Source organism: Trichosurus vulpecula, chromosome 7 (assembly GCF_011100635.1).
Source record: "Trichosurus vulpecula isolate mTriVul1 chromosome 7, mTriVul1.pri, whole genome shotgun sequence".
NCBI lineage: Eukaryota > Metazoa > Chordata > Mammalia > Diprotodontia > Phalangeridae > Trichosurus > Trichosurus vulpecula.
Window position 1 is genome coordinate 264,107,552 of NC_050579.1, and position 129,617 is coordinate 264,237,168.

General features: G+C 40.7%; 3 protein-coding genes and 2 pseudogenes across 13 annotated transcripts; 3 read left to right on the top strand and 2 right to left on the bottom strand.

The window, feature by feature from the left end:
• The first annotated feature begins 10,132 nt into the window (after positions 1–10,132).
• LOC118858541 lies at positions 10,133–11,907 on the top strand (annotated as a pseudogene).
• A 9,989-nt stretch (positions 11,908–21,896) lies between these two features.
• On the bottom strand, positions 21,897–23,632 carry LOC118857956 (annotated as a pseudogene).
• Positions 23,633–34,587: 10,955 nt separating this feature from the next.
• On the bottom strand, positions 34,588–53,245 carry LOC118858055 (serine/arginine-rich splicing factor 7-like). Of its 8 annotated transcripts, none has more exons than XM_036768488.1 (6): positions 52,820–52,945; positions 49,106–49,219; positions 48,406–48,511; positions 46,823–46,908; positions 42,753–42,812; positions 34,588–37,361 (listed from the first exon to the last, which is right to left on the bottom strand). In XM_036768488.1, exon 6 carries the CDS (start codon positions 37,098–37,100, stop codon positions 36,399–36,401), a length of 702 nt encoding a protein of 233 aa, XP_036624383.1. In that variant the 5' UTR covers positions 37,101–37,361; positions 42,753–42,812; positions 46,823–46,908; positions 48,406–48,511; positions 49,106–49,219; positions 52,820–52,945; the 3' UTR covers positions 34,588–36,398. The 8 variants fall into 8 exon arrangements, with proteins under 8 accessions (XP_036624383.1, XP_036624381.1, XP_036624384.1 ...); XM_036768486.1 differs by lacking the exon at positions 52,820–52,945 and adding an exon at positions 52,290–52,738; XM_036768489.1 differs by lacking the exons at positions 49,106–49,219; positions 52,820–52,945 and adding an exon at positions 53,150–53,232.
• Positions 53,241–75,837, top strand: MGAT1 (alpha-1,3-mannosyl-glycoprotein 2-beta-N-acetylglucosaminyltransferase). Of its 4 annotated transcripts, XM_036768479.1 has the most exons (4): positions 53,264–53,417; positions 54,883–55,371; positions 64,653–64,754; positions 72,823–75,837. In XM_036768479.1, exon 4 carries the CDS (start codon positions 73,009–73,011, stop codon positions 74,350–74,352), a length of 1,344 nt encoding a protein of 447 aa, XP_036624374.1. In that variant the 5' UTR covers positions 53,264–53,417; positions 54,883–55,371; positions 64,653–64,754; positions 72,823–73,008; the 3' UTR covers positions 74,353–75,837. The 4 variants fall into 4 exon arrangements, with proteins under 4 accessions (XP_036624375.1, XP_036624374.1, XP_036624376.1 ...); XM_036768480.1 differs by lacking the exon at positions 64,653–64,754 and having other exon boundaries at positions 53,241–53,417; XM_036768481.1 differs by lacking the exons at positions 53,264–53,417; positions 54,883–55,371 and adding an exon at positions 55,432–55,693.
• A 43,768-nt stretch (positions 75,838–119,605) lies between these two features.
• On the top strand, positions 119,606–120,541 carry LOC118857105 (olfactory receptor 10-like). The gene has a single exon (XM_036767736.1). The coding sequence runs from the start codon at positions 119,606–119,608 to the stop codon at positions 120,539–120,541; it is 936 nt and encodes a 311-aa protein (XP_036623631.1).
• Positions 120,542–129,617: the final 9,076 nt, after the last annotated feature.

Genomic DNA, 129,617 nt, shown 5'->3' on the forward strand with positions numbered 1-129,617 from the left:
AGGAAACTGAGAGGAAAGATGCCCAGAAAGATCTTTGCTCAGGTAAGCAATAGAAAACCTGGTGTTCCTTCCACTATTGTCCTTCCTTTCTCTTTTTACCTTTGAAAATCAGTCATATGAGGACACATGTTGCAATCTGTTCCAGTTCTCTGTCGGAGTAATTGATTTAAATGTTTAAAAAAAAGGAAGGGAGGAAACAGCCCCTGCAAGGAACTTACATTCTACTCAGGTGGCTTTGTGCACAGCTATCCCACGTGCCTGGAATTCAGGGCCTTCTTCCCTTTGGTTCTTAGCTCCTTAGCTTACTGTAGGGCTCAGTTCAATTGCCACCTCCTACAGGAAGCCTTTCTTTATCTACCTGTTAGTATTCTCTCCCCCCTCTTGACATCTTGCCCTTGTCTGTCTGTATGGATTTGGTATTCCTCTGGTAGAATATAATCTTCTTCAGGGCAGGGACGGTTTTTCATTTCATAGGCATTGTGTACCCAGTGCCTAGCAATTAGTAGGTGCTTGGTAAATGCTCGTTGAATTATATTAAATTGAAGCTCCCAGGGAGTGGGGCTTTATAGAAATCCCAAATATTAAGAAAGAGAATCTTAAAATGAGAGTATTCACCCTCCTACACCAGTGATCCATAAGAACATGAGTTCTTTATACATGACAGACATGGCCTGAGATCTCTTCTTCCCCTTCTTCCTTGCTGGCCAGTATTTGTGGAATAGTTGCAGCTTCGTAATACATGTAAATTCTTTCTTCTCAGACCTTGAATGTTTTTCTTGACTCAGAGTTAGAGAAGTGGTATTCCTAGCTCCACGTACCCCTAGGTATTGTTTCCCACTCACATTCTCATTCCAAATGTCAATGATGTGCCTAAAGTTTCCAAAATGACACCATCCGTAATGCTCAAGTTATGCCGTTCACAGCACATATTGGGCATATCATTTCTGCAGAATACTTTTCTAGGTTCAGCAAGTAAGAATATTGCATCTTAGATCTAAGATGTAGGAACAAAACTAAATCCATGAAATTTATGTAGAAAAGTTTCAGAGCATATATGGAATAATATAGGATGGTAGAGACAGAGTAACTCATTTGCTGGAAGGATTCAGAGTAAAAGAATGCTTAGAGTTGTGCTTGTTAAAATAGGGATGCCTTCCTGAAAAAAGGGAATTTTGAGCAGGATTTTAAAGATTGAAGAAAATGCAATAGCAGCGGTCTTGCAAGGTAGGATACCTGGCATAAGGCCCAGATTTGAATAAATTCCCTGAGCTATGTCTCTTTCCTTCCTTCCTGATTGTAGCCTCAGTTATAGTCGCTTAACATAGGTGGAGGGAACTCATCTTTATAGATCAATGTCACAAAGACTTTGTTCACAACAGCCCTTTGAGTAGGTGGTGCAAATATTATCTCTGTTTTTAGTGAGAAAGTGTGAGGTGGTTAGGCAGGGAATAGAGGGAAAATGTGAAGTCATGGTGGACTGTCAGAGAATTTTAGTTTGGGTATTCCTTTTTTTTGTTTTTGTCCATATTTTTAGTCATTGCGTGTCTTGTCTTCTCTTGATTTTGTGTTCTTTGCTCTATATCAGTTCATAGAAGTATTCCTGTGTTTCTCTATATCGCTCATTTATCATTTTTATGGCACAGTAATATTTTAATATATTCATCTACCACAGTTGGTTCATCCATTCAGTCATCAAGGGTACCTATTTTGGGTTTTTTAAACTGTTTTTAGTGATACCTTTTGTATTATTTTGTATTACTATTATATGTATTATTATTATTTGTATTACTTATTTCTTTTTTTACAATTTGTTTTAATTTAAATTTTTTTATTGCAGACTTAACAGACAGCAAGTAAAATGAGCATTTCCACCTACAAAGCAAAACAGACAAATAGGGTTGTACATGAAACTGTAGATCTCTATTGTGCATGGCTTGCTTTTCCTTGTTAAGTGTAGACATTTCCTTAAAAAGACAAAAAACATATTTGCAATAATTCAGCACATAATGATCAGAGCTATCCTGCTTATCTCTGTTTCTTTCTGGCCTACCTTTTTTTTTCTCTTGCTTAAGTTATACTTCTTTCTTTCTTTTTAATATCCCCATTGATATCTCCCTTCTCCTACCCCAATCCATTTCCACCCTTTCCCCCAATCACATCCATTGAGGCAGCGCAGTGGATAAACCTGGAGTCAAGAAGACTTGAGTTTCAATCCAACCTCAGATACTTCCTGGCTCTGTGACCCTGGGCAAGTCATTTAAAGTCCGTCTGCCTCACTTTGCTCATCTGTAAAGTGGGAGTAATGATAGCATCTCTCTCCCAAGGTTATTATGAGGATGAAATGAGACAATATTTGTAAAGCACTTTGCAAATTAAAGTGCTGTATAAATGCTAGCTATTGTTATCTCCCTCCCACCTTCTCTTCACAGTGGACCATCATTTAAAAGATTTAAAAGGAAAGAGAGGAAAAAGCTCTTCAGCAAAAACCCATGGGTAAAATAGCAGCATGGTAAAGTGGAAAGAGGCCTGAATTTGGAGTCAGGATCTGCGTTCAAATGCCGACCTTGCCCCTTGGTGATCTTGTGACCTTGGCCACAGTCACTTGATTTCTCAGGACTTCAGTTTCCTTCTCTGCCAGATAAGAGGGTTGTATTAGATGACACCTAAATCCAGGCCTTCATTTCTATCCAGCTCTAAATCCCGTGTTACTATTACCATGTTAGACACTGTGTGCAGATGCATATTCCACACCTATTATCTGCTGCCTCACCAATGAAGTGAGGGAGATGAATTTTCTCAATTTTTCTGTGCAGCCAAGCTTGGTCTTTACACAGCATTCTGTTTAGGGGTTTTCCTTCGTTTTGTTTTCATTTATATTACTGTGGTAATTGTGTACATTGTTCTATATTATATATTGTTCCTGGTTTTGTTTCACTCCAATTCAATTCTCTGACTTTTTCATGCTTGCTGTTTCTTGTGCTATAGCATGTTCCACTACATGAATGTAGCACGATTTGCCCCTCCTTTAATGCACACCTTCTTTGTTCTAGTTCTTTGCTACCACAGAAGTGCTAATGTCTTTAGGCTCCTTAGGGTCTATGCCTAGGACTGGGATTTCTGGATCAAAGGGCATGAAAATTTTAGTCATTTTCTAGCATAATTCTAGAACTGTTTTTCAGAACAACTTAATTATTTCACAGCTTCCACAAATGTATACTTGTCTTCCTGCAGCAATGGGCTGCAGGAAACTTTTGTTTCCAGCTTTTTGCTGTCCTGAAAAATGTGCTACTACAAATGTTTTCAAAGATATGGGACTTCTCCATCTTTGACTTCTTTGCGGTATATATATTCTCAGTAATCCTGACTCAAAATCCTGACTGATCTTCCTGACCCTTGCTTTTCATGCGTTGTTTCAGCCCATAACTTCTCCATGATGTTAAAACATTATGCAGATGTGACATTGTCATTCATTCCTGACCACGTCACTCATTTCTTGTGCCTCCTCAAGCGACTTCTTTTTTTTCTACCCTAGTGAACAGTTGACATCTTATTTTTAATCTCTTTTAGGGGCAAATGTTAGGATATGGATTGAAGATGAGGAATTAACTACAGAACAAAGAAATTTTGGAAATGCAGAATGTAAGAGACCCCAGAATAAAGTTTCCCACATATCTGTGTTTAAAGAAGCTAGTGAATGGAATGGTAAAATACAGAGTTCATGGGGTAAACCCAGGGCAGAGATCCTGAGAGAGGAAAGATGCTTCAGTGCAGTGACTGCCAAAACCAAGAAAACCCTGAGGATAAAAATAGGGAAAAAAGGCAAAGAATTTGGGATAAGGTTCCATCTAAGCTCTAAACAACTTTCATATCATAAAGTTGCTAGTGGACTAAGAAAATTCAGAAGTGAAAAATATGACCACAGTTCCAGTTCACCACTTCCACTACATCAGAAAAAGCACACTGAAGAGATACCTTATGAATGTAAGGAGTGTGGAAAATGCTTCAGGTACAACTTGGGCCTTAGGAAACATAAGAGAATTCACAAGAGGCTTAAATTCTATGAATATGATGAATATCAGAAAGTCTATAATATGGGCTCAACTCTTCAGAAGCATAAACGGATCCACACTGGAGAAAAACCCTGTAAGTGTGATAAATGTGGAAAAGACTTCAGCAACAAATATTACCTTATTGAACATCAAAGAATCCACACTGGAGAGAAGATTTGCAAATGTAAGGAGTGTGGAAAATCCTTCAGTCACAGTTCTATACTTATGCAACATAAAAGAATTCACACTGGGGAAAAGCCTTATGGATGTGACAATTGTGGAAAAGCCTTCAGAGTGAGCTCAGCACTCATAGAACATAAAAGAGTTCATACTGGGGAGAAACCATTTAGGTGTGACCAGTGTGGGAAAGCCTTCAGTGGGCGGTCAGATCTTAGACAGCATCAAAGAATCCATACTGGGAAAAAACCCTATGAATGTAAAGAGTGTGGGACAGCCTTCAGCCATAGCTCTGGCATTAGACATCACAAAATAATCCACAGTGGGGAGAAGCCATATAAATGTAATGAGTGTGGCAAGGCCTTCAGTCAGAGCTCACACCTCACAGGACATAAAAGAATCCACACTGGGGAAAAGCCCTATGAATGTGGTCAGTGTGGGAAAGCTTTCCGTCACAGTTCACACCTTACTGTGCATAAAAGAATCCACACAGGGGAGAAACCTTACCAATGTAGTGACTGTGGGAAAACTTTTAGAGTTAATGGAGACCTGACTGTGCATAAAAAAAGAAAACATATGGGGAAGAAATCTCATGAACTTGAATGCGGAAACTTCTATAATTAGAGTTTATGTTTCCTCTCTGTCATTTCATACCAAAGTGAAAACTGATAAACAGAAATATGGAAAATAAAGGTACAGCTGTGTATGTCAGTCATAAACACATTTCCTACCTCAGTCGAAGAGTCCACAGTGGGGCTGCAGTAGGCAGATTCAGGGACGGGGGATTTACTGGGATATACATATATTTAGTAGAGAGGAGAGGCCTTCCTTAATATAAACAATAGATTGTTATAACTTTGGGACAGTTCTAAAATGCACCTTAAAAGTTTTAGGAGGTAGAAGTCTGTTTGTAAAAAGACCAATAAGAAAAGATAGGTAAGAATATTGTGTTTCATGAGTTTGATTATATCAATTTGATTATAATCAAATGTGCGATTAATGATATACTAGATATATAAATGTTATGATGTAAAAAGTGTTGATCTTTGTTCTAAACACTCTGCCTTGAGAAGGACAAGTATTTGTATTGAGTTAAGAAGATGGACATCTAATAAAGCAAGTTTCAGATGCAAAAAGGACATGATTTTGAATTGAAACATAAGAAGGAGAACTGTTATCAGTGCCAGGCTTTGCCTGAATGTACTTTTGTAGTTAAAATCAACCAAACCAGGCACCACAGTATGTTAGAAAGGGCACTGAATTCAGAAGACCTTGGTTGAAGTCTTTGCTCTGTGGAACTGGAAAAATGGGTCAAAGGACATGGCTATTTTAGTCCTTTTTAGCATAATTGGTTTTCAGAATGATTGAACAGCTTCAGCAGTTGTATATTACTATGCTTGTCTTTCTGCTATAGTAGACACTCACTTTTTTTCCAGGTTTGTTGCTACCCCCAAAATGTGCTACAACAAATGTTTTCACATATATGGAACCTTTCTGTCTTTGACCTCCACAAGGATAGCATGTGAGACTTTTATCAAATACTATGCTAAAATCTGGGTAAACTAGATCTGCAACATTCCCCTATCAGGTTAATGAAACTTTCAAGAAAGGAAATGAAGTTAGTCTGGTGGCATGACTTATTTTTTTAATTCTAAAATATATTTTTGACACAAATAATGTTAACTGATAGTTTTTACAGCATACATTTCCCAATTATCTTTCCTCCCAGAGAAAACAGTTTAGCAAAATTTAGCAACTTAGGAAAATTTGACATATTTTGTACTCTCCCACCTCCACAAAGAAACTAGGGTTCTTTTTCCTATTTATTCATCACAGTCACCATTTCTTGCAACACAGTCATATTCTATTATATTCACATACTACACAATTAATGAGCACAGTTCTTTGTTGCTCTAAATATGGTAGAGTATATGGAGCGTTTCTTTTTATCATAAACCTCCTACGGCATGACCTGTTCTTGATGAGCCCATGTTGCCCTCAGTGGTCACTGCTTCCTCTTTTTTAGGTATTAATAACCGACATTACATAGAGCTACAAGGTTTGTAGCTCACTTTTACATACAGTATCCCCTTTGGGACCCACTACCCTGTGAGGTAGATAATGCAAGTAGTATTGGTTATCACTTTACTTATTAGGACACAGGTTAGGTAATTTGCCTTGCCCAAGGTCACTGAGTTGGTAAGCACCAGAAGCATTCTAATAACACTTCAATTTTGGCAGAAATTAAAGTTAAGTTAAGCAGTCTAGTTTTCAGACTCCATTCTCTACCCCTCCCCCTCCACTTACAAAAAATCAGGATGTTTGCTCTTTTGCCAATCTGTGCTATTTCCTCAGCTTTCCACATATTTTCTAAATCACTAACAGATTCAGTATTTCATATCTGCCAGTTCTCTCAGTCCCTTAAAATATGACTTGAATTCATCAAATGCAACTAGGTGCTCCTATCCTTACTTAATCTTGGGTATCAACTCCTTATTAGCAATACTTCTTTGTCCTTTCTAGTCCGAAGACCATTGTACCTGGTGGAGGATGTTAAACAAGGTAAGAGATAGGCGGCTTTGCTTTCTGTTCTTTCAACTCTGAGCCTCAGTTTTCTCTTCTCTAAAATGAAGACACAACTTCTCAGCAATAAAAGGTTCAGAGACAACCCCAAAGAACTCATGATGGAGATCAGCTATCTACATCCAGAGGGTCTGAGTGCAGATTGAGGCACACTGTTTGCTCTCCTTTTTTTTTCTTTTCTTTTTGTTTTTTTTTTTTTTTGGTTTTGTTTCTTCTCTCTCATGATGCATTCCATTGGTGGTAATAATTGTTTACAACTTGACTGTTGTGTAAGTAAGTTTAATGCAAAGTTATATGTAGAAGATATATCGGATTCCGTGCCGACTTAGGGGAGCAGGGAGAAGAAAATCTGGAACTCTAAAACATGCGGAACTTAGTGTTGTAAACTAAAAGCAAAAAATCTTAATTAAAAAAATTTAAAAATAAAATGAAAACATATAATAATAGCATTTGTATAGCGCTTCAGGGTTTTCAGAGTGCTTGACGTGTCATTTTAATCCTCACAACTGTGTGAGGTAGGTTCTATTATTTTCCCATTTTACAGATAAGGAAACTGAAAGCTATAAGAGGTTGAGTGACTTACCCTGGGTCACATAGCTAGTAAGTGTCTGAGGCACAATTCAAACTCAGGTCTTCCTCACTCCAGGCCCAATACTTTATTGGGCCACATAGCTGCCTCTAATAGACTGATAATACTTTTTGCCACCTGTCAGCAGCTTTGGGAGGAGGGTATAAACCTTAAAAGAATTTAGAGCAAATTGGAAATGTTTTTAATTTCATCCTCACATTGCTTCAAGAGAAAGTCAACAGAGCGAGTAGGATGTGGTAAAGACTGGGAGTCAGGAGCCCTGAATTCGCGATGTGGGCGCCCTGGCCTAGACAAATCATGTAAAATTGTGAGCCTCATTTTCTGAGACTTTACAAAGTGAGAAGAATAATACTGGTACCACCTCCCTTAGGTTTGATGTTGGGGAAATGCTTTACAAAACCTCCAATCCCTACATAAAATGTGACTCAATATCTTAGTGTGCTGTGCTAGAATGCTATTAGGAGGATGTGACTATTGGAGCGTACAGTTCACTTGGAGTGAGGAAATTACTGAATTAATGAACATTGGAAATAAAGTGCTTCTCTTCGGAGTTTCATATACAAGCATCGTTAATTCTTTGTATTTTTTTTTTGTTAATTGTTAAGTTCATAATAAAAAATACGTTTTTATTTTCTTTGAAAAACATCTCTTTTCTGGCAGAACACAACTTGCATGCCTCCCAGATGTGAATTGGTTACTAAATTTAGTGCTGAATTAGTCCAACCCCTTTATTTTACAGATGAAGAGTCTGAAGCACAGATTGGTCAAGTGGTTTACCAAGGGTTACACTGGCAGAGTAGCAGAGCCTGGGCTTCTGAATCTAAATCCCATACTCTTTCAATTGCACCCTATTTTGTATGACTAACTATTAAAATTTTGATGTGGGAAGGCCTTGATCATTATCAAATTTGTTTTGAGTTCAAAGAGAAACCTTTACCTTTGGGGGGTAAAGAGAAAGAGTGGCTGGGCAGAGAAAGTATGGCCAATCCCTATAAGGGAGAGGGGGAAGAAGGACATCAATTCTTACATTTCAAATCTCAAAAATGAATGACACTGAGGTTAGTGTGTTTTAGAGCAAAATCGGTTCCTTCAAAACAGCAAAAACCTTAGGAGGAAAAATATGGTACTACATAAAACAGTTTAAAACTCCTATTTTTTAGTTTAGAAAATATTAAATACCTACTGTGGGCAATCACAGACTTATCACTGGAAGGGATTTTTCAGTCTATTTGCACCCAGACTTAACAAAAGTTTTATAAAAGTTTTGGATATTAATCTGTTAATATTTTATGGAAGAAATGAAATCTGAAGGATGGCAATTTTTCAGTATAATTCTAATGGAGGTAAAGAAGAGTAATGATAAGTTAGAGATTGGAGGAGGAGAGTAAGAAGTATAGCAGACAACTTCTGATACCAAAGCATTTGAGGAAGAAACTAGGCATGTTTGCACAGGTGAAGACTGAGGTAGAAATAGCAGACGTCTTTTAAGTATTTAAAGAGCATGTAGAAGAATGATAAGCATTTTTTCAGTCTGGTACCAGAGGGCAGAGCATGGGTGGAAATGGCAGAGGCAGAAGTAAGCTTGATGAAGGAAAGTAGAAACATGCAGAGGAAAGAATAATGAATTTAAAATCAGAGGATCTAAATTCAAATTTTGGCTTTGCCACCTAACACTGTGTGACCTTGAGCAAGTTGACCTGAGTTTCCATATCTGTAAAATGAAGGGGTTAGGGGATGGAGCCAAGATGGAGTAGAAAGGGCAGGGACTTACCTGAGGTCTCCCAAATTTCCCTCCAAACAACTTTAAAATAAGTCTCAAAATGAATTCTGGAGTAGCAAAACTAACAAAAGGAGGGAGTGAAACAATTTTCTAGCCCAATACAACTTAGATGGTCAACAGTTAAGTTCTGTCCACTGGGGTGAGAGTAGAGCTCAGTCCAGTGCAGGCTGCACCCAAGCAAGCCAGTAGCTGGCCTTGGGAATGACTGAATCAGCAGCAGTAGCTTCTGGAGCTCTCAAACTGTAAGTCCACAAACTATAAAGAGGTTGGATAATTGCTGGCACTGGAAGCAGGACTCTTGAATCTCCCATACACTGTTTTGGGTTGCAATCCTATGGTGAAGAAAGTACTAGCATACTAGAGCATGTAGCCACAGGGGAGTAGAGATCCTGGTCACAATTCCAGGGTGGGAAAGAGTACTTGTGGTCACTCCCAGACCAGAGCACAGGCCAAGAAAGCAGTACACACCTCTCCTTGGATCATACCACCATGGAAGAACTGAAAACTTACAGACCCCAAGAACTATATATAGAAATAGCAGCACAAAAAATCTGGAGCTTGAGATAGTGCCCCTCTCCCCCAGGAGCAGAGCCCAATTTTAACATAAAGTTAAAAGCCAAGAAATAGACTGAAAAAAGAGCAAAAAACAAGAACCTTACCATAGAAAGTTACTATGATGAGGAAGATCAAAACACACACTTGGAAGAGGACAAAAAAGTCAAAATTGTTACATCCGAAGCCTCAAAGCAAAATGTGAATTGGTCTCAGGCTCCAAAAGAATTACTGGAGGAGCTCAAAAAGGAGTTTAAAAATTAAATAAGAGGTGGGGCAGAGCAGCCCAGCCAGGGGCTTCTCTCATCTTGCCCCTTGAGCCCCACCCCCCTCCTTGACCCAGCTCCAGCTCCGACTCCGTGAGGCGGCTCCCATGGGAGTCCTTGAGGACAGCATGACACGATGGATGGTGGGGGCAACCCCTTCCTTCCAGACAGTATTATTTACCAGATCTTCTTGAGCCTGAGCCACAAAGATATGCTAACTGCAGGGCTGGTGTGCCGCCAGTGGCAGGCAGTATCTCAAGATGAGTTGCTGTAGAAGGAGCTGTTTTACTGATACTGCCAGGTAGCCCGAGTGCTGCTGTCATCTAGCTGCTGTCTCCTGGTACGAGGAGTTTCAGAGGCTCTATGACACCATCCCCCATGTGGAAGTACAGACCCTGAGAGAACACACTGATCAGGTCCTCCACCTCAGCTTTTCACACACAGGATACCTGTTTGCGTCCTGTTCCAAGGACTGTACCGTAAAGATCTGGAACAATGACCTGGCCATCTCACTCTTGCATAGCTCCAACATGAGACCTTACAACTGGAGCTACACCCAGTTTTCCCAGTTCAACCAGGATGACACACTGCTCCTTGTGTTGGGAGTGCTCCTGGGGTCACACAACTCTTCATCAGGAGAGATTGCTGTCATCAGCTTGGACAATTTTGCTCTTCTCTCACGAGTGTGAAACAAGCCATAAGATGTGTTTGGATGCTGACTCAATGAAACCAACCTGATCTCTGGGAATCTACCCAGATTAGAGACATCACATCCTGCCCTGTGCTCTGGCTCAACAATGCCTTTCAGGATATAGAGTCAGAGAACGTTAGTGTGGTGAAGCAGCTCTTCAAAATCCAGAACCTTAATGCCAGCGCAGTCTGCACCGTGATGGTGGCTGACTGCAGTCGCTCCGACAGCCCTGACCTACTGGATGCTGGATCCCAGCCAGCTGCTGCTGCTGACACCTCCCCTTGCCAGGATTTTGACTTGGGCAGTGATAATGAGGAAGATGAAGGCTGGGTCCTACTCCCACCAGAGATCCAGCCCCAGCAGGGCCCCAAGGAAGGACTGTGGCAATTCCTAGAAGATATCATGGAGAGGTGGGCACAACCCATCACGTCAGAGCAGGAGCTGGAGAGCAAAGTTGCAGAATTTCTGGTCCAGAGCCAGACCAAAACCCCAGAGGCCAACGGAGACAGCAATGACAAGAAGAAATACTTGATCTTCACCACTGGCTGCCTCACCTATTCCTCACATCAAATAGGGATTAAGCAAATCCTGCCTCACCAGATGACAACAGCAGGGCCGGTGCTGGGAGAGGAGTGACGTTCGGATGAATTTTGTGATTCAGTGGATCATGTGATCAACATTCATGGACACATCATTGGGATGCGCCTGTCACCTGACCACAGGTACCTGTATGTCAACAGCCGCTCATGACCCAGTGGCTCAGTGGTGTCAGATCCCATGCAACCACCACCTATTGCTGAAGAGATTGACTTACACGCGTTTGACCTTAAGACTATGAAGGAAATGAAAAGGGGCCTCAGGGCCCACCGTGCCTATACCCCCAATGATGACTGCTTCTTCATTTTCCTTGATGTCAGCAGGGATTTTGTTGCCAGTGGTGCAGAAGACCAACATGGCTATGTCTGGGACCGACGCTACAACATCTGCTTGGCCAAGCTCCAGCATGAGGATGTGGTCAACTCTGTGGCCTTTAGCCTGCTGGAACAAAAGCTGTTGCTGAGTGCCAGTGATGATAATACCATTAAAGTGTGGCAGTCTCCCTGCACTGTGCGCCTGTCGTCCATGGCCCCATCCATTCTTCTTCTCCTGGCTGGGCAGCCAAAAGAGCTGAGAAACCCAATCTTGCTATCTTGAACTCCCAAGTTCTTCTGAGGGGCAGATACCTTGTTTACAGGAGATTGTTCTAAGTGCCCAAGCCATCGACAAACCAGAGAGAAGCAACAGTCAAGACTGGTGTGGCTGGTCTGACAAATATGACCAAGTCCTCCACCAAGTGATGACTCCCATCTTGCTCTCCTTCAAAGCCTAGTCCAGGAACTGACTTTGGAGAGCCTGCCAAGTGACAGTGCCTGTCACACACTTGCTCAGGACCCTGTTTTGTTGATGGCAACTTGGTACTGAGCTGGAGAATCCTTTCCCATTCTTGGGCTTGCAGCAGTTCTGCCACAAGATGAGGCCTAGCCATTAACATGAACTGTTTGTTTGAGGTGGCACAGTCTATGTCTGACAGCAATGTTGACCGAATTATTGGAGAAAGAACAGTTAAGACACAGACTGCTTCACCTCCACCTCCTACCCCACCCCTTCAATTCTAGCACAGGGACAACCAAGTAGGATTTATGAGTAGAAATAATTTTACAAAATAGGTTATTTGAATTTTCCTTTTACTTAGGTTTCAATGTGTTCTGTCTCAAAGCTAGGATTCTCAATTTTTGAGGTTTGTAAGGAAGCTTAGTTGTATGGGTTCACCGGGAAGACCTGGGCCCCCTCTCAGAGGAGTTGCTCACTTACCCACCTGGAAGCTAGGGACAACCATTGATCTTAGAGGTTTTCACTTCACATGTGTTTTTTTTTTTTTGGAGCACTACAGTTTTATTTTACAAATGCCATTGATCCACTGGAGATAAATGTTTCTCCGTTCTGGCTCAAATGAATTCATTTGGTCCTTGAGATTTGCTTTGGTTAGAAAGAGCTTCTTGGCTTTGGTTGAACCCATTTTGGATGTGAAGCTCTTCTGTTGCCTTGGCCTAGCAGAGGATTACAGTTGGGACAGCTTACAGAGTCAACCAACTAAAGAGTGGTACCCTCAGTACAGGGTCCAGGGATGGAGGTGGCTCCTTCCCCATACTCTGCTTTGCCCCATTCTTTTCCTAAATAACTTATTTTGAACACCAGCATCAGTAGCTCCTTTCCTTATAACTTGGTCAAGCGCCTGTCTGGGAAGCTGCAGGGAAGGGTTGCTGGATCTACCTTGGTGAAACTGTTGGTATGGTACAGGTTCTTGTGGGGTCCTGGGGTCAAACTGCATGTCTTCCTTTCCAATGCACTTCACTCCAGGCCTGAATAAATACTCATTGAATAAAAGAAAATCAAATAAGAGGGAAATCAGGAAAAAGAAATAAGAATGATACAAGAAAATAATGAAAAAAAGAATCAATGGCTCAGTAAAGAAGGCACAAAAATACTGAAGAAAATAACACCTTAAAATATCAGAAAAGGCCAAATGGAAAACGATGTGTAAAAATTCACTGAAAAGAACTACTTAAGAAAACTGAATTGACCAAATGGAAAAGGAGGTACAAAAGCTCAATGAAGAAAGTAATTCCTTAAAAATTAGAATTGGGAAAATTGAAGCTAATTACTCCACAAAACATCAGGAAACAATAAAACAAAATCAAAAGAATGAAAAAAGTAGAAAAAATGTGAAATACTTCATTGGAAAAACAACTGACCTGGAAAGTAGGTCAAGGAGAGATAATATAAGTATTGGACTACTTGAAAGCCATGATCAAAGAAAAGAGTGTAGACACCATATTTCAAGAAATTCTAGAACTACTATTATTACAGTACAATAGAAATTGAAGGAATCCACCAATCACCTCCAGAAAGAGATGCCAAGTTGAAAACACCCAGGAATCTTACAGCTAAATTCCAGAGCTCCTAGGTCAAGGAGAAAATACTGCAAGCATCCAGAAAGAAACAATTCAAGATTACAATCTACCTGATGGCAACAATAATGACTTAAAAATGTTTTTTTTCCCAGAGTGGCTCTATCCGTGCACTGAATACAAGAGTATGTTCTTGAGATGACATCATAGAAGAACTAAGGCACAGCACTGATACCAGGGACAGGAGATAGGTAGGAAATGGGGTTATCATATAGGTAGAAAAGATAACTTGGGAATCACCTAGGAAAACAGAAGTGTGGATGTTGCTCCTCCCCTAGCATTGTCATAACTAAAGGGAAGAAAACAGAGTTCATATCATTTCTGTCTGGTCTGGGCCACAGACTCCACACATAATGGCAGTTCTGAGGCAAGGTGGAGCAAGTGTTGGGCTTTGAGTGAAAAAGACTCGAGTTCAAATCTTACCTCAAACACTTATTTTGTAACCCTGGACAAGTCAAGAAATCTCTTGTCAGCCTCAGTTTCCTCATCTATAAACTGGTGTGAAGCCAATCAGTATGGGAAAGATCTCCCCCAACTCCTCACACCCCCCCCCCTCCATTGAATAGGCTTCAGGTGGGGCCAACACAGGGAGGTCTGATTAGAGACAGGCCTACACCCTTTCACTAATTAGGTATGAGGCCCCAGGCTCCCCCTAAGGGGAGTTGCTAAGACCAGAGCCAATGGTATGTGCCTGAGTTCTAGTCAATCAGATGATGTCTAAGGACTGTATAAAAAAGAGAGAACAGAACTTGGAAACAGCAGAAACTGAGGACTAGAAGGAGCAGAACTGAGGACTGAGAGTAGAACTGGACACAATGGAGCTGGAAGAAGCAGAGCAGAGAGTAGCAGGATTCAGAAGCCAAGGGCCAGCTTCCAGAGTGTGTGGAGTGGAGAGTGCTGAACACAAGGGGTAGTTGCAGAACTTGGAGTCAGCGAAGCTGCAGGAGAGAGTGCTGAGCAGGGAGTTAGGATTCGCGAGTGATCTTCTTATAGGAGAGGCCTAGCATTGAGGGGAAGCATAAGTATGGTTTGGTTTCCTGCTATAATATTTCATTATAATCTCATTACTATAGTGAGGTAGGCTTAGCAGTTTTGGAATGTTATTGCCATGATATCGAATTGGGGGCATTGGTCCTTGAGTCTGATCCTTTGGAGTCTAAATAAATGTTATACTTCCTCTGCCTTCTACCTAGAGAATTTATTATCCTTTGCAATTCCGAACCATTCAGGCATGCTCATGGTCCTCTCCAAGGTCATGAATTTTGCTTTATTTATATAAATGGAGTTAATAATAGCATCTACCTCACAGGGTTGTTGTAAAGATCAAATTAGAGAATATATATAAAGTGTTTGCAAAGTGTGATATTATTATTATGCTGAATAATAAGGATATATACACATATATATTCATGATCATAAGGATGCATGTTTCTATTCTTTATTTAGAATGACAGAAACTGTCCTTCTAGCTAGCTTAAAAAATAAAATTTGCAACACTATACTTATGTGTAAGCATTCTGAAAAGATAAAGGAGAAAAGGGAAGGGCCTCACTCACCTTGCCAGAAATTTCTCTGGGTATCTTAGCTTCCTGCAAGTTCTGGACACAGGGTTCCTCTCCTTGCTCCAGCTGAGAGATCACAGCAGTTTGGGGAAATAAGAATCCTATTTGTATGAAAGACCTGAGACAGGAAGATACAGAGCCATTTTTAACACTTAACTTCTTGCCATGTTGGTAGAGCACATAGGAATGGGAAGTATCTATAGATAACCTGTTAGGAGGTGGGCAAGGGCAATCTGTAGATAGTTTAATACTGTTCCCTAGAGCGCTGTACGGGCACTGACAAAATCAGTGATTTAGGCCAATGCAGTCACAGATATATACCAGGTTTTTCTCATCGGGAGAGTGGGAAACTGCCTCAGGTGGGTCATCTACACTGGGACTCTGGAGGAAAGCCTCAGACCATGGAGAGCTAAATATTGTCCAGTAAAAAGAACTAAGAGGGCAGGAATGATAAGGAATCAAGTGAGGAAGCTGCAGAGCTTACCTCCCCTGGAAAAGGGAGCAAGGACCAGAGATATGTTGCCTTTATATCCAAGAAACACCAAGACGCTCATTACCTAGAATGATGGGAGAAATGCTGGAGCCCAACTTAGTGTCTGATAAGCTAGGCAGTTGGGGAATCAGTGCTAAAGGGTCCTTGCCTAGTGAGACCACACTTATAATTCTCCAGCATCACATGTATGTAGAGGTCCCTCTGAGCAGGGGACAGATGCTGCCATTCCCTCTTAGTAAACAGCTACATCATCAAACATCAGTGACCCCTGAAACAACACGTTCCTGCTGTCCCAGGGATAGCTCCATCTCTCTCAAAGACAAAGACGAGGCAAAGGCATGCCTATGTCTGTGCATACACTTTGGGTAAAAGTAAACACAGAAGAGGCCTGGGACTAGGGGACAGTAAAATACTTAAAAGAGAATCCTGGTAGGCAACACGAACCAGCATGTATCATACATATCCGAAGAAAGAAAGAAGAAACCACAACTCACTGGGGCCCAGGCGACTGCTTTTGACTGGCATCCTGGTTTCCCCTCCTGGATCAATACAGGATCCTGGGGAACAGGTTGATCTGAGGGGAAAAAGTGGGTCAAAGTTGAGACTAGCTTCTGCCAGGATTGTGACTCTCAACTTCACACTTTCTCAGAGAAGAGACTCTACCCATCTGTAGTGAGGGCCGATTCTCACCTCTGGATCTGCAGCCTCCCCACGCTGAAACCTGTTCCCTCCATGTTTCCCAAATCAATTTTTCATCACGTCGCACCGTCACCATTACAACATGGGCCGCCAGATGGCGCAGTAAAGTGGACTCAGGAAGACCCGAGTTGGAATTCAGCCTCAGACGCTAGCTTTTCTGGGCAAATCACTTGACACTTATTTGCCTCAGTTTCCTCTCCGTAAAGTGGGAATAATAAAAGCACCTATCTCCCCCTCCCAGGATTTTTATGAGGATCAAATGAGATGATAACTGTAAAGCGCTTAGCACACAGGCAGGCAGGCATGCAGTAAGCGCCATATAAATGTTCGCTATTATTACTATCATCATCACCCCTTTGTTCCAGTCAAGTTAGTCTTGTTCATTGTGAGCAAACTGGGACAGCGGGGAGGGGGAGGGAAGAGAATAAACATTTATTTACATGTGCCGGGCACTGTGCTGAGTTTTACAAATACCGTCTCATTTGACTCTCATATCCGCTCTACAAGGGAGGTGCTGCCATTATCTCCATCTTACATTGAAAAATCTGAGGCAAACTGCACTTGTGACTTGCCCTAGGTCACGCAGCTAATAAGTACCCGAGGCAGGATTTGAACTCAGAGCTTCCTAAATCCAGGCCTAGCACACGATCCACTACACCACCAGCTGCCTCAGAGAGGTAGAGCGACTTTCTTAAAAAGGCTACAGTAGCAGTGAGAAGCAGAGCCAGTATCAGAATCCAACTCTGATTCCCCACTTCTCCCTCTCCACCCCATCGCCCTTACAGCACATTACAGGATTCCTGTAGGAAATATTCTCCATCGCAGAGAACCCTTTCTAACTGTAGCCACGCCTCTAATCACATCTTTCACTTTGTCCCATGGATAATGTGAAAAGAGCTCTTTTTGCCTCGATGATCCTATAGAAATGAATTCTCAGGCGGAGGTTCCATGAGATGGAGCTGGCTACGGGGTAATTCTCTTGCTGTTCCCAGGATGATCTCTGAGTTCTTTGTGAGCCTGGAAACAAGAAACATCATGGAAGAAGGTTAGAAAAGGTGGGAGAAAGGTGGCGCATTGAGAGAGCACCGGCCCTGGAATCAGGAGGACCTGAGTTCAAATCCAGCCTCAGACGCTTGACACACTTACTAGCTGTGTGACTTTGGGCAAGTCACTTAACCCCAATTGCCCTGCCTACCCCCCTCCAAAAGGAAAAAAAAAAGGTGGGGAAGGTTGGCCAGTGGAGAAATGTCATGAAATCACAAGAGATATTAGAATTAAATTCATCCTGGAAAAAAAAAAGATGAAGGGGAAAAAAAAAATCAAGGTTTCATTCAGTTTCAAAAGGCACAGCGTGAATAATTTCCTCATCTAATAAAATCAGCTGGAAGATATGGCAAAGCACGCTGGCATCTTTGCCAAGAAAACCCCAAATGGCATCACCACGGGCCAGACACAACTGGAGATGACGGAGCAACAGGCAGAAGAAACTGCCGACCAGCCAGTGAAGGAAGACAAGCAATATGTCATCATCTGTGCTTCAGCTGTTTGGAGGCCGTTCCTTCCCAATGAGCGAGCAAGCACACAGACCCATTCCTCCTTGTCACATCCTTTGGGGTATCTTTGGAGCAGGGCGTTATAGATTAAGAAAATTATCTTCGATGTATTGGCAAAGTGCCTCAGAGGAATATAGAAAACTCTCTTCCTGCCTAAGATACCCAAGGCCTAACTCCCATAGGGGGTGACTTACAATGTGATCCCAGGCACTGTCTGTGAGAGGGCGAAGTGTCCCACAGAGCTAAGGGCCCAGGACCGCCCAGCCAAAGCTGGGACTCTCCATGGGACGTTTGAGTGGACTTCCTCAACCCATCTGAACCTCTGGAATATTATCATCCCACTATACAGATGAGGAAAGTGAGAGAAGACAGAGGGTATGTGTTTTCCCCAGGGTCACCCAGCTAGTAAGGATCTGATGTGAAGATATTTGAAGATTTGAACTCCCATCTTTCTGACTCCAGGTCCAGTGCTCTATCCACTTGTGCCCCCGTAGGCGTCTCTCTCTGTGTAAGAATGTAAGTACATAAGAATATACTCATCCTTACGTTTTTCTCTTACCTCTCTTGATCAAGGCGGGTCTCTTAATTTTATTAACAACAGCAGTGACGTTAACAATCAACACCTTCACAAACTTGGGGTGAGAAATTACTGTCCCCCTCTGGCAGACGAGCTAAATGGAGGCTCAGGAAGTTTTTTTTGTTGTTTGTTTATTTTTGAGAAGGACCTACACAAAATCTTCTATAGCTATTGTCCAGTGTGAGAGGAAGGTGAAGTGAAAGGGGAGGGTTAAGCTAGATCCATCTATCTATCGATCAATCTATCTATAGAGCCATCTATAAGAAGAATGTTTTGAGGTTGGAGGAGGAGGAGAGAATAAACTGAGGAAAGGGACAAGGAGATGTCGAGGGTCCCCGCTCCTGTGAGGCGGGGATACTCAGAAGGCCCCTCTCCGTGAGGGGGGGGGGGAGCACCGAGCACGTGCTTGGCTCCCTCCCAGAAGGAGCTGTCAGTCGTCGGCCCTGCTGGGGTCGGGGTTAGGTCGACGAAAGGGTTGGGGAGGGGGGCGGGGGGGGGACGGAGGAGTGCGTGCTTACGCCCCCTAAACGGCCTGTGCCTTACCTCAGGCACTCACCGGACCTGAGGACCATGGAGAGAGTGTGGAAGCCCGTCTAAGTTCCAAACCCGGACTCTTCATCTCGCTAGTTCTGTTCTGCGGCATTTGGGATCACGGTGGATGAATCTTTAAAGCACCCCCGCCCCATACACACACACCCCTTCCGCTTTCACCGCATCTTCTTGTTCCCCCTTATTGAATAAGAAAGGAAATAAATTGTAGCGTTTAGCAAGTATGTGCCGCGGTGTGCTGGCAAAAATGGTTTAACCACGGGCTCTCAGAAAAAAAAAAAAAGCTTGACAGTTTTAAGTTTAAGCCGCATTATTCAGCACTAACATTTTTTTTTGTTACTTTCCTAAGTCTAGACAATCCACGCAGTAATAAACCACGCCTGGATTTGCAGTGTTTGGCTATTTATTTCCAAGGTAAGAAATTAACTCTAAATTTAACAATCAGCTAAAATTGGATCTGGTTCTAGAACATCCCTGCATAGAGGGAATATGCACAGATAGATAGATAGATAGATAGATAGATAGATAGATAGATAGATAGAAATGACACTAGGGAATCGTTGGAAATGCGATTTTATGAGTAAAAGCAACTTCCTTTACCAATGCAGGTCTGAAATGTATAGTTTCAGAGGTTGCCCAGGGTTGGTGGGGTGGGAAGGGAATAAACATTTATATTTGGCGCCTGTTTTGTGTCAGACATTCTGCTGGGTGCTTTACAAGTATTATCTCGTTTGGTCCTCACAACAACCCTGGGAGGTAGGTGCTATTATTATCTACATTTTACAATTGAGGCAACTGAGGCAAACACAGGTTAAATGACTTGTCCATGGGCACACAATTAGAAAGCATCTAAGGCTGCATTTGAACTCAGGTCTTCTTGAGCTCTATACATTGCATCGCCTAGCTACCTCTGAGAAGTAAGCAACTGGCCCAGCCACTTTTGTCAAATGGTAAGACTTGAACCTTGGCCTTTCTAGTTCAGAGGGACACTTTCTCTGTCTCCACTGCCAGGCTGATGCACAAAGATGCACAAAAGAAATAAAATAGATTTTTTTCACAAAGAAAACTATTTGGTACAAAATAACATTTTGAGTATCAAAAACTTGTTGAATGTTTATCATTCAACACAAATAGATTAGAGAGACCCTTAATTCTTTTTCTTGTGATCCAGTAGTTTTGTTCTCAGAGTACTTTTTGGAACAGATACCCACATATATTCAGCTTCCACTTTGTTCTTTAAATTTGATTAAGAATGGGACTGAGAATCTTGATCCATAAAGATAAGTTGTTATATGGAGAAATAACGGCTTATGTCTTCCTACAAACTTAGGGAGGTTCAAAACAAAGCAGTCTCGGTACAAGGAAAGGTGGCAACTTCCCTTATCTGCCACTCTCGTTACCAAGAGGAAAAGCCCAAGGGGTATCTGGCTTGGTGGCAGGGTTCCCTAGTCACAGCCCTGGTTCCAGGCACATGCTTCTGATTTCAGCCTTTGCTTTCTAAGTAAAAGACTTTGGTCATAGGTAGGGCTGCCAAATCATTTGTCACAGCTGGCCCATGCTTCCTAAGGAGAGGCTGCCACCATCACAATGAGATCTGAGAGAAAGTGTAGCAAGCTTTATTGAGAAGGACAGTGCAGGGGCAGTCAGGGAGGATGGACACAGGGTAGTCTGTTGGAGTCTTGGATAGAGATAGGCTGTCAACACAGGTTAAGTGGAGTGGGTTTTTAATGGGCCTGGGCCAAGCAGCACCAAAAATCAGGGGTAGGGGATTTTAGCAGAAAACATCAAAAGGCAAAATCCCCAAATTCCTCATATCAGGATTTAATGCTTTATGAAAATAAACAACAGGGGTCCCTAATCTGTAGCAAAAAGCTTTCACTTTAAGGAAACAAACACATTCCCTGGACACTTAATATGTACGTTCAAGGCCTGGGACTGCGAGAGAAATGAAGTTATAAGGAAATGTAATGAAGCGGAAAAAGTAATATATTGGAAGCAGGTAAGAGACTCATCTTCGGTTGTGACACAATAGCTTCGTTATTATTGGCAGATAATTTAATTGGTCTGAGCCTCAGTATCCTTATCTGTATAATGAGGATATTAATACCTTCATTATCTGCCATGGGTTGCCAGGAAGGAAACACTTTAGAAACCTATTAATGGGAGTGATTGTATGTGGTTTCTATAATGACTACCTTCAAGGAGATTTACGAGATAAGATATGCAAAAAAACCAAACAAAACAAAAACCCAAACCCGAAAACAGAATTGCACAATAGATGTGAGCTTAATGAGTCTGGGGGAAATCATGTCTTAGCTTGGGAGAACACAGAAGGCTGCAATAAAAGAGATGTCACTTCAGTTCGTACTTGGAAAGATACTTGAGATTTCAACAGGCAGCCATCAGGGGTTTCTCTCTAAAGGGGGTGCCTGGGCAGCCGCCCAATGTGGAAATCACAAATATATATTCCCCGCCTCCCTCCCAAGGCAGTGTTGTGTCCCAGCCTGGGAATGGGGTCCGGGATGGAGGCACAGGGGAAAGCAGGAATGCAGTAATGAGGTGCCAGCACGAGATGGAAGGGGAAGGGGAGGGCCAGGTCTGGGATGGGAGGGCTGGCTACACCCAGCAGAAGCTACTACTGCTGGGGGAAGGGGACACGGTGTTGGGGGTGGGGGGTGAAAGCAGCCGCTGTAGAGGCTTCGATGGGCTTAGGCCCTTCCCCCTCACCTACTCCCTCGCTCTCCATCTGCTCCTGAATGAATCACCCACTAAGCTGAGCCTCCAGGGGCCAGCAGCGAAGCTAGAGGGCTGGGACGAAAAAGCAAGCAGTTACTTTGGGCTTCCTCCTAGGGCACACTTGGCCCTTACACACACGGCCCAGCCCTTACCAACCATGCTCCCTCCGCCAGCACCTTCTCCCCTTCTTATTAATCAGCCTGCCTCTTTCTCCCTGGGCCTGAGCCCTGACCAGAGCTGGTCCCAACTGATCCTGATGACTGAGGGACCCCTGTGTCATGGGCTCAGAGGGAGTGTTCCATGGTGGGCAGGAGGAGGGGGGTGGGGGGAGACATGCAAAAAAGTCATATTGTCCTTGGTGCCTCAGCCTTGGCCTTTTAGTGTAACTAAAACTGTTCAAGAGAAACTCGGACCTTTTCCCTGGCCTTGAACTCACCTTAGTCCTGATGTCTCCAGGTCTCAGGATGGTGTTGGCTGACTCCTGGGAGAAGTCAGGCTGTGAGTCCATGGGTACAACAACCCCATGTATACAACCCAACACAAGATTATTTTTCTGAGCTGGTCCAGTGTCTTATCACACACACACACACACACACACACACACACACACACACACACACTCATACACATTCACCAACACTCACTCATACAGTTATACACATTCATACACAGTCACAAATACACATCCACACAGTCATGGACTCATATACATTCACACATATTCACTTACACACTAATATACATCCACACACACTCACAGATTATACATATTCTCATACACACACACACACACACACACGCACACATTCATGCACATTCACCAACATTCCCTCAACAGTCATTAGGGCAGAGAACTGGTTGTTAATTTATTTGAATCCCACCACTGACCACATTGGCTAGATGGTTTGGCAAAGTATCAGCCCTCCACCAAAAGGGCTGGAGCTCTTGCCTCCAAAGTTTCTTCCTTCATGGGACCAAAATTTGAAAACATTATTGTAGTTTCCAAACTTACTGTAGCTTCTACCACCTCCAAAGCTGTTTCCATCATTGCCAAATCCATTGTAGCTGCCTCCGCTCCACTATGTCCTCCACCATCCCACCTGCTAACAAAAATCACCACAACCACTGAAGTTTCCATCACAGCCGAGGTTATCATTTCCATGGAAGCCACTTTCATGGCTACCACCAAAGTTATCAGAACCACTTTGACCTCTTGGACTAGATGAATCCCTGGTGATTTCTTGCTTAGATAAGGATTTCCTTACTTCATGATTGGGGTCCTTCAAAGTGTGGTATTTTTAAATGAAAATCTTATCCACAATCGTGATCATCAAATATGCAAAAGCAATACTGCCCCCTCCCCCTGCTAGCTTATTTAGTCATGATTTCAATGACTTCCATTTTCCTATGTTGTTTAAAGTAGTCTCTTATGCAATGCTCCTTAGTGTCTTTCTTAATGCCACTCACAAAGATCTTTTTCACACCTGGTGCTTGAGAGACTCTCTGGAAACACCTCTCTTTAGTTCAACAACTCTGCTATCAACTTTGTAAGGTCTTGCATTCGTGGCTGCATCTACCTCTTCCACTGTGGGATATGTAACAAAAACAAAGCCCTTGGAACACTTGGCATTTAGATCTCTCATTCCCACCTAGTCAGTGAGCATGTCCCCCGGCTCAAAATGGCTCCGTAGACCCTCATCTGTCATCTTGAAGTTTAAGCCTCTAGTGAAAGCTGCTTGGGTTTCTTGGGGAACTCTGACTTTGACATGGTGGGAGCAGACTCTTTGGTGATCCTTCTCCACTCGGTGTGAAGGACGGAAAGCAACAAGTATTTATTAAGCACCTCCTGTGTGCCGGCACTGTGCTAAGTAATGAGGATACAAGTAAAAACATTGAAACAATCTTGCTTGCAATGTGCTTACACTCAACTGGGGAAGATAGCAAGTATATATACAGATGTATACAACACACATATAAAGTTAATAAATACCAACCTATGCAAAGTAGTTAAATACAAGATACTTTGGGAGAGAGGGCACTTGCAGTTGGGGGGAATCAGGAAAGACTTCAGGTAGAAAATGGAGCCTGAGCATGTTAAAGGAAGAGAAAGATTTTATGAGGAAGGAATAAGAAGGGGATGCATTTCAGACATATGGGAAAGCCAGTGCAATAGCGAGGAGACAAAACATTGAGTATGTCATGTATGCTAGCCCTAATTACTGAATGGGCATTGCCTCAGTCAGATGGAGACCTGGGAATGACCTTAACTTAAAAATGCCAAGGTCTCCCACTGCGTCCAGGCCCATCTGTAATCATCCTTATCTATATCTTGCCACTGGACCCAGATGGCTCCAGAGGAGAGAGTGAGACTGGTGACTTTGCACAGCCCTCCTTCACTTAAATCCCATTCACTTGCAGGTCACGGCATCATCTTCCTGATGCCATGGTCCTCTTAAAAGGAGGAAGGACAAACAACGTCATGTATGAGGGAACAGAGAGAAGGGCAGTTTGGCTAGATTGCAAAATGTGGAAGCGGGTGTCATGTCCAGAGAGCTAGTTTGGGGACTGGTTGTGTAGAACTTTAAAAGCAAAGCAGAGGACTTTATATCTTACCCTGTAGATAATAGGAAACCACTAGAGTTAATTGAGTAGGAAAATCACATAGTTCAGTGCTTAAGGAAAATTATTTTGGCATAGTGTATAGGATGGATTGGAGGCATAAACAACATGAGATCAGGAGAGCAATTTAGGCAAAGAGTGATGAGGGCCTGAGCTAAGGTGGTAGCTATGTGAGTGGAGAGAAGGGGCCAGATACAAGAGATATGGAGAAAGATATGGTAAGATTTGGTAACTGACTGGATATGTAGGGTGAGGGAGAGTGATGAAGAGGTTATGAATCTGGGAGACTGGAAGGATGCTGGTACCCTCAACAGAAATACCAGGCCCCTTCCAACATATTCTCTGCTCTCCTCTACAATCCAGCCACACTGGTCTGTTTGCTTTCCCTCACATACAGTAGTCTGTATCTCACATCTCCATGCTTTTGCACTGCTTGTCCCCCACGCCTAGAATGTTTTCCCTTCTTCAAGACTCAAAGCATCTCAGTGAAATTTTAGTTCCTTTCATATAGGAGCCTGAGGTTTCATCAGTCCAGTTCTAAGAGAAATGCTGTTTGCAGATGTGGAGAGCACAGGGATTTTGTTGCAGAGCAGAAACAGAAGGAAAACCACAGGCTCCACAATGTATCCTTGTGGTTGCATGGGGGCAAGGAGAGCAAAGGTTGTCAGGTTCAACGTAAGTTTTCCCATACCCTTTCAGTCTTATACCTGGGGGTTTGAATAGACTCAAGATAGAAACAAGAACTATGATGGGATTCATAATATAGCATATATAGGGTCTGGACTCATTCTCCCAACCCCCACTCAGATTGATGGGTCAAGGCCCCACAGCTTTACTGGTTACGTCTCACCTCAGAGTTCTAGAGGTACCCCCTAAGGAGTTGGCATTGTCTTTCTCTTATTTTATAGCTCATGAACTCCCATCCAGGATATTCTCCCAATATCATTTGTCCAGTTACCATCTCAATATCATCTAACTGGTTTATACTGCCCTCGTAGCAACTGATCAGTTACCTCCTCAATATCATTAATAAACAGTTGGCATCAATCAGTTTTTACAAAAGGATGTTTCCTCAGAAAAAATGTAGGAGTGGACGTACAATACCTCCCAAATTGGGAACTTACTCTCATCGACCACTTTAGTCCCTGGGCAGAGTGAGCTCAAACTTAACAGTGAATACTTCAAATATTCCTGCCACAAAATTCACTTCTGGGTATGCCACAGAATGTGGATGAGTTGATTCCTGGTTTTCAGGACATCATATTTCAGTGGTTAGGTAAATTTACTGCTGGGCTAGGTCAAAGAGGTTGGTCCTTTCTGGCTCAGGCTCTGCAGTGGCTATGGAGAAACTTTACTAGGTACTCCAGCTGCTGGCTGGTTCTTCCAACTTTTCTAAGCTCACAAGTTTGTAACCTGGTCTTGTTAACTCGTTCGCCTAAAATTAAGAAAGAATAGACACAACAAGGACAGAAGAAATAGAAACATCATTTGTTCTTGGCTAGGTGGCTATCTGGTGGAGAGGTGTGCCCCTATTTGAAGAATTTACAGCATTTCTTCCTCCTCACTTGAAAGCCACCTAGAAGGGGGGTACACATTCAATATACCCTTAATTCTGACTCCAACAGCCAGTTAAAAGGTTTTTCATCACCACTCAGCAAGCCAAAAGGGCAGAGTCACAGAATACTCATACACGCTCTGAATTCTGGGTAGGGGCCCATAATATGGTTTATAATTATAAACCATCATGACTCCACTGATTGCCAGAAGACAGAGCATACTGTATGTGCTCCAGGTCATTCTTCCTGGATGGTCATTCTTCCATGATATTAGAATCATAAGATCATAGATTTAGAGCTGGAAGGAATTCAGAGGCCATCTAGTCAAACCTCTTCATTTCACAGATTTGGAAACTGAGGTGCAGGGAGGTAAAGTGATTTGTTTGAGATCATACAAGTAATTGAGGAAGGTTTGTCATAAGAAAATTTCTAGTCCAGCTTTATTACAGTCATTTTCTTTAAGACAGGGGTGTCACATAACTAGCTATAGCTCTAGTGTTAATGGTTAGTCTGAAAATTCCAACTATATCCTCAAGATTTACTGTCCAGTTTATTATTTTATCCAATGTAGATCTTCTCCTTCTGCTATCTGTCCTTTGATTTATTAATCATTACCGTCTGTAAACTTATATTGTATCCTTCCTGCTGATGGAAGCAAACCTATATAATGTAGCTTACAACTGTTGCTCAGGATCTACTAGGTTTTATATACCATGGGTCTATTCTTCAAGCATATAATAAACTAGTTTTTACATGTTTCTGCATGTTGATAAATGTGATTGGCAGCAGCATTTATCAGCAAATCTCTGTACAATTTCTGTCAGAGGTTTAAACAACAGGTCCTTGGAGAAGGAATTTCTTTATCACAGCCACATAACTCCTTTCAGTTCTACTCATGGGATGATTTGCAGGGACTCAGGCTAGTGACCTAAATATGATAAGAGTTAAAATGATGTTCTTTGGTGTTGTTCAGTTGTGTCTGACTCTTAATGATTCCATTTGGGGTTTTCTTGACAAAGATACTAGAGTGGTTTGCCATTTCTTACTACCTTTTACATTTTACTCTATTTTACAGATGAGGAAACTGAGGCAAACAGGGTTAGGTGATTTGCCCAGGGTCACATAGCTAGTAAGTGTCAGAGGTCACATGTGAACTCTAGTCTTCATGATTCCAAGTCTGGTGTTCTATCCGCAGTGCCACCTACTTGCGGTATAAATGTTCTTACCCATAACTCAAAACTTTAAACTGAGTCTGAGTGGCAAATGAGGAAAAGCAATTCAAAGCACATACTTAAATGCTGAAGGAATTCTCTGGTCACCAGACTATGGGGGTTGTTATGGTCTCAAGTCACAGAAGAAATAAAATAGCCTTCAGGGATATGAGAGGAAAAGAAACCATGCTGGATGGGAAGGGAATAAACATTTATGTATCATCTACTACCTAAGCATTTTACAAATATTGTCTCATTTGATCCTCATAAAAACCGTTTGTATAGTTGAGGAAATTGAGGCAAACAGAGATTAGGTGACTTGCCCAAGTTCACACAGCTAGTGTCTCGGGTAACATTTGAACTCAGGTCTTCCTGTGACATCTAGCTGCCACCATGTCCTCATAAGTCATCCAGCATTTAACAAAAGGTTTTCTTTGTTTTGATTGTATTTTTTGCTTGGGGGGCCAGCTAGGCAGCACAGTGGATAAAGCGCTGGACCTGGAGGCGAGAACACTCATCTTCTTGAGTTCAAATCTGACCTCGAATACTTACTAGCTGTGTGACCCTGGGCAAATCGCTTGACCCTGTTTACCTCAGTTCCTTGTCTGTAAGAAGGAAATGGCAAACTACTCTAATATCTTTGCCAAGAAAACCCTGAGTGAATTAATTTTTTATCCTGTATTTTGTATTTGATTTTTCACTATAACAATTTTCTGTCAAACCTAAAGTCTCTTGTCTGAGGTTTGAATAGAGAAGCATATGTGTGCTAAAGTTCAGCTTCCCCCTCTCTGAAGAGAGATACCAAGGATTGATTGCTTCTAGTAAAAGTAAAATTGTCTTCTCAATACTGTCCTAAAACATGGTCTCAGCATTTCCTGCAAGGTTTTGGGGGCATCCCTGAGAAGCTAGGACACTGATCTTGTCCCATCTTTAACAACTAAGGTGGTTTTATCTAACTCTCCAGTCACCACTAAGTAAGTCTGCCCTTATCAGGGACCTCATTTACAAAGGTATTCCTTAGAGACAGAGAGAGACGTGGTCATGACACGTGGGGGATAAATCTACTTCCTTTGATGCATCTGATAATGATCTTTCACCTCTGTGATGCTGCCAGTTGGATGATTTGTTTTGTTCTTTGTCTTATGCTTATAAAAATGTATGGTACCCTCAATTAGCAGCCTCTTGGCCAGAGGCAAGGCCATTAGACCTATCCTTCATTATCAGAGATTTGCCTCGGTTTATCCTTCTGGTAAATTTCAATCAAAACAACTCCAAACAGGGTCACAAAGAGTTGGACATGACTGAAAACAACCGAACTTTGCTTTAATGCAGCAAGGATATGCAATAGGGAGAGATGTGGGACTTCTCTTCAGCTTTGTTAGATGAGTCCTTCCTTTTTTCCTCAAGGAAACATGTCTGATCAGCAGGTTTTTAGGGATGTCAATAAACGTATGCAAGTCTGAGAGGCCTTTGCTCCGAGTGACCGGGACTTTTGATGCCCCAGGTGACATCGGGGAAGCAGGGGCCAATCGGATCCCAAGGGTAACTTTTAAGTAAAGCCTCCCTATTTCATGGGTGGGAGGAAAGAAGATGCTTCAAGGAAACACTATTGTCTTTTTTTTTGTCCCAACAAAGAAAATCAATGGGTTTACAGGGGATCAATTTATGGGGGGACTGCTACTTTAGTGGTAGCTACATGGTACCTTGGATAGAGCACCGGACCTGCAGTCAGGAAGACTTCATCTTCCTGATTTCAAATCTGGCCTCAGACGCTTAGCAGCTGTGTGACCTTGGGCAAGTCACTTTAACCAGTTTCCTCATTTGTAAAACGATCTGGAGAAGAAAATGGCAAACCACCCCAGTAGTTTTTCCAAGACAACCCCAAATGGAGTCATGAAGAGTCGGACTGGACCAACCTCCCTTCTGAGCTGGGAGCTATGGTGTGGGACGATGGTATTTTGGAAAACGAACGGTGAGATGGCGGCACTGTTCTCTGTTTGGCTTTGATTCCGGGAGACAACTTGCTCTTCTTCCCCCGCTGCCCCTGCCCACCCCCGCCCCTCCCCCGCCCCCAAGATAAGCTAATTGCCTGAAATCTCATCACCATGAAGAATGATTCAGGTCTTGATATTCTACACTTTTTCAACTCACTCCCTTCTGAGTGGAGGGCTGGAGGGCAGAGCAATAAACTCCTCCTAAATTTTTCTTTTTTAGAGGGGTTACAACCTTCCTGGGCAGGTAGGTGACACAGTGGGTACGGCGCTAGATCTGGAGTCGGTAAGATCTGAGTTCAAATCTGGCCTCAGACTTGGGCAAGTCACTTCACCTTGTCGGCCTCAGTTTTCTCATCTATAAAATGAACTGGAGAAGGAAATGGCAAACCACTCCAGTATCTTTGCCAAGAAAACCCCAAATGGAGTCACGAAGAGTTAGACGTGACTGAACAGTAACACAGCCTTCTGGTAACTCCATTTTTCAGATTCCTTTTGTGTGTTGTCATCCCTCGTTAGTACATTTCTTAAGGGCAGGGACTGTCATTTTTTTTCCCCTAGTCCCAGCATTTAGCACAGTACCTGGCACATAGTAGGCACTTATATTATTATTATTATTATATTATTATTTCTTTGATATTTATTTAAAGTAAATTGTCCTTTTTCACTGCTGCATTATAAAATCATGTGACTAATTTCTGACTGGGCTGAGGAAACACAGAGGAAAAAAAAAACTGGGACTTGAGAACAGTGACTGAATGGACCTGAACCCCGCGTTAACAAGCTGAATATACCATTTGGGGTGTTACGTATAGATGGGAATGACTTACTCACACAACTAGGAAGTATTGGAACTTAGACGCAAAGAGGTATCAGAGTCAGAATCCGGGTATTGGGCTATCTGAGACAAGCCACAGCTGAAAGAGTTCCCTCTATAGTATGCTGTACATGTCCATCAATGATACAGAAAATGATAGGCTGTTAGATGGAGAAGAGATCTTGGAGATCATCCTTCTTTTGCACATAAAAAAACTGAAGCCAAGAGAAGAAAGCAAATTGCCCAAGATCACACAACTAGTTAGTAAAAGAACTAGGTCTAGAACCCAGATTTTACAGATTCTCATGCTAGTGCTATTTCCGTCTTACCACACAATTAATCAATCAATAAACACATATTAAGGGCTTACAATGCCAGGCACTATACCAAGTACTGAGGATACAAATATAACACAAATGAAGAAAAAAGAGCTTTGGACTTGGAGTCTGTAACAACAATTTTGCTAGCAGCTGCTGCTCAGGTGTAAGACCAATAACACCAGCACACAGGAGGGCTGTTAGCACAGATTCTTTGATCTGCTCTTCTAAAGGAAAGCAACTTTAAGAGGTTAACAATCTTATTTTAATTAAACATACATATATCATTAACTTAGTTCAGGGGGAAAAGTCAGCAACCTGAACTTTGGAGAAAATACAAGCATAAATTACAAGCAGAAATTATAAACAGAGAAAATAAATACAAATCAATAGACTGTCTGACCAAGACAATACAAATATAGTTACCAGAGAGAGAAGCACCAGCATTTGGGTTTTTAAAGCCGGGGGGCTCCTTAATGGCTACCCAGAGTCTCATCTGGCTAAATCACACAAACACTCTTCCCATGAGTGAGCACCCAAAGCAAAATGCTAACCTCAGAGTATATGCACACTTCTTCAGGGTCAGAGGGCAGCACAACCTTCATGACCCAGGCTCATGTGACTCAAACTCATGTGACTGAGGCTTTCTTGTGACTTAAGCAGGTCATCAAAGACTATTGATTTAATCAAAGGCAAGACTCAATCAAAGACACTTGATTGCCTTAGTGCAGAGAAGAACTGGAACTCCAAAAGAAAGAACAGCAAAAGTCCCACTTTGTTTGCCCTTACATTCCACCCCTCCAGAATCCTCGACCTTACAATCTAAATGGCCATGGATCCTGGAACAACTAGAGGCACTATACTTTGTGATCCCATCCCCATCGCCAAAATGTAAAGCCAACCAACAGAAGCACACTTAAGGAATGCTACTGTGACTAATTTCAGGGGTCTAATCACATAGTATAATGAACTCTATTTATGCATCAATAAACTAAACATTGTTCAATAAACCAAAGCATAACATACTTAACATCCTTAAGCAAAGTATATCATTTAACATTCATAGTAAAAGATAACACCATCCTTTAAGTCTTCAAGGTTCCTAGTCTCAGCATTATCCTGGACTCTTTACTCTCCCTTACCTTATATATCCAACCAGTTGCCGTACCCTAGCATTTTGACCTTCATAGAACCTTTCATATCTGACTCCATTTCGTCACTCAGATTAGTTCCGTCACCTCTTGGATCAACCTGTTTTCATCCTTTGTACTGTGGCCAAACTGGCTTTCTCTGTTCCCCACACATGAAACCCTATTTCTTATCTCCGTGTCTTTGTACTGACTGTTACACATGCCTAAAATGAACTTCCTCCTTACCTCTACCTTAGAGAATCCCTCTTTCTTCTTATGCAGAAGATGAAGCATTGTCTTCTGCATAAGGCTTCTCCTGATTCCCCAAACCACTGGTGACCTCCATCCCAAAGTACTGTTACTTAACTGCTTTGTACATATTTATTAATTTTATATTTATATATTTTGTATGTACTTGTTTTGCTCATTAAAATGTAAGTTCATTGTGAGCAGGGATTATTTTCTTCTTTGGACTTATTGCCCTAGCACCTAGCACAGTACCTGATGCATAGTAAGTGCTTAATAATTACTTGTTTATTGGTTCTTTCCTTCTTAGATTGTGAGCATTTCCTCATCTGTGTGTGCCTCATTATTATACAATACTATCCTTATGGAAGAGAATGCTGAAAACTAAAAATAAATAAATTTAATAAAAAACGCAACACTATCTCACTACCCTTTTTATCTATTCTTTCTTTTGAAGAAGTTATACGTATCTAGAGCCGCGTTCCAATCATGACTTTCATTCATCCAACCAAGTTTTAGAGATACCTATGTAGTCAAACTTGCCTATTCATATAGTACTTTTAGTTTATTTTGTCTTTTTCCTAAACTTTTATGCCTGTATTAATAACCATTTGAGGCTAATTGGTTTGATTACTGATAACTATCTTGGATTTTGGCTCCTTTGAGCTTATGGAAATCTCAATAGATATTCATCCCACACTGTAGCGTCTTTCAAAGTCATCTACCTTGATGGAAATATTTAGTTAATTTTTTTCCTTTCTCCATCCCTTTTAATTTAAAACTCTTGATTAGAAATGCAATATATCAGGCAAGTACATTCTTAGTAGACTTTTTAAAGACAAATCTCATTCTTGGTTAAGAGCCTGTTTTCTTATGTTTTAAGCAATACTCCAGAAACTGAAATCCCATTCTCAGACACTATCTTCTTAACCAGCTGTTTGTCTCCCAAATCATCTTTTTTTTCCCCATATCTCCTGCCATCGGTGGATATTCATTGGAGAAAATACCATCTGTGCACCTAAGGTCACAGGATAATAGACTTCAAGCCATAAGGGACTCTAGATAATTATTATTATAGAATAGTAATAGCTGGCATTAATATAACCCCTACTATGTGCCAGGCAGCATGCAAAGCACTTTACCAATATTATCTCATCATATGACAACCTTGTGAGGCAGGTACTCTTTCTATCTCCATTTTATAGTTGAGGAAATCGAAGCAAACAGAGGTTAAGTAACTTGCCCAAGGTTGCATAGCTAGTGTCTAAGGCTGGCTTTGAATTCAGGTCTTCCTGACTCCTGGCCCAGTCCTCTACCAATAGAGGGGGAATAATCACTGTGGAGAAGGAACTCACCTTCCTCATTAGCAACCACTGCTGACCAACTGCTTCTAGTCCAGCCTTCACAGACGTCATCCGGGGTGGAAAAGGGGCCAGCCATCCCTACCAATTGCCAACCGCTCACTACCATTCATAGAAGCAGGCAAGCCAGCCTAGCTGAAGTAACACGTATTATAGGCAAGTCAAACTACTACCACTACCTTGATCACGATTTCTTCTCAGACCCTGTTGGAGCCCAGGATCCCAGGCCCAAGAGAATTTGGGATTAGCCACGCTTCCTGCCCAGTACCCTCAGCCATCATCCTGGGGAGCAACCCTTGTGGAGATGCAGCCTGTTACCTAATCCTGCAGGTACTACAGCCACAACTACTAAGGACCCAGAAGGAAAGGGCTTGGCACAATCAAATGGTTTAGTATCAGATATGATTGACATTGGAGGCATTACCATTTATTTTGCTGTTGAACCCTAAGGACATGGGCCCTGTCTATGCAAATTTCAGCTGAAATATTCCACGTGTTGTTTTCCCCTTCAGAATGAGAGCTCCGTGAGAGCAGGATTGTCTTAATTTTTTCTACCTGCATCCCCAGTGCTTAGTATTGCATGGTTGTTCAGTTTGTCTTGTCCAACTCTTTGTGACCTCATTAGGTGTTTTCTTGGCAGATACTGGAGTGCTTTGCCATTTCCTTCTCCAGCTCATTTTACAGACTTGCCCAGGGTCACACAGCTATTAAGTGTCTGATGTCAGATTTGAACTGGGGAAGATGAGTCTTCCCGACTCTAAGCATGGCACTACATCTACTGTGCCACCTAGCCGCCCCTCAGTTCATTGTACATAGTGCTTAATGTTTCATTCATTCCCTTTGATTACCACTTTGTCTTCCTCAGAAGACAGATGCTTCCTCCTTGAACAGTTACCCCCTCTTGAGAAAGAACCTGCAATGTTTTTAGCATCTTGTGTTTAGTAGTCTTTCTTCCTCCTCTTTCCCCTCTCGGGGAGTTCTACTATCCAATAATGTCCTAAAACTGGTCAGGAATTCCCTTACCCTTCAAATCCTCTCATCCCGCGCCCTGCCCCACCCCCCCCAATAGCCTTGTTTTTACAAGGAAACTCCATCCCTAAAGACCTTGTATGGTATTCGTTGTCTCTTTACTTGAATTTTAGGCATAATGCATCTGTCTAGTCAGGCTATGATTGGCTCCGTACTGAATAGTTCATAAACTCATCATCATTCTATAATCTGGGTCTGAAATACCCATTTGGCCTCATCTCAAAGTAGTGTGACCCATGGTCGAGGGTCCTTAAAGACTCTAGGTTCACATAAATTGCAGGCTGACCTCAAAGGGTCAGTTTCTTTCTTACCATATTATTCCCCAACCCTCCAGCTGGAGTTATCCAGGAAAATCTCTAAAGTTTAGGTATAGCTTGAGCTAAAATAACTCAAAGATGGGAAACTGGACTGCCAATCTCACACAGGCACTCAATGTACAATATTGGTACTGGGTAGAAAGAAGCCTTTATTTCACTCACCACAGAAAATGTTTAAGATGCAAAGAACTCACAGGAGCCCACAAGCAATGGAAGAAACATAAAGTAATCAAATAGCCCATTAGATTCTCTTAAAGGTACTTTGGGGACAGCTGAACAAATATGCCCCATGCACCTTGGACCTGCACTCTCTATGTAACTCACAGGACTTACGATCTCCTGTGCACCCACTTAAGCCATTCCAAATCCTCCAGCTGCAGGGGTCACTTCCTTTTTTGTGGCTTTTTAATCTCTGCATATTTATTTTAGAGCCTATTTGCTTTAATATACTACAGAAGCTGATAAAAAGCAACAGATCAACCAGTACAACTTAAAGTGGCTTCTATAGCACTCCTTCAATATTCAAACCTTCAAACAAAAATGTTTATTTAAATAACTTTAGCATATTAAAAAAAAAGTTCTTGGGTATGTCAAAGCATTCAAAAACTTAACTAGGAAACTTAAATTATTGACTTGCTACCTATTTTAAACTTATGGCAGATATCACTATCGGGTAGACTGGAAAATCATTGGCCCTCAAAAGTTGAGCTTTATGTACCAAAACTAGAACTGGCAAACAAATATTTTCAAATAAAGAAATCACTTATGCCTTTTAGTGAGAGAATATTCTGATAATACATATTTTGGGGAATATTACTGGATTCTATGAAAAATCTAAGTTCGTGAAGTGATTCAAGAGACAAATCAGATGTATGAAAAATATTTTAGTTTGTTTATAATCAATAATATATATTTAAATACTTTGCACTGGCTTTCCAAAATCTCCCTTTTTGGTGGGAAGGGATAAAGTACAAGAATTGATGTAGAGATGAAAACAGTGCCTAAACTGGAAAAAGAACCATTTTGCAAAGATGGTTTACACTTATCTTAGTCCTCGATCCAATCAAGTCTTAAAATATACTTATTTTTGGCTGACTTTAAAAACTTTAACTCAATACTAAAATAAATATTACTTAAAAAAAATAATTGCAGTCCTGGGCAAATGGTGACTTTTTCAACACTTCCTAGTACCATTTCACCTGATGAACACCTACCTAATAATGCTCTGCTTGTATAAACACTGGGTGCTACATAATACAACTGTCTAGAATTCAGACTTCTGCTGTTGTGTATTATTTTTCAGACTCTTCAACATTACCCCAAATTTACTTTGTTCTAAAATTGTCATGCCAACTTAGTTTAACAAATCATAGTTCCTTGGTGATAATTTCAAGGGGCATTTAACATTGTACTTAGAATTTAAGATTCTGATACAGATGACAGGCAATTATGAAAAATTAAGGTTCTTTTAACTCTCTAAAACAACTACTTCCAAATTTATATAGTATGAAAAGACAGGTTTTCAATGTATGAAACATCTCATTAATGCACCAAATGTGACCATTTTTATCACCTTCTAGTCACATCTAGCTACTCAACAACAGGTCTAACAAGGTCTCTAGGCTTGAGACTTGCCCAAGCTACATGTTAACAGTAGTGATCACAAATCAGAACTCTAGTTAGAAATACAATTTTATTATTAATGAGTCAACAAGAAATTCCCCACATCTTCAGATCAAAGGATACATATTTTTGTGTGTGTATGTAAAATACTACTTTGTTGATGCAGGTTTACAGAACTCTTAAAATATCCAGATCCATTCTGATTATTAGATGATTCAAATACCCTTCTAGGTTACAATGAACAGACATCACAAAATCTCTTATAATAAAGTAAACAAAATAACTTCTTTCCTAAAAGGCAATTTTTTTCTTCCACTTTAGTCCATTCTTTCAGGACTTGCACTCCTGCGAGGACTTCCAGAAGGGGAGTGGCTTCTCTTTGGAGATGGTGATCTGGACTTTGATTGGCTGCTTCTAGGTCTTGACGGAGATCTGGATCGGGATCTTGAACGGGATGATCGAGATCTTTTTAAAGAACCCGATCGAGACTGGATTGAAGCAGATCTAGATCTACGCAGAGAGGCGGATCTTGGTCTTCGAGGAGATGCAGATCGTGACCTCCTTCCACGGCTCCTGCTTCGGGAACGAGAATATCTCCTTCCTCGGGATCTTGAGTGAGATCTAGATCGTGACCTGCTTCTCCTTCGCCGGCTGTAGCGGTGACAATCATAAGCATAATGACCTTTCTCCCCACACTCATAACATCGGTCATTAGGATCGAATGGGCAGCGTGCAGGCGGTCTGTCATAACGAGATCTTCGAGGCAGGCCTGTTGACAACTCGACTCTTACACGGGAACCACAAATCACCTTTCCATCTAGTCCTTGGACTGCGTCTTCTGCATCTCTTGGATCTTCAAACTCCACAAAGGCAAATCCTGGAGGATTTCTGGCAATCCACACGGTTCTTAAGGGACCGTAATAACTAAAGGCTCTTTCTAACTCTCCTTTGCCAGCACCAGTTTCCAGGTTGCCAACATATACTTTGGTTTCTCCTCCGTACCTCCCATAGCATGACATGGTGCCTGGCTTTTGTGCTCACTACACTTTCTAATAACCTAGTCTGACTGAAGTACTGCTCGCCTCCACTGGGTGGTTCCAGCAACTAGTGGGAGTCCTCTTCCTTCTTCGGGGGGGCACAATGTAGAGGAAATATTATTTTTATGAGATTGGTGCCTGAAGAACTCTTAAACTTGGGAACTTTCAAACTCAGGATTATCCAGGAGATAATTTCCAAGGATGAGAAATTCCATTCTGGGGAATTCCAAACTCTGACTTATTCTAAGAAAAGAAAACAGAAAATCAAAAGAAAGTATTTAGGAACTAGAGGTCTAAAAGATTCCCATTTGGGCTTTCCATGTGTTCCTCCCATCATTTTTGCTCCTGGTAGAAATTCTTCCCTCTCACCTTGAAGAACTCCGGCCTGGAAACCCAAGGGAGGGAAAGCCTGCAACAAGAAAACTCAACCCTGTCTCCACAGGTTGTTTTTATAGGGTGAGCGGAGTCATATCTACAAGAATAAGAGCCCACCAGAGGGAGAGGGGTTCCTTCAGTCTTCTCAATAAGGGGACAGGGCTGACACCTGCCTCCAAGGGAGAAACTATTCAGACAAAGGTTTACACCGTATAATTTCATTAAATTGATTGAGGGGCCCACCAAACTGACAATTAACACCCCACTCCTTATCCTGGTCTTTCTCATTTATTTTATGTTTCAGCCAAATGAGATCGTTCTTGAATTGTCTTCTACCCCATTATCTCGGTTTATACCATTTTCCATTTCCATTTACTGAAATCTCTCTCTTCCTTACAGCCCAATTTAGGTGCTCTCTCTTTCACTTCCTTCTGAGATGAGAAGAATCTTGCCTTCTTTTCAGTTTCTTATAGCACTTTTCTACCTAGAAAGTCTCCTTTGCATTTATCTCATTCTCTTTTGTATCATAGTTATTTGCATTCTTCCCCTAGTCCTTTAGACTATAAACTGCATAAGACACAGCTGCCATTTTTACCTTTATATCCTAAGAATTTACACATAGCAAGTATTTAATCAATGTTTATTGAATTGAATGGAATTATAGTTCAGGCTCCATTCTATCTCTTTAAGTTTCATGATTTTGTAATTTTAAAAGGATACATGTATGGCCTTTAAGAAATTTTCTCTAGTTAGAAAGAAAAGCATAATTACATGATATTAAATAAAAAGGAAAATTTTAAAAATATAAAAATGAAATGTGTGTAACCTTTCCTACCCTAGCTACACCTTGGGTTCAGTGGAAGTCTTCTTATAATTCTCATTAAGCAAATCATATTTTAACCCCCACCCCTCTGGACACCCTTTATTAACAGACACTGATGCCACAAATCAAATAACTAGCATTTATATAAGACAGACCAGGAAATGACTAGCTCGAAATAACCATAAAACAAAGTCCTTCTAAGCACACCATGTACAAAAGGATTTAAAGGGAAAGAGCACTGGATTTGCATTCTGAAGACCTGTGTTTAAATTTGGACAGTCGTGCAAAATAACAATGTCTAAATGAGGATATGGGAAGAGAATACTTAGCTAGGAACTGCTTGTGTCTCCTTACTAGTAAAATTTAGCCCATCAGTGGGGGCTCATGAGAAAACTTGTGCTCAAAGAAAACACTGTACATAGGGTAGATTTATCTTGGGAATACACTGATTGGATGTGTGTACGTGTATGTGTGCAACAGTACCCTCAGGTGCTACACAAAACCCTAAAAGGCCATTGAATGCTGCTTAATTGTAATTACTTATATCAGTCCTGGTGAACTGAAGATGAAACAAATCCTCCTCTCAGAAAAGAGGTGGAGGACTAAAGATATGGTATGTGGTATACAGATCCAGTCAATTTGTTTACTGGTTCTGCTTAAAGAATTATTTTTTCTATTACAAGGGAGTAAGAAGGATAGCATTGAGAAAATATGAGCAACAATAAAAACTTAAAATAAATTCTGTTAGGGAAGCCATACTCTGAAAAATACTTTTTCTCATATCACTCTGGCTACCTTGGAAGCTTTGTGGTTCCTTACTGGATCGGCCTGTGTATACTAGATGAAATGTTTTATTGCTTTTAGGATGTTATTTCTATCCCCAAGTCTAGACACACTAACTCCAAAGATTTCTGGTACTCGTGCTTTCCAGGTAAAGAGTAAGAATCAGGGGCACCTTTAAACATACCCCTTATATTGAGGAGTTGTCATCATTATCCTCAGCCAGTGGAATATATTCCATTACAGCTCCAAAGTTCTCTCATAGTCTAAATGTCCACAATCTTCTTGGAGGGCTTGCTTCTTGTACCTTTCATTGTTATTTATGAACTTTATGGTTCAGCACAAGACTTCATTTTGGAATTCCAACTCCCGCCAGTCTCAATAGCAGGGTACCCTCTACCCTCTAAAGAGCTAAGCTTGAGTACCCCTGGGATCTTCCTCCTCCCACTCCCTTCCTGGCCTATATAATTTCTTACAGACTGCCTTCATTCTACAGCTATTTTTCACCACTAATCTTCCAATGAAAATCGAAGCCTAAGAATAATAATAATAACAATAACTTAAGTCTAATTTTATAACATTTACTCCTGTTGATGGCATATTATTCAGGGGAAGTCTGAGACTCTCAACTGCACTTGTTTAATATACTGTCCAGGTTCCTGTGTGTCACATAGATCACCATCACACTTCTATTATTTTTAATGTCCAGGGTCTACTTTGGTCTTTTCTGAATAGTAACGCAAGCAAGGATAGTTGTCAAGCACTGATAATCAAACTCAGGCTGCTTGTTAGTACTTGCCAGAACGATAGAGTTAATTATTATTTGGTGTGTAGGATGGCGAATTGTTGTTGCAGAAGGGAGGGGCAGAAATGGAACGAGAGCTTGGGGGGAGAGGGACTTTTTTCCTTCTTTGAGAGAGGACACATGCTTCCATCTGTTCTCTTTGGGGTGAAAGAGAGAAAAGACTTAAGGAAAAGCAGGTTTTATAGAAGAGCCAGCTCTTTAACATGTTTTTCTAACATGATTTCTAGCTTGCTTTTCTAGAGATTTGGGGGAATTTCCTCTTGGGCGAGATCAGAGATTCCTTCTTTTCCCCTACTTCACCACTGAGTTATTTCTCTCCCAGGAAGAGGCCTCACTCATCATGCACATCGTCTGGTATATTCTAATCTGTGTAATTTATTTGATTTCCATTTATTATCTGCTCAGATGAATTAGTTTATTCACTATTTAAATTTCTGATCATCTTTGGTACTAACTGGCATTTGGCAGGAAGGAAACCAAGCCTTGGGGTGTAAGTTAGCCCAGGGGCGTGTTGAAGCAAGCTCACACAGGCTTGGGAGAGCCTACAGTTAAACTGTCAAAGTGAGTAGTCACACCTCAGAAATCAGCAAAAGCTAAAAACCAGGGCTTGGTTTACTGTTTTGTTGATCGAAATACATTCAAGAACGTGATCAAGAAAATGTTAATAATGCAGGTTAAACTTTACACCTATTTTATTTACATATATATATATATATATATATATATATATATATATGTATATATATATTCCCCTCAAGGTAGGAATGATAATAGTCAGCATTCCTATAGCTCTTTAAGGTTTGCTAAGCCCTTTACAAACATTATATCATCTTATCCTCACAAGTATCTTTAAAAGTAGGTCCCATAATGACCCTCATTTTACAGATGAGGAAACTGAGGCAGACATAGGTTAGGTGACTTGCCCAGGGTCTCACAGCCAGTAAGAGTATGAAGCTGGATTTGAACTCGAGTACCACCTAGCATCTCCCCTACAGGGTGGGTGAGATGCCAGAGATATCAATTCAAGTCTCCCATGGGAATAAACCCATAGCCTACATGGGCATGCTCCCACATGTTATCTCATTTGATTCTTTCAACAATCCTATGAGCTAGGTGCCATTTTTATTCTCATTTTACAAACCATACTCTCAGAACTTATCAGTGGTAGCCAGCTTCAAAAAAAGAATTATAATTGAGACAGGATGCTGAATTTAATTGTCAGGGAGTCCTCCACCATTAAGCAGCAATAGGCTTTGATACCCAATGCTCTGATGGTACATAACTGAGGCTCCCAAATCACCTAAGCTAGTGTTATCATAAAGTGTTTTATAAAGTGTTTTCTTGGATCTATAAAACAGAACAATGGTTTATATGAACAAGTCCTTAAAGACCACTTATATTTCTTTTTGAAAATTATAATATGAAGTTTAAAAATTTTAATTTTTTTAACTGTCAACTTTATTATCAAAGACAAATATTTCTGTCACATTTTTTTTTAATAGGAAGTATGTGCATTAAACACCATTCATTAGAGCAGAGCACTGCATTTTCAATCCTCACTGTCACTGCTATAAGGAAGAAAGTTAGAACGGACCCAGGAAAAATTAGTGAGGTAGAAACTAAGTTTTTCGTAGCCAGAGTAGCCTCCAACTCCATCCACCTTTCTGGAAGCTAGTACGGTAAATTTCAGCTTCTGGAAAATCTATGCTGGGGCTGGATTCTCTATGAATTTCCCCAGCAACGACCATCTTGTCCTGGCCTTTTTGGCCACACCGTGTTAGTGATGTTCCCAAAGTAATGTGCCCTCGCCTCTGGTTCCAAGTCTCTTTACAGTGTTTTGGGAGGAGGTCTCCACCCACTGGTCCATTATCCAGCAGGCTAGATCCAACTTTTTTTTTCAGCATGATCTAATAGATCTGAGTTAGTCTCCCTGACGAAAAACCTTGTAATGTGCATGAACCAATTTTTTAGCTTTTGCCTACACTCTCCATTACTGTAGTTTCTGACCATATCCGCTCTGCATACCTGAAGGGCACCTTCTGCATATACGTATTGCTAATTTCACCTACTCAGCTCACTCCCTTGATCTCTCTTCTGTCTACCAAGATCCAAGCTTTCTACAAGTATTGCCCGTTTTCATCACTGCTCTCTGAATCAGGACCTCTCTCCTCCCATTTTATGGGATAGTATTAAGAAACTTCATTGAGCTGCCATATTTATTCTTAGCACCATCAAAGTCACTGTCCAGCCTCTGCAAATATTTGAGCTCCATAGCCGCAAGAGACTGTATGTTCAAGGAGCATGGCTATTAATCAACAAGTACTTACTGAGTACCTCCTCTGTGCCAGGGACTGTGCAGGGCACTGAGGATTCAAAGACAAAGGTGAAAGAGCCCCTGATCTTGAGACCCTACGATCTAGGGAAGGGAGACAATGCATTCATATATAGGAATACACAGGAATTCGTTCAAGATAAATTTTGGAACAGACGGCACTTGTCACAACCGTGCGGAATCAGGAAAGGCTTTTGGAAGACAATGGCACTTGAGGTAAGCTTTCAAAAAGGATTCTAAGAGGTGGTGGTCAGGATCAGCTTAGGTGAGAGAAATTTTCCCAAGTGGTTACTCTGAGACGAAATCAGAACTTTTCATTTAAACTCCCTAAATCTGAATAGGAAGGAAGCAAATGGACTTAGGGACCATTATTTTGCCCCATAGGCTTACAATGAGCTAATTATTCTAACTAATACTGTTACAGCATAATAAGGCATGCAAGACAAAGGTAGGTCCCCTAAGGTTTTCCATTAATTTCCTAGGTTTCTTTGAATTCCTCCCCTCCAAATCCTGCATTACCTTCCAGGTATATCCTGGTCAGGACTCAGTGTGTTGCACTCCTGATGTTGGGATATCCTCCTGAAAAATAATGTTTTCAACGTTGAGTCTATCATAATGATACAACAATCTGCCCCCCAAACTAACCCCGACACTGTACGGCTACTGAATAAAGCATCTCTCCCCCCAGTAAGCCCTTTACATTTTTATCGGTTCATTCTGTTCTTACCAGGAGAGCCTTAAACTCATTCAACAATCATTGCTGAGTAGTATATGTACATGGGATAACAGAAGAAGGTGGCCACTAATTTCTGAGAATGTATCAGTTTCAAGCAGCTCAACTAATGCTGTAACAGACTGGTCTTCCTTCCTATACTTTGTATTTGCTCAGAACTTATATTCTCCCAAAGATCAGAATGGTATTATATCTTTAAAATACCTTCATCTTTATATTCAGTGAGTATCCCTCAAATCAACAGTCTTTGATGAAGGTCTAACCTCACCACTAACAGCTACTTTTCAAACAACTGAGTCAATATAGTTATTTACCAGTGTTCAAATTTGCACAGTACAAAGAAAGTTTGACAATGTCACTTTTTTTTAGTAAGATTTACAATAAGACTTCCAAGTAGTCTAACTTACAATACTAATTTACAATAAGACTTCCAAGAGTCTAACAACTCTTTCATTAGATATTTGATAACACTTTAAAAACAGTAGTACAACGGTGATTTGAATCTATTTGCCGGAGTTTTCCCTAAAAATCTATTGTCAAATTACTGCCAAATCCTTAAGTTTAAAAATGATACCCGCCCCCCCCCCCAAAAAAAAACCCAAACCCTACATGTAGCAAGCAAGCAAGCACAGTTATCAATGTAAATAACTGACTCATTTCTGGGTAGTGAGGTTAGTGGTATAAGTACCACGAATGCAGCAGACTCCAAAAAATTTCCAAGGGATTGAAGGCCAGTACAAATAAATATACTTGGTTTAACTCCAAACGTCTAAAAATCCATGAACATTATGTTATCTGCTTTATAACTGTGAAAGTGAACCCCCCACTCTTTCAAACTCTTGAGACCCCTAGCTACCTTGGATCCAGTGATGGAATTTGGTAATTTTAATAATGTAAATCATGGTTTGAGCCCCCATTCAGCACAGGATCACTATAAACAAACCAGGAAGGAGCCAAAAAGCAAATCAAGTATTCACTTAAAAGGAAATAGCAAGGTAAGTGACAAGGGAAAATAATCAGATTATAGGATTAGCCTCAGCTTCCTCCTCCCTCCCCACAGGTACAATCTCTGGTACCTAGGGGTTATGCTCTAATGCCTGTTTGATCCAGTCTATGTGAAGGGAAAACAAGTCCTCCTAGATCTAAGCAAAGGTGAGAAAATCACTAAACCTCGGACACGCAAAAGTAAAGATGCCAACTTATTCAGGATAAATCACATGACTAATGGTTCAAAGCGCAGGCATAGAGACCTGCTGTATTTTTCTGTAGTTGGATGTGCTATGGCTGTAGCACTAAGGCTCCACCTTTAGAAAGAATTAGCCTCCTGCATTACCTGCCTCTATAGCCCCTGGAGACCAAATACAGCAAAAGCACAGGAGAAAACCATGCCGAGTTATGCTCATCAGTCTATTTGTCATCTACTTCCAGTCAAAAAAATCAAAGAATTAAAAAATTTCATAGTTGGAAAGGACCGCTGGGGCTGTCTAACCACAGACTGTACTGAGAGGAATTCCACAAGTGGTCATGAGCATCTCTGTAAAGACCTCAAAGGAGGGAGACACCACTATCTCCTGAGGAAGCCCACTGTACTTTTGGACTTTTCATATTGGACAATCTTTCCTGACGTCAAGCCTAAATCTGTCTCTTTGCAATTTTTTTCCCTGGTTCTGCCTTCTTTGGCCTTATTCTATCTTGCACAATAACCCTTCACATTCTTGAAGAAAGCAATCCTGTTTCTTTCAAGTCCTCAACTGTCCAGGCCAAACAATCTTAATTCTTTCAATGTATCTTCATAGTCTTTCACCATTCTGACTGCTCTTCTCTGAACACTCTCCAGATGATCAATATCCTTAAATTGTGGTACTGAAAACTGAACACAATACTCCAGATGTGGTCTGACCAAGGCAGAGCCAGCCAGCAAGACTAGCACTTCCCTGTCTCTTAATGCTGCTCAAGATCCTATTAGCTTTTTAGTTACCACATCACACCACTGACTCACATAGGACTTGCAAACCACAAACTCACATTTAACCATACTCCCCAGATCTATGTTTGAGAGGAAATACTTATCTTTTCCAAGATAATTCAGATTGAACAGTGGTCAAAAGTTGAGTATAAATGCTAGGATGGAAACTTTGTTTTTCATGGGCTGGATTTGCTCTCATCCTAGCATTAGGGCCATAGCTCCCCCATGTGGAGTGAGCACCCTAAATTCCATTCCTCCATGGCTTCTGGAGTCCAAATATAGTATGTTCAGGAAATCCATGCTTCCTGAAGCAACACTGGAATACAGGCAACCAATCCCATGAGCTGTGCTCCTGTGGTCTGTTCCTGATTATGGGCCACATCATGGGACTTTAATAGCCAAAATTTTCCTCCAAGAAACAGCTGTCTTAGCAAATGAAGTCAGCTGGGAGTCAGTCATTATAGGACCGCCCCTTCTACATGCCAGATGAGACAGAAATACTCCAAATTGAGACTACATCAATGGCAGGAATGTAATCTCAAATCTCTTCAATCAAATCCTCAAATTAACACCTCAGTTTTTAAGCCAGCATCACTTAGCACTGACACTTGCTCTTTTAGCCACTCAGATTCTTTCACAAGTTCACAAAAAAAGCCTACACTCTCACGCAGAATTCCTCCCTAACCTTTACCCTGGGTGGTTTGTCCTTATGACAATACAGCCTTTACTATAAAAAGGCAGAAAACTAAAGAAGGAAATAGGAAAAGGATGTCAGGGTGGGGGAAAGTGGGCTTTCAATTTTTCAGTACAAACTTCCTTTCCCACTTCCAAGAAGCTGCTGAAGGAAGCAGATTTCACGTCTGAAGAGAGTCAAGAACAAATGATGGAATTCCAAGGAAAGAAATGAGACAGACAAAATAAGTCAGTCATTTTCACTTGTGTCTGACGCTTTGTGACCCCATTTGGAGTTTTCTTGGTAAAGATACTGGAGTACCTCGCCATTTCCTTTTTCAGCTCATTTTACAGAATGAGGAAAATGAGGCAAAGTTAAGTGACTTGTCCACGGTCATACAACTAATAAGTGTCTGAGGCTAGATCTGAACTCAGGAAGATAAAATCTGCCTGACTTGAGGCCCTGGCACTATCTACTGTGCCACCCTAGCTGCCCACAAACAAAATAAAGGAGAAGGTAAAAGAGAGAGGGGAAGCCTCAAGAGAGAAATGGAGGTTAAAAATATACAAAAACTGAGTCCACTTGTCTGCTTGGTGGATTTTCCACAAGTTGGATGGGATGAGATTGCTTTACAACTACTACAGATCTTTATAGGTGAAGGGAGGCAGAAAGGTCCTACTTTAAAAGTAAATTAAATTTACCAGATAAAAAGAATCACCAGTTTTGAGTTCTTCATCTACAATGTGAATATATAATCACTGCAGCAAGCCTTGTCTTTTTTTCATGAAGAGTGGAAGGATATCAACTCTACTAGAGTTATTCCCTCCTCACCACTTCACGAAATACGAAAATTATAAATTACAAGTCAATGACCTATATCCCTTTGGTGAGACTCAAATCTCACCCTGATCTTGTATCCCACACCACCAGAAATTCTATACCCTTCCTGGGAACACCAAAATCTCATCTCCCTTTCCATGCAGATCTACATTAACTCTACAGCAGAGGCAAAAATAAAACCCAGGAACAACCTTAGAGTTTAAGTCTAATTGTTTTCAAGAAAAAAACATTATGGAACTAAATGAGATTTCCTTGGAAGCATGCTGTTCAGAAAAAAATGTTAACCGCACTGCAAACTCCATCACTGGAACCCAGTTCCCTCTCGGGCTGGTCACTGGCAGATCTTTACTTCATCCCCTTTTCTTAGTTCCACTCACCTGGCTGGGGGCTAAAAGTACTGTGGAAGACCTCTGTCTTTTATCCTTGGCCAGTACAGATGAGGTTGGGGGAAGTCCAAGGCCTTCTGTTGATGGGAATGTTACAGTTAGCCTTCTGTCACTAGTCAGACCAATGTGGATATAGCTGAGGGTGAAGAAATGTTTTCTTCCCTGGAAGCTAAGTGATAGGTTTGAGGAAGAGAGAAATCTTCTACTCCTGATATGGCTCTGAAGGGGAGAATTTTTCTATTACTGATTAGTAGATAAATAAGAGCTTTGAAATACAAACATAAGAGTTAAAAGAAATCTAGAAAGCTAAGTTTATTTGAGCAAGTGAAGGAGCTGTATGAGAAGATGTAATTCAAACATTCTAATATGTGCAGAAGAAACAAGTATCCTTTTAAAACCTTAATGTTTTCAAAGGGCAGTGATGAACTTAAAAAAAACCCAGAGGACCTAAGGGTAGTTTGGTTCTGTTCTGCGTTTTGAGAGAGAAAAGAGAAAGGAAAATAAAAGATACACACTAGTGTAGAAAGGAGTAAGAAGTGGGGAAAACTTATCCCCACCCGGTCCCTCCAAAATTGAAGTGCCTAAAAAGAAGCGCATACAAACACAAAGGAAGGGATGGGAGAAGGGGGTATCAGAAGAACATCACTGTTATCTGTAATGGATAAAGGAGGATTGAATACACACACAGTTTGGTGAAGAATTACATCAAACTTAATAGGGAAACAAGTGGGGATGGAGTTGTAGATAGCATCTGGCTTGTTTGAGGTTTCTGGTTTAGAACTGGAACAAAACAAGACATTCATTTTGTCTTACTCAGCAAGGATACAGTACTGAGGAATTTCAGTATTCTCTGAAATTCAGCTCCTCTGCCTGTGTTGCTACAATTAAATCTGAGGGAGAATACCACTCTTGACCCCAATGGACTGGCTTTCTCACTTATGTTACCAGAAAACTGCACCAATCACTCATTCCTCAGACCTCTCAGTAAATTAAGTGCCAAGAATGGTTTCAGTATCTTTTGGAAGAAAACCAGCCTCTCCTTCAGGCCAGAGTATTGTTCCTGCCAATACCAACAATAGCCAGTGTTTCCACAAAGGTTTAAGGTTTGCAAAGTGCTCTACAAATATCACCTCATTTTATCCTCACCACAACTCTGGGGAGTAGCTGCTATTACTGTCCCCGCTTTACAGACGAGGAAATTTAGGCAAACAGACACGAAGTTGATTTGCCCAGGGTCACACAACTAGCAGGTGTCTGAAACTGGACTGAACTCGGGCTGTCCTGACTTTATCCGCTGGACCAACTAGCTGCCAAAGGAAGGCTGCTAATTACAGAGCAGGTGTTCTGGCAGGTATACAAGGGGTGGGAAGATTTGGAGTGGAACACTGGGGGATCAGGGTTCTGGTAGATGGGAGTTGAGAGAGCACACAGCTGGGGATGGAGAACAAGGTTTATGAATTTCAGTTGGGGTTTAGAATCACTAGGATGAAAAGAGTGTAAGGAAGTAAAAGTGTGTTAACCACTCAGGAGTGAGAAATATCAGTGGTTGGAGATAAGTTTATTCTGGGACATACATGATTAGATTGTTCAAGTCCTCCCTGGACCTGGTAGCAGGTGATGATGTTGTGTCCTATGAGGCCTTAGGACACCTAGTGCACAGCAGACAGGAACAGGAGAAATCTGTAGATGACACAAAATTGGGTGGGATGTCAGATTCAGACTTGCTAAATGGTTCTTGACTGGCTAGAACATGGGGCTAAATCTAATAAGATGAAGGTTAATATGGATAAATGTAAAATTTTAGACTTATTTCCAAAAAATCATTGTCACAAGTACAAGACGGGAAAGTGTGGTTAGATAAATTTTCCTTTTAGGAGAGCTTAGCTCCTAGGAATAAGGATGCGATAAACTGCTCTGCTCCATATCTAGATTTCTGTGTGTAGTTGAGGGCACCATGTTTAGAGAGAGCACTGGTAAACTGAGGCTGTCCAGAAGAGTGCAATCAGAATAGTGAAGGGCCTCAAATTCATGCCATGTAAGAGTCTGCTGTAGGAAATGGGGATGCTTAGTCTGAAGATGGGGGGTGAGGAGGGGAAAGAGAGAGAATACAGTTATTTAAAAATACTTAATAAGTTTTCATGTGCAAGATGGATCAGACTTGTTCTATGCGGTCCCAAGGGGCAGAATTTGGAACAATGGGTAGAAACTGCAAAAAGGGAAATTTAGATCAGTTCAAAAGTGGAACGGACTCCCTGAAAGGGTAGGGGATTCTACCTTTCTGGAGGTCTTCAAGTGAAAGCTAGATGATCACGTACTGGATGCGCTGCAGTGGGCATTCTTCTTAGGGGCATGGGTTGAACTGTTTAGGTCTCTTCCAACTCTGAAATTCTATGATAGGTCTGAAACTTACCATCTCACAATATGACTATTATCAGAGCAATAACAATTGATCTCCCTGACTCCAGTTTCTTCTCACTTCAATTTATCTTGAATACTGTTGACACAGTAACCTTAAACAAGATTTTCATTATTTCACAGCTCTTTGCCTAACACAGCAAGGATACAGCGGCACTAGCTTAGGGGAACACCGTCATCTCCACCTCCGCCAACTCCATACAGAAACACGTCTATTCATCAAGGCAGGATATGCAGGACGTGTGATTCACAAGGTCTTTAGAAATCTACCAAATCAGAGGGGGCTAGTGGCTAGAGCATTTTATGCCTTTAGGTGAACACCAAAAAGTCAGGGCCAATCAGGTCCTTGGGACAACTTTGACTCCTTTTAGGGAAAGCTAATCTAAGGGGCAGCCATCTAGGCTGGAGCCAGGAAGTTCAAATCTGACACATACTTACTAGTTCGGTGGTTTTGGGCAAGTCATATAACCTCAGTTGGCCTTAATCCATTGGAAAAAGAAATGGCAAATCACTCCAGTATCTCTGCCAAAAAGCCCGCAAGGACAATATGGTCCATGAGGTCTCAAAGAGTCAGAATTAATAAATGACTTTAACAACAATACCTGACAAAGGAGGGAAGAGAAGCGGTTTAGGCCTATCCCATGTTATGGGACGAGGGGGAAGAGAAGGAAGGGCAACATTTCAGGAAAATGCTGAACTATCACATCTATCTCCTCATCTTTTCAGCCCTCCCCCTCCACGAATACTTCGCTCTCGATAGCCTGATCTATTTACTGTGTCCCTTGCCACAAAATAAAATTAAAAATACATTCCCTTGGCATGTGATACTCTCCAAGTTTGGTATACTCCTCTTTCTTCTACCCTCCCCTCATATCTCTCTCCACATTTTAATCACTAGATTAGCACAAGATCTACATCTTATGAGATGAATCTAATGATTTCTCTGTCCTCTGAATGTCTATAGTGCCTGAAGGAGACTAGTCCGAGGGGCTACTGTAGGCCAGGCTTGACTCAGGTCCAGTGGTTCAGGTTTAGGACTAAAAAGACATGAGATTTCTAGTAGACCACCCAACAACAACAACAAAAATTTACTTAACCATGTCATGGAAAAAAGATATTCGACAAACACACAGCACTAATCCCTGCTCTGTCTGTGCCTTGGTGATCCATCAGTTTCAAGTCTAGGGAAGGAGCTCCTGACTTCTCAATGTTCAATTCTTGGTTTCCTGGGCAAATGAAATAAAAATCTTGGACAGTTTTAATTATCTTTTAAGGAAAAACTTGCTTAACATTTATTGTATGCTTGTGGTTCAGTCATTTCAGTCATATCTGACTCTTTGTGACTCCATTTTGGAGTTTTCTTGGCAAAGCTACTGGAGTGGTTTGCCATTTCCTTCTCCAGCTCATTTTACACATGAGGAAACTGAGGCACGAAGTTAGGTGGTTTGCCCACGGTCAGATAGCTGGTGTCAGGTCTTCCTGGCTCCAAACCCAGAGCTCTATCCACCATGCCACCTTGCTGCACATTGGGTAACAGCTTAGGAAAAGCTAGCCTAAATGGCAGGGCTTAGAAGACAGTGGCTGAACCTATGTAGCGGGTACCCTAGGAGATAATACTCCTAGTACATGCGCAATAAGCTTGAAAAGCTACATTATTTGGCAGTTCGGAAGGGCTTTTAAAAGCCAGGAGTCTTTATTTTACTTACCAGCCAAGAGGGAAGCACTAGTGTTTTTTGAACAGAGGAATGACAGTCAGATACATGCCTCCTACTACAACAGTCTGTAAAATATTCAGTCTTTGACTTGCTCTCACTCATATCCATACATTGAATTAACTGCCAAATCTTGCTGTTTCTACCCTTACACGTCTCAAATACTCTCTTCTTTTCATTCACACACACAGCTACCCCTCTTAATTCAGGCCCTCAGCATCTTTCACCTGTCTGCAATAGCCTTCCTATTGGTCTTCCTGCTCCAAATCATTCTCCACTCAGCAACATAGATTTCTGGTAACCTAGAACTAGGTCTGACCATGCCACCCTTCCTTTATACGCAATAAACTCCAGCAGCTCCCTATTACTTTGGGAGTTAAAAACAAAAACAAGCCTCCTCTAACTTGGCTCTTTTCTCCTTTTCTAGTCTTACACACTCTACAATACAGCCGTGCTGTGGCACACATGCTGTTCCTCCTGTCTCTGTGCGGCTGTCCTCAAGGCCTAAAATGCTCTCTCCTCGCTTCTGATTTAAGTTTCCCTGGCTTACTTAAAGACTCCGCTCAAATCACTTTTGGCAGGAGGTTTCAGGTCCCTCTGTCCCTCCCCAGGTAGTGATGCCTTAACCTCTTATCTACTCTATAGTACCATGCACCTTGGTATTTACATACCGTCCTCTGGCTCCACTTGGCAGCCTGAGGGCAGAGGCAATGTTTTTACCTTTCTTTGTATACCCAGCACTTATACAAACCTGTTACACAGTGTGTTTAATAAATGCTTTCTGATTGACTGATTCAGAGATTTCACTGTGAACTGTATACCCCATCCTAGCGGTCACTAATAAAAAAGAAGTCCCCATATACACCAAAATATTTCTAGCAGCACTTTTTGTAGTAGTAAAGAACTAGAAAGCAAGCAGATACCTATTGATAGAAGACTGGCTCACTGGTACGGGAATGTAATGGAATACTATTGTGCTGTAAGAAATGGTGACTACCAGTATGCACAAACTTACTCAAAGCCTTATTGGGGGGGGCGGGAAGTGGGGGGCCGGGGAGGGAAGGGGAACCTTCGGCCTCTAAGCCACATGTGGCCCTCTAGGTCCTCAAGTGCAGCCCCTTGACTGAATCCAAACTTCACAGAACAGATCCCCTTAACAAAACGATTTGTTCTGTAAAACTTGGACTGAGTCAAAAGGCCACACCCAAGGACGCGGGGGGGGGGGGGGGGGGAGTGCACACGTGGCCTCGAGGCCGCAGGATTTCCACCCCAACTTATACTAACCGATGCAAACTGAAGTAAGCAGAACAAGGAAAGTAATGCATACATACTTCAGAAAAAACGCCGTCCTCTGCTCGTAGAACTGACTTCTACCGCCTGCTCTGCCTAAAATCACGTGCCTCTCTAGGGCCTGTTTCCTCCTTCCTGGGGTAGGAGGAAGTGGAGGTTTTATCGTATGATCGGATTCCTGCACTCACCTATACTCAAGGGACAAGTAAGCAGGCACTTATGCAAAACTTAATAACCACAAGTTCTCGCTCCCTTAACAGGTCCTATTTTTATAACAGGCTCACCCTTAGGGGCAAAAGCAAAAAACAACCAAAAGTTTGCGCCATTCATCTAAGATCTAAGCCACTCAGATTTCCCTTAATAGGCAAATTCTTCGTTTACTGGTGTAAACTGTCCACTACTTAAAAAAAAAAGAGGCCTACTGTGCAACCCGCGGAGGGAAGCGAAATGAACTCAGAAAGGCCTCCTGGGAAATTTCAGGCCGCTAGTTAAGTTCACAATAAAAGGAAAAAACTTTAAAAAGTTAAAAAAAAAAGAGCCGAACACCACAGAGACACAACACCCCGCTCACCCCGCTTCTGCAAAGACCCACGCATGCGCTCTTCCACAAACCCGCCACACTCGGCCTAACAGTCCCATTCGCCACCCCAACCTCCCTCGGTTTTTCGGAGGGGGGGGGGGAGCGCATGCGCTCCTTTTCAAACGCGGCCGGACTTGCGCAGTTGTTTACGCTCTCGGCCCTTTGCTTTCTCGCCGCCTCCCGCCAACTTCTCTGCCCCCGCTTTCTATTCCCCACTTCCCACTCTCTACCTCCCACTCCCCCCTCGCCCACTTCCCGCTCCCCGCACCCCACTCCCCAGGCCCTGAGGTGGGGGGGGAGGAAGGTCAGTCAGCTACTAGCCTGTCGGAGTCCGGAGCGAGGGAACATGAAGAGGCGGGGCTCCGGGCCGCTGCAGTTGCCCTGGATTCACTTCCGGCGGACCCGGGCGGAAGTGGCGGTGGAGCATGGTGGGAGGGGGAGAGGAAGGCGAGGGCAGGGCCTCTTGGGGGGGCGGGGAGGGGTGGCCGGGGGCCACGGGCCGGGATTGGAGGGGCCAGGACCCGGAGCTTAAGAAGATCCCGAGGGGCCTGAGAGCCTGGCTTGGAGCTAGGGGAGGGGCAGGGACCAGGTAATGATCCGATGGGGGGAGATAATAGGGCGTTGTGTACCTGGGCTGGGATTTTGATCACTGGAGCGGCAAATGGGAGTAAATGTATAACTATATGCATATGTACGTGGAAAGAATCATTTATAACATATCCTAGGTGAAGGAGCTGTTATCACAAGAGTGACATAAAAAAGTTAGATATTAAAAGGAAAATGACAACTGGGGAGGGGAGGTGAAATGAATTTTTAGTGTATATAATAAGAGGAAAGGTGCCTGGGATAGTGTCACAGAAAGACTTTTGGTCCTAGGTTGGCGAGAGAGGAAGGGTTTCCTCATAATCTTAAAGGGAGAGGGAAGGAAAAATAAGCTCAGCCTGGAGTTATGTTATATGTAAAGGGAAACTAGACCCCTGTGGCACAGGAAAAAATGTTGACAAAAACATTCGAAGAAGAGATATCAGAAGGTATTATCCCATGGGAAGGGGTTGGATTTTTCCAATACAGATAATTATTTTCTTCACCAGTCCTAGAATGTGAGAGCTGGGAGGGATGTTGAAGGTCATTACTGCCTTAGGATTTTAGATTTAGATGATTTGTTCAGTGAATGAATCAAGGGATAGTATAATTTATTCAGTCCAACCTAATTTTATTCATCAGGAAACAATCCCAGTAAAACTGACTTGCCCATAGTCCCACAGGGGGTAAACCTGGGCCCTCTGACTCCAAATCTAAGACTCTTAACGTTGACCAAAGAGCATAAGAGGAGACAAGCTGGGAATGGTTAGCTGATGGCTCGGGACACAAAAGAAGCTATCGATAGAGCCGGGATTTGATCCTAGTTCTCCTTCTGGAGGCTTATGGGAGTTTCCTTGTGTCCCAAAACACTGAAGCCACTTAACGACCTGTTGGACTTTGGGCAAGTCAGAACTTCTTTGGACCTCAGTTTCATTTGTGAGTTTCGGGGATCAGACTCCATACATGACAGCTAAGGTCTCTATCTTTAAATCGATGATCCTGAGGAAAGCAGGTGGGGGAAAAATGAGAAAAGAAACCTGTGTTGGATAGTATTATAGGATTGTAGATTTTAAAACTGGATTTTAGAGTGTCACAAGGTGTCAATGGACTTTTGAGGACAGCTAAGCTGACCCTCTTATTTTAAAGATGAGGAAACCGAGGCAAATGGGTTAAATGATTTGCCCAGGGTCACCCAGTTAGAAAGTTTCAGAGGTGGAATTTGAACTCAGGTTTTCCTAACTTCCGGCGCTGAGCTCTATCCACTTTACCATCTAGTTACCAACTGAGCTAACATACATACAGACTTGGACTAAAAAACCAAACAAACAGGAATTTTGTGTAAATGTATAGTAATATTCTAGGGAATGGAGGGAGGCGGAGGTAGGGATGTAGGAAATAGGTGCCTTGTTGATTTGTCCTAATTAAACTTTGGAACAAGAAGAGGAGTCTGATATTGTTTAAATGCCCCACAGGTGTCAGCAACCTATCTCAGCTCTTTAGTGTGTGCTAGCTCTGAAGCCTACCTCTTCTGATGCCCCTGGGGAGAAGACAGACATCATTCTTCATCCAGCAGAAGATACCCCTGCTCTGGAATTGGAGATGGGATAATGCCTCAATACCATCAGTTCACTGGATGAAAAATTTAAGATGCCTGTTGAACTCATAATACTGACCTCTGGGAAAGACACTGAAATCAGAGGCTGGGGGGAGGGGCTTGGATACACCCCTTCCCCCCTAAGCTCCTCCCTTCCCTCTTCCCCTCCCCGCCAGGACAATCCTATTTGCCCTCTCTTCACAACACACCTTGCATTCCTCTGCTCTGTGGACTTTGAACCAAGACCAAAGGAGAGGGAACTGCACTTTATTTTTGTGGGTTTGGATTTGGGGCTCTCATCTAAAGCTTTGAAATGGGATTGGTGATGCCCATTGGAAAGGTGTGCCACTGAGAGAAGAGAAGAATGGTAAGATGCTATCTCCTTTTCCTCATGGGGTCTTGATGTCTCTGATTCCAAAGAAGTGTCAACCTACATTGGGTCTAGAAGTCTGTGTGGGGACTTTGTACTGGTATAGTCCTCCTGAAGGGGTCATACCTATGTTCCTGGTTAACCTTTAGCTTTGTAAACAATGGGCACAACTAGAAAGTGGTTTCTAGTTCTCTAGTATATTCCACTTTAACTTCCCCTTCCACTCAGGCAGAAGAGCCTTCAGAAAGTGAAGAACAATTGAGTCCCATTTTCTGCACCAGTCAGGGCAAGGTGCGAATGGGCAGTGGGAAAGATTTAGGTAAGAAATCTTAGGAATTCTTCTACTACCACCACTTTAGAATGAGACCATTGAAAAATCAGGAACTGTCTATAGAGAGGTTTAATAGGAGGGGAAACATATTTTTGAAAAAGTGTGATTGTGTGGCACTGGGTTTAGAGGGTCAACTACAGGTCCTTTCCTCTGTGGATTCTAAACTTGAGAAGTGTGAAGTGTGATGGGATGGTAGAAAGATCAGGACCCTTCACTAGGAGTCAGGTTATATACATCTCCTACCATTCTCACTGTAACCAGTTTTATGACTGTAGGCAAGTTGCTTAACTTCTAAAACTAGTTTATATTATTTATACAGTGAGACCGACCGTACCTATCCCGCCGGCCTCATGAAATAATATACATAAAGCACCTTAATAACTAAAAAGTGATATGCAAATGTATTGTTAGTAATAAATGTGAGGAGAGGCAGTGTGGAATAGGTGGCAAGGAAGGTAGTTAGATCTGGGTTCAAGACCTGCCTCTGACACATGATGTGACACTAGACAGATCACTTAACCCCACCGTGCTTTAGGCAACCAAGACTGAGTTACAGACAAAGTACCGGCCTGCATTGGTAAAGAGCGTTCTCTCACCTGGGAGTTCCCGATAGAATGAAATTATATGTCCTCTCTATCCCTCTAGTAAATATGATACTGTGTTGAATCCTTAAGAGAAGAAACCTGAGTTTTCAGACTGTTTTTTTTGTTGTCACTTTAACATTTTGGAGGTTATCCTATAATTAAAAGCCTGTATTCAATTTGGCTCTTCCTGTTTCTGAATAAACCCTGGAATCCGTTGGATTTAGAAACAGTTGTCTTCTCTGTTAGACAAATAGGCCTTCAGGAAAAGGGCCTGTATCATATTAATATATGATAGCTTTCTTTTCTTCTGTTAGTTTAGTAGCTGATATCTTATGGGGGAGGGGGACATTAAGTCAGATCAGATTGGCAGTCAATGTATTCAGCATGATTTAGTGGGGGTCGGGATATTGGAAAAATGATGACGTATAACACAAAAGCTTTGTACACTTTAACTCTTAGCTAGTTGTTTCATTCAGTGAACACGTGTGCGAGAACTCCACGGCAGGAGTTTCATTTTTATTTGTTAGGGGACTGCTGAAGATTTTAAAGGAGATTATCCAGGCAATGCTATGAATAATGGGTACCAAAAAAGAGAGGATAGCATCAGTAATACCTCTTAAAAGGCTGTTGGAGTAGAGCCTGTCTGTACTAGGCAGTGGGAATAGAGAGAGGGGTTCAGATGTGAGAGATGGTATAGAAGTGAAGCTAGTAGGACTTGATAACTTATTAGTAACTAGAATTAAGAGAGGGAAAAGTCAAAGATAAACATGAGGTTTTGAACAAGGGCTATAGGGTGAATGGTGGTGCAACAGAAAGAAATGTTATAAAAAGCACGTTTGGGAGGAAAGAAAAGAAAGCTCAATTTGAGGTACCAGTGGGATATTCTTGTGGAGCTGTCCTGTATGCAGTTGGAGAAGTAGGTCTAGAGTTCAAAAAGGGTCAGGAATAGATCTGTAGATTCAGGAGTAAGTTGCATCGAGGAGGTTGAAGTTGTAGTGGGAGTAAATGAGATTGACAAGGGAAGGACTGATCTTTGGGGAAGGGATTGAAGAACCAGGGAAAGGGATAGAGGAGGAGACATTAGAGAGTTAAAAGAAAAACTAAGAGAGATCTCTGAATTTGAGGGAGGAATAACTATCTTTTACGTCTGGTGGTCAGTTCTCTCAAAAGCTGCGGAGAGAGTAAGGAGGATGTGAATTGGAAACAACAAAACATTTTAGGATTTGGTGATTAGGAAGTCATTGGTGACTTTTTAGAGAGTGGTTTCATCAGTCTGGTGGAAGTGAAAGCCAGGTTGCACATTTGAAGTGACTGAATAAATGAATGAAAAAGCACTTATTAAGCACTTACTGTATGAAAAGCACTGTGCTAAGATCTGGGGTTACAGATATAAAAGTGTGCCAATGAGTTCACATTCTAATGGGGAAAACAATACATGTAGGTAGTTTCGGTTGCAAGTCATAAGAAAAAGTTCCACAGACCTGGTAGTACAGAAGCAAAGAAGTTATTAATGTAACTTCTTTAATGTCTCTTACATGGAGAAAATCATATCCCTTTCTGTTGTTGAACCCTTTGACAATGCTAAGTGGCAAAAATTTTCTCTTCTGAGTCTTCGGTACATGTGGTTGCTGAAGGAGGTAGGAGTTGCACAGCAGTTTTTTGGTAACATCTCCACGAAGATTGTTCCCTGCGATGATGGCTGTGAGGGCTGGACTGGAAGCATAAGCAATCTGGGGCTACTGCCACTCCCTGGACTTTTGGTGGCAGCTGGTCAGTGGTTGATGTCACCTTCTTGACAGTGATTGTACTCTTCAGTAATGATTGGTTGTGGTGTCCAGGCTGGAAGTGGCATTGGAGGTATGGGGAACATTGGTGTACCCACAGTTCTTCAGTTTAGGGTCCTGGGCTGTCTCCATAGGGGACAAAGAGGAGGTGGTGGGGAAAAAAATACCGTATACTGTTTTTTGGCCACAAGTTTGCCAGAGATTAATTTGTTAATTAAAATATTTTAATTTTAAGCATGTCTGCTTAGAGAGGGAGAAAATCTAGATAGACCCATAAATCCATCCTGTCTTTGAAAAGCTCTTAAGCCATTTTGAAGTTACTGTTTATAGAATTCCCAGAGATACAATTGCTCAGTGAGATAAAACATATTTTCAGAGCTCAGGTGAAAGTTCAGCTAACATTTTGCTTTATCAAATAAAACAATACGTACACCCTGGAGAATCATTTTCTAAAACCATTCAATCTGTCTTTAGCCAGTCCTCCAAGAATTCTTCTTTCTGCCTGATCGAAGGTGAACTCGAGCTGCTTCTATTAATCAAATTAATCAAAGACTTTGATTTTCTCTTAGTCGACCATTGACCTTTGACCTAAAGGCTAGGACTATCTGGCCTTTCCTGGTAGAAACTAGTTAAGTCCTCAGTAAGAATGATGTAAAAAGTCATCAGTGCAGAACATTTTTGGGAACTTGATAAACCCTGATAAGATTTTTCATTCTGTGTGGAGCAAGGACTTCAGACTAAAAGATTGTTCTAATATTATTTTGTATTATATACCCTAAAGAGAGAAGGGGGGTGACTAGGGCTCAGTATGCTTCCAAAGTCCTAAGTAGAAAAACAAGGTAAGGTCAACTTTTCCCCCGAAGTTTAGCCATGAAGGGGAGAAGAGGGATGGGCTGGTAGCTAGATGGGGGTAGTAGGATCAAAGGAAAAGTTTTTATAGAATTGGGGAGACCTAGGCATGTTTGTAAATAGATGGGAAGGAGCCAGTGAATAGGAGAGGTAGAAGATGTATGTGAGAGAGGGAATGACTACTGAAGAATTTTCTGGAGTAGGCAAGCACAAATGGAATAAAGGGTACAGGTACAAGGATTATTAGCCTTAATGAAGAACAGGGATACTTCTGTGGCTCCAGAAGGAAGGAGACAATGGGTGAAGCAGCTGAGTTTTAAGGATACAGTGTCAGGTCATTTAAAATCTTCCACACTCTTCCTCCTGCCTGCTTTTCCAGCTCTATTTCATCCTCTTCATCTCTAACTCTCCATTCTAACTGAACTAAATTACTAGCAGTTTCTTAAAACTCTATACTCCATCTCCTAATACTGGTCTCTATGCCTCGAATGCACTTCTTCCACATCACCATCTCTAAGAATTTTTATATTCCTTTAAGAATCAGATACCATCTTTTTTTTTTTTTTTTGAGCGGGGAAGGCAAGGCAATTAGGGTTAAGTGACATGCCCAAGGTCACACAGCTAGTAAGTGTGTCAAGTGTCTGAGGCCAGATTTGAATTCAGGTCTTCCTGACTCCAGGGCCGGTACTCTACTCACTGTGCCATCTAGCTGCCCCCAGATACCATCTTTTGAAAGCATTCCCTGATTTACCCCGGGTGCTAATGGTCTCCCATACTTCAGTTTTTCTTGCTTTCCACATTTGTCTATATACTTTATCTCTCCAATAGAATGTAAATTTTGTTTTTTATATTTGTAGCTCCTAGTGCCTAGCACAGTGCCTGGCACATAGTAAGTACAAAGTAAATATTTGTTGATTTCAGTTTAATTTAATCCTATCCTTTGCTTTATTGGTTGTAAATTCCAGACCTAGAGAATGGGAAAGGGAACTTCTTGGGTTGCAGAGGGAGACTAGCATACAGATTTGGGAAGAGAGGAACTAGCGGTAGAGAGTAATGAGAGGGTAGAATTATTGGGTTACAGCAGAGAAAGTGTCTGGATTGAGAAGTAGGAACATGAGGGTCATGAAGCCTTTATTTGGAAATGTGAGGGGGATGAGGGAAAAGAGGGAGCATGAGTCTGATTACTGAATGGTGGAGGGGAAGTGAATTGTAAAGTGCATTGTAAAATGAATTGTAAAGACAGACAGGCCACATGCCTACTAGCAGCCCTGGGGTTCAGGTGTTTAGAAATGGAAATGTTAGCAGTCTTACATAGGTCATGGGATGGGAGCAGAATTTGGAGATTATGAAGTGAAGAAAATCACTACAATTTAATTCACTTCAAAGACATGCAAGGAATTTTGCCAGGCACTAGAGATTTAAAGAAAAAAAGCAGTATCTACTCTCTATTTTGTTGGGTCTTAACTCTTCGTTACCTCATTTAGGGTTTTCTTGGCAAAGATACTGGAGTGATTTGTCATTTCTTTCTCCAGCTCAGTTACAGATGAGGAAACTGGGGCAAACAAGGATAAGTGATTTGCCTAGGGTCACACAGCTAATAAGTGACAGAGGCTAGATTTGGACTCAGGAAGATGAGTTCCTGACTCCAGGCCCAGCACTCTATCTACTGTCTGCTCACTGCCCAATCCACTCTAAAACAGTTCTTAAGCTGGGGTCTGTGAACTTATTTGTCTTTTTAACGTAGATTTTATTTCAATAGAATTGGGTTCCTTTGTGATTCTGTGTATTTTATGCATTTAAAAACTTTATTGTAAGAAGGGATGAATACCACACAAAATGGTTAAGGCAGACCTGCACAACTTGTAAACTTCTTTTGGCTGCAGATAGGTTAAACAGATTGACCATGGTTGGTTGCCTGGGTTCAGTGACAAACAGGAGAGAGCGCAGTGGCAACCCTACATTTTTCACAGGGTGCCTGAAATCCTTTCGCAGGTATGTTGTGTAGGCTTGGGTTAAGGACTCCTGCTTTGTGAAACTAAATTCTGTTGGAATTATATAACATGCATACCAATTAAGGGCTATTGAGATCAGAGCAAGTACAACACCTGGGAGGTGAGAGGGAAGAATCAGGGAGGGATTCTTGGAGAGAGTGGCAACCAAATTGAACCTTCAAGAAAAGTAAGGATCCTGAGAAATGCAGCAGCCTTTGAAGGCATTGATTACCTTGTCCAGCTGGATGCTTTCTTCCTCAGTGAAGGGAATGTTGTATTCCAGGATTTAGTGGTGAGAAAGAGCATTCCAGGCATGAGGGACATGGTGCTTACACAAAGGCACAGAATCAGGTGATGTACTATCATATACACAGAACATCAAGTATGCCAGTTGAGCTGGAGAATAGTGTATGGATATGGGTAATGTGTAGTCAGCCTAGAAACATTGAGTATCAGTAGACTGAGAAAGCTCTCAGATTTCTAACAGATATTTTAAGATGCATTTGTATTTTATTCTAGAGGCTCTAGGTAGCCATTGCAAGATAGGGGAATGACGTGCTCAGACTCGTGCCTTATGAATACCAACGTGGCAGTTGTATGAAGAACAGAATGAAGAGGGGAGAGGACAGTTAGGGAGACAGGCAATTCTGGTAATCTAGGGGAGTGATAACGAACCCTTACAAGAACTGAGGTGGTTTTGTGTGTGAGTGCAGAGAAGTAGGGTTAGATTTGAGAGAGTTAATGGAGGAACAATTGACAACACTTGGCAACTCACTGGATGTAGGGAATGTGAGTGTGAATGCAAAGTCAAACATAGCTACTCTTTCGTATCTGGATGTCAGGATGGATGGTGATATCCTTGACAGAAACAGGGAAGGCACTGGGAAGAATTTTGGGGAAAGCTAATGAGGTCTTTGGATGGGCTGTGTTTATGAGATGCCTGTGGAGGCACAGAACTGGAGCAGTTGTCATCTGCATAGTGTGAACCCATAGAAACTGATGGCATTACTGGGTGAGAGGAGGCAATGCAAAGCCTGCACATGTACCTATAGCTTAGCAAGAGGAAGGACTGTAGATAATGATTCTGAAAGGGACCTGTCAAAGAGGTTGAAGGAAAACCTAAAGAGAATAAACAATGTGACAGAAACTCAAATAGAAGAGTATGCACGAGAGAGCATGAACAAGAGTGTCACATGCTGCAGAGAATGCTAGAAGAATGAAAGCTAAGGAGAGATTAGTGGATTCAGCTGTAGAGAGATCATTAGTGGCATCGAAGAGGGAAGTTTCATTCAAGAGGTGGGGACAAAATTCAGATCACAAGGGACTGAGAAATGAGTAGATAGCTTTTTCTAGAATTTTGGATTTGAAAATGAGAAATAAAATCTGGGCATAATTGTAAGCAGTAGGGAAAGATCTAATGGAAGGGAAATAGGGAGAGAAATTTAGTAAGAAAAATAGAGAAGGTAGAGGAACCAGAGGAACAAACTTTTGAAGGAGATGGGGAGAGACAGGATTCAGGGCATGAGTAGCAGGATTGTTATTAGCAAAGAGAAAAGCCACATTTGCATCTGACAAGAGCAACGGAAGTGAGAATAGGGTATGATTTGAAGTTGGATTGAGAGAGAGAGCTGAACATGAGGTTTTTTTTTTTTCAGTCAAATATAATTTGAGGCTTTCTGCTAAAGAAGGGAGAGAGAAAAGGTTTGAAGCAGACTCTTTGAAGAATGAGAGAGTCTAGGAAGGAAAGGGATTGATAGCACAGTAATGAGGGGCCAGTCAGATTGGATAATTTAAATTTGTAGTGGATCCTATTGGCATTCTTGCATGTTTCCTCCAGCAGTCAGCAGCGTGGGAATAGGAGTGGAGGAGAATTCAAATGTTGGGGGTTAGTGCATGGAGTGCAAGACTTGGAGTTAGGAATACCTGAGTTCAAACCCTGTTTCAGATATTGATAGCTTAAGTCACTTTCAGTATCAGTTTCCTCATCCGTAAAATGGGAATATAAAATGGAATAAAAGACTTTGTTCACATGATTGTTATATGGATGAGATGAAGTAAAAGAAAGTGCTATAGATGCTATTTTTATTAGAATTTAGCAGTGAAGTTTAAAGGTCAGGGGACTCAGAGGTAGAGGATGTTAAAGTTGAATTGATTCATCTTCGAGTCAAAGTTTTGAAGGGAGAACAATGAGGACAAAACAGAGATAACGGTGTAGAAAGCAGGGAGAGATGGGGTGACTGAATGCTGTGTTGAAGACAAAAACTGAGGCATAGGAAGAGATGGAAGGAGTACAAGATCATGGTCAGAGGAATTTTATGGGGTTGAACACTTGTAGGTGATGCTGAGATCAAGGATATATAATTTGAGTACACAATTGAAATGATGTGAATGTATAGATCGTAGCAGTTGGTGAACTGGGAAGCGAGGGATATCAACATGTAAAAAGTTTATTGGGAGTAAATAACATTGACTAAATCAGGACAAATACTCATCTCCCTCTGCCCTGTCTCTCCTCTTCAATCTCTACCTCTTTCTTCCTCTAAGTAAAACTGGTTTCTGGAAAAGGATCTTTTTTGGAGACATTAATTTGCCACATCGTCAGTGGGAATTTGATCTCCTCCACCTTGAGCTTTTTTCTGTACTTCATCTTTTCTTCAAGTTGATTACAGGTTCTTCTGCTTTGGGTCTGACACAAGTGCTTTCTACCTTCAAAATTTTTTTAGCTTTAACAATAGAGATACTTACTGAGAGTATATAACAAGAACAGGGTATAAACACATCCTTTTGAACCTGGGGCACAACCTTCCTCTTCCCCCCGCCCCACAGTCCTTGGGGAGAATAGGCTCAAACTTAAAGCAGTTGTTATAAAGCATTTACCCCACCAGGTTCACTTCTGAATGCAGTAAAGGAGCATAGTCACAGGAAGAGTTGCTCCTTGCTGAAGAGCGTGGTTTTTCAGTTGCTGAGGATCTACAGTTACATAGAATTGATTCTCATGGAGTTCAGTGACAGACTCTGGCAAGGACTGCTGTCATCTGTTCCTCTAACCTTTTGAAATCTCACAAGATCAGAGGCCCCACCCCCACTTGGAGGCCACCAGGTGTTCATCCTCCTCCTCACTTGAAAGCGGCCAGAAAGAGAGCATTTGTACCCTTTCTCAGTCTATGGAAACTTGTTGGTTTCTCTGTTTTGACACACTGGCAACTTCAGTGGAGTGGGGAGACCCACAAACCTACCAACTTTGATCATCACGAAGCCTGCTTAGACATGCCTTGGGTTTCATCTGCAGGACAAGGAGTTGGAATAGAGGCCCTTAGGTTAAGAACTACACACTGCCATTCTCTAGTCAAGGCTCCTATTCAGAATTAGAGGGAGAAAAGCATGGATTAAGGAAGAAGGTCTGGGAAAATGGGACTAGTGGTTACCACATTGGAAAGATTTTATAAATTCAGGTTTTCCGACCCCTAGTTCAGTGACCTTTCTACTATGCCAGAGGTTATTCCCTTCCAGGATCTAAGCATCCTGTTTACTCTCTTCTCAGGACTTAGCTCCTAAACAAGAACCCAGCTTGAACCTACACCTACTCTCAGATACACAGATCAGAAGCTAAGAGCTCTCCCAGTTTTGGCTGCAGATGTTTCCTCTCTGCTTCTCTCTCCGTACTCTCAAGTTCCTGTTTTCACTTCCCTTCCCTAATCTTATCTTTTCTTCCCCCCTCACTCCCTCTCCTTTTTTTCAGCCTTTCTCCCGGATTGGAATTAGAGCTAGATCTAGAGATCTCATTCAACGCCTTCGTTTTACAGGAAATTGAGGCCCTGAGAAGTTAATTGAATTACCCAAGGTAAGTGGTGAGTCCTTACCCAAGTAGTAAGTGGCAGAGCTGAGATTAGTTCTGAGTCATGCTCCTTTGTACATAGTAAGCATGGTGCAATGGAAAGAAAATTGGATTTTAAGTCAGAAGACCTGGGTACAAAATTTAACTGACACATACTCAGTGACCTTGGGCAAATCGTTTAACCTCTTTGGGCCTCATTTTCCTCATCTGTAAAATAAGGGATTGGACCTTGCCAAACCCCAACCTTTAATTAAGCCCATCATCTGCCACCTCAGATCCTACTTAAATAATGCTAGAGCAAATCATGCAACCTGTTGACTATTTACTATATATCTATTTATTTATTGCTATTTAATGAAAGCTGAACCTTCATTGCCAAGACAATCCTTTCGATTTTCTCTAATTGATTCCTGTGTTCATCATAGTGGCTGTTCCAGAGCTCTTCTCTCCTCAAGCTTCACACACCACAGCTCCCTCCTCCCTCACAGCAAAAGACCTTGGCTCATACTTTACTGAGAAAATAATGGGGTAGTCTTTGTGAGCTTCCTCTTTCCTGAAACTCTACATCTCAGAACTCCTAATCATTTCTCATTCATTCCTCCTTTACCCCATTCTGTGGCTTCTCTCCTTCCTAAGGACAGTCCCCGGTACTTGTATCCTTGATCCTATTCCTTCAGCAGCGTGCCTCGTTGTTATTTCTTGTCTATCCAATCTTCGTTCTTTCCATATACTGACTTCCTCCCTGCTGCCTATAAACATGCCTGTACTTAAAGAACAAAAGTTGATATAAGCCTGTCATCCCCTCAAACTATCTTTCTATGTTACTCTTCTCTCTTTTACAACTAAATTCCTAGAAAACCTTGTTTGTACTCTTTGCCTCTACTTCGGTTCTTGCTTGCTTTTCACCCCCAGAAGTCTGGCTTTTTGTATTATCACTCAACTGAAATTGTTCTCTCCAAGGTTACCAGTAACTTCTTTGAGTCCAGGCCTTTTCCTTCTTGATTGTTTCTGTATCATTTGACACCATTGACCACACTTGCCTCCCAAGTACTCTTTTCCTTTCTTGGTTTAGATGACGCTGCTCTCTTGGTTCCTATACTAGCCATCTGATTACTCCTTTTTAGGATCATCTCTATTGGGTCATCATCCATGTCCTGTGCCCTAACTGGGTGTAGCCCAAGGCTTTTCTGGGGCCTCTTTGCACTTTGTGGGTTTAATTATCATCTTTATGCAGATAGCTTCCAGCCCTAATCTGTATCTTGAGCCCCAGTCCTATATCATCAGCTGCCTATGAGATTTTTATGTCCATAGGCATAATAAATTACGCATGTCTCAAAAATATGCGTTAAGTTCCCCCCCACCCCCAACCCATTTGTCTTCTTAACATTCCTAGTTTTGTTGAGGGTACCACCATTGCTCCAGCCACTCAGTTTTGAAACTTTGAGGTCCTCCTGGACTCTTCACTTTCATTCTCCCCAACTAGCCAGTCAGTTGCCAAAGTCAATTCTACCTCCATTATATCTGTCTCCTCCCTAGTTCTGTCCTGAATTATTTTTTTTTGAACTGTGTGGCTCTTGAACCTCCTAGTTGGGCTTATTGCCTCAAGTCTCTTTTCCTTTCAATAGAACCTCCATACAACTACCACACTGAAAATCTTAGAGGTCTGACCATGTTACTTCCCTGTTAAAAAAAAGCTTCAGTGGCTCTCTACTGCTTCTGTGTTTTCCTTTAAGAATAAAATGCAAATTCTCCTTTATGTGAGCTCAAGCTCCTCAGTCTAGCCCCAACCTATCTGTCCTGGCTGGGAAAAGATTTATTTCCCTTCATGCACTCCACATTCCACCCAAACCTTCCTGTCTGCTGTTCTCTGCATGCAGCATTACATCCCCCGGCCCTGTGGTGCCGGGATAGGCTGCTTCCTTTGCTTGGAAGTCACTGTGGCCTCTCCTCTACCTCTCAGAATGCCTGACTTCCTTCAAAGCTAGTGCTGCCGTCTCTGTTTTCTCTTTCCCCACAAAAACACAAACCCTGTTTGGCCTAGGTATTGTTTCCCACGTATAATGTAAGCTTGGGTGCAGGGACTTAACTGTTTCTTATTTTGTAGCTCCAGTGTCTGGCACACACTGGGCACTTAATGAATGCTTATTGATTGACTTTATCGCTTCTAGTGTCCCGTGATCCCGTGACCCAGCTCTCAATCTGTAATAAAATTAATGCTTAGAATGGAATGAGAGATGGAAGGGAAGATACTTGAAGCCTGAGTTTCCTGCTGGAGCGAAGTGAGGAGAGGACGAAGAAGGGGGGTTGGGCACCTGCACGTCCGGCTCTAGGTGAGAGGGCGTTAGGATCGCGTGGCCTAGCTAAAAAGTGGAGCTCACTGATGACTTTTCGAAGGGGAGAAGGGGCGGTTTCCTGCTCTAGGATTCGGCCTCTGGGCCCGCGACCACCGTTTGCACAGTCAGCCGGCGGCTGGCTCGGCTCCGGGGCTCCTGTCCACGGGAGGCGGCTCCGGCCCCCCGCGACCCCGCCTCCTGGGCGGAACTCCCTCCCTCCCCTCCCTTTCACGGGGGACGGGCCACGTTGCTTTGCCGGGGCGGGCCCAGCTCGAGCCTCAGGAAGGGGTATCCTGGGCGGAAGGCGCTGGCTGCCGGCCGTCCATCGGGGCTCTGTCGCTACTGGGGTCGGGGTCGTGCGGGCGAGCGGCCCCCGGCCCACGGCAGGCGGCGACGGGCGCGACCCTTCGGTAACTGGGGAAAGTTTGCGGTGGCAGGAAGTTCAGGGGACCCGCGAAGGCGGTTTAGGCTCCTGGGCTGATCGAGGGAGGGACCGAGGGATTTAGTCATTCTCTGGGACCAAAGAGGCTTTGAAAGTACCCGAGATAGTGGAAGCAGGCACCCGGGGCCCGAGGAGGCTCTGGAGGGGGCGTTACGGAGGGGAGGAAGGGGCAGGGACTGATTGATCCCAGGCCCCCCCCCCCCGCCCCCTCCGGGGAAAAACAAAGCAAAACAAAACGGTGCCCGGTGTGGGGGTCTGACCGGCCGCTCCCCCGATCCCCGGGTGGGTGTGTCTAAAGTGTTGTCCGGGGCTGTGGACACGGTGGTTAAGCGTTTTTGAGGGGCGGATTTTACTTACTTAATTTGTACCCCGAGGGAGAGTTCAGGAAAGTAGGAACACTGAGCACTCTATTTGGAATTCCGGCGGCCAGATGTGGACGGGATCGTTTTTGGAGCAAGGAGGGAGTTATTGTGAAACTTGAAGGGAAATTCTGTTTTGGAGAAGAGAGGCTGTGTGTGCAGGGGAGAGTAAGCCTTTGGGGAGGGGTGCGGGGGGAGAAGGGCGGATCTGTGTTTCTGGAGAGATGGAGGGTTGGATCTGGAAGAAGTGTGTGCTTTCAAGTTTGGCTTAAAGTTGGCTTTTAAGGCCAGGAGTTAATATGGGGAGTGGACATTTGTTTGACCTTTCTCGAGAACCCCGGATTTACCCGTGTCCTTATTCTAGTTTTGAAAGACCTAACACTTCTGAAGGATGAGGGGGAAGATCTGGGGCCTTGACATACACGAACGTGGAGGTTAGGGGGAGAAAAACTAGAGGCCTTATCCTTAGAGGATAATTCAGCTCTAAAGCTGTGATCCCATATAATATTTTGTTTGGATGTCTATATCCTGAGGAAGGAGGAGCAAGTGATTTGGAGAGAAGGAAAGGGAAGGAGATGACTACTTTGTGGGACACCAGGTTCCTGGAAGGGACTTGGGGTTGGGGAGAGAAGAGGAACTAGAGGACACAAATTGTGACTACAGAGGCAGTATGCTTGGAATCATTTCTGGAATTTATTTCCAGTAATTATTCATATTTATTTAGGATGTTACAACTCACAAATGCTTTTTTTCCTCTGAACAGTTTTGCATGCTATAGCACCATATAAGCATTACTGTCCCTCATTTACATATAAGGAGAAAAACTAGGCTTTCAGAAGGTAAAGTGACTTACTTGCTCTGAAGCACACAGCTGTTGAGGGTCTAAGTCTATCTCGAGCCCAGGTCTTTGGAAAGCCATATTACCTCTTTAAATCATAAACATGGAGCAAAATCAAATTTTCTTGATTGTAAAGGAACACCAAAAGCTGTTTTAGCTTTTAGCCCTATTTAGTATAAACTTCCAGTTGGTGTATCACCCATCCTTTCTTTTTTCCCCCTACTTAATAATATTTTGTTTTTTCCAATGACATGTAAAGATAGCTTTCAACATTCACTTTTATAAGATTTTGTGTTTCAGATTTTTTTCTCCCTCCCCAAGAGGGCAAGCAATCTGATATAGTCTATACATGTACAATTATATTATATTTCCACATTAGTTGTGTGTCAGTTCTAGAATTTAGTGCAGGTGAAAGAGAGGCTCTGAGACAGTATAGTTGGGTTCTGGGAGAAAATAGACTTGAGTATAGGGTATCTAAGGGGCAAGACCAATTCTGGAGTCCAAAGAGGTGGTTTTGCATATTTGGCCCTGATTCGTAAATACTTCCTCTTTCCCCTTTTTACTTGTTTATGGTATAGTGGAGGGGAGGGGGAGAAACTTCCACTGGAATTGGAGTTAGAAGACACAAATGCAAAATTTAGGTTAACTGATTACTGATGACTTGGGTTGTGGAGTACTGGACCTGAAGTCAGGAAGGCTAGATTCCTTTAAGCAAGTCAGCTTTTCAGACCCTCAATTTCTGCATCAATAAAACTTATACTAGTTTATGTAGTAAAAAATAACCTCCCTGGGTTTCAGTTTCTCCACCAGTAAAATGAGGGGTTTGGGCAAGATACTTTCTTGGGATCTTATCCCAAGTTGCTAATGCCTCTAAAAACTTACCTCATATTTATTTTCTCTGATATGGAATGTTCCTTTAGGTCAGTGACTGCTTCATGTCTGTCTTTGTATCCCCACTGTAGTATATAGTTCTTGCCTTGAAGGCTTAATAAATGCTCATTGACTGATGGATCTTATAGTTTTGTCCTGAGTGTCTCTTCTTCTTTTGTTTGTGTTGGGAGAAGGGAGAGAGTGGGAAGGCAGCCCAGATATGAGTGGGACTTCAGTTCTATAAACTTGTGGCTAAGAAAGACTTTGGAAAGATCTTGTCTGTTTACCTCCCATTCCCACCTCACTCCCTTTCTATTTTATACCCTAGATCAGATTTTCTTTTTTCTTTAAAGACCTTTCTTACAACTTTTCTTAATTCACTTTTATTAATGTCTTGAAGTCCTTATTGTTGGGAAGTGCTTTCTGTTTATGTAAGTACTTTATGTTAAGGGCTAAACCTGTTTCTGATGTGTTCAAAGTAATCTCAAATGAGATTTCTGGATTATCTGCTATTTGGGGTTATTTTATCACAAGGCTTTTGTTTGCATCTTATATCTATTTACTGGCTATTCTTTGAACCCTTTTCTTCATAGTAGGTAGAGAGAGAGAAATATTACCGTAATAGCATAGAACATTACAAGTGAAAAGGATTTATTCCAAGCCCCTTATCCCACAAAGAAATTAAGTCCTGAAAAGGTTAGGTGGTTTGCCTCCAGTCACATATCTAATCATCGTGAGAAAAGGGATTATAACCAAGGTCCCCTAATTTCTAGTATGTTTATTACATTCACTTCACACCAAAGGAATTTGACACAGTAAGGGTAAGCATTCACTAACACTGTGCCGTTAGATCGAAGGACAGGTAGGTGGCACAGTGGATAGAGTGCCAGACCCGAAGTCAGGAAGGCTCATCTTCCTGAATTCAAACCCAGCCTCAGGTACTTACTGGCCCTGGAAAAGTCACTTAAGCCCTGTTTGCCTCAGTTTCCTCATTTGTAAAATGAGCTGGAGAAGGAAATGGTAAACCACTCCAGTATCTTTGCTAAGAAAACCAGACTTGACTGAAACTACTGAACAGAGGTCCAGAAAGTGAGTTCATCTTGCTTCTGGTTCTTTCACTATTGGGGGTGAGGAGAGAGGGTTTAGATTGAGTTCAGGGATCTTATTTGAGGATCCAGGACACTTAAGTGACTGGGAAAGTGTGATACCAGCTGGGACTCTTAAGTGGCATGACAAGTCAGTTCATCCTCTACCACTACAGATACGGATCTGAAGTGCTGGTTTGTAAAAGAAGGAGGGGGAAAGGAAGAGTTAGGCAGAGCACATGGGGTTTTGATTTAGGTCCTCTGTTGCTAGCCCCAGAGGACTGAAGAAATTTGCCTGTTAGCACTGACAGTTCAGAGTCAACCAATGTGTTTTGGCCACTCCTTCCTCCCCTTTCCACTCTCATCTCTCTGGGAGGTTAAGTTAGTTCAGTAAAAGAATTCTGGGATGGGGAAGTAGCTGCAAGTCAGTTTCTTCCTGGCATTTACCAAGTAGCCTATATCGCCAGTTTAGTTCCTCATTATTGGGAAAGAAGGCACCTTGAAGGCCTGGAATCTGCTCACTGCTCTGTCAGCAGCTGGGAGGATAACCTCCCAGACAAAGAAGGCATAATACCTTATCCTTGGAGCTGAGGCTGGAGGGAAGCTGCAGGAGAGTATTATGACAGCAATGGACATATAAGTCAGAATAACAACTGTGGGGAAGTGGAGGGTGGGAGGGTGGGGAGGAGGAGGAGGAGAAGGGGATATTTACTTAGTTTGTATGTAGAAAGTTCGAAGTAGAAAGCAGGAGTCCTGGAAACTTTATTTTGTTAGTTGTAATAAGAGGAAATTGATGTTAAAGCTTCTGGGAAAATTAAAATGCACAGTTGGGGTTGGGAACTGTAGGCAAATTACAGGGGGAATGTCAGAAAAGTGTTTGATGTGGTCACTTTAAAGACCTTTTAGGAAGGTATTAAAGTTCAGAAGACATCGAGGTGAGTGAGAATCCGGATACTTGGCAGAGGAGTTAAAGAATGGCTGGATGGGTTAAATAGCAAGTCAGAGGGTAGTATTTAACACTTTACATCATCCATTAACTGCTTTATAGTTTCCTGTAAAGTACTTATGCCTACTAGATCCCATTTGATCTCCATATTAACCTATAAACTAGACTATTCTGTATAATATTCTATGATGATCTTTTGAAGTAGACAGAAGAGGTATTATAAATCTACTTTATAGATGAGAGGACCCAAACTTGGACAAGTTGAATAATTCAACCAGGATGATATTAGGTAGAGGTAAGATTTGAATTCAGGTCTTCTCACTACTTCCTGACATTTCAGTTATTCGAAGGGGAGCTGAAGTAAAGGGACATGCTAGTGGAGATCTTGTGGAATGTAGGGGGAGAGATGGAGTGGAAAGAAGGGAATGAAGTTAGCTGGGGATGAGGAGGGACTTCACATAAGAAATTAGCTCATAATGAAAAAAGATGGCTGGCTTGGTTATAAAAGGTAGTTTGTTGCAGATTATTGAATTTGTAAGAAACGCTTGACCACATCGATGTACTGGACTGCCCAAAGTTGTGACTGTATCTTTTTAATTTGGAAATAATTTTTTACACTAATCTTTGAGCACTCTTACTTGAGTGTGTGAGGAGAGAGGAATGGAGTTGTTTGGAGGCTCTGAAAGAGACTGGAGCTTGTGTGTGCGTTTGTCAATACAGATCAAATGATGACGGTACTGGGGACGTCATGCTTCAAGTCTGTCCCCAAACCAATCCATCTTTCAGGCAGCTGCCAAATGATTATCTTCCTAACGTGTACATGTGGACATGCCGTCTCCTCTATTAAAATAAAGGCTCCCTGAGGGTGCAGACTGTTTTTGCTGCTTCTTTTGCTTGCCCATTAATTGATCGATTCTGTCCCTCTCTCCCCTTGTACTACTTCTTATCAGTTGACTGCTCTTTGAAAAGTCTTGCTTTCTAGGGGTATCCCATTATAATCTTTGATCCTATATGTACGATGCTCAGACTTGGGGGAGGTGGGAGGGAGACTCTTATTCTGAGAATTCTTCAGAGAAGGAGACATTTTAATATCTTTCACTCCCTTGCTTCTGTTCCTGTGCCTCTCTAAGTGCCACTCTTAAACTATGTATCATCTTGAATTAACATTCATTTTTGAATGAATACTTTTTTCTCTCTCCAGGTCCATGGCTGCTGTCTGATCCTCCAGACTACCAAAAGCATCTTCTTGGACACCAGGACAGGGGACTGAGCAAAGGGGATAAAAGGTGCTTCCTCCCCTGCTTCACCCCTCTTCTCCCACATCAAACCCCCCTCCTCCAGTCCCTTCTGCAGCAACTTCTTCTAACCCCTCTTGTGAGGGGTCAGGATGCTGAAGAAGCAGTCTGCAGGGCTGGTGCTTTGGGGTGCGATTCTTTTTGTGGCCTGGAACGCCCTGCTCCTCTTCTTCTTCTGGGCCCGACCCTTGCCCGGTGGCCCATCATCTGAGGACCCCTTTGCTGATGACCCTGCTGGCCTTACCCGACGAGTGATCCGTCTGGCCCAAGAGGCTGAGGTAGAGCTGGAGCGACAGCAGGGGCTGCTCCAGCAGATTCAGAAGCACAGTGTATTGTGGAACCGCAGACAACAGGCTGCTACTGCAGGTCCTCCCGCTATCTCCCACCCAACCTTAGCCTCTACAACATCTGTTCTCCCCATTTTAGTCATTGCTTGTGATCGCAGCACAGTTCGTCGTTGCCTAGATAAGCTTCTCCACTACAGGCCATCAGCTGAGCGTTTTCCCATCATTGTGAGCCAGGACTGTGGACACAAGGCAACGGCCCAGGTCATTGCATCGTATGGCAGTGCCATCATGCACATTAAACAACCTGACCTTAGCAGTATACCTGTCCCAACTGAGCACCGGAAATTCCAGGGCTATTATAAGATTGCCCGTCATTACCGTTGGGCCTTGAGCCAAATCTTCCGCACATTTAAATACCAGGCAGCTGTGGTGGTGGAGGACGACCTGGAAGTGGCTCCAGACTTCTTTGAATACTTTCAAGCAACATATCCACTCCTGAGGACTGATCCATCACTGTGGTGTGTTTCAGCTTGGAATGATAATGGCAAGGAACAGATGGTAGATGCCACAAGGCCTGATCTTCTCTATCGAACAGACTTTTTCCCAGGCCTGGGGTGGCTACTGCTGGCTGAGCTCTGGGATGAGCTAGAGCCTAAGTGGCCGAAGGCCTTTTGGGATGACTGGATGCGGCAACCCGAGCAGCGTCGGGATAGAGCTTGCTTAAGACCAGAGATCTCTCGGACGATGACCTTTGGTCGCAAGGGGGTGAGCCAGGGGCAGTTCTTTGACCAGCACCTCAAGTTCATCAAATTGAACCAAGGTTTTGTGCCCTTCACTCAGTTGGACCTGTCCTATCTGAAGCGGGAAGCCTATGATCGGGACTTTTCTGCCCGAGTCTATGCTGCCCCCCAAGTGCAAGTGGAGGAGCTAAAAGGCAACCAGAAACAGGAATTAGGGGAGGTTCGGGTACAGTACAGAGGAAGAGACAGCTTCAGAGCTTTTGCTAAGGCTCTGGGTGTCATGGATGATCTCAAGTCAGGTGTTCCCCGAGCTGGCTATCGGGGCATTGTCAGTTTTCTGTTCCGAGGCCGTCGGGTATACTTGGCACCTCCACAAGACTGGACTGGTTATGACCCTAGCTGGAGTTAGCAGTGGCACCCACTCTCCTGTCCTCTGCAGGAAGAGTTGAAGAGTCTTGTCCATAGGCTGCATTGTTCTTTTGTGTGTGCGTGTGTGTGTGTGTGTGTGTGTGTGCGTGTGTGTGTTTTTTTTTAATCAGTTTTTTTTTCTTTTTCCAAGTGGCATTCGAGTGCATTTTCTCCACCTGGGCCAAGAGTGTGAGATACTTGGTTTATATCCTGTCAACAATGGGAAAGCTTTATTGGGGAATGTTGGGGCTCTGGGCAGGAGTTTTGTAAGATGGAGAAAAAAATTCAGCTTCCTACCCTACAGGAGCTTGGAGACTTAGTCTTTCCATTAGATAGTTTTGGTTTTCTCATGAAAATCTTAAAAAAGTTATAATTTTCAGAGTTATTTCTCTCATTGGGACGTCTTTATTATGTGCTGCCTTTATTTTTCCCCTCTACTACTGTCCCTTTGAGCTAGGGTGCACATCCCCTCTCTAGGCCTGTTTCCTCATCTGTTAACTGAAGAGGTTGGACTAGTTGACCTTTAACAGTCCTTCTGGCTCTAAATTTATGATGTTATCATCCCTACCCCTGTTCCTCCCACCTGATGGGTCTCTTTTTCTAAGGGCTTGGATTGGGGACGTATATGTGCTTGTGGCCAAAACAAGAACACACCAAAGGGGAGCCAGGGAACACATTACTAAAGTTTAGGTGTTTGTACTTTTTAACCCCCTTTGACCTTTATCCTGTCTCATTCTCTTTGTTTTTCCAATGTGTGCAATGTGTGTCATATGTTCTTATCCATATAACCTGTTATATATATATACATATATATTTTTGTTTTTTTTCATTCTTTTTTTACATTTCTGTTGTCTCATTTTCCTGCTTCCTCTGGAGTTTAGTAATCCCCATTTCTAGAAAGAAAAGGTGACTGAGGTCAAATCTCTCCATTTCTCCATTCTCAGGACTAGGGGGAGATTGTAGGGTGAACTTAGGGTTGGGAGAGTCCTCAGTTGATGTTGAGGAAACTCTTCTTCGAGGTGGCAGCCTCCAGCCTCCCTGAACGCAGTTTTTCCTAGATTCTTTGGGAGGGTATGGCTTCAGTTGGATGATGGGAGAGTGAAGTCTTGTCCTCTGTGCCCCTTCCATTTTCACCTGGGTTCACCTCCCTCATTGATTATGTGGATTGCTTTCTCTCTTGAGTGTGTGACTTTTCTGTTTCCCTCTTCCCCAGTGGTGGAATCCTGAGGAGCAAGCATGGTTAATGCCATCAGCAGCTAGCCCCTCTCCTCTGCTTGTGTAATTGTATTCCCAACACAGAGAAGGAAGGGTGTGCCCACCCTTACCTGCAACCCCTTTGTTTCTTGGGAGATGAGGATAGTGATGGTGGTTGGATGAGGAATGTGGTCATTTATCTTTTCCTTTCCTGCCTGACCTCAACTTCATGGAAGAAAATTGAAGTTGCCTAATTATTTTCCAGAATAAAATAAAGATTGTCATTTGAAAAGCTCTTGTCTCTCTGTTCTGGAGAAGGATGGGGGTGTGTTTTAACAACCCAGCTAGCAGCTGCAGTGGGGCGTAAGATCCCTCCCCCACAGCCGGCCCCCAGGGGGCTGCCTCAAAACCAAAATACAAACAAATTACAAATATCAACAGACAGGCCCAATACAATTCATGGTTACCAACATCTGGGCTCGGCCCGAGAGCAAGGGCTGGCCCAGAGTCACGCTTGCTTGCCGCTGCTTCCCACACCAACTGGAAGAGGAAAGAGAGAGCTTCAAGCTGTCCTCTCCCCTCTTATAGAGCTTTTGACATCATCAAGCGCCGCCTGAATGACCAGGGCCGATTGGTTCTTGACTCAGCCCCTCCCCCTAGCGTAGACCAGGTTCTGGAGCTAACACCTCCCCTCAGCCAGCCCCATGACTCATCACACAGGAAATGTTGATTCCTGGTATGGTGGCTGGACTTCCTGCCCGGGAAGAGCAAGCCACAGCGTCCAGAGGCTCAATGAGGTAAGCTGAGTCACTCAAAGAAAACAAAGGCCATTCCGGTTACAGGGTGAGAACACCTGAGGGGTGATGGGGAGGAAGAGAATGGGGGAAAAGCGACAAGAGAGAAGGGAGAAAAATGAATGGAGGAATATAGAACACAAGGGAAGGGAAGAGACGAAATGGCACAAAGGGAAAAGAGGGAGTGCTGGGGGAAGAGGAGAAATGAGAAGAACCTAGGGGAAGAGGTCGTGGAAATGGCAAGGGCTTTCATTGTTCTGGAAAAAGATGGTTAATTCTCCCTGAGGGAAAGGTTGTGAGGGTTGAAGCTCCCAGGAATCCAGATTGCCCGTACATTTTGATGGTTTGGGAAAGGATATTGGAGCCTTAGGCTCCAATCTTAGCAGACTGAAGGTATCAAAATGAGAGTTGTGGCTTCACCATAAAAAATAATTTACCTGACTAGAAGACTTCCAAAGGAATTTGTTAGTAAAGGTGGTGGAGAGAAAAACTCTCAAAACACTGAAAAGCCTGTCATAAATCAGGTGGAGGTGTCCGCAGGGTTACTGAGAAGACTTGAACAGAAAGACACCCAAGAAAAGCCTGAAGAAATTTCCAGAATCAGTTTGGAAAGGGAGCATCAGAATGCTGGTGACAAAAGAGGTTGTGTGTATTTGGAGAAGGAAATTAATGAATTAAAAAGCATTTTTTTTATTCTAAAGGCCTTCATTTTATTGTGGGGAAAAAAATCAAAAGTTTATATTGACTTTTCAAATTACCAAAACACTCAACAATTCAAACTTGCCTCCCCCAAATGGCCTCGTAGAAGTTGCTAGTCTAAGCAGTAGAGGTGGTTCTTTGTAATGCTTCCTTAAACTCCTTTACAAAGGATCTTAGTGGAGCATTTTAGAGGTGTTTAAATAGAAATCTTTTAACCATATGCTTCACAAATAATTCTTGGACACAAATTCTCCTTGTGTATCATTTTGTCTTTGGTGCTTAGCACCAGGCGTTAGCCTGGCCCATGATAAGTGCTTAATAAATGTTTACTGACTTTCCCCAATTAGACCTACCCACAACCAACTCTTTAACATTTTCTTCAACATTTTTCTTGGGAAAAATAACAGAGGTTCATCTGCCAACTAACCTTCCTCCCCAGAGGTGTCCTTAATGTTTCAAGAAAGGGAAAGGGTGGTGGTGGCAAAAATAACCATTTATATTGTGCCTACTATGTGCCAAGCATAGTGCTTTTCCAAATTTCGTTTGATCCTCACAGCAACACTGTGAATAGGAGCTGTTATCCACATTTTACAAGGCGAAAGGGTTAAGTAACTTGTGAGGCTGAATTTAAACTTAGGTCTTCCTGAGGTCTAGGATTCTTATCTATTGTACTGCCTAGCTATTTATCTTTTTTCCCCCTTGCCTTATCAGAATTTTTAATGTATGAAGATTGCTCTGGAACCTAGATTGATCTTTCTCCCTTTATGAAACAGAAGAGATGAATATACATATACTTTAACCATGAAAAAGTGAATTAATAAGTTCCTAAAAGAGTTTTTTGAGAACCAAACTAGTAAATGACATAAGCTGTCAAAGTGAATTTTAATGAAAACAACAAAATGGAGGTCTTTAATTGGGGCAAGTGAATTGCAACTCGGGTAGCCACACAGCAAATGCTGGGGAACCCCAGGAAGGAGCTGGGAACAGGGTTTATATAAGGTACTAAGGCAGAGGGAATGATGGGGTTGCAGGTGGGGATTGGGCATCTCATAGTTACAGTAGGTATGTTGTTTTACATAACAGGCAAAAGTCCATAAAGAAAGCTTGGGAATCTCTGGAGGGCAGAGTTTGGGAGACCTATAAAATAATCAGAGACTGGAAGTGACAATGTCTGGTCAGCCCCAGGCAATTCATTGTCCTGGGAAAGGAGACCAGGACAATTTCAGTTAGTTCTTAGTCAACTGAGTTTGTAAAGCCAATCCCTTTCTATAAACTATGTGAAAGAGATGAGACCCTAGTTTCAGGTCAACACTGCAGAACCCTCACCAATTACACTTTGTGTGACAATGTGAGAAACAATCATCTTACCAAGAATTCCACCTGGCCGTTGGTGAATTTAGAAAAAAAAAAAAGATTTTTATGTCAGGTCATTTTGGGTGACCTGGCCTTTAACCCCTTGTAACAACAATGTTGCCAGCAGCTGCTGTAGAGGTGAAAGGCCAACAATGAGAGCACACAGGAGGTCTACTAGCACAGGTTCTTTGATCCAGTTTTCTAAGGAGAGCAACTTTAACGGGTCAACAATCTCACTTTAATTAAACATACGTATATCATTTACTTAGTTCAGAGGAAAAAGTCAGCAACCTGAACTTCAGAGAAAACACAAGCAGAAATTATATAAACAGAGCAAATAACACAAATCAGCACAGGCTTCTAGCTGTCTGTCCAAGCAATACATAAACAGTTACCAGAGAGAGACACACCAACATCTGGGTTTTCAAAGGGGGAGGGGAGGGGGTCTCCTTAACAGCAGCTACCTAGAGTCTCACCTGGTCAAATCACAGGACACTCTTCCAGTGAGTGAAAGCCCCAAACAAAATGCTAACATCAGAGTATATATACCCTTTTTCAGGGTCAGAGGGCATCACAACCATACGACTCAAACCCATGTGACCTAGGCCTTCCTGAGACTTAAGCAGGTCATCAAAGACTCTTGATTGAAACTGTGGAAAATATTATACTATTTTATATCATTTCTAATTTCAACTAGACCCAGAGCCTGAATTAATGAGTAACTGGATGAAGATCCAGGACCTGGGCTTCTTTGTTCTCTCTAAAAGTTTGCTCAGGAAATACCCTTACCTCTGTCAACAAGGCCGGATCATTAAAGGATGAGACCCTAAACCCAAGAGAGATTACCTCGCTTAATATTAACTGACCTTTGTCAACATTCTTTCCATTAAGGAAAATCCTCTCCTTGTATCATGGTTAAACATACATGGGGGTCATAAAAATGAGGTCATACAGGCTTGCTAGCTCTGCTAAAATAACGTGTATAAGTTTTCTCATTGCTTTGTTCAGGCAGCCAGAGTTTATACTCTGACTCCTTGTACGTACAAGTAAGCTAGCTCCGCTATGCTTTAAGGGAAAATAATAAACAACATGGATTTTTCTATCACCTAGCTCTGTTGTTTCCTTCAACCAAATTTTCAGGTTTAACAAAACAAAGGCAAGACTCAATCAAAGGCACTGGATTGGCTTAGTGCTAAGAAGCACTCAAACAGAAAACAACAACAAAAAGTCCCACTTTGCTTGCCATTACATTTGAAAGGCAAGACTCATCAAAGGTACTTGGTTACCCCAGTGCTGAGAAGCACTCCAAAGCAAAAGACAAGAGGTCCCACTTTACCTGCCCAATTCAAACAAAGGCAAGACTCTTTAAAGGCACTTGATTGCCTTAGCATCCCAAAAGAGAAAACAGTAAAAAAAAAAAAGTCCCACTCTTCTTACCATTACACCCCTTGTGAAAAAGGGTCCCCTAGTAGGTGCAGGCACACTTTGAGACAATTACAAAGCCCTTTTATAACCCATCCTGATTCAAATTTCCCACCCTGCATCCCATTTCAGGGTTCACAGCCTATCTGAAAACATTTAAACCCCACCCCCATGTGGGTCTACACCCCTGCTTACATCTCTCATTTTCTTTATACTTTATTTAATAAATGCTTTTAGTCTCCTCTCAGTTTGTCTACATCAGATGTTATAATCTCCATAGCATGGGAAAGGAATATTCTCAATTGCTAAGACAACTGACAAAATCTGTGAGTTGAAGATTTGGCCCAGGATATCCATGAGAAAAAGTCCCATCATCTAAGACAGCATCTGTGTTAATGGGCCCCATCCCTGGTGAGCCACACCTGGTCAGACAGTTTTTGATACACTGGAAAAAAGCCTTCTCAGAACAAAAGAGGAAGAGCCTGCTTTTAGATTTGCTGATTAACAGGTAGCCAATATCCCCTGTGGATTTCTATTACAATTAGTTTTATCTCTTACATTAGCCATCAGCATGACTTCAAACTATGTTTCATATAATTTCTGTGGAAACAAAATTCAATCATCCCTTACAATAAGCTGCCCGTTTACTCTAAATTCCCCTTTTCTGGACCCAAAAAAGATCTTGTGCTTCTTAAACTTCATGATATTCACAAACCATGAGAAACCTGAAGTTCCCTCTTGTTACATTTCTTTTAAATTGTACTTTTTTTTTTTGACATGCCCCGGACCCAAAACAGCAGACTTGGTCTTCTCTCTCTCTCTCTCTCTCTCTCTCTCTCTCTCTCTCTCTCTCTCTCTCTCTCTCTCTCTCCCACCATAGAAAGGAAACAATCATAGAAAAATCTGCAGTCATTTTAGACACACAATAGTGTTAAAAAATCCACATACTGGTGTCAAAGAGATTCTAATATACTCAAAACATTACAATTCCAGATCCTCACAGGGAACGATGGGAATGGGCAGAAGGCCCTTGCTAAATTGGGTCCTGCTTTCCCTGGGTGAGGGGAAACCAGAAAGAGCCACCATTGTCTCCCATCAAACCCATCCCCTTCAGAAGCAGCTCTGCAGCTTTAAATTTAGCAGGGGGAGAGCTTTTCTGCAGAGGTTGAGCTGCTTAGGGCAGACTATAGGCAGATTGTCTTAGAAGTCTCTTGTTCAGGAAGGCCATCGAGGATAACAGGTGTAACTGAAAAAAGCACATTTTCTCAGGGGTCTTTGCTTCATTGGTGCTGATGATGAACAAAGAGGATAGAGAAGAAGCATTCGACAGGTATGGGCCCCAGCTGAGACCTTTTACCCCTTACCCCAAAAGAATTTGGGTCCCATTGTTGTGTAGAAAATAACAGTGAGATGAGACCTGGGTTCAAGGTAAACTTAAGTGTGGAGTTATTGATCAAGCATGCGACTACCTGGAGTATACACTCAAATCAGGCAGTCCCAAACCGAGGGACTACATGGCTTATAAAGGCAAAAACCACAATTTCACAATTAGCGAGGGTGCCTAGCAGAAAAAATGATGTACAGAAGCAAAGATCAGCCATTAGTTGGATCCATAGCTCAGGGCTAATTTGGGAATATGGCACAAGGGTACAGGGATGCAACCCTCTTGTGACATGGGGGTCCCTCCTAGGTTGTGATCAGTTTCCTAGAACAGGGTGGAGGGTACAGGGTGGAGGGACACAAGGCAAGGGGCAGTGGGATTTCCCAGAACAGGCCGGGGTCCTGTTCTGGGTGAAGGGTGGGGGACCTCTGTACCCCCTGCTTGGTCAGCTATGTTCTGGGTAGAGGGACCTAGCTTGGACAGCAGAACAGTTGCACCATAACCCAGGGTGTGGGGACCCTATTTGGTAACAAGGGGGTCTCTCCTTAAGATGAACTTGTACCCTACCCTGGAACTGATCCTTGCACATAATACTGATATAGAGAGAATATACAGAATGCTGATTCAGGAGAGGGAACTAGCCTTGGGCAATCTACCCAGAACTATGCTTTAAGCTGTTTCAAGCCATTACAGGGTGTAGGACAGAAACAAAGACAAGAATATAAAGGGGATTAATGGTGGGCTCTAAGGGGATTAATAGTGGGCTTCTAAGGGGATTAATAATGGGCTTCTGTTTGGATGTAACCCTGGAAAACCCACCTTGAACTCTCCGTGAATTTCCCCACTTGAACTGGCATTCTCCAGAGGCTGTAAGCCTTTCACTATCACTATGCCCAATTTTCTGTTATCCTTAACCTAGCCCAGGCCTTTATTGTCTGTAACCTCTGGATTGCCTCTGGCTACTTCCCACCCTTGATCCTATCAAAACCCCACTCTCTTGATTCCTGGCATCTGACCTCTAGCCACCCCAGCCTACTGGCCACTCCCATCAAGATCCTCCTTAGATCCCTCTTCCAATTACCCCAGACTACTTGGCCAACCCTAGATCCCTCCCACAATCTTTCTGTATATAAGATCCATCTTTGCCTCTATTAAGATGCTCAGATTCAACCTGGCCTGCATCAGTGATACAAATGCTCAGATTCCTTAAGAGTCCAGCCAATATGGTGGATTTTTAATAAACTTTGTTTTTCTTTGGCTGAAAGAAGGCTTGGGTTGAATTCATTCAGGCAGAACCCAAGTGTTGCTATTTCTGGGTCCCAGCACTCCTAAACCTCAGCACAGCCATCGATGATATAAGAAGACTGTATTGCTTTGAAGAAGGCCAAGAGGAGACCAAAACCAGAGCAGCATGGTCAATTCCTTTCAATGTTGTATAATTACCCATGTATTTTAATTCCTTTGTTAAACCACTGATACTCAAAATAACAGAGTGAGCAGAGAAGAGACATACTAAAGACTGACCAATTGGTGAATGAAATAGATGGGGAATAGAAGGAGAAACATTCTCTGGTCAGAAAAAGTCCATAGTCAAGGATAATCTTGCCAACACCTAGGAAATGGCCTAGGTTTCCTCCCAGACCCTTCAAACACTAGGTCAGCAATATTCTGAAACCATATAGCATTCACTTTTATTGTTTAGTTTAGTCGTTTTTCATTCATGTGTGATTCTTCATGACCCTTTCTGGGATTTTCTTGGCAAAGATACTGGAGTAGTTTGCCATTTCCTTCTCCAGCTCGTTTTACAGATGAGTAAACTGCAGCAAACAGAGTTAGGTATTGTAATGGCAAGCAAAGGGGCACTTTTCGCTGTTTTTTTCTTTTGGAGCACTTCTTAGCACCAAGGTAAACAAGTGACTTTGAGTCTTTAACTGAATCAAAAGTCTTTGGTGACATGGTTAAGTCACAAGGAAGCCTAAATCACATGAGTTTGAGTCACAGACACCCTCTGACCCTGAAGAAGCATACATATACTCGGAGGTTAGCATTTTGCTTTAGGGGCCTCACTAATTGGAAGAGTGTTTCTGTGATTTTGCCAGACAAGACTCTGGGTAGCCATTAAGGAGCCCCTTGGCTTCGAAAACCCAGATGTTGGTGCTTCTCTACAAACTCTGTATGTATTGCTATAGACAGATAGCTAGAAGCCCTGTCTGCCAATCTGTGTTATTTGATCTGTTTATATAATTTCTGCTTGTAATTTCTGTTTGTGTTTTCTCTGAAGTTCAGGTTGTTGACTTTTTCCCCTGAACTAAGTGAATGCTATATGTATGTTTAATTAAAGTGAGATTGTAAACCCCTTAAAGTTGTTTTCTTTAGAAATGCTGATCAAAGAACCTGTGCTAGCAGCTCTCCTGTGTGCTGGTGTTGCCGGTCTTATACCTCCACAGCAGTGGCTAGTAGTATTGTTGTTACAGGCACTTGCCCAGGGTCACACAGTCTAAGGTTCGATTTGAACTCAGGAAGATGAATCTTCCTCATTCCAGGCCTAGCACTCTTTCTACTTTCCCACCTTGCTGCTTTTGCAACAATTCGGCTAGCAGCTGTTGTGGGGTGAAAGACCAACACAAGCCCAACCACAAGAACTCTGCCAGCACAGATTCTTTTGAGCTGCTTTACAAAAAGCGTCAACATCTGAGTTCATGAGCTGGAGGGCTCTTAACTACAGCTGCCCAGTGTCTCCACATCAACACTCCTCCAAGAGTGAGAGACCCCCCCCAAGGAAGAAAGCCGACCTGGGTTTATATATGTTGTTCAGGGTCAAAGGTGAGTCACACATGGGACCCACCCACATAAAAACCAAGGCAGGTAAAGACCTTTTGACCTTAGAGGAGAAGGCCCACTGCTTCTCCCCTTACAGCATTTTCTCTCATCAGACTACTAGCAAAAAGAGTCGGACCAAGAGCAGAGTAGCCAGAAAGAAAATGACTGAGGCTGTTCTTGTTCTGCAACATCCATCAGAGAGGTTGCTATCTATCATGTGAATGATAAGCAGATAAGAATTAGTTCCATAATATATATGCATGATACAAGTTCTCCATGAGGCACTTCCCTTACATGCCATCACTACTCTAGAAGCAGGCTCCCTAGCCTCGAGATGAAGAGGCTAGTGCTGTCTAGTCCTCACTGCTAGTAAGGTAAGTACGGTCAGAGGTGCTCTGTTCATGTACCAGATGTCTATTATACTAGTCTACATGGAAATGATTGAATGAATAAATGAATGAGTGAGTGAGTAAAATATAACTATCTCTCTAGAGAGGCAAGGGAAGCTAGGTGGCGCAGGCTTGGAGTCAAGAATAATCATCTTCCTGAGTTCAAAATCTGGCCTCAGACATTTTCTAGCTGTGTGAACCAGAGCAAGTCACCTAACCTTGTTTACCTCAGTTTCATCTGTACAATGAGCTGGAGAAGGAAATGGCAAGCCATCTCACAGTATCTTTGCCAAGAAAACCCCAGAGGCAATCATGAAGAGTTGACATGACTAAGATTGTTATACCACAACAACTAGAGAGGCAGCGTAGTGTAGTGTATAGAGGGTCAGCTTTGGAGACACAAAGACCTGGCGTCCAATCCTACCCCTAACATATAAACTAGCTGTGCGATTACGAACAATTTACTTAACTTCTTAATGCCTTAGGTAACTCTCTAAGGCTATAAGTTGCAGAACAGTCACTAGCTTGCATTAATGACAGAAATTTCATATCAGGAACTCCTTATACCAATAAAATCAGAGGTCTGGATCAAAATAATAGATCAAATAACAAGTATGGATATATGGATAGGGATATGCATCATGAATTTTGTGCCTTTAACTAGGGCATGGGAAGGTGAGGAATAGTGGAATAAATGGCTCTATTATTGAGTGAATGTAAACTTTCCTAGAGCACACTGTAATTAGGGTCAAGAGAGCTGGGTACAGAAACTCCATGTATGAATCTAGGTATATTAGAAAGGCAGAATTTATGATTTCAAAGAGAATCTCATATGTGCCTAAAAGGTCCGGAACCGCAGGATATAAGGAATTCTCTAGGCAGAAGGCAGGAGAACTAGAGCATGTATTTACACTCCACAATAACAAGCCCACAAACCAGCGTCCCCATTTTGATATTTTCATCAAAAACTTCCAGGCCCAATAAGTCCGCCTTACAAGGGTAATCAGAAGGCCACAGAGAAGCAAGATGGTATAAGGCAAAATCGTATACATGCTTCCCCTCTACGGTAAGAAGATTACCCACTAGCCTCTAGTCAGCTCTGCTACTGGCAGCTCAGCTTCGGCTGTAGCTGTCTCTGGCTCCAACCGGAAAAGGAAAGGAGGATCTTCAATCTGTCCTCTCCCCTCTTATAGAGTTTTTGACATCATCAAGCGCCGCCTGAACGACCAGGGCCGATTGGTTCTTGACTTGGCCCCTCTCCCAGCGTAGACCACGTTAACACACCTCCCCTCAGCCAGCGCCACGACTCATCACACAGGAAGCTCTGGTCCTGCCCCGGAAGAGCAAGCCCCAGCGTCCAGGGAAGCTCAACGAGGCAAGCTGAGTCATTCAAAGAAAACAAAGTCCGTTCTGGCTACACTAGGTTGGCAACTCATTTGCAATGTATAGGCTTAGAGGTTTGACTAGAGTACTCAGAGGGTAAGTAACTGGTATAGGGCCACATAGCCAGTATACATCAAAAGCAAGACTGAAACCCAGGTGTTGCTGACTTCAAAGCCAACAATCTGGAGTCAAGCCCAATCAACAGTACACAAAATGCCCCAAGGTCACATTTTCCCCCTGGGTCAAAACTTTTTGTGGTCTCTTGCAAAGATCAGTTAGGGAAAGCTTGAACCCTGTAAATATACAGCATAAGTACAAACATCATATGCAGAAGGATTTGAACCAAGTTACCTACTGAATTGTTTTAAAATAAATCCATGATGGTAGAAAGGTCATGAATATTGTTGTTAAAAGCACGTGGCTAGAACATAGGAAGATGAGGAACAGAGGAAGAAATAGCTCTTTGATTGAGTGAATGCAAACTTCCTTAGATGACTGTAGCTTGTCAGTCCCAACAAAGACCACATTTTACATGCCATCCAGATGTTCACCCAGGCCATCTTATAATCCATTCTGCTTCCACTGCCCTGATTCTCTTCAGCTTGTCCATTTCTCCCTCAACTGTTCCTTAAGTTTCTCAGGAAATTAATCTACTCAGCTTTGGAACTCCAGCCCTGCAGCTAAACAACTTAATTCTTGACTTAGGGCATGTACCATCTCACCCTCTAAACTAAGTCTTTATCCTTGTTATGACCTCTGGCTGCTTGTTTTTTTTTTTTTTTTTTTTTTTTACTATTCTCCATGTCTATCTCCCTGAATTTCCTTAATACCTAGCATTGATTTCATTGCTAAAACTAATCCTCCTAGAATCTCAGAATCATGTAATTTGGGATTGTAAAGGATCTAAGACAGAGGTAAGCAGTCTGTGGCCTTGGGGCCACATGTGGCCCTCTAGGTCCTCACATGTATCCCTTTGCCTGAACACAAACTTCACAGAACAAATCCTTTTATTAAAGATTATTATCATATTATATAGTGTTATTATATAAGAGAAGACACCCTGTTCCAAACTTCTTGGAATCCTATTTTTTTAAAAGATTGGTTAGTTTATTTTTAGTCTTCAACATTCATTTCCGCAAGATTTTGAGTTACAAATTTTTTCCCCATCTCTCCCCTCCCCCCCCACCCAAAGAGGCCTGTGTTCTGATTGCCCCCTTCCCCAGTCTACCCTCCATTCTGTTACACACACCCCGCCTTATCCCCCTTCCCCTTACTTTCTTGTAGGGCAAGATAGATTTCTATATCCCATTGCCTGCATATCTTATTTTTTAGTTGCGTGTAAAAACAGTTTTTAACATTTGTTTTTAGAACTTTGAGTTTCATTCTCTCTCTTCTTCCCTCTCCATCCCCTGCTCCTTGAGTAGGCAAGCAATTCAATATAGGTTATACATATATTGTTATGCAAAACACTTCCATGACAGTCATGTTATGAAAGACTAACTATATTTCTATCCATCCTATCCCATCCCCCATTTGTTCAATTTTCTCCTTTGACCCTGTCTGTTTTCAAAAGTGTTTGCTTCTGACTACCCCCTCCCCCATCTGTCCCCCCTTCTATCACCCCCCCCCCCCACCCAATCCTCTTCCCTCCTACTTTCCTTTAGGGTAAGAGACCCAATTGAACGTGTATGTTATTCTCTCCTTAAGTCAAATGCAATGAGAGTAAGGTTCATTCATTCCCTTTCACCTCCCTCCTCTTCCCTTCCATTATAACAGCTTTTTCTTGCCTTTTTTATATGAGATAATTTACTCCATTCTATCTCTCCCTTTCTCCTTCTTCCAATATATTCCTCTCTCACCCCTTAATTTTATTTTTTAGATATCATCACTTCATATTCAACTCACCCTGTACCCTCTGTCTATATATGTATATTCCCTTCAACTACCCTAATACTGAGAAAGGTCTCATGAGTTACAAATATCATCTTTCTATGTAGGAATATAAGCAGTTCAACTTTAATAAGTCCCTTATGATTTCTCTTTCCTGGTACCTATTCATGCTTCTCTTGATTCTTGTATTTGAAAGTCAAATTTTCTATTCAGCTCTGGTCTTTTCATCAAGAATGCTGGAAATTCCTCCATTTCATTGAACGTCCATTTTTTTTCCCTCTGAAGGATTATACTCAGTTTTACTGGGCAGGTGATTCTTGGTTTTAATCCTAGCTCCTTTGACCTCTGGAATATCATATTCCAGGACCTTCAATCCCTTAATGTAGAAGCTGCTAGATCTTGTGTTACCCTGATTGTGTTTCTACAATACTCAAATTGTTTCTTTCTACCTGCTTGCAATATTTTCTCCTTGACTTGGGAACTCTGGAATTTGGCTATAATATTCCTAGGAATTTTCCTTTTAGAATCTTTTTCAAGAGGTGATGGGTGGATTCTTTCAATTTCTATTTGCAAAATTTCTATTTGCAAATTGCAAAAGGGGTCCAAAGAGCCAATGAAGAGAAGAATGCCTTAAAAAGAGAATTGGCCAAATAGAAAAGGAGGTTCAAAAGCTCTCTGAAGAAAACAATTCCTTAAAAATTAGAATGGAGCAAATGGAAGCTAATGACTTTATGAGAAATCATGAAATTATAAAGCAGATCCCAAAGAGTGAAAAAATAGAAGACAATATGAAATATCTCATTGGAAAAACCACAGACCTGGAAAATAGATCCAGGAGAGATAGTTTAAAAATTATTGGACTACCTGAAAGCCATGATCAAAAAAGAGCCTAGACATCATCTTTCAAGAAATTATCAAGGAAAACTGCCCTGATATTCTAGAACCAGAGGGTAAAATAGAAATTGAAAGAATCCACCCATCACCTCTTGAAAAAGATCCTAAAAGGAAAATTCCTAGGAATTTTTTAGCCAAATTCCGGAATTCCCAGGTCAAGGAGAAAATACTGCAAGCAGCCAGAAATTCCAATATTGTGGAAACACAATATTGTGGAAACACAATATTGTAGAAACACAATATTGTGGAAACACAATATTGTAGAAACACAATATTGTGGAAACACAATATTGTAGAAACACAATCAGGATAACACAAGATCTAGAAGCTTCTACATATTATGATATTCCAGAGGTCAAAGGAGCTAGGATTAAAACCAAGAATCACCTACCCAGCAAAACTGAGTATAATCCTTCAGGGGAAAAATGGATATTTAATGAAATAGAGGACTTTCAAGCATTCTTGATGAAAAGACCAGAGCTGAATAGAAAATTTGACTTTGAAATACGAGAATCAAGAGAAGCATGAGAAGGTAAACAAGAAAGAGAAATCATAAGGAACTTAATGAGGTTAAACTGTCTACATTCCTACATGGGAAAATGATACTTGTAACTCCTAAAATCTTTCTCATTATTAGGACAGTTAGAAGGAGTATATATAGATAGGGGATACAGGTGTGAGTTGAATATGAAGGGATGATATATAAAAATCAGAATTGTTGGGTGAGGCAGAGGATTGCACTGGAAGAAAGGGAAAGGGAGAGGTAGAATGTGGTAAATTATCTCATATGAAAGAGGCAAGAAAGAATTTTTACAGTGGAGGGGAATATAGAGGAGGTGGTGGAGAATGCTTGAACTTTTCATCAGAATTGGCTCAAAGAGAGAATAACATACACACATAGTTGGGTATAGAAATCTATCTTACCCTATAGGAAAGTAGGAGGGGAAGGGTATAAGAGAAATGGGGTGGTGCTCAAAGAAGAGAGGGCAGATTGAGGGAGGTGGAAGTCAGAAGCAAAGCATTTTTGAGGAGGGACAGGGTGAAAGGGGAGAAAGAATAGAATAAATGGGGTAAATACGATGGAAGGAGTTAGCAAACATAACTGAAAAAATTTTTGAAGCAAATTTCTCTCAGAAAGGCCTCATATCTCAAATATATAGAGAACTGAATTGAATTTATAAAAATAAGAGCCATTCCTCAATTGATAAGTGATAAAAAAGAACAGTTTTCAGATGAAGTAATCAAAGCTATCCATAGCCATATGTCAAAATGCTCAATCTCTATTGATTAGAGAAATGCAAATTAAAGCAGTTCTGAAGGACATCTTATAATATAAAAATAATAGGTACACCTATTAGATTGGCTAATAGGACCGAAAAGGAAAATGACAAATGTTGGAGGGGATGTGGAAAAATTGAAACACAAAAGCATTGTTTTTGGAATTGCGAAGGGATTCAATCATTATGTGGATCAAAGGGCTATAAAACCATGTCATACCCTTTCTTCTAGCAATACCACTGCTAGATCTGTATCTCAAAAGAGATAAAAAACAAAAATGTATGTACAAAAATATTTATAGCAGCTCTTTTCTGGTGCCAAAAATTGACAATTGAGGGGATTCTTGTCAATTGGGAAATGGCTGTGAAAGTTATGGTATATGATTATGATTGAATACTGTTGTATTATAAGAAATGATGAATGGGATGCTCTCAGAAAAAACATGGATAAACTTACATGAACTGATCCGAAGTGAAATGAGTAGAACTAGGAGAACATTGTACACAGTAACAGCAATATGGTAAGATGATCAACTGTGAGTGACTTAGCTCAGCAATACAATGATTCAAGACAACTCTGAAGGACTTATCATGAAAAATGCTATCTATCCCCAGAGAAAGAACTGATGGAGTCTGAATACAGATTGAAGCATACTTTTTTAAACTTTACTTTTCTTGGCTTTTTATTTTGGTCTTGTTTTCTTTTGCAACATGACTAATATGGAAATATGTTTTGCATGATTGCACACATACAACCTGTATCAAATTGCTTGTCTTCTTAAGGAGGGGAATGGGGAGGGAGGGAGAGAATATGGAACTCAATTTTAAAAATGAATGTTGGAACTTGTTTTTACATGTGATTGGGGAAAACTAAAATATGAAATAAATAAAAAAAGATTAAGGAAAAAAATAGAACATCCTCACCAAATGAAAGATCTATATGAACTAGTATAAATTAAGCAGAGCCAAGAAAATAATATACACAGTAACCACAACAATTTAAATGGAAAGAACAATGACACCCCAAAAAGTCAAGAGTAAAAGATCAAGTGGGACTCAAATAAAGAAATATGAGAAGACATTCCCAATGTACTTCTTTGTGGAGATGGGAAATATACAAGTGTCACACATTGCATATGTTTTTGGACTTTTAAAATCATGCTGGTTTAAATACTATTTGTCATATGGTATGGCTCTCCAGGAGGGGAAGGCAGCATAGGATACTATAGTGATTTAAGATATAGAAAATATCAGTATTTTGTATTAAAAAAGACCTAAATATAGGTAGGTGTAGGTGTTACTTCCATGCTAGGAGGAACACAGTGTTTACAAATTTCCATAAAATTCATAGGTGGAAGGGACTGATTGCCCTTTTTACCTTGTAGAAAGCTGAGTGTAATGCCTGCTGCATTCTCTGGTGCAGTGCAATAGACTCTCAAAAAAACCCAAAACAAAACTAAAAAAAACAAGCAAACAACCTGTTTATGTAGCAAAGGGAATATTTATTGTTCAAGTATTTATATAATTCACTTTTAAATCTATGTGAACCTAGAGGTAGTTTTTTTTCCCTTCTGTAGGGGTTCATTTAGGACTTGCTCAATTAATATTTCCAAGATTGCATTATTTAATTTATCCCTTTCCTATTTTGTTATTTTAGATATTTTATGTTTTGTAGATATTTATATGTTTTTATCAGTTTTGTTGCCATACTCCAATGTTTCAATGTTCTCTATGATCTGATATGAATATTTCCTCTGCAGATGCAAATTACAACCCATAAAGGCCTTCCTATTGCATGTGACTGTTGCCCACCATCTCTCATATATTTACCATGGGTGGTTTACCCATGTGTGTGTGATGGAATAGAAAGGAAGAAGCGCCCTAATGTCTTCTTAACATTGTGAGATATCAATAGAACAAGCATGCCATTCACTGGTAATATCTTGCTCTTGTTATTTGACTAACTCATCTTTTTTCAGTCATGCATTTCTTTGATGATATCTTGACACTGCTTCTTTACTACGGTTCAATGTTTGTAATGTATTAGAGCTGCTTTATTTGGACCAATGATTTTTCCTTTGCTCTTTGTGTGATTCTCAGTTTGATTCTTTGGCATTTTACCAGTCCACGTTCATGGCGATACAACATCAATGGGAAAATATGTGTGTTAAAAAAGGGCTTTTGTTTCAAGGAGAAAGTTGGTGTCTCTTGTAGATCAGAATGCTGGTGGAGTTAATAGCCCCCTTACTGTGATCCAGAGAATCTACTTGCCAACTGCTTTTTACATCCTTGCTGGCAGATTCTTTTTTTCTTTTTCAGTTTTCATACTTCTTTTAACCACCTTGGAAACTGCTTTTACCTGGAGGTATTAGAATATGATTTTTAGTAAAAAGCTGCTTGTTTGAATCCTCAGGCTCTAAGTGAGTCATTGCATGGAAGTGGAATAGTGACCTGGATTGGATAATTAAGTTAATTTTGCAACATAATTTGATATATTATGTTATGTTATATTATATCATGCTATATTATATTGCAATATTATTTTATATTATAATAACTTGGCAATATAATTTGTTATATTATTCTTGCTTTCCTTGATTTCTTATAATTTGTTATGTATTTCTCTTTCATTTTTCAATTTTGTTTTCATTTAAAAAGCACATTATCTAGTGATTTATCAATGTTATGTTTTTCAACAAACCATCTGTTTATTTTATTAGTTCCATTGTGTATGTGGATTTAATTCTGTTCATCTAATATTAGATTTTCACAATTGTTTGCTCTCATTTGGGGATTATTTGTGATTTTTCTAATTTTTTAATTGCATGCTCAATTTATTGGTCCACTTTTTTCCTCTTTTGTTGCTGCAGGTGTTCAGGGATATATTTATACATACACACACATATATAACATGCATATATATATATACATAGATATATACATATATGTATATATACATGCACATATACATATATGTATAAATTTTTTCATCTATGGATGACTTTAACTATAATGTATATTTTGTCTTGTTTCAACCATATAATTTCTTTTAATATAATTGATTATATTTTTATGGTCTTTATTATTTATCGAAGTCTGTATATTTTGTTCATTCCCTTTATTGATTCCAATTTTTATTGAATTATGGTCGGAGGATATAGTTAAAATTTCTCCCTTTCTCCCTACATTTGAATACATTTTGTCATTTTTTGTGAAGTTGCATGCATTCCAGATAAATACATGTATTTCATGAGATACTCACCCAGAAGTCTCTATTTAAAGTCCATGGAATCCAATCTCCATTTACAACTTGACTATTGTGTAAATAAGTTCAATGCGAAGTTATATGTCGAAGATATATCAGATTCCATGCCATCTTGGGGAGGGAGGTGGGGAGGATAGGAAGAAAATCTGGAACTCAAAATTATGTAGAACCAAGTGTTGTAAACTAAAAATAAAAAATCTCAAAAAAAGAATCCAATCTCTGATACTTTATTCGTATATGTTATTTTCTCTTTTGCTTATTATTCTGTTGGATTTGTGAAGATCTAACAAAGGAATGTAAACTAAACTTAGTGTCATGCTAGCAAGGTCTTTTTAAATTCTGTTTATTTTTCCTTTAAGATCTTGTTTACTATGTCATTAGGTGTATATCTACTTAATATTGAAACTATTTTATTAACAATGGTAATCATAATATAATGGTTTCAGTTTCTGTTTTTTATTGATTTGATTCTGTTCCAGCCATCCACTTAAAATGTGTGAATCCTTATGCTTTGCATGGGTTTCTTATAAACAACAAATTGTTACATTTTGTTGTCTAATGCATTCTGCTTTCATTCTCTCTCTCTCTCTCTCTCTCTCTCTCTTCTTTGGTGAATTTAGTCCATTAATATTCAAAGTCACAATTGTAAAATTTCCCCCACTATGTTAGAACATGTTATATAAAAAAATTACCAGAACAAAGTACTATTTTATTTCAATAGACCAATTTTACTCCCTTCACTAACACAGAGACTCCCTACCACCAACATTGTGTATACACCAAAAAAAGATAAAACTCATTTTACTATGTAATGAAAAAAAAATCTTAATTAACCCCATGCCAAAGAGATATTCTTGGATTCTACTTTTGTTAATGTAATTTTTCTTTTTAAAATGTTCAATTATTTACCTTTTCTTGTGTATGCCAAATAAGAATTTTCAGTTTAAGAGTCACTTTCTTTCCAACCTCTTACCCTCTTTTAAAATTAACCTTCACTAATGCCCCAAAATAGCTATTGTAATAATTTTCCACCCACCTTTAACTTCAAACTTTTTGAATGCATATTCTAAACTTGGTACTTCCACTTTATTATTCATTTGCTTCTTAACACCTTGTAAATATGGCAGAACCAAGAAATCCTTATCAACTTAAAAAATTATTTTCTGAATTTCACCAGTGACTTCTTGATTGTCAAGTCCAATGTTCCTTTTTTTTTTTTAAATTTGGAGATAATATTGTCTTTGACACCTGTGGCATTTGAAAGTGTTGACTACTTCCTCTTTTTAAAAAATTCTGAAGATAAAATTTAAAAAGGAGCACAGCAGAACGTAAAAGGAGATTCTATATGAAAGTGTTGATCTCCATTTTATACCACTTACTTTTTAAAAAGTATATAAGAAGTTCTATACGTTACTTTCAAAATTCCTCTGCTTGGGTGTTTCCTTCTCATTTCTTCCATGTATTAAAATAATGTTATGTTGGTCTTCTCTTTCGTACATTGCTACTGCCAGGTACTCTCCTTTGATCCTCCTTCCCCATTAAAAAGATGAGAGAAACCTTTGAAACAAATAAGCATAGTCAGGCAAAGTGAAGCCATACAATGGCCACCTCTAAAAATGTGTGTCACTAAACCTTGTGTCAATCTCTTCCATGTCAAGAGATAGGTGACATTGGTCCTCTGTAGACATAATTGGTTACTAAAATCATCAGAGTTCTTGTAGCTTTCATTTAAAAAAAAATTTTAATCTTCACAATGTTGCTGTCGCTGTATGAATTGTTCTCTTGGTTCTGATCACTTTCCTCTGGGTTAGTTCATGCCACCCAGTATTCTCTGATTTTTTTTTGTTATGTTTTATGGTGCAATAATATTCCATTACATTCTTATATCACAATTTGTTCAGCTATTCTCCAATTGTCTATGAGACAAACTGAGGCATCTCTTTAGACTTTAGTTCATTGTTTTTCTTTTTCCTCCCTTCTTATTGCACCTCCTCCCCCCCCCCCCCCCACAAGATCAGGAAGTTTGTTTTGTTTTTTGACTTCCCTCCTTGGTATTATGCTTCCACTTACCCCCACTTACCCTGCCTCCACCTCTGTTTGTTTCTTTATTCAGTTTAATGTATCTCTGCACCAAACTGTATATGTTTCCAACCCTCTTTATTTATTCAGATGAGTGAGGTTTATCTGATGCTCACTTTCTACACCATTTCTTTCATATTTGCATATTCTTATTCTTATGAGGGGGCAGATAGGTGGTGCAGTAGATAGACTGCCCAACCTGAAGTTAGAAAAACCTCATCCTCCTGAGTTCAAATTTGGGGTTAGACACTTACTTAGCTACGTGATCTTGTGTAAGTCACTTAACCCTGTTTGGTCAAGTTCCTCATCTTTAAAATGAGCTGCAAAAGGAAATGGCACACCACGCCAGTATCTTTGCCAAGAAAGCCCCAAATGGGGTCATGAAAAGTCAGAAATGACTAAACAACAACAACATTTTTATGAGAAATAGCAGACAGAATAATTATGAGAAATAGCAATTCCTACTCCCTTCTTCCTAAAGGTGTGTTCCTTTCATACTCTTTCCCTTTATGAAATCCACAGAACAAAATCCACTTCCAGGACTTCTGTTTTTCTCATTTAACTCCCTCGATACCTTTTGAAGAGATTAAAATTCTGGAGTAACACTTGTTTCCTCGTACACTATTAGAATCAATATTCTACATCATTATAGATCTCCTTCCAATATCTCAAATATATTTATTTTTCTAGGTTTCTTTGTACTCTTATGTTTGTATTTCATAGTTTCTATTCAGTTTTAGTCTTTTCATTAGAAATGCTTAAAAGTCTCTATTACTTTACAAATCCATTTTCCCACTTATAGGATTGTACTCAGTTTGGAAGAGTATTTTTGCCTTTTTGCTGTTTTGCCTTTTGTTTTGAATTACGGGATTTCCCTTCATTTATAGTAGAAGCTTCCAGATCTTCTGTGATCTTGATTCTAGTACTTTGGTTCTCAAATTGTAGTTCTTTGCTTCTTTCTGGGTGCTTAGGGTATGTTTTCCTTTCTGGAAACTTTTTCCTCTCTTGACTTCTCTGATGCTACAAATCCTGCTTCTCCCAGAGAAACAGCTGGTGGCACAGTATTTAGAGTGCTGGATCTGTTGGGAAGTCAGGAAGATTTGAGTTCAAATCTGGCCTCAGACGGTTGTGTGACTCTGGGAAAGTCATTTAACCTTTGTTTGCCTTAGTTTCCTCAACTGGAAATTCGGGATAATAATAGTACCCACCCTGGAGGTTGTGTGGATCAAATGAGATGTTTGTAAAAGTGTTTAACGTAGTACCTAGCACGTAGTAGGTTCTATATATGCTCATTCCCTTTCTCTTCTCCTACCTTCATAGTTTAATGGATAAAATGTTACTTGTGTCAGGAGGGTTTATATTTCACTTCCAGCACTTACTAATTGTGTCAGAATAGTCAATTCACTCAACATTTCCAAATATAATTCCTCATAAAAAATTATACTTGTAGAATTGTAAGGATCAAATGAGATAGTACACATAAAGTATTATATTCATATCAAACTTTATCATTGTCATCTGTTTTACTTTCCCTTATCTGTATTTCACTGGTTCTATTTCTGCCTTATCCCTATGGAATGCTGACTTTCCCTGTGGTTCTATCTTTGGCTCTTTTCTCGCTGCAGTTTCACTTGACTCTCTGCCTCTCGGTATCTACCACCAAGGGAGATATTTAAGCAGCCACTTCTAAATTTACATCTCCATCCTCATCTTCCCTCTTGATTTCCAGTCTTTTATTTACAATTGTCCACAAGGTATCTTTGCTTGGAAGTTTTGATAACTCCTTAAGCTCAATATGTATAAAACTAAACTCTGGTCCAGATTTCCCCAAAACAGGTCTTTTTCTGATTTTCTTATTCTTTATGATGCTAACTTTGTCCCTTGAGCTTCCACTATGAACACCTATGAGTAAGACACTAATTACAGGATGGGGGCCTAGGGTTCTCAAGGACTCGGTTGAACATATAATTTGATCTTGGTCTCTGCCAACCCCCTAGGCATTAAGGAGTAGTTTCAGCCTTTGCCCTGTCATCCAACGGGTATAAAAGTAATGCTGGTGGGAGGAAAGCTTGGGGTTCCTGGAACTTAGTGCAGAGTATGGAGTAGACGATAGGAGGCTGTGGCTATCTGTTTCTTCTTTCAATTCTATGTCCCCCTTATGTATGCTTCTTTATTTCCTTATTCTTAACTGTCATGTAAGGTAACACGCAAGAGTAGTGCACTATACTTCTGATCAACAGAGACACGGGTCCAAATTCTGTCTCTGATACTGGCTGTGTGACCACAGGCAAGGTACTTCACCTCTTTGAGCCTCAGTTTCCTCATCTGTTAAATGGGGAGAGAAATAGCCATACTGCCCACTTCACAGGAATGTGCTGAGGATCAAGTACCTTTGTAAGCCCTAAGGCACCGTATAAATGGTAGCTTTTATTGTTATTGTCTTTGTATTCACCCCAAACCCCATCATTTAGCCAATCAGTCAGCGATAGTCAGCATAAAGAAAGGAGAGCTTCCACTCTTGGTCAAACCAAATACGATGAGCAAAAGTCTGGTTTCCTCACAGGTCTGACGAGCTTACCACATGGATACGGGAGGTGTGAATTTAATAGAACATACAGATAACCTCCAAGTTTGGACGATAGTTTGATTGCGACTCTTATTCCTCTTCCCGTGTGTGTGTGTGTGTGTGTGTGTGTGTGTGTGTGTGTGTGTGTGAACTGTCAAAGGGGATTCATGCAAATAGGGCTAATGTCAATGAGACGGCTTGTAGTTGGCATCTTTCACCTTTCTGGAAGTCCCTCCTCACACCAGCTGACACTGCTCAAAAACAAAGCAGATGGAAAGGCCACTACTGCCATTGAAGTGAGAGACAGAGACAAAGAGAAGGAGACACAGAGGGAGAGACAAAGAGACAGAGAGACAGAGAAGAGAGACACACAGAGAGAGACAGAAAGAGCGAGACAGAGACAGAGAGACAGAGAGATAGAGAGAGACAGAGAGACAGAGACAGAGAGACAGAGAGGAGAGACACAGAGAGAGAAAGAGAAAGAGACAGACAGACAGACAGAGAGATAGAGATTGTTGCGTTTGTCCTTCGTTCTGGAAGAGGACCATGACATCAGGGAAATGATGACATAACTTGGAGTTGACTTTGATTTGAGGGAGGGAGGGCTGTGCAAGGTCACCAGCCTCACTTTCTCCTCCAGTGCCGTCTGGGTCCAGTGGCCTGATATTCACCAGGATGACTGGAGATGGCCCAGGATGCATTGGGAGAGAGAGAGAGAGAGAGAGAGAGAGAGAGAGAGAGAGAGAGAGAGAGAGAGAGAGAGAGAATATGTTTGTGGAGAGTAGTCCATAGCACTAGACATGGCCCTACCACTACACAATTTTAAGACTTCTGTCAAGGCATTGAATCTCTCTGAGCCTCACTTTTCCTTTGTCTGCAATATGGAGATAATCATGCCCATCTTAAATAATCTGACTTCCAGATGGCTATTGAGGATCCCACAGTATCAGAGAGGCTGAGTGAGGTAGTGAAATGAACACTCAATTAGGAACCAGAATAGGTAGAGTAGTCCGGTAGAAAAGGCAATGGATTTAGAGCCAGAGGACCAGGATTCAAATCCCTGCTTCTATTATTTATAATACCTATAGGATATTAGGCAGGTCATTTAAGCAATAGAGATCCCAGTTTTCACATTTGTAAATTAAAAGGAGGTATACTGGATAATCTCTAAGCTCCATTCAAATTCTAAATCCTTAGATCTAGGTTTTAGTCTTGGCTCTGCCACTTATTGACTCTGAGAAAGTTATCTTCCTCTTCTGGGTTTCAATTTCTTCATGCGTGTCTCAATATGCCAATGTTGCGGAGTTCCATGATTTTGTGGGTGTGGTTACTATTTGTACTGATAGAGAATACAACTCCTCAAAACTTGGTAGTTGATCTACAAGAACTGATGTGGTCAAAAAATTAATGACCCACTGTCAAACTGGTCATGAGCTAAGCAAGCCCTTTAGTGACAGGTATATAGTATGTCACTGGGATCATATTCAAAGTTTTTTCAGCTTGGCTAGTGCTTATTCTTTGCTGATATAATAGTCTGACATGCTGAGACTTAGCTAAACAGAAGGTGAGTCTAAAGCGGGAAAACTGGAATTAAAGTGAAAAGGGAAAGACATTTCACACCTAGAAAGGATCTAAAACTTCTTGGTCCAAGCTTGGAAGTCATAGTCCAGTAACTGAATGACCAGCCCAACTTGTCAGAAGAAGTCCAGGAGCAAAGCTCTCTGTCTGGCTCAGCAGATGGATGCAGCGGTAGTGGCAGCAGCAGAAGCAAAGAGCAGCCTACCTGCCTCAGCCAGCAGCAGATTAACTTTCCTAGCCCAATCTAACAACAATGCAGCCATAGTCCAGCAGCCATGATTAGTGATCTAGCTGCCTTGCTGATCAAGCCCAACAGTGGATTGAGATGATCAGGGGATTCTCTACATTCTCTAGGCATTCTGTATAAAGAGCAAGCCCGGTGGAGATGCCATTCCCTCTGAGGTAATTCATCCATCATTGCCGCCCTGCCTTTCAGCAAGGACCTTTCATTAGGACCCTTGAGGGGCAGAAAAGACAACAAGGCTCTGAAGCTCCAGAATTGTGAGTTGATTTGGCCACATGTATTCTTTATATATGTGTATATTATATATACACATGTATACACACATATATACATTATACATATATTATGTGTATGTACATTATATACACACATATAATATATGTATAATATAGACAATCTATAATATAATATATAATATAATAATATTTATGTATATATTGCACTTTAAGTTCATGCTTACTTTCTCTACCCCTTCTCCCCATGGTGTTATTAGTACTTATGAGAAGGGGTGACCTTGATGTTTGGTGGGAAATGCTTTATAATTCTGGTCCTTGCTTTGCCACTTGAGTAAATGTCTTTGTAAATAATTGCATCTGTTGGTTGATTATTAAGGGGAAGCTCACTGATGGGGACTTGTGAACTAATATTAGATAAACTCCAAGATAACTTCTAGGACCTGGGAGTTCTAAGAGTCTTTGGGAGCCACCCCTCTGGAGAACTAACCTGCAAATGCTATGGTGGTACAGCCTTAAAAAAAATCCAACCATGATGAAGGCTATTTTAGTGAACATGAGACTTCAACTGCAAAATAGGAATAATAAGTAGTGGCTACTTTACAGGGTTGTTATTGGAATCAATTAAGATAATATATGATTTTGGGCATCACGACCACTTTTGGGACAGAGATCTAATAATATGTCCTTCCCAAAGCCATCTTTATATTGCTTGTCATGGTATGGGAGTAATCATGAGTTTTAGATGATCATTCTGGTGGAATGCAAGCTCCGGAAGTTTCTACTAACTGGAAGATTTCTGAGTACAGAACTAGGGGTAGATGTTGCCTGCCCTCTGAGAACAGGCTGAGCTAGTGGGGATGCTCATGACTAGAGGGTTGACCACAAGGTGATGAGTTCTTTGTCCATGTCAATCTATAAAATAAAGAAAAACAAAAATAATCATCAGTCTCCAACTTTTATGGTGATAAAGACCAAGTGCCAGAAAAGGAGACAGAAGGTGCTAAGAATTATACAAATTGAAGGTTTTCTAAAAAAAGCTACTTTAACTGTCTTTTTCTCTTTGTGATGTTTGTCCAGTGACCACTTGGATAATATATTAATGGAAGAATGATGCCATCTATTACATGAGGCATTTCTTGATGCCAATATTTGTTAGTGTACTTTCCTTTTAGAAATTTTTTTGTAATGTTTTGAGTGTAGTGTGGCATAGTGTCTAGAGTGCTGGGTTTGGGATTAGGAAGACCTGTATTAAGGTCTTACTCCCTTACTCCCTAAGTAGCTGTTTAGTGTCTATTAAATAAGTCAAGTAAAGATTTACTTTAATGTCCTCTAAATTTGCTCTAGGCAAATTCCTAGAACTTATTTACTAAATCATAGGGAAACTGGGAGTTCCCTATACCAATAAAAATCACACACTCTATGTGTGTATGTGGGTGTGTTTGACAAGTGTATTACCTTTCTTTGTATCTCCACCTAGCATAGTGCCTGTCATGTAGTAGATACTTAATAAATGCTTATTGATTGGCTGGCTGTCTGTGTAGTTGTGTTATTTACTGTTCTGTTCAGTTGTTTCAGTTGTATCTAACTTTGTGACCCTATTTGAGGTTTTCTTGGCAAAGATACTAGAGTGGTTTGCCATTTCCTTCTCCAGTTCATTTTACAGATGAGAAAACTGAGGCAAACAGGGTTAAGTTACTTGCCTAGTGTCATACAGATAGTAAGTGTCTGAGGCCAAATTTGAATTCAGGAAGGTGAGTCTTCTTGACTCCAAGCCTGTTGCTTTATCCACTGAGCCATCTACCTGAACCTCACTTACATTATGTTTAAAAAGTAAAATAAGCTGTACATAATAGAGCTCTATAGTTTCATATACAATCTTTTTTTTCCTTCCCATTCTACTTTGTATATGGAAACCCATGCATGGAGATAAATTGTTGGAGAAGAGAGCCTTTAAATTTGCATTTTGTTCATTTGAGTCCAATGTTGGAAGGTTTTTGGTAACCAAGTGGTATAAAAAATTGCCCAAGAATTCATTTATAGGTATTGGTGGAGTTCAATGTCCCACTCCTGCAATCCTGGCTCCCAGGCTGCCATGGCTTGAACAACTGGGTCTCATCAGGATTACCTCTGATACCGGAAACTGAGGACAAACAACACTGAACAGAATCAGATAACCCCAGGCCCATTTCTCAGAACTGGGTTAAAAGGAGGAAGGGAAAGGATAATCCTTCCCTTCTCATTGCTTTAATTCATAGCATCCAGGCTCCTTAATGCTGACTCCATGTTAAAACTCATCATGCTCAGGGAAACCTAGGCTACACATTAGTTCTTAGGTACATAGGCAGGATGAGCACAATGAAGTTTTACAGGGGAAAGTAAAGATTTATGCATCAAACAACAGTCAGCAGAAGGAAAAGACAGATCTATCTATATCTATATTTCTCTCTCCATATGCATCTATATATCTATCTATATGTGTGTATATATGTGCATGCACATATAGATAGACAGATAGATATCAGGCTAAATAATAAAGTGGTCAGTGAACTTTGGGGTCATAGCTGGAATTTGCAGACTATCCATTAACCCTGGAGTTTTAACTACTTACTTGACATGCTCATCTTAAGTAAATAGATGTAGTGAAGTGGAGCCAGAAATTCCCTTATCACTAACTAGTTAATCACCTGAGCTAAAGTCTGATATCTCGATAAATTCTGAAGATCTTAGCTAGTGATTTGACTTTTCTCAGGCAGATCGTAGTAATTAAGCCAAGTCAGAAAAATTCTCATGACACAAGAAACAGAATGTTTATTGTCATGATGATACCTACATATAATGTGGGTAATGCTACCTACTTTATTTCATTTGAGCCTCACAATAAATTTAAGTTAAATTATATTGTCCTGAGTTTGTAGATGGGAAAAGTAAGGCTCTGGGAGGATACACAGATACTATGGGTCAGAGGTCTTCAACCCAGGTCTTCCTGACTTTTTAGGTCTGACACTCTATCTAAACACCACACCGCCTCTCAAAGGCAGACTGTTGGTGATAATTATCTGTAGCAGAACATCTTTTACCTAGTAATGAACTGAAAAGTACAGAGAATATGTAATTCCTCTGTGTTTGTTATTTACCAACTCTGAGGTCCCTTTTGTCCCCAGTATCCACATTTGATTCACTAATGCAATATGGGTTAAGGGTTCTCTTTAACAGTGTGTATCCCATACTTGCGTATAGTAAGTCATGTAACCATAAAGATAGCTTTGTCCAGTAATGCTCATATTATCAATATCAACCAAGGTATAAAACAGGAGGTGTAAAATCAGTTGACAAGCAAAGATATTTACCATCGACCTGAAGGGTATTCTTTACATTGTCCAAGTGAAGGATAGCCTCTGGATAGTATTCTGATATGGTTCTATTTATGGGTGACACATGCTCTTTGCCTCAATCCCTAGACTACTACAGGGTAGCCTTGAAGACATCCACAATCTCTCAAAAGGGAGCAGTCTAACTATCAATGACAGAAAAGCCAAGTAAATGAAGAATTTCTGTTGTCCAGGTTATGTTATATAGTTTGATGGCGACTACACTCTGTTTATCATCAGCACAGCCAGAACTAGAACTGGGGTTTCCAAACTCACTCTAGGATTTTTTTTTACTTTATTCATGAATAAAATACCTTTGGGCAAAATTCTTTTTAATGTTGATGAGTTGAGCCTTCAGACTTAGGGCCTGAGAATCTACAATAGTGGAGATGAAACCACAGCCAGAAATCCAGCTAGTAAGTATGAATCTCCAGTGCTTCCCTAGCTAAGCCACAGAAAAAAATTAGAAAAGAAATCTCCAAACTACTCTTTATTGTCTCCAATATCTTTTTAATCAAACAGCAAATATTTATTGTCTATGAGGTTTTATTTCTTTCAAATTTATCCCCTCATTTCCATTTTTTCTTCCGCTACTGCCCCTTCTTCACTTTGTACCCATGTTTTACTTTGCTCATGGACACTAAACTCGTTTCATTTACAGTCTTGCCAGCCTCCTTTACATCTTGGAGAAACTTTTGCCGTGGAGTCTTACTCTCTATAATGCACAAGTACATGTTAAATGTTTATTAGGGTTAATGGTATACTAATAAGACTCATAACATCAAGGTATGCCTTCAAATTTTATTGATTATTCAATGATATACACATTAAACTTACAGGAACAAAGCATTAGCCTGATTCATGGAGGTCCTGATAAAGAAGCACACCTTATACTAGTGCTTGTGATAAAGTTTCCTCTCTGCCCAGCCAGAGGCCACGTCTCCCACTGAGGCAGTTTTCTGGCAAGTTTGCATCACCCAGTATGACTCTCAAATGGACACAGGATGCTTGAATTTCCAAGTTCAGGGTCTGTCCTAGTCACAACCCAAGAGGAGGTTGATGGGCGGGGCCTTAGATAAGATTTTATATTTTAGCTAAGGGTGTTTGGGCAACTAGGTGGCACAGTGGATAGAGTGCTGGGCCTGAAATCAGGAAGATTCAGTTTCCTGAGTTCAAATCTGGCCTTACTAGCTGTGTGACCTTGGGCAAGTCACTTAACCCTGTTTGCCCCAGTTCCTCATCTGTAAAATGAGCTGGAGGAGAAAATGGCAAACTACTTCAGTATCTTTGCCAAGAAAACCCCAAGTGGGGTCACAAAGAGTTGGACGTGATTGAGTAAGAACAAGAGTGTGTACAAATTATATCTGATTGGTTATCTATTACCTAAGCTTATGATGAAAGGAAGCTAACATCATTAGCACGCATTTATCAGCTATTCACCTAATTTGGGTCACACATGCATCATTAACTGTGTACCAAATACACGTATCATTAATAGTGGTTTACCAAATTTGATAGTCATACAAATCATTGTCAAGTATACCACCTAAGTCTTTATCTTATTACAGAAAAATAACTTACATGACTCCTATGTAGATACAAAATGGAGGCCTAAAATAAAATGGAGTTACTCATCCTAGGTTATCATACTTATTTCCACTATATTCTCTTATTGATTACTTCCGGGTCCAGACCGCTACTTCAGGAAAAGTCTTGACTTCATTTAACGGCAAATACTTTCAGGCCTTCTCTTTCTTTGACACAACTACTTTGGCACCCTTCCCAACTTCTCTCTAGAACCACCGATCATGATCAATAAATTCTGCCATCATTCCTGTCAATCTACTCTTCTATAGCCTTCCTCACCATCTTTAAAACTTTCAACGTTCCTCCATGTTTTCCCTTTTCCATTCAGAATATCAAATTTTTCAAGAACCATGTCAAATTCTGCTTCCTCCATATATTTTCTCCCTCCCAAAAGGAAGTGATTTATTTTTCCTCTGAATACCCTTGGAAATCATTTTCCTTGTACTTTCTTATGCCTTTATGGCACAAGGAATAATATAATGTCTTTGCTCTAAATAAGCATGTGATTTATTTTAGGGAAATAATTAAATAGACACATAAAAGATGCCGATACAAAGCGATAATGTGTGCCACAGGAGATGAGTTTTATAGTGATGGACAGAAGGGAGAAATTATTTTGTGATATGATAATGAAGGATGTCTACACCAAGAAAGGACATTGGAACTTGGTCTTAGAGATTTGGCTTGAGCAAAGATAAAAAAAATATAAGGTATATTCAAACAAGTTTGGCTGGAGGTTCATGGAGAAGACTTGAGAGATATATGGTAGAGAGTTCTGATTGGAGTCAGATTGTAAGATGTCTTTCAGTTAATTCTAATTGCTACATTGAGACTCAGGTATTACCTGAGATGTCAGTCAGGTAAACAACCTACATCCCCTCTCTGGCTCTCTCACCTCACTGTGCCAGGGAACAACTCCCTGCTTCCCTTGGTGATTTCCACCGGGATTGAGATGGGCGGTGGTTTTATGAGATTGTGTCTCCTTTCTTATTTTTTTCAGTTAGGCTATCCCTATCCACCAGTTATTTCCACTGAAAAAGAGACAAACTCAAGATTACAGAGAGTTACATCCCAAATCATCAGTAGTATCTCTGCTATGGAGAAACAATCTAGCGACTCAAACTTCGCACATACAGAAAAAGGAGATTCTTTTGAATAATATTCAGATTTTACCAGCCTGAATTTTGACCTTCTTGTGCCTTCTGACTCAATGAAGCTGAATTAATGTGAGTCTCCTTTCTTCGGTTTATTTTGTTTTGTTTTCAGCAGGCTCACTGTTGCTTTCTTAAGCATAACAACCAAAATTCATCCACAAAGATCCTCTAATCCTATAATTTTTATGTTCTTTCTGCAGCAATGTCTAGCCAATCAGTGCCATTAGCAGACCATTTACTAAGTGCCTAACTCTATCATTTGTGTAGGGAGAATCAATTCATTAAAAAAATTTATGGAGCACCTATGATGTGAAAATTACTATTCTAGAGGCTCTAAGGAACACAAAGAGGAATAAAATGAGCCCCTCAAAGAATTGATAATCTTAGTGTGCATGTGTGCGTGTGTGTGTGTGCATGTGTGTGTGTGTGCATACATACTTGTGTATATATATATATATGCATATATATATATATATATGTGATAGCATCTACCTCACAGGATTATTGAGATCAAATGCAATAACACAGGTAAACTGCTTTGCAAACCCTAAAGTGCTCTAAAATGTTACTACTCCTTCTACTACTACTACTAGAGCAATAATACAAAGTAGTATACAAGAGCACAGGAGAGGAATAATGAATAATAGGGATTATGTTGTGCTGTAAGGTTTGCAAAGAGCTTCATAAATATTATCTCATTTTTTCCTCAAAATAGCTCTGGAAAGTAAGTGCCATTTTTATCCCCATTTTACAGATGAGGAGACTTCGGTTTCTTCCTAGCCCTGGATCACACAGCCAGTAAGTATCTGAGACCAAATTTAGTCTCCAGTCTTTCTGACTCTAGGTCTAGCACTCTGTCTGCTATGTCACTTAGCTACCTTCCTGACAAAGGAGGTGGTGGGCAGGGGAGAAGAGGGTGCCTGGGAAAGATTCCCAGAAATTTCATTTAAGATAAACCTTGAGGAATGGATATGATTTTTAAAACATAGATACAGAGCAGAATGGAGGAACCGAACGTGGGAGACATCATCCCAGGCACAGAAGAAAGTATAAGTATTTTCAGAGAGGTGTGCCTTTGAGAATAGTCCAGTTTATCCAGAGTGCAGAATATGTGATGGGAATTCATGCAAAACAAGGCTGAAAAATCTGGCTGGAGTCTGAATATTCAAGGCTTTGCATACCAGGCTAAGAAATTTGGAGTTTATTCAGTAGACCATAGGGCTCCATGGAAGATTTTTAAACACTGATGCTATATAATCAGAGCTGTGCTTTAGGAAGATTTATCTGGTACAAATGCATAGGATGTATTGGAAGGGAGAGAAACTAGAAGAGGGTGGGAATTTATTAAGACAGGCTAAGTCAGTTGTAACGAGGACCTCAGCAGTGGAAAGGAGGGAAGAAGACAAAGAGATATTATTAAGTAGACTTAACGGGACTTGGCAACTGATTAGGGGAAGCTAACACATGTAGGAGACTTCAGTTGCACTTCAGATTAAGAGGCCCTGTAATCCATTGGGGATGGAAGCAGATAGTAATGCATCTTTAGTGTTTTTCTACTGATAAAATCACATCCATTTATGATGTTGAATCATTTAACAGTGCCAAGGACTTTTAACAGTGGGAAGAGCTTTCTGTTCTGGGTCTTCTGTAGCTGCGGCTGCTGAGGACACAGGGGCTAAAGGACTTATAGAAGCAGTTGCCTACTCAGATCTCTTCACAGTTTTATTGTCTAGGTAATGGCTTCAGGGACCAGGATAGAAGAAGGGCTGTTAGTCTGTGGGGCTATGCCATTGCAAAAATACTTGGGGCTCAGGATCCTGGACTGTTTGTATTTGAGTGTAAGATTAAGGTGGTGTTGGTGATTTGACATGCTTGGCCCATGCTCTTTTGTTTTTTGCCACTTTAGCTAGGTTGAATTGCTTGCCTTGTGAGTGATAATTGGTGGGTATGGCTGGCCCCTTTTCCATGGGTATTGCTGTCTTAGATGATGGCTGTGGATACTGGGCAGGAATCAGAGTCAGTGGCTTGGGGGTGGGTGGGCAGTGATCTGCTGTTCCTGGGGCTCTTGGGATCACCTACTTGCCAATGACAGTTGGTCAGCAGTTGGGGAGGATGAGGGAAGTGTCCACTTTCTGGAAGATTGCTTACTTCAGTGGTAGCTGTGGGGACCAGTTTGGAGGCAGGGACAATGGTCTGGTGGGCACTGCTATTCCCGGGGCTCTTGAGCTCAGGGTTCTGGGTTATTTTGACTTACTTTAGGTCTAAGAGGAAGTGATGGTTTTAAGTCACCTGGCAAGTGCTACTTCTTATGTGGAATATGGATTTTATAAGAATATGGATTTTACAAGAAGTGAGTGAGGAAATTGAGGCCACAATTGAAGACCATTTGCTCTACATATTTAGCACTGAGGAAGAGCCTGGGAGGGTAGATTTGAAGGCAAGATATTTTAAGATAGGATATATCAACAGAGGAATAGCCAGTGGGAAGGGAGAGAGTGAAGATGAAGGGCAGACAGGGAGTGATTGATGGAGGGAAGGCTTTAAGGAGTAGGGAGAAGATTGGATCAAAGGCAGGAATGACAAGAAGAAGGAGTACTTCTTCCTCTGAGGCAGGGGAAGAAAGAGAAGATGAATAAAACCGAGAGAAGCTTTGTGATATGGAAGAAGGGAGGCAAGATTTTCTCCTGGGAGTGATGTGGGCAAGGAACAAATCTAAGGATATTAGAGGGTAAAAGTTTTAAATAGTCTCTGTGGGGAATGGGAGTAGATCCATGAGAAATGAGTAAGATATTTGCAGTGAGTCCCTCACTGAGATTACCTTGTTATGGACCTATTAACTTGTTATGGACCCATTGACTAGTTTTGGACCCATTCAGTGTGCTTTCATCATATTCTCCAACAACTTTCAGTGATCTGTGAGTAGGAACAGAAATTCCATTTCATTTCAATTTATTAAATATTTTAAAACGTGTTAGGGACTGAGATATGAATATGAAAAATGACATACTCTCTTCTCTTGTGAACTTACAATGTAATGCGTGATACGTCATATATAAAAATAAGCATATATACAAATAAGAAGATAGGATGTGATAAAAGGAGTGTCCTCTAAGAAAATTTGAGAAGAGAAAGAGATCTCTTAGTTGGGAGATCTAGGAAAGTTTCATGGATGAGTCTGTGCTTGAGGTGGTCCTTAAGGGAAGAGAAGGACTTCAATAAATGGAGATGATAATGAAGTCCATTCCAGACAATGGGAATGACCAAAAGGATGAAGGTGGGAGAATATAGGATGAGGTTTGATAGGGAGGAGACACTTATGGAGGGAGGTATGGTAGAAATAAAAGACTGGTACATGGTAATAAGTAATACTGAAAAGTAGACTGCAGCTAGATGATAGAATACTTTAAATACCAAGAGAAGATTTTGTATTTATCCTAGACGTAACAGGGGGTCACTGTGCAGAGCAGAGATAATGGTTAGAATTGTAAGTTTAGGAAGAGTATTTGGCAGCTGAGTGAAGGATAGATTGAAGGGAAGAGAATGGAAGCAAGAAAAAATCATCAGGTTATTGTAATATATAGTCCAAGCAAAAGGTGACAAGGATGACAGAGAAGGGGCCTGACTCAAGATGTTTTGTGAAGATAGCATCAAATCTTTATTTGGCAACATATTAGTTTGGGGATAGAAAGGCAAAATTCAAAAGTGACTCCAAGATTGTGAATATAGATGACAGGTAGGATGGTAGGGAAATTTGAAGGAAGGAGAGGTTTTAGGGAGAAAATGAACTCACTTTTGGGTCAGTGGACCATTGGGGTAGGGGAACATAGTAGGCAGTTTGAGATGTGGGAGTAGAGCTCAAGGGAAAAATTGTGATTACCCAAATAGATTTGAAAATCTACTGCACGGAGGTGATGAAAACATTGGAGTGGATTAGATGAACAAGGGAGAACACATAGGAAGAGGAAAGAAAAAGACCAAGGTCAGAACTTTGGATGACACTAACAATTAAATTTAAAAAGCATTTATAAAGTGCCAAGTATTGCTCCTATCATCCTATATTTGTACCTATATTTCATCTAGACCTTTTAAATATTTTGTTTTATATATGTTTTATAATTATTATATTTTAAATATTTTATCCAATTTTTATCTAAACCAAGATTCTTGCTTATGTAATCTATATAATTGATTTACTTTTTAAGTTAAAACTAGTATCAAATGTTCTAAAACTGATTACTGCTTTAGAATATAATTTGAGATCTAAAAGTGCTATGCTTTCTTTATTCCTTCTTTTTTTAAAAAAAAATATTTCCAGCACGTGTTGCAAGATGGTGGCTGGAAAGCAGGGACTAGCGTGAGCTCCCCGCCAAGTCCCTCCAAAAACCTATAAAAAATGGCTCTGAACCAATTCTAGAACTGCAGAACCCACAAAATAGCAGAGGGAAGCAGGGCTTCAGCCCAGGACAGCCTGGATGGTTGCTGGGTGAGGTCTTTTGCTCATGGAGCTGAGAGCAGAGCACAGCCCAGTGTGGGCCAGGCAGACCAACCAGACCAGGAACTGGGCAGAACGGGCCCTAGTGCCCTGAATCAGTGAGCTGCAGCAGTTGCCAGACTTCTCAACCCACAAACACCAAAGACAACAGAGAAGGTTAGTGGGAAAAGCTGCTGGGGACAGGGGGATAGAGTTTGCGGTTCATCTACTGCCCCAGGGGCAGCGGAGGTGGGGTAGCTACAGAATTAAAATCAATGCTGAAAACTAAATATATTAAATAAAAAAATTAAAAAAAATATTTTCCTTGAGATTCTATACTTTTTGTTACTACAAGTAAAATTTGTTATATCATCTAGTAGTTTGATTGTCAAAGTGTTAAATCTATAAGCTTATTTAAATAGTATTTTTAAAAACTATATTGGCATGTCCTGATCATGAACAATGAATTGTTTCTTCAATTGTTGGCCAACTCTGATCATTACAGATTTTTCTCAAACTCATATGAACTGTGGCTCCCTGTAACTTTCACCCATTGGGTATAGCTCTGTCTTCTGGAGTCACAGAGAATGTTTTACACATAACAGTTCTTCAAATATTTAAGGCTAAAAGTATTCAGGTCCCTTACTTTTTGGCCATCCTCTAAAAAATATGCTAAAAATCACACAAAAGGAACAATTAACTTGAATGAGGTCAAGTCAGTAATGGTTTAACAATCTAAAATGGTCTGATATTCATCTAATATAAGATGCAAAATTTCCCACAGACAAATTCACTTTCTTTTTTTAAAAAACATTTATTTAGTATTTTATTTTTCCCCAGTTACATGTAAAAACAATTTTTAACATTCGTTTTAAAAACTGTGAGTTCCAAATTCTCTCCCTCCTTCCCTCCCACCCCCATTGAGAAGGCAAACAATTTGATATAGATTACATAAGTGGTCATGCAAAACATTTCCATATTTGTCATGTTGTGAAAGAAAACATAGACCCCCCCAAAAAAAATTCTCAAGAAAAATAAAGTAAAAGTATGCTTCAATCTGTATTTTAGACACCATAAGTTCTTTCTCTGGGAATGGGTAGCATTTTCATTGTACGTCCTTTAGAGTTGTCTTGGATCATTGGCTTGCTGAGAACAGCGAAGTCATTCACAGCTAATCTTACAATATTGCCTTACTTTGTACATAGTACATTTCACTTTGAATCAGCTTATGTAAGTCTTTACAGGTTTTTCTTTTTTTTCTTTTTTTTTTTTGGAGGTGGTAAGGCAGGGCAGTTGGGGTTAAGTGACTTGCCCAAGGTCACACAGCTAGCTAGTAAGTGTGTCAAGTGTTTGAGGCTGGATTTGAACTCAGGTCCTCCTGACTCCAGGGCCAGTGTTCTATGCACTGAGCCACCTAGCTGCCCCTTTACAGGTTTTTATGAGAGCATCCTGCTCGTCATTTCTTATAGCACGATAGTATTCCATCACAATCACATAACACAATTTGTTCAGCCATTTCCTAATTGATGGGCATCCCCTCAATTTCCAATTTTTTTCCCCAGAAAAGAGCTGCTACAAATATTTTTGTACATCTAGGTCTTTTTCCTTTCTGTTTTTCATTTCTTTTGGAATATAGAACTAGTAGTAGTAGTAGTAGGATGTACAACTGGGTATTACTAGTTGACAGGGTATACATGATTTTATAGCCCTTTGATCATAGTTCCAAATTGCTCTACAGAATGGTTGAATCAGTTCACAATTCTATCAGCAATGCATTAATGTCTCATTTTGCCCACATTCTCTCTAACATTTGTCATTTTCCTTTTCTGTCCCATTAGCTAATCTAATAGATTTGAAGTCGTGCCTCAGAAGGGTTTTAATTTGTATTTTTCCCATCAATAGTGAGTTAGAAGATTTTTGCATATGGCTATAGATAGCTTTGATTACTTCATCTGAAAACTGTTCATATCTTTTGATCATTTATCACTTGGGGAGTGGCTCTTAGTTTTATAAATTTAATATATTTGAAAAATGAAGCCTTTATCAGAGAAACTTGCTTCAAAATTTTTTTCACAGTTACTATTGCTGATTGTATTTCCCTCCATCCTATTCCCCCCACTTATTCTATTCTTTCCCTCCTTTTACCCTGTCCCTCCTCAAAAGTGTTTTGCTTCTAACTAGCCCTTCCTCAAATCTGCCCTCCATTCTATCACCCCACTCCTTCTGTTATCCCTTTCTCTGACTACTTTCCTATAGAGTAAGATAGATTTCTATACACAACTGAGTGTGTATGCTATTCCCTCTTTGAGCCAATTCTGATGAGAGTAAGGTTCATTCACTTGCACTCACCTCTCTTCCTTTCTACTGTAAAAACTTTTTCTTGCCTTTTTATGTGAGATAATTTATTCCATTCTACTTCTCCCTTTCTCTTTCTCCTATTACATTCCTCTCTCACTCCTTAATTTTATTTTTAAAATATCATTCCTTCAATATTCAACCCACATCTATATCCTTTTTTAATATATACTCCTTTTAACTGCCCTAATAATGAGAAAGTTCTTATGAGTTACGAATATAATTTTCCCATGTAAGAATGTAAACAGTTTAACCTTATTCAGTCCCTTATGATTTTCCTTTCCTGTTCACCTTTGTGTGCTTCACTTGAGTCTTGTATTTGAAAGTCACATTTTCTATTCAACTCTGGTCTTTTCATCAAGAATGCTTGAAAAGTCCTCTATTTCATTGTACATCCATTTTCCAAACTGAAGGACTATACTCAATTTTGCTGTGTAGATGATTCTTGGTTGTAATTCTAGTTCCTTTGCCCTCCAGAATATCATATTCTAAGCCTTCTGATCCTTTCATGTAGAAGCTGCTAAATTTTTGTTATCCTATGGCTCCATGATACTTGAATTGTTTCTTTCTGGCTATTTGCAGTATTTTCTCCTTGACTTGGAGAGCTCTGGAATTTGGCTGTAATATTCCTGGGAGTTTTGATTTGGGGATCTCTTTCTGGAGGTGATCAGTGAATTCTTTCAATTTCTATTTTACCCTCTGGTTCTAGAATATGAGGACTGTTTTCCTTAATAATTTTTGAAAGACAATGTCTAGGCTTTCTTTTTTTAACATGGCTTTCAGGTAGTCCATAATTTTAAAATTATCTGTCTTGGATCTATTTTCTAGGTCAGTTGTTTTTCCAGTGAGATATTTCACATTGTCTTCTATTTTTTCATTCTTTTGTTTTTTTATTGTTTCTTGATTTCTTATAGTCATTACCTTTTACTTGCTTAATTCTAGTTTTTAAGGAATTATTTTCTTCATTGAGCTTTTGTACCTCCTTTTCCTTTTGGTCAGTTCTACTTTTTAAGTAATTTTTTCTTCAATGATCTTTTGTGCCTCTTTTTTCATTTGGCCAATTCTGCTTTTCAAGGCATTCTTCTCCTCATTGGATTTTTGTACCTCTTGATATGATTTTTTTGTACCATTTGGCCTAGTCTATTTTTAAGGTGTTATTTTATTTAGTATTTTTTTTGCCTCCTTTACCAAACTGTTGACTCTTTTTTCGTGATTTTCTTGAATTACTCTCATTTTACCCCCAATTTTCCTCTTTTTCTTACTTGATTTTAAAAATCCTTTTTGAGCTCTTCCATGGCTTGAGAGCAATTCATATTTTTCTTGGAAACTTTGGTTGTTGGGGCTTTCACTTTGTTGTCTTCTTCTGCATGTGTGTTTTGATCTTCCTGGTCACTATAGTAACTTTCTATGGTCTGAATTATTTTTCCTCTGCTCATTTCCCCAGCCTATTTCTTGACTTTTAAATCTTTGTTAAAATGAAACTCTGCTTCTAGGGTGGAGGGTGTACTGTCCCAAGCTTCAGGGGTTTTGTGCAGCTGTTTTCAAGGATACTTCTTGGGACCTGCAAGTTTTCAGTTCTTTCACGGTAGTATGATCTAAGAAGAGGTGTGTTTACTACTACTCTTTACTGTGCTCTGGTTTGTGAGCAACCACAGGCACTCTTTTCTGCCTTGTAACTGTGATGAGGGTCTCCATTCCACTGTGATCCCAAGCTCTGATGTGCTAGTGCTCTTCCTCACCCTGGGACTGCCATTCAGGATGGAGACCTGGATCTATATATGGGCAGAGTCCTGCCTCAGTGCTAGGAAAGAGACCCCTATAATTTCTTTCTGGTCAGCTCTTACTGTCTGGGCTGAGAGCTCCAGAAGTAGCTGCTGTCACTGCTGATTCAGTGGCTCCCAAGGCCTGCTCCTGGTTTGTTGTGTCTGGGTCTGTGCTGGCACAGCATGTGCTGCACTGTGCTACACTCTCACCCAGGTGAGACAGACCTTTCCTGCTGATTTTCTAAGCTGTCTTTGACTGGAAAATTATTTCACCCTATCTTTTTGTGGGTTCTGCGGCTCCAGAGTTATTTTATGGTATCATCGAAAGGTCTTCAGAAGGGTTTTGGGGAGAGCTCAGGAGAGTTGCTGCCTTTTCTCCACCATCTTGGCTCCTCCCCTTGAAAAATTTATTTTCAAAGAAGGCTTATTCAAGTTTCTTAAGTCTAATTTGCAATGGGTATTTAACAGGGCAAATTCATGCTTTCTGAAAACTCATTCAGCAAATGCTATGTATCCACTAGCATTCCATTTAGAAGCATTTATGATGGAAAATAGATGAGCCACAGTTATATTTCTGCTTGCTGCTCTACATCTGCTTAAATGCAGAGAGAAAAGCACATTCATTCCAGACAGAGTATTTTTGTTCAGGGGCAGCAATGTCTTAGTTTTAATTGTTCTAGAAGGTGCTAGGTCTGTGATAACTTTCTGCATTCTATCCGCAAAACCAAGGTACCTGGTAGTGCCACCAGGTAATACCAGGTCCTCAAGTGCAGCCCTTTGACTGAATCCAAACTTCACGGAATAAATCCCCTTAATAAAAGGATTTGTCCAGTAAGACTTGGATTTAGTCAAAAGGCTGCACCCAAGGACCTAGAAGGCCACATGCGGCCTTGAGGCCACAGGTTCCCCTCCTCTGGCCTAGGCATAGCTTAAAGGTGGAGGGAATGAAGGTTATGATGAGGTTAAGGGGTTAGGGGTTGAATGGTAAAGATAAAGCTAGAATGATGAAAATATGATAAAATAAAGGAATTTCAGAGTTTGTGAACATTGAAATGGAATACTTGTGGGTGATGGAGAGATCAAGATTACAACCATCTCTAGATTAAGGAATGTAGTAGTTAAGGCATTTGAGTTGAAGTCTCCTGGTATGAGAGTAGAAATTGGGGAGGAGAGAAAGTCTGTGAATCAGGCATTCTCTTTGAAGAAGAATGTTCTGCAAATCAATAGTTAACAAGACCTGGATTGGGTGATAAATTTGACTAGCATGAAGCTCAAAGGAAAAGAGGTGATGATAGTAGGAGAATTCTGGAAGTAAGGAAAATTATGACTGCACCAGCACATTGAATGTGTATGTGTATGTGTGCCTAGGAGCAGTATGAGTGAAAGTATTTGAAAAGGTGGGCAGAGAAGTATTACCACAAGAAAGGAATCAGGTGTTAGAAGATGGAAGGAGTTAGAAAGGAAAAGATTTAAGATAAAGGATGATTGCTAAATATAGAGCAGCTATTCTAGTAGGTATAGGCGAAAGGGTGAGCAAATCAAGAATGGAACATTGTAGAACTAGGGTTGAAGTAGATGGGAACAAGAGACTGGGCAGTTGGGAATGGGGAACAGGATTTGTACAATTGCAGCTGGAGTTTACAATCACTGGGATAGGGAAGGTGTAAAAAAAAGTAGAAGTGTGTTAACCACTGAAGAGTGAGTCTAGTTGAATGCCAGTGGTTGGAGAGCGGTTTGTTGAGGGAGGTTCTCTCTTGACTTGTTGGCAAGTGGTGATGTTGTATTCCTAGCAGGCCTACCTCACAGCAGGCAGGAACAAAAGGAGGTAGGGATGCTTACTCAGAAAGTGGAGGAGCTAAGCATATGCTGGAGAATGGGATGGAAGGGATGGGAGTTGGAGGGGAATTTCATTCTGGAGACACTGAATAAGGCCTTGAAGGCCACAGAAGCAGGGAGGTAGGTGGAATTGCCAGAGCATAGAACTGGAGGAAGGTCAGAGGTAGGATCTAAGAGAGCTGGGGTGGGTTCTTATACCCAGGTCTAGTGTTGTTAATGTCCCTAGGGGTAGAGACAACTGAATCAGGGAAGTAGGTGCCAGGGTCTTGCCTGAGGCTGCAATATGCCTGATATGCTTCCACATTACTTAGCACCATCTGGAGACTGATTACTCCTTGCTATCTCTGGCTACCCTTCAATAAATCTTGCATTTATGAACCAACCATGAGTTTTCCTTACAGCATCAGGAAATAGGAAATCCTTTGAACCTAGGATCAGACTATCCTCCAGAAATATAACTGGCAGGTCTTAATATCATGACATACCTTGTTGACATCAGTCCATAGGTTAAGATCATTCCATTAATCAGAATTCTTTGGGTATAGTAGTTCAACTTGCTATTAATTTATCTATCTATACTTTAATCCAACTTATGTTTCTTCATGTTATCTGTCTTGGTATTAGGCAAACATTTAGAACTATTATAGTTTCCCTAGTTCTACACATACCACCATGACCCTAGGAGTAAACTCAGTCTTTGACACCAAGAAAACATTCTATGAGGTCATCCCCACTTGGGGCAAGTTGAGCTTGAGTCAAGTTCTTTGGCATATGATCCTTTCCTTAGAAACTCCGTGTAAGTCACAAAGTACCCTTCTCAGCTCTAACAGCAGTCAACTCATATAGAGCAAACTTGGTACCAACTGTCACATTCTGAGGTTTCAGGATAGATTGGAACTCAAGTGGACTGTGTCAAAGAAAACACGAATATTGTACACTACATTTTAGGCGCAATTCTGTCAGAAACAATTTTACTTCATTTAGCATTAGTCTACAGCTAGGTTCCAATTAGCATGAACAATGAATCTCATGCAGTGGTATTATTCAAATTTCCACTGCATATTTCCATTTGCCTAAAACCAGTGATTATATCTAATACTATAGTGAGTTCAAATAATGCAAATTTGAATATATACAACCCATTGGGGATTCATGATTCATATTAGGTAGGACCTGGTTCCATATCTATGCCATTTGTAGCTTGGAAAAAAAGCTGTCCAAACTAGCATAGTTCCCCTCCCACTCTTCCCCCTGCCCCCATTGTACTCAGACAGGACTCTATCCCAAGACGGTTTGAGGTAATATTTATGGGAATCTTTAACAAGGAAAGGATCCTAATACATTCAAACACTTTTTGTGGTTAACATTACAAGGTAATAATTATCATTCCCAAAATGTGATTTTCTGGAGCAATTAAAGTGACCTCTTCTTTGAGATCAAGATCTTAATCCTTTCTCAGTGGAGAGGGTAGGTCATAGTGCCAGTCATTTCAAGGGTTAGAGAAAGATGACATTGCCCTTAGATGGGACTTTGTTCTAAGATTTAGTTACCAACCTTAATCCATTTCCCAAAGGAAGGCGCTTAGTCCTCTATCTAACCCACTTTCAAACCTGGAAGTCTGGAAGGTAATTTTTAGATCAGATGAATATTATTTCTAAATATTTTCAGTTTTATTAAAAAAGAAATTTTTAATATGCTTCCACATTACTTAGTGCCATCTGGAGACTGATTGCTCTTTGCTATCTCCAGCTACCCTTCAATAAATCCTATGTTTATGAACCAACCATGAGTTTTCCTTACAGCATCAGGAAATGGGAAATCCTTTGAACCTAGGATCAGACTATCCCCCAGAAATATAATTGGCAGGTCTTAGTATCATGATATACTTTGTTGACACCAAGATATGTTGTAAGGACAGAATTATCTTGGTTTTCTAGTTTAGTTATTCCATAAAAAAAGAAAATGAAGTAAGCTTAGCAAATGTCCAGGCATACTTTTTGCATTGGATTTTCAATAATCTGGCTAGCAGCTGTTGTGGGGGTGAAAGACCAACACAAGCCCAACAACAAGCACGCTACCAGCACCCTGCAAAAGCGTGATCTGCTTTAGTAAGGAAAGCAACATTGAGGGATTGACAAGCTTACTTTAATTCAGCATACAAATATCATTCACTTAGTTCAGGGGAAAAAACCAGCACCCTGAATTTCAGAATAAATACAAACAAAGTACAAACATTGACAGACAGACCTTGTCTGATTCAAATCCCAATACATAGTTACCAGAGTTTAACAAAGTCTCAGCATCTGGGTTACAAGCTGGAGGGCTCTTAGCTACAGCTGCTCGGAGTCTTCACATGGAGTCTTCACATCACGCATCAGTGCGCCATCAAGAGTGAGAGCCCTGCGCAAATGGCTCTATCTTCTCTTCTTATAGCAATTCAAATGTCTTCAAATGTCATCTGAATGACCAGAACTTAGGCTTCTATGATTGGCTCTTGGGTTAGCACCTCCCCTTAGTACCCTGGGAGCTTCACACCCACATAGGCTTAGCACCTAATAGGGGTTTGGGTCTGGGGCTTAGCACCTAGTAAGACTCAATGAAATACACTGAATTACTCAAAGGAAACAAAAGCCAAACTCTTCCAGGGCACTTGGTTGAACTGAGTGCTAAGAGGCCATTTTGCTTACCAACGCAATTGGTTGGTACCATTTAGCTCATAAAAAGGATATATGGTTTTAGATTTTCTAAAAGTAGGGATAGATTGCATTATCCACAGAACAACAACATTAATAGCTAATATATCATGCTCGAAGATTGGCAAAGCATTTTATATATATCTCAATAATGTTACTAGAAGTGAACATAGGTAAAAAGGCTAGTCAGGATTGGAATGTTGTCTGCTGCCAAATAGCTGAGAGAAGCTACATGGGGCCATAAAGGAAACCATAACTGTGATCAGTAGCCCTTGACTTAAATCAGCTGAAGGAACCATAGGCAAAGAAGAATATAACAAAACTGAAAATAGAGAGCTTAAAGAACGAACAAAATGCCATAGAAAATTATTGAATAGGATACAACTGAGTAGAGCAAACATTGATGATTATGAGCTGAAGAGAACAGAACATTAACATAGACATAGAAGAGTAGTAAAGTAGAAGGGGGAAAGGATGAGAGTATTAGGAAATAAATGGAAATTAGCCAAATTCTTCCTGTGAAGTATTCAATTATGTTTTAATGTTTTGACAGGTAGTGGGCTATGAGACAATTCAACACCAGTTCCCGAGACTTCATTTTGTTGGGATTCTCAGATTGGCCCCATTTGGAACTTCTCCTCTTTGTGGTCATCTTGCTCTTTTACCTCTTAACCTTGGTTGGCAACACAGCCATCATTGTCTTGTCTCATTTGTTCCCTCAACTCCACACCCCCATGTATTTCTTTCTCTGTCACCTCTCTTTCCTAGATCTTTGCTATACAACTAGCACTGTCCCTCAACTGCTGGTAAATCTGCATGGATCTGACAGGACCATCACTTATGGAGGCTGTGTGGCTCAGCTCTTTATTACCCTTGCCCTAGGTTCTGCAGAGTGTGTTCTTCTGGTGGTTATGGCTTTTGACCGCTATGCTGCTGTTTGCCAGCCCCTCCAGTACACTACCATCATGCAACCCTGGCTCTGCTTCCTGCTTGCTACTGTCTCTTGGTTTGGAGGTTTGGTCAACTCAGTGGCACAGACAGGACTTATGATGACTATTCCTCTCTGTGGCTTACACTATCTGGACCATTTTTTCTGTGAGATGCCTGTACTCTTAAAGCTGGCATGTAAGGATACAAAACAGACAGAAGCCAAGATGTTTGTTGCCCGGGCCATTATCTTGGTGTTACCTGCTTCACTTATCTTGGGCTCCTATGTGTACATAGTACAGGCAGTACTAAATATTAAGTCAGCAGCAGGACAAAGAAAGGCATTTGAGACATGCGGGTCCCATCTCATGGTGGTCTCTCTCTTCTATGGATCTGCCATTTATACTTATCTCCAACCCACTCATAAGTACTCCACGAGTCATGGGAAGTTTGCTGCTCTCTTTTATACTATCATGACTCCAATGCTCAACCCTCTTATTTATACGTTGAGGAACAAGGATATGAAAGCAGCTTTGAGGAAGGTGATAAAGAGAGAAAGAGCTTTGGGGTAGAGGAAGCAATGAAGAACTTCCACTAATAAGTGATAGAAATTTCAAAGACAATTGACAAAGCTGAGTATAAACCAATCCAAAGATCATTGGAACAATTTTACATATAGAATAGTTGGAGAGCTTAGCCTGGGATTCAAGGCTTTCTGGTTCCAACTTACTTTTCCAGTCTCATCTCATTTTACTCCTCTTTTGTGTGCTCTGTATTCTGGTCAAATGGAGCTACTAGCTGTTTCCCAATCTTGCGTTTCTCTCTCCAGCTTCCAAGCAGTTCTAGAGAGTAGCTATGCACCGTGTCTGGAATGCACTTCTTCTCTTATTGGTTCAAATCCTTGTCTTCCTTCAAGGCCCAGTTTAGTTGCCATTTCCTGCATGAAGTCTTCCCTTAATACTTTGTCTCTGCTCTTTCTTCCTTTGCTACCTTATATTGGTCTGTTTGTAATATGAAGGAATAGCCTAGGAATGAAGACAAAGATTAGATGAGAAAAAGTAAGTAGGAAAAAACAAAAGGACACAGAAATGCTATTCGTTTTTAAGTATTCAGATGAAATGCTGACATAGCTCAGAGCAGCCTAAAGAGACAAATGTTATAAAATCTAAAACCAAAAGGATTTGGAATTTAGAAATTAAAGGATGAGTTTATTTGGTGTAAAAGAAATAGTTTCTCAACATGCAAGTAAGCAAATGAATAGGTCAATGGGGTGACAGGATTAGAAGAGATAAACAAAGAAAGAGAAATAGAGATGATTAAGATTAAGAGTGAAAGAAAGGTGGCAAGAAAATGGCAGAGGCATGCAGTATAGAGGGTACAAATGTAAAGGGGGAAATGAGTGAAGATGATAAAAGACAAATATAGTCAAGGCAGAAAAGAAAATCAGTACCTTGGGAAGAATAGTATTGAAAAAGAATGATAAGACAAAAAAAAAAAAGGAAGAAAGGGAAGAAAGAATTGCAAAAGCTTGGAAACAGAGGAAAAAGATCTTTGAGTAACTCTCCTGGTTGTTTTATATTTATGAGTTGTAGAAAGCTAGGTAGCCAGGGATGGGAAAAGTAGTGATCATCTAAAAGTTATCCATTTAAATGAATACCACTAATTATTCACTTACTTTATTCAGAGAACTATTAGGCACTAGGATGATTGTGGTGAGGGAGAGAAAAGTAAGACAGAGGAAAAGGGCTTTTAGGACAAAAAGAAAGTGACAAAGGAGAAAAGGTAGATAAGAGGAAGAGTAATGACTGTAACCTCTGTCCCAAAGCCCATTGATATGAAACTCTTTCCTTATTGGTGGAAATGAATATCCTGCCCTACATGGAGGATGGGGTGGAGTTGGTGAGAGTGGGAGAGTTCCAGCCTTCTTCAGTGCCCTTCAGGACTCTTCAAGTTTCAAGACTTTTTCAGGATTCTTCAAGTGCAAGTTGCTTTAGGTGCTTCTGGCTTTCAGCTTTGAGAGAGAAGATGGAAGAAGCCAATCCTACCTCAGGTGGCTGAAAGAAAAGACTCTGGGAAAATACAAGAGGATCTGGCAGTATTCATCATGCTTCTACTCCCAGCTAGCTATAGTATAGACTTTGAAGGAGTTTCCCTTTGGGTGAGATCTGGATTGAAATAAGTTTTCTCTCTCCCAATGGAAGGGCTCTTTGGCTTTGTATTGTCTGGTATATATTCTCCTATGCATATATAGAAATCACAATATCTTGCAAAAATAAATAAACAGAAATTAAATTTCCATAGATGGAACTCCCATGCATAAGGATATTATGTGTAGTGAGGCCCACCTGTGTCAGGGGCCTATTGATGTGTAGTGAGGCTCAAAGGAAGGAAGAATAGCTATCTCTAGCCTCTTCTCCCCATCCCTCTTCTCTCCCCATTACTTCTCCAAGGGACAGTTTAATTCCTGCAAGAAAGGGAAGTAGGAAGTTGAAACTAGAGGCCATTCTGATCTTCTCAAAGTGAGAATTATACTTATCTGCTCTTTTAAATACTATTAGCACAGAGGATATGATCCAGTTCAATCTAACTTCTGATTATTTTATCATTATTATTGGGGACAAAGAGGACCTCAAGTTTTATATTCAAGGCTTGACCCCTTTCCCACCAAACACCAATTCCATAATGAATATACATAGTGAATAACAAAGAAAAACCATTTATCCAGATCAGTAGCAAAACAGAAATCTGAAAAGGTATTTTTAAAGGAACATATACCAGACAATACAGAGTGAAGGAACTTTCCCATTGGGAGCAAGATAATTCAGCTCAACTGAGAGAGAATTATAGGTCTCTCTCAAGATCACTCATTACTTGAAGTGTAGCTAGCTGGAAATAGGGACATGATGGAGACTGCCAGGTCCTCTTTGGTTTTCCCACAGTCCTTTTCTTCAGCAATTTGAAGTGGGGTTGATCTCTTCCATCTTCTCTCTCAAAGCTGGAAGTCAGAAGCACCCAAAGTGACTCATGCTTGAAAATCTCCAAAGAAAACTTGAAGCTTAATGAGTACTTAAGGGCACCGAAGAAGGCTGAAGCTCTCCCCCTCTTATCAATTCTGCATCTCCCCTCACATAGGGCAGGACATTCAAAGGTTGAGAAACAATTGAAAAAAACAGAAAAGGATATATATGTGTGTGTATGTATGTGTATATATATATACATATATATATATATATAAAATATATATAATACATATAATGGTAATATAGTATAACATTATGTAATACATATTATATAATAGAAGACAAGAATTAGGAAAAAGGTTTGCAGGAAGAAGGTCAAAGATTAAGTAATTTTGATAGATGAGAGAAAAAGGAACATGAAAAATAAAAAAGGAGGACATTATTAAAAGCTGAATAGGAGTGAAAAGAAAAAAGGCTAATAAAAAAGAGAAAGAAGGGACAGAAAAATGGGGGAAGAACACAAAAAATTGAGAGAAATATAATGTTAGACAATGATAGAATGGAGAAAAAGAAAAAAGAAGCAAAAATAAAGAGATGAAGAGAAGAAAAAGGAGAAAGATGTAACTCAGATGCCTGAGAAAAGATAATATTCATCATCAGGATAAAGCCTAGATTTAGGAACTACTGTGAGGAAGCCTTGTAGACAAAACTATTATTTTAAATGCTTTAAAATAATTATTTAAATTAATTTAAATTAAAAAAATATTTATTTTAAATGTGATCTTTTTTCCATTGTTGAGTTCTTCTCAAAATGCCCATTTTGGGAAATGGTCCCAGACAAGCTATCCTTTGTCCTTGGGGTTTAACCTCCTTGCTCCTGCCTGGATATGTTCTCTCTCTGTCCCTTGCTTTTTGGCTCCCATTTCATTTGTTATTTTCTCTCCTTAGAATGTAAACTTCTTGAGGACAGGGACTATCTTTTTGCTTAAATTTGTATCTTCAGCATTTAGTATAGTGCCTGGCACATACTGGTTAATAAATTCTTTGTGACTCATATTTCAATTTTTTCTATGACTGGGGAAAAATATCTTAAAAAATTTCCATTAGATGCAATTTATTTGACTGTTAAAAGTTCCCTAGTAGATGCTGAAAGCATTAGCATGTAGTTAGAGTTTGAAAGTCATGGGCAAACAACTGTTAATATAGCCCCAGAAGAGAGTTGGGGCAAATCAGGTTAAAAAATATAAGAAGGAAACAGTTACCAGCTCATGCCTAATTCTCCTTTCTTGAGGACCACAGATATGGTGTGACATTTCTACCACTTGAGTTAGATAATACAAACTATGTAATTATTTTGGAAGTAAAGATTTTAACTTAAAACAAGTTGTAGTCAAAAAGCACTATACCAAGAGTCTAGGAACTTGGTTTCGAGTTCTAGTTTTGCTGAAGATTATCTATGTGGCCCAGGGCAAATTATTTTACCTTCCTGGGCCCTATTTTCCTCAAATGGTTAAAAAAGAAAGCCCTGAGGGGTTGCTTGTAACCTCTGAGAAGCAGTTTTTGTTCAGATTCCTCTTTATTCATGTCTCTTGAGGAGAGAGTGGATTGTGCTGCCAAAAGGAAGATCACCATCTAGCGTTATTTTCTGCAAACTGCACACACAAAATCTTGGAGCCAGGAACCACCTAAGAAAAAAGTTATGATTAGGTAAATAAACTCAGAAACACACAGCCTTAAGAGTGGGAAGGGAATTTAGAGATAATCTGGGACATCATAGGCTCTATTGGGGAATAAAAAAATTACTCCTTGTACACAAAGGATCAGAACAATTAGACCAAACAGGAAAAAACTAACTAAACCAAAAACAGAGGAGAAAGATCAGAGAGACTGCACATGGTGGTGGTTGGTGGTTTTGGAAATTGAGCTCATAGAGAAATTAGAGGAGAGAGAGAGAGAGAGAGAGAGAGAGAGAGAGAGAGAGAGAGAGAGAGAGAGAGAGAGAGAGAGAGAGAATGGAGTCAAAGAAAATGAAGGAAAAGGGGGAAAAGGAAGAAGAAGAAAAAGCAAAAAAAAGAAATAAAGAAAATAGTTTAAGTGGTAATGTGCAAGGGGAGGCAAGAGAAATACTATAAGATAAAAAAAGAGAAGAGAAGCCCTCTCTCTTTTTCTCTTTTCCTAAAAAAGAACTTCTGTATAGAAAGAAATAAAAGTAACGGCATAGGAAGGAAAATAAAACCAAAAGATACACCAAATATAGGGAAGAGAGCAAAACAGAAAAACAAGTAAAAATAAAAAATGAAAGAAAACAGATAATATTGTGTATGCCCTGACCTCTTCCTTCAGAGCTAGGTATGCTCCATCAACTCAGGTTCTAGAGTACCTGGAGGAATAGGAGTGACTCTTCTTTCTGCCATTAAATTGATCCCCACTGGCATTTTCTCTTATTTCTTAGGGGGCCAGTGACTAGCAATCCAGTTCTACTTAACCTCTTGACACTTCAAAGACAGAGCAAGATACTGTATATCTATATATCTATAGATATGTATATATACATATATTACTGTATAGCAATACACACACAAGATAGAGCAATATACATTAACACTTCCTCCAGCATCTTGGGGGGCATAATTTCCCCTCCCCCTTTGGTATCTGGGGAGGTTTAAACTCTTAACTCATTTCCTACATAGCATTAGTTCTGTCAAGGTTATATCTAGCTGTGCAACATGACTTCTGAGTCATTCACTAGGCTGGAGTCATGTTGAGGACAAAGAGGAGTATAAGTAAGGGGTCATAAGGCAGGGGGAAAGGTAGAATGATAAAAGATTATGATCAGATAAAGACATTTTAGAGTTCATATATATGGAAGGAGAAAAAATTCACTCAAAATAGTTATAGGATATATAAAATATATGGGACTCCAACTACCATAGTTCACACAGCAGTCAAAAGACTGCAACTATAAAACATTCTTTACAGAAATGCCGACCTAAATAATTGGAAAGATATTAATTATTTATGGCTGTATAGTGTCAATAGGATACAAGTGACAATACTACGTAAATTAATGTGCACATTCAGTACCATTCCAATCAAATTTATCAAAAAGTTACTTTATACAAGTAGGAAGAACTAATGACAAAGGTCCAAAGAAGAAAATTCTCAAAGGAAACAGTAAAAAAAAAAAAAAAAAAAAAAGGGAAGGAAGGAAACCTAGCAGTGTCAGATCTCAAACTATATTACAAGGTAGTAATCACCAAAACAATTTGGTACTGGTTAAAAATAGAAGAGTCAATCATTGGGGTAAGTGCACAGGACCTAGAATCAGTTGAACATTATGTATTAGTGCAGTATTCAAAACCCAAGGACTACAATTATTGAGATAAGGACTCACTATAAACACTTCTGGGAAATCTGGAAAGCAGTCCAACAAAAATCAGATTTATATCACACCTCACACCATATATTACAATAAGTGATATATCCAAGTAGATATGAGACCTGGATATAAAATGCCACATCATTAACAAATTAGAGGATCTGAGAAGTATATACTATACCTTTCACAACTCTGGACAGGGGAAGAATTCTCGACCAAACAATGGATAAAGAATATCATATGAGATAAAATGAATGATTTTGAATGTGTAAAACTGAAAAGTTTTTACACAAACCAAATTAAAGTAGTTAGAATGAAAAGAAAAACTGTTGATTAGGGAAAGAATCTTTTTAGCTATTTCACTGATAAAAATTTAATATCCAAAATATGTAAGGAATATATATGTTGGAAATATATAAGAACAAGAACCACTCCCCAATAAATAGTTGATTCAAGGATATGAATGGGTTGTTCTCAAATGAAGAAAGACAAACTATCAGTAGCCAAGTTAAAAAAGTCTATATCACTAATAACAACTAATAAAGTAACTCTGAGGTTCTATCTCACATCCCTCTAATTGGCAAAGATGACAAAAGAAGAGAAGAAAATTTTTGGATGGACTATGGCAGGACAAACAGACTACATTGCTGAGGGAATCTTGAAGTAAACCAACCATTCTGGAAAGCAATTTGGAACTCTATATTAAAATTCACTTACTTGTATATACCCTTTGACTAAGTAATACTACTACTAGGCTATGCTCAAGGAAATATCCAATTACAACTCTGTAAGACTAATGGTGAATCATGCTTCCCACCTCTTTGCAGAGAAGTGAGGGGCTAGAAGTATAGAATGAGATATCTAAGACATAATCAATGTCTGGATTTATTTTGTCTGACTATGCTATACTAGAGAAGCTTTTATTTCCTTTTTGGTGGGAGAAAGAGTTGGAGAGAGTAGAAAAATAATAATACTAAAAATGAAAGATGAGAAAGAAAAGAGAATGTATGAATAATTAAAAAATAAACAGAAGAGCGGAGAAGGAAATTTCAAAGGGGACACTGACAAGCAGGGAAATTAAATTTGAAGTTTATGAAAAAAAAAAAAAACCGCAACCCACAACCCAGCAAATTCTGTTGTTCACAAGAACGGCATGAGATAATTTGACTAATCCTTTGCAAGTAAGTTATAGAGGTAAACTATGTCTATAACATTTTCCTGATCTACCACTCTAATAACTTCATCAAAAAAGAAATTGGGTTAATCTGTGATACCATAATGATCTTGGTCTTTATGATCTCTGCTTTCTTTTGTAATTGTTCACTAACCATCTTTCCACTTAAAAATACATTCTAAACTTTTGCCAGAAATTGAAGTCAAATTCACTGGTGTACCATTTACAGATTCTTTCCTTCCTTTTTTCCTTTCTTCCTTTCTTCCTTTCTTCCTTCCTTCCTTCCTTCCTTCCTTCCTTCCTTCCTTCCTTCCTTCCTTCCTTCCTTCCTTCCTTCCTCTCTCTCTCTTCCTTCCTTTGTTTTTTTCTCTAAATGTGAGATTCTTATCCAATGGTCAGTGAATGGACATATTTTAGAAGGAGCTGGATCATATCAACATTAACATTTTTGCTATTAATAAAACCAGAAGAAAGAAGGTGGTTGCTGCTAAATGGAAGGATGATACATAGGTACTCTTTGTAGAGGCAAATTTGGTGTTTATGATTTTCCTAGAAGCTACATTATTGTACATTACATGAACATTAATTCATGGGACATTTGGTCATAATTTTTTTTGCAGTATTAATGAGAAGTATTTGTAAAAAGACCACCGTGAAAATAAATGTAGCATATGCTGAGTCTGCACAGGATCAAATAAAATTTTATGAAGAACTTGAAAAGTAAAATAAATATACACTCTGATTCTTGTTGATTTCATGAAAAAAGTGAGAGTCCTTAAGAGATTTGGGGTTGAGGGGTGCTCGACACCCCAAAGTACTGACATGCCGGGTCCTGCCAAAAGAATTTGACTCAAGTCTTCTCAGCCAAGGGAAAAGACAAAGTCTATTAAGGGTTTGCCATAATGGCTTGTCTTAAGAAATCCCACCCTTTGTGATGCTAAGCAGGCCAGATTCAATCTACTGAGCTAGATTGAATCTGAGTGCCTTCATGGAGGCAAGATGGAGATTATATACACAAAGATTGTGGGAGGGATTGAGGGGTGATTTGGGGTGACTAGAGGAGGGGTTTAGGGAGGGACTTGAGGAGGAACTTGAGGGGACTGAGATGAGGTCAGACTCCAGGGTGGGAAATAGCTGAAGGCTACCTGGAGATGACAGACAATAGAGGGCTAGCGTAACAGAGCTAGGGTATGGATATTTTGATCAGGATTAAGTGTGGGAAACAGCTGGACAATAGAGGGCTAGGCTAGGCAGAGACTTGGGCCCAACCATAATGCAAGGCCCATGGCCTTAGGGGAAGGCCAGATCCAGTTGGAAGACTCAAGGAGAGTTCAAGGGGGCTCCCAGAGACTGTGCCCTCATCACCACCATGCTCATTTGCATATATACATATATATATATATATATATATATATATATATATATGTATATATTGTGTACCTAATCTGTTCCACTGATCAACTTCTCTGTTTATTACAGAGGACCAAATTGTTTATGGCTTCCTAGTATAGTTTGAGATCTGGTACTGCTTATTAATTCCCTTAGTATTCTTGATCTTTTCTTTCTCTTGGTAAATTTTGTTACAATTTTTCCTAGTTCTATCAAATAATCCTTTGGTGATATGATTGTTGTGGTACTGAATAAGCAAATTAATTTAGTCGCCATTGTCATTTTTATTATATTGACTCAGTCTAGCTATTGGCTGTTAATATTTCTCCAACTATTTAGATGTCTTAAAGGTTCTGCTGTTGGCTTAGCATCAGTCTAGCCTTCTCCTCAGCACCAATGGGAGCAGCACTTCATCTGTATGTGTCTCTTCTAGCTTCACTCCAGGAGGCAAAGCAGGCAGTTCAGCCTCCAGACATTTAATCTTTGGCCTTCTTGTCCCTGGATGATGACATCTGTGAAGCAAAGCAGGCACAGTCTAGTAGGACAGGGGAACCTCATCCTGGTTTCATTGAATGCCCTCAATGTTAAAATAATAACAGAATAATAACAGACCCTTCCTTAAGATGGCCGTGGGATTTTGGAGACTGGATGGTCTTCACGACATAGAAGTTGGACATATTCTTGTCTACCACCTTGTCAAGCTTTGGCATGTGGACATTTTTCTTAGCTATCATTACTCCCTCCTT

Excerpts from the sequence above, each read along its gene's own strand:
- LOC118858055 (XM_036768490.1), bottom strand. The coding sequence starts at position 37,100 with ATGTCATGCTATGGGAGGTACGGAGGAGAAACCAAAGTATATGTTGGC.
- MGAT1 (XM_036768480.1), top strand. The coding sequence starts at position 73,009 with ATGCTGAAGAAGCAGTCTGCAGGGCTGGTGCTTTGGGGTGCGATTCTT.
- LOC118857105 (XM_036767736.1), top strand. The coding sequence starts at position 119,606 with ATGAGACAATTCAACACCAGTTCCCGAGACTTCATTTTGTTGGGATTC.